Source organism: Microchirus variegatus (assembly GCF_963457635.1).
Source record: "Microchirus variegatus genome assembly, chromosome: 17".
Classification (NCBI taxonomy): domain Eukaryota; kingdom Metazoa; phylum Chordata; class Actinopteri; order Pleuronectiformes; family Soleidae; genus Microchirus; species Microchirus variegatus.
This window is the reverse complement of record NC_139818.1, coordinates 24,393,005-24,537,183: the sequence shown is the minus strand read 5'-3', so window position 1 is coordinate 24,537,183 and position 144,179 is coordinate 24,393,005. Positions and strand designations below refer to the sequence as shown.

Here is a 144,179-nt window from a genome sequence, read left to right as displayed (position 1 = left end):
ACAGAGTCGATTTGTGCCGTTTATTATAATTTTTACAAGATTACGATTATTTAAGGAGGTTTTTTTCTCCTGGAGATTCATCATCTCAACAACACTATAAATAATGTTATTAATGACCAGGCGTTAGAGGAAGTGACTGAAGATTTTCTTTATCCACACAGAAGTGACATTTTAGAAGCAGTGAAATGTTATTTCTTTGGCGTTAAATCTGGTTTTGTTTTCTTCTTCTTGTGTTTGAAGATGGTTCTGTTCTTTTATTTTCTTTCCATACTCGTCCTGGAATGGTTTATTCTGTGATTGTACTAATAAATACAAGGTTTGGTGCTCAATGTCTTCTTCTATGTTTTTGGTGCCTTTGCAGCGTCGTTACAGTGCCACCTACAGGCCTGGCATACGTACGACAGTGTTTCAAGTTGAAAATGATGACCTGAAATGATGCCGTGTTTACGTAATTTTTTTTTTTTTAAATGACAAAGACAACGATCACATCTACTTCTTATGAAAGAAAAGTAGGACTTTTATGATAGTTTTAGTGAGTAAAATGTCCGATATAGATTGAAAACGTTGAAAGTAGTAGTTGTTTTAGTCTTGAGTTATTCAACTTGGCTTAAACACAACAACAGTACAGACAAAATATTTGCATTAAAAAAACATATTTTGCAGACTGCAAATCATGTTTATGTTTTAAAATCATGTTTTGGCGTCATGTGGCGCCACCTACCGCCGTCTACCAATCATTGCAGTCAGTAGAGTCTCAGCTGCGGAGCAACCACGGGTTGCCAGTTTACGTCAGAAAACGAAACCTAAAAGACCTCGGTATTTTGAATTTGAATGTAGTAACTGTTTTTGGCCACATTCTTACATATGGCGCCTTTAAATTGAAGCATCTCTGCGTACGGCTTCGTTAAAGTCGCTAAATACTCTCTCACTGACATCCGCAGACACCAGCTGAAGAACATCTCCGCTTCGCTGAGCCGACATCTTCTCTGAGATCAGTCCTCGCTTTAAATACGTCCGCTGGCGTCACTCGACAGCAGCTCATCAAAGAATAATTCAGTAAAAGCTGTTCGACAACTCTGCAAACATCATCGCAACAGCTGAGGTCGCGGACGTAAAAAAAAAAACGCGGTCGCACCTCCTGATTTATGGAGAGTGACACCACATCAGCGCTGTTGTTAATTATTAATGGAGGAGATTCCATGGGAGTCGTCTCCGGCGTCCTCGCGCAGGAGGTAATGAGGTTATTTGTTGTGGCGACGGCCTCTTAAACTTTGATTCATTTGACAAGGGTGCGCGTCGCGCGGCGTGGAGCGGCGAGATAACGAGGCTATTCCCAGTGTCGGCCCTGACATTGACCCATGCTGCTAAAAGCTACACGTGTGTGTGTGTGTGTGTGTGAAGTCTGATTGTGACTGTTAGGCTGAAGGTGAAGTGGTGACCCGCTTTTAAATCGCACCTCGTTTTGGACTGAGCGGAGAAAGAGCACATAAAGAGGTTAAACGGGAAGGTTAAGTGAGCCAACTAGCGCCGCGGCGCGCGACCCTTCCTTTAAAACGCCAATGTCAACGCCTGCTCGTAATTCTTGTTTATTCAGATCTTTACAGTGTAAGTGCAGTCTCGCACACTGCGTTTATCATTCAGAGGCGAGAGGAAGGCGAGCTTCAATCTGTGCTAATTACATCCCTCCTGTGAAGGTACGCCGTACTCATTCTTTCTTCCACCACCACAGGAGCCCTGAACAAACGAGACTAATGGCTGATCAGAGGTCAGTGCGTAGATGGAGAGCAGCAGAGTTAACCCTGGTCAAGGACAAAGCAGAATATGGATCGTGCCGTCGCCTCTAGATCTGTGTTTCTGGACAATGGATGAGGAAAGAACTAACATTGAGGGCAATTTGTTAGGTTACAAAGGACTATTTAAACATGCACTTGTGCTTCCATCATGGTACGGCTCAGTTTGGAATGGTAAAGTCCTGCGTCTTGTTTGTCTTAAGACGTCAAGCGTTGTATGAGTTCATGTGTTCCATAGGATATTTAACACTGATAGCTGAGAGTCACGTTTTTCTGTCGTCCAATATCTTGGGTCTAGACCGTACCATTTTTCTCGGAATTCTGATGTTAATCTCAGAATTATTTTTTCTTTAATCTCTGACTTTTTCATTAATCTTGGAATTCTGACTTTAACCTCAGAATTATTTTTCTTTAATCTCAGAATCCTGAATTTGTTCTCAGAATTCTGACTTTAATCCCAGAATCTGACTTTTTCTTCAATCTCAAAATTCTGACTTTTTTCTCAGAATTCTGAAATTTTTCTCAAAATTCGGACTTTATTCTCAAAACTATTTTTTTACTTAATCTCTGACTCTGTTTTATTATTTTTCCTTTCTTGCAGTTGTCTTTTTTTACACGTGGCGCTTATCTTCTTCCGTACAATTCAACATCATAATCAAGCTAAAATGTGTCAAGAGCATTGTTTACATTAGCATTGTTTACATTAGCATTGTTTACATTAGCATTGTTTCATTAGCATTGTTTACAGTAGCATTGTTTACATTAGCATTGTTTCATTAGCATTGTTTACATTAGCATTGTTTACATTATCACAGTCCAGGACGTTCCTTTTCTTCATGTATAGATGGTTAAACCTGAAGATACCTGAACAAACACATCTGTCCTCACATTAACTTTCCTCCTGAATATTGCAGTTCCTCATTACTCCACCATGTTGCTACAAACTGCACAAACAAAGTCGGCGACTGGAAGAAGCGACCAGGAAATTGCCTGTCTAAAATCACGGCGCTATCTCCTTGTTTAGGCTTCAGAATGCATCAGCAAACCAAATTAAAAGTCATATCTTGGTGCTACAGGCGCGCGTCGCCGCCGCCTTATTTCCAATCAGCGACAGAGTTATTCACCGCTGCTCCGCGTGACTCGCGATCTCTTATAAACGATGAGGCTGCATCACCAGCGTGGGGAGGGTACAGTAAGGACCAGATTAAATATTAATTGCATAGTTATTTATACGGCACATTCTTATTTATCACACCTGCCGGAATGCACTCAGGCTGCAGAAGGAGCTCATAGTTATATATTTATATATATATATATATATATATATATAAACAGTATATATACATTTCAAAGCAGCACAAATTTATCTTTTCTCTTATTTACGTCTATTTGTTTGATTATGATCTAGATTCATAGCTCGATATATTAGTGGAGAAGCTAAATATGATAACAAAGTGATCTTATTTTCTTAATTAATCATTTAATTTGGTCCAAAAAATGGAATAAAATGGTGAAAAATGTCACTTTGTGTTTCCCAAAACCTTGAAATGACAACGTTCAACACATTCAAAACCAAAAATAGTCTGTTTTTTATGTTGCACGTTGCAAGTGTCTCAGAGAAACTAGCTTCAGTTAGCATCAAAACTGCTAAGTTAGCATCTTTGTTTTGTCCATTGTGGACTACTGTATAAACATGGCATAACAAAATGGCCGCCTCCTTGAAGCCGACTCACCTCGTGGTATGAATATAAAAGGCTCATTCTGTGTTTTTGTCGCTTTATCTCATCTTTAAACAACGTTTTCTGGCATGTTTGTGTAGCGAGTGTCAACCTCACCCTCACTATTCACTATTCACAGACCAAAACCTGTTATTAACCAGAGTCTTTATGGTTCAGTCACTATAATAAGTGTCAGTGTAACTACAGACGTGATAATGAAGTGATTTCTTGATTATTCTGCTCTCAGAAGCTCTTTTCATGTGTAAAAGCAACATGAAGCCACTTCTCACCAGCTTTGGTTCCTCCTCCATGTTCCTCCTCCATGTTCCTCCTCCATGTTCCTCCTCCATGTTCCTCCTCCATGTTCCTCCTCCATGTTCCTCCTCCATGTTCCTCCTGGTGTCTCTGGCTCTGACAGAGGCCACAATTACACACCAGCTCAAGACTAATGACTGACTCTGGAACAGCTTTTCACTCAGAATTTATCGCAATGAACTTGCTGATCCCTGGAGGCTGCTCCTCCTCCTCCTCCTCCTCCTCTTCCTCCTCTTCCTCTTTCTCCTCTTCCTCCTCCTCCTCCTCTTGCTCCTGATCCTTCTCCTCCACCTCCTCCTCCTCCACCACCTCCTCCTCCTCTTCCACCTCCTCCTCTTCCTCCTCCACCTCCTCCTCCTCCTCCTCTTGCTCCTGATCCTTCTCCTCCACCTCCTCCTCCTCCACCACCTCCTCCTCCTCCTCTTCCTCTTCCTCCTCTTCCTCCTCATCCTCCACCTCCTCCTCATCCTCCACCTCCTCTTGCTCCTGATCCTTCTCCTCCACCTCCACCACCTCCTCCTCTTCCTCCTCATCCTCCTCTTCCTCATCCTCCACCTCCTCCTCCTCCTCCTCCTCTTGCTCCTGATCCTTCTCCTCCACCTCCTCCTCCTCCACCACCTCCTCCTCTTCCTCTTCTTCCTCCTCATCCTCATCCTCCACCTCCTCTTCCTCCTCCTCCTCCTCCTCCTCTTCCTCCTCCTCCTCCTCTTGCTCCTGATCCTTCTCCTCCACCTCCTCCTCCTCCACCACCTCCTCCTCCTCCTCTTCCTCTTCCTCCTCTTCCTCCACCTCCTCCTCCTCCTCCTCCTCCTCCTCCTCCTCTTGCTCCTGATCCTTCTCCTCCTCCTCCACCACCTCCTCCTCTTCCTCTTCTTCCTCCTCATCCTCATCCTCCACCTCCTCTTCCTCTTCATCCTCCTCCTCCTCCTCTTCCTCCTCATCCTCCACCTCCTCTTCCTCCTCATCCTCCATCTCCTCCTCTTCCACCTCCTCCTCCTCACCCTCCACCTCCTCTTCCTCCTCCTCCTCCTCTTCCTCTTCATCCTCCACCTCCTCCTCTTCCTCCTCCTCCTCCTCCACCTCCTCCTCATTTACATAAAGTTACTTTGTCACAACCTTCATACAACCTTTAGAGAACGTTCTTTTCTGGTTCCCAGGACGTTCCCCTAACCACGGTGCAACCAAGGGAGAATGCTTCAGTTTTTGGTACCCTCAACGTTTAGGGAACCTTGAGGGAACGTTCTCTAAACTTTAGTTTTTGGTTTGGTTGTCACTAACCTTAGAAGAACCTTAGGAGAACCTTAGGAGAACATTGCATGTTATTAGAGAAGCAGGTAAAGTTCTTCTCTAATGACTAAACTTTTCTGACCTACTTCCTAAAGACCTACAAACCTGTTTGTTTCTCTCTAGATGAGTCACATGATCACGTCTTTACCTCAGAACAGACACTCGTCCATGTTCAAACTAATTATGGGATGTAAGTCGACTAATATGGAAATATGCTCATGTTTCAGTGAAGGCAAACCAATGAGAGTTTGGCGTGGGAGCTGAACGTTGCATTTGTGAGATAATGGAGAACAAATCCTTCAATCTCTGACACTGGAGGCGGAGTCAAACTCAGGCCTCGATGTTTTCCTCTGATGTCGTTTTGTTGTTGACTGAAAAACACACAATCAACACACACAACAACGACTTTATTTGATTTCCTGTTGTGCTGCACAGTGCAGTTATGGAGAGAGAGAGAGAAAAAAAGTGATATTGCGTTCATTAGTATATGTGCATTAGCGAAGGATGCTAATGGTTTATGCATACGAGGCCACCAGCAGAGGAGCTGTCGTGATTTAAGATGATGCTCATTTTATGGAAATCAAAGCAAGAAACAAGCATCATCATCATCATCATCATCTTCCTCACCTTCTCTCTCTGCTCTTGTTGCTGTCAGAACACATTAGCTCGCTGCTAACGAGCGACTTAAACGAGGATCCCCTGCAGTCGACGGCCAGGTGCAGGTTAATGAGGTGGGAAGAAGATATTGAAGCTCCGCCTCCATCCTTTCAAGATAAGTTAAACTAGAAGGCAACGCCTCCCTGCAGGTCATAGTGTGGTTATGGGATGTTGATACGAGACGGAGCTGTAGAGAGTCACTGTGTTTGGACACAGACGCTCATGTTGTTGTTGTTGCTGTTGCTGTGGATTTATGGACGATTGACGATGAGTTTGAATCTGGAAAAGAGTCACTATGTTGTTGTTGTTTCTTCTAGGCATGGATGGGGATCGAACCCATGATCTTTGGTTTACGAGACCAACGCCTTACCACTTGGCCACCACGCCTACACTTGACTCTACCACACCTGCTCTCACGACGGTCCAAGTGATCTGGCAGATACTAAAAGCGTTTAGCAGAAGCGACTTACAAAAGCTACGTAGAAGAAGTCTTGGAAAGAACTCCACTACATAGGGTTTAGGGTAAGTGCCAGGACAGAAGATGCTCTTGGAAGAGCTGGGTCTTTAAGAGCTTCTTGAAGACAGACAGGGACGCTAACCTGTTCTGCTAGCGCTGAACTAGCGTGGAACGACACAAGAAAAGAGTGTGGATTGTCTTGCATGTGACGTTGGCGCCGCAAGACGACAATTCTTTGATGAACGGAGTCGTCGAGGGGTAAAGTAAGATCTTTAGGAAAAAGTTTGAGTAGGCGGGAGCAGAGCGAGAAGCACTTTCTAGGCTAGCATCAGTGATTTGAATTTGATGCGGGCGGCTAACGATAACAGAGGGGTGTCCTTTGAGGTTGATTCCATCTTGGAACCTCAATTCAGGGGTTAAAGAGGTTACTACGTTAGGCTTTCTTCAGGAGAAGTTGTTTCTTCTAGGCATGGATGGGGATCGAACCCATGTTCTTTGGTTTACGAGACCAACGCCTTACCACTTGGCCACCACGCCCACAGTTGACCCTACCACACCTGCTCTGGTGACGGTCCAAGTGGCTGATACTAAAAGCGTTTAGCGGAAGCTTTTATCCAAAGTGACTTACAAAAGCTACGTAGAAGAAGTCTTGGAAAGAACTCCACTACATGCCAGGACAGAAGATGCTCTTGGAAGAGTTGGGTCTTAAAGAGCTTCTTGATAACAGACAGGGAAGCTAACCTGTTCTGCTAGCGCTGAACGAGCGTGAACAACACATTAAAAGAGTCTGGAGTGTCTTGCACGTGACGTTGGGGCTGCTAGACGACAATTCTTTGATGAACGGAGTCGTCGAGGGGTAGCGTAAGTTCTTTAGGAGAGCGTTTAAGTAGGGGGGAGCAGAGCGAGAAGCACTTTGTAGGCTAGCATCAGTGATTTGAATTTGATGTGTATGGTTCAGGGTAGTGGAGGGGTGTCCTTTGACGCTGATTCCATCTTGGAACCTCAATTTGGGGGTTAAAGAGGTTACTACGTTAGGCTTTCTTGTAGGCATGGATGGGGATCGAACCCATGTTCTTTGGTTAACAAGACCAACACCTTACCACTTGGCCACCACGCCTACACTTGGCCCTACCACACCTGCTCCAGTATGGTCCGCTTTCACACCAGCAAACCAACCAAAATCGGCCCGATTGACGTTTCATCAATGTGTTTATATCTTCCGGTAGAAAAGCGCCAATTTTGACTCACTATGGAGCAACACGTTAGCACATCGCACTAAGAAGCAGCAGAGTCAGCTGAACCATCTGAACCATCAGAGACTCACATGTCTTCGTCCTTCCTGACACAACGACGTCCAACTGTCTTATTCTGGAGGACGAGAACTAATCTAATCTGATCAACACGTCTCTGCAGGTTTGAGACGCAGGAGCTTTTTTTATTTTTACACTTTTCTGGAAGCAGCAGAAACACGAGGTCTGGACCGTGAACATGTTATAATGTTCACTGTCTGACTCTGCGTCTGCTGGATGTTCACCTGTCTCTGCAGACATGGACATGACTTCTCCTCAGACTTTTATTAAACCTGGAGAAGGATTGAGGATAATGATGTCGAGGTGTGTGTGTGTGTGTGTGTGTGTGTGTGTGTGTGTGTGTGTGTGTGTGTGTGTGTGTGTGTGTGTGTGTGTGTGTGTGTGTGTGTGTGTGTGAGTGTCCTGGATCTGTGGTTTAAAATTAAACTGCCATTCTCAAAGAAAAACTAATAAAACATTCGCTCAACTTTAAAAAAAAAAAACTATATCTAACTCACGCTGACTTTCAGACGTGTCCAGAAGAAAGTCCAAACCGTGTTTTCCATGTTTTTCTGACACTCTAAGTCTTTGTTTTTCTTCATTTTTGTGTTTCACCATAAATAAGACAACATAAGCTGTAGTACCACGTTCAGAAGAAGTTAAAACTTGCTTGATTTCACTGCCCTCCATGTTTTCCATGTTTCCTCTGCTCCATCACAACAGACTCAGATGTTCAGCTCGTCGTCGATCTTCTGAAAAAGCCTCAAAACGAGCCATTTATCGTGGAAACATCTAAAACATGGAGGAATGTGGGATCACCAGGAGATCAGGATTGAGAAAACCCTGATTCAGATCATATCTTCAGGAGTTCACTGTAGGTTTCTGGACTTGGTTGAAGGAGCCTCACAGATGAGAGATAAGTCCAGATCTACAGTGAACGTCTGAAGATCAGAGATTAAACTAATGAATCAATTAGTTTGGTCTAAAAATGGTGAAAAATGTAACTTTGTTTCCCAAACCATGAAATGACAAAGTTCAAAGATATGAATCATTGGTAAAGTTGTACTTTGCATCTAAATTCTCCTTCAAATGAGTTAGAGGAACGAGCTTCAGTTCAGGTGTGCAGGAAACATCTAAAACATGGAGGGCAGTGAGGTCACCAGGAGATCAGGATTGAGATCATATCTATCTTCAGGAGAGAGCTGGAGGATAATGGACTTCACAGATGAGAGGTTCAGATCTACAGTGAACTTCTGAAGATCAGAGTTTAAACAAACAGTTTAATCCACAACTCAAATGTTTAGTTTCTGTTTACCTTTAAGTGAACTTCCTGTTTCAGAGCAGAAAATCCATCTTCTCCATCTTTGTTCTCCACGTGAAGGTCACAGGAGACGCTGTGATCTTCTGAAGAATCCAAGAAAATTACATTTTTACAAACACAGCCACGTTTTACTCATTCAGATACAGTATATCAGGTGGTTTGTGAACACAAGAACAAAGTCAGGAGAGACATTTTTCACCTGAACCGTTTCATTATCTGCTCAAAACGCTGATCATGGACTTTTGTAAAGACAGACGAGAAAACCACCATGTGAGGATCTGAACACACAGAGTTTGAAGATCTGAGTTGACAAAATAAAAGTGACAAATTACAACCAGATCCTCCGCGGTGAGAGCGTCTCTGATTGGACGAGGTCCAGCTCGTGGTCGTGGAGCAGATTGAGCTCAGTGCTGACACCTGCTGCTTTGTCTACACTTTAAACAGACGCTGAAACACTGACACAAATACTCCTGTGGGAAAAGACACAGAGAGAGACGAGTGAACTGGTGTCTGCCTTCCTCTCAGGTACATCCTTCATCCTTCATCCTCCTCCTCCTCCTCCTCCTCCTCCTCCTCCTCCTCCTCCTCCTCCTCAGCAATCCGCTGCCCACTCAAGCAGCTGTCAAGGTGAGGCGCTCTAACATGGTGAGGCTCCAATGCCCTTGTCCAATTTCACTTTGGAGTGAAGCTGGGCTGAACATGCCAATCCTGATATTACCAAACAAATTAAATCACCCGCTTGGCCGCGGAGGAGAGTGAGAGTGCTGAGGATGCTGGGAGGAGGAGGAGGAGGAGGAGGATGAGGAGGAGGAAGGAGGGAGGAGGAGGAGGAGGAGGAGGAGGAGGAGGAGGAGGTGGTGTTGGACGTCTCTCTGCCGGGTCTGATCAGGACGTTCTGAGAGGACAATCATTCATTTGTGGATTCCGTCTTGAATTATGTTTAAAAACATTTTTGTTTTTACAAATTCCACCAATTCAGAATCATGTCTATGTTTTAGTGCGTTTTTTAACGATGCTAATAAAACTAGCCTGCTGCAATGTTGTGCTTAAAAGTCCAGTTTATGAGCAGAAATTAAATATACTAACTATAAGTTTATACTTGATTTGAAATAAAAATACTTACAATAAGCCTTTTACTTTAGGCGTTGGCCTTGCTTTACAGAGGCGGCCATCTTGTGTGCCCATGTTTCTATATGAATTTTAAGTGCTTGCTTAAGTCAATAAATTGCTTAAGCTAATTGATAAACTTTGAAATTGAAAGTTTACTTTGATTAAAATGGATACATAGCCTAGTTTATTTTGCTAAAATCTTATATGGTTATATATTAAAAGGAAGGGTTAGTTCAAATGTTCAGCTGCACTCATAAATCGATGATTAATTTGCTTTCTTTTTCGATGCTAGTTAGCCAAACGTAAAAGTAACCCAGATATTTGGACCAAAGTCAAATAGTTATTTAAAAGTAAAGGGAGTTTGGTTGTTATGATCAGTGAAGACTGAGGAGTTAGCATTAACTCCTCAGTCCCCCTAACCCTAACCCTAGAAAATGCTAACTGCTGACGTTGACACACTTTAAAGATACTTTTTCCTTCTGCGTGAAAAACAGCGTAGAACTAAATTCTCTGCAGTGACTTAGATTCACTAAGAATTCTGTTCATTTGTGGCCTTTAAATCAAGTCAGGAACAAAGAAAACAAGGATAGTGATGTTGTTCTATTGCCGTTTAAGCTAAAATAGCTTAACCCTTAATGATCGTTTTCCTCCATTCAGGAACTTTTCTAAAAGTAAAAATCCAGAAACTAATTTAACTTTCTCACATGAGCTTTTACAGCAACAGGCAGTAAAATATTAAATATCACATCAGTGATTTTCCAGAATCAATTAAAAACAAGTTTTCCCCCAAGTGATGAAATCACTTTCATGGCTCTTTGAGATAAGTGAAGAGAAAGTGTAATAAATACCAGCAGGAATTCGTCTGCAGAAGAATTTCCCCACTTGATAATCACACTGTTATGATCCGTCATTTCCATGATGAAGTCTTATAATATACTTTTTTAATTTTTTTTGTGAAAAACAATTCCCCCCAAATCCAAAGCCTCATCTGTTTCCTCCAGATTTAGCAGCTTTGCCAGCGATAATCTGTCGCTGCGTCACTTTTTTAATACGAGCATCAGGAGAAACCAGAGGTGATGGTGATGACGGGAGGTGGACGACAACGTCTTCAAGTCACCAGGAAGTCACTCTGAACGCTTATTTTAAAACGTGGCTCATGTCGGAATCAGACCACGTGATTTGGTCGTGACTTGATTACGAACGTCAGGAGCGATGATGGACGAAGAACGTCTGCGATAAGTCGAGCATCTTCCTACGACGTTCTCTCCTGGACGTTTATCTGACGCGGCGTAAAACATCTGGACGTTAACGTTGTGAACTAAAGATAGAAATAAAGGCCAATAAAATAAAAAGTCGAGTAGATTAAACTAGTAGAAATGTGCGTGTTTTTATGTCGGTACGACAAATCGCCAAAATTCAAAATGGCCGACTTCTTTTGAGTTGAGGCCATGGGTCATTTTAGAATTAAATAGATTTTGGAATTATAAGCAGATTTTAGAATTAAGTAAATTTTGGAATTTTAGAATTAAGTAAATTTTGGAGCTTTAATTAAATTTTGTAATTATAAGTAAATTTTGTAATTATAAGTAAATTTTGTAATTATAAGTAAATTTTGTAATTATGAGTTAATTTTGTAATTATAAGTAGATTTTAGAATAAGTAAATTTTGGAACTATAAGTCGTTTTTGGAACTATCAGTAGATTTTAGAATTAAGTCAATTTTTCTTGCGTCAGACGTCGCGCTCACGACCCTCAACAGATCACTGATGGAAGAGCAGAAACCTCTTCATTCTCATATCCATGTGTGTTTGTGTGGTTAGCTTAGCTTAGCGTGTGAGTGGTTGATGTGCTGCTTCATCACTGTGACTTCTCCGCTCAGGCTGCTGCTGCTGCTGCTGCTGCTGCTGCTGCTGCTGCTGCTGCTGCTGCTGCTGCTGCTCAATTAAAATCATAACGTTAGATTTTAGACAGAGAACTAATGAGCTCGGCTCCTCAGAGAGGAAACGTCATTAAAGGCTTTAATGGAGCTGCGACAATGAGCAACAAAACAAATCCTGAGCTCCACGTGAGGTCGACTCTCTTCCCAGACGAGAGATCAACGCGCAGTCGTTATTTGATTAATGTTTACTTGTTTACATAAAGACACAAAGAGGCTGACACACCCCACACACACACACACACACACACACACACACACACACACACACACACACACACACACACACACACACACACACACACACACACACACACACACACACACACACACTGCGCCACAAAGACTTGATACAATTTCTTCCATTTTTAGCGAGTATCAGCGTCTTTTGAGCGTCTTAAAGTGCAAGAAAACCCCTTAAACTACTGTTTTCCAGGTGGAACAAGTTCATGTTCTTTTGTAAAACACTTACTGAAATGAACGACTTCTGCGTCCACGCTTTCATCAACTTCTTGTCCAATCACTGCACGGCTCGTTGTCCCAGACTCCTCCCCCTTGACTTCCAGACCACGCCTCATGCTCCTCCTCCTCCTCACTCAGCTCTCAGTCCACTTCTTGGCATTTTTTCCCCCAAAACCAGGCGGAGTTAGCTGGAGAAGAAGGGGTTTAGTTACACTTTAAGATAAAGTAAAAATACATGTGACATTTATCTGAAAATTAAGACATATGAAAGGTTCTATTTAAAGCTGTAGTGCGTAACTTTTAAGTACGCAATAAACCAGTTATTTGACCTTCGACTTTTTAAGAGAAAATTCAAATTAGTGTTAATTTAATGTGTTTTATTTAGATGTTATATGCGTGAATTTTTAACCAAAAAATGTTTGGGGACCACAAAAAATGTCCGGCGACTGATCTGTGGGTCCCGACCCACTCTTTGGGAACCACCGGAATAAACCATTGAATTGTCAAAGGAGTTAGTAAAGCGCGACGACTGCAAACCAGGTTGGAAAAGAAGCATCTATGAAAAATTTCAATCAAGACTTCTTGTCTCCGCCCACCTCTGCTCTGCTGCCGTATACACACAAACGCTCCCTCAGCCAGGTCTGACACAGCCGGTTTGCAGCTTTAATGTATTCTGGTACTGTACCACAGATTAATACACGTGTGTGTGTGTGTGTGTGTCTTGTGTGTAATATATATAATTTCCCTGCTTCACCTGACTCCGCCCCCTCCCTCCCTCAGACGAGGAATCGTTGAAGGGGGACGATTCCATCATGTGGTGGCGCTGCAGCGTGTCCTCAGATCCTCAGAGACCTCTGCTCTGTGCCAGCGCTGATGATGATCCACACGTCCACTCCCACCGGAGGACATCAATCACCCGAGTCCAGGCAGGTGAGGAGGTGAGGCAGGGATGAAAAAGGAGAGAAAAGATGAAGGAGGAGGAGGAGGAGGAGGAGGAGCTGCTGTGTCCGGCCGTCACCTCTGCTCCTGCACACGTGTGTGTTTGATGCGAACAGAGACGTCCGAGGCGTGAAATGGAAGCTGAGCACAAAGACGTCACATGACTTCACAGATAATCACCCAAAAAGAAGCAGAGTGAACGTCACGTCTTCTTCTTCTTACTGGAAACACAATGATATGATGATCAGTTGAAAATATTTGCAAATCTCTTAAGGAATAATTTTAATGAATTTTTGAAATTCTTGAAATTATCCATTTGCCCTGATGCACTTTGACAGTGAGCTGAATTTCTTCAAAAAAACAAAAAGTATCTCAGAATGACTTGAAATTTACCATCATAATAGTCGGCATCGCCCTGAACAAGGATCTGTTGAAAATATTTGCAAATCTCTTAAGGAATAATTTTAATGAATTTTTGAAATTCTTGAAATGATCCATTTACCCTGATGCACTTTGACAGTGAGCTGACTTTCTTCAAAAAAACAAAAAGTATCTCGGAATGACTTGAAATTCACCATCATAATAGTCGGTATAGCCCTGAACAAGGATCTGTTGAAAATATTTGAAAACCTCTTAAGGAATAATTTTAATGAATTTTTGAAAATCAGGAAATGATCCATTTCCCCTGATGCACTTTGACAGTGAGCTGACTTTCTTCAAAAAAACAAAAAGTATCTCGGAAAGACTTGAAATTTACCATCATAATAGTCGGCATCGCCCTGAACAAGGATCTGATGAAAATATTTGAAAACCTCTTAAGGAATAATTTTAATGAATTTTTGAAATTCTTGAAATGATCCATTTGCTCTGATGCACTTTGACAGTGAGCTGACTTTCTTCTCAAAAACAAAAAGTATCTCGGAATGACTTGAAATTTACCATCATAATAGTCGGCATCGCCCTGAACAAGGATCTGTTGAAAATATTTGCAAATCTCTTAAGGAATAATTTTAATGAATTTTTGAAATTCTTGAAATGATCCATTTACCCTGATGCACTTTGACAGTGAGCTGACTTTCTTCAAAAAAACAAAAAGTATCTCGGAATGACTTGAAATTCACCATCATAATAGTCGGTATAGCCCTGAACAAGGATCTGTTGAAAATATTTGAAAACCTCTTAAGGAATAATTTTAATGAATTTTTGAAAATCAGGAAATGATCCATTTCCCCTGATGCACTTTGACAGTGAGCTGACTTTCTTCAAAAAAACAAAAAGTATCTCGGAAAGACTTGAAATTTACCATCATAATAGTCGGCATCGCCCTGAACAAGGATCTGATGAAAATATTTGAAAACCTCTTAAGGAATAATTTTAATGAATTTTTGAAATTCTTGAAATGATCCATTTGCTCTGATGCACTTTGACAGTGAGCTGACTTTCTTCTCAAAAACAAAAAGTATCTCGGAATGACTTGAAATTTACCATCATAATAGTCGGCATCGCCCTGAACAAGGATCTGTTGAAAATATTTGAAAACCTCTTAAGGAATAATTTTAATGAATTTTTGAAAATCAGGAAATGATCCATTTTCCCTGATGCACTTTGACAGTGAGCTGAATTTCTTCAAAAAAAACAAAAAGTATCTCGGAATGACTTGAAATTCACCATCATAATAGTCGGCATCGCCCTGAACAAGGATCTGTTGAAAATATTTGTAAACCTCTTAAGGAATAATTTTAATGAATTTTTGAAAATCAGGAAATTATCCATTTTCCCTGATGCACTTTGACAGTGAGCTGACTTTCTTCTCAAAAACAAAAAGTATCTCGGAATGACTTGAAATTTACCATCATAATAGTCGGCATCGCCCTGAACAAGGATCTGTTGAAAATATTTGCAAATCTCTTAAGGAATAATTTTAATGAATTTTTGAAAATCAGGAAATGATCCATTTTCCCTGATGCACTTTGACAGTGAGCTGAATTTCTTCAAAAAAAACAAAAAGTATCTCGGAATGACTTGAAATTTACCATCATAATAGTCGGCATCGCCCTGAACAAGGATCTGTTGAAAATATTTGCAAATCTCTTAAGGAATAATTTTAATGAATTTTTGAAAATCAGGAAATGATCCATTTTCCCTGATGCACTTTGACAGTGAGCTGACTTTCTTCTCAAAAACAAAAAGTATCTCGGAATGACTTGAAATTTACCATCATAATAGTCGGCATCGCCCTGAACAAGGATCTGTTGAAAATATTTGAAAACCTCTTAAGAAATAATTTTAATGAATTTTTGAAATTCTTGAAATGATCCATTCGCCCTGATGCACTTTGACAGAGAGCTGAATTTCTTCAAAAAAACAAAAAGTATCTCGGAATGACTTGAAATTTACCATCATAATAGTCGGCATCGCCCTGAACAAGGATCTGTTGAAAATATTTGAAAACCTCTTAAGAAATAATTTTAATGAATTTTTGAAATTCTTGAAATGATCCATTCGCCCTGATGCACTTTGACAGAGAGCTGAATTTCTTCAAAAAAACAAAAAGTATCTCGGAATGACTTGAAATTTACCATCATAATAGTCGGCATCGCCCTGAACAAGGATCTGTTGAAAATATTTGCAAATCTCTTAAGGAATAATTTTAAAGAATTTTTGAAATTCTTGAAATGATCCATTTGCCCTGATGCACTTTGACAGTGAGCTGACTTTCTTCTCAAAAACAAAAAGTATCTCGGAATGACTTGAAATTTACCATCATAATAGTCAGCATCGCCCTGAACAAGGATCTGTTGAAAATATTTGCAAATCTCTTAAGGAATCATTTTAATGAATTTTTGAAATTCTTGAAATGATGTATTTTCCCTGATGCACTTTGACAGTGAGCTGACTTTCTTCAAAAAAACAAAAAGTATCTCGGAATGACTTGAAATTTACCATCATAATAGTCGACATCGCCCTGAACAAGGATCTGTTGAAAATATTTGCAAATCTCTTAAGGAATAATTTTCATGAATTTTTGAAAATCTTGAAATGATCCATTTGCCCTGATGCACTTTGACAGTGAGCTGACTTTCTTCAAAAAAACAAAAAGTATATCGGAATGACTTGAAATTCACCATCATAATAGTCGACATCGCCCTGAACAAGGATCCATTGAAAATATTTGCAAATCTCTTAAGGAATAATTTTCATGAATTTTTGAAAATCTTGAAATTATCCATTTGCCCTGATGCACTTTGACAGTGAGCTGACTTTCTTCAAAAAAACAAAAAGTATTTCGGAATGACTTGAAATTCACCATCATAATAGTCGGCATCGCCCTGAACAAGGATCTGTTGAAAATATTTGCAAATCTCTTAAGAAATAATTTTAATGAATTTTTGAAATTCTTGAAATTATCCATTTGCCCTGATGCACTTTGACAGAGAGCTGAATTTCTTCAAAAAAACAAAAAGTATCTCGGAATGACTTGAAATTTACCATCATAATAGTCGGCATCGCCCTGAACAAGGATCTGTTGAAAATATTTGAAAACCTCTTAAGAAATAATTTTAATGAATTTTTGAAATTCTTGAAATGATCCATTCGCCCTGATGCACTTTGACAGAGAGCTGAATTTCTTCAAAAAAACAAAAAGTATCTCGGAATGACTTGAAATTTACCATCATAATAGTCGGCATCGCCCTGAACAAGGATCTGTTGAAAATATTTGCAAATCTCTTAAGGAATAATTTTAAAGAATTTTTGAAATTCTTGAAATGATCCATTTGCCCTGATGCACTTTGACAGTGAGCTGACTTTCTTCTCAAAAACAAAAAGTATCTCGGAATGACTTGAAATTTACCATCATAATAGTCGGCATCGCCCTGAACAAGGATCTGTTGAAAATATTTGCAAATCTCTTAAGGAATAATTTTAATGAATTTTTGAAAATCAGGAAATGATCCATTTTCCCTGATGCACTTTGACAGTGAGCTGAATTTCTTCAAAAAAAACAAAAAGTATCTCGGAATGACTTGAAATTTACCATCATAATAGTCGGCATCGCCCTGAACAAGGATCTGTTGAAAATATTTGCAAATCTCTTAAGGAATAATTTTAATGAATTTTTGAAAATCAGGAAATGATCCATTTTCCCTGATGCACTTTGACAGTGAGCTGACTTTCTTCTCAAAAACAAAAAGTATCTCGGAATGACTTGAAATTTACCATCATAATAGTCGGCATCGCCCTGAACAAGGATCTGTTGAAAATATTTGAAAACCTCTTAAGAAATAATTTTAATGAATTTTTGAAATTCTTGAAATGATCCATTCGCCCTGATGCACTTTGACAGAGAGCTGAATTTCTTCAAAAAAACAAAAAGTATCTCGGAATGACTTGAAATTTACCATCATAATAGTCGGCATCGCCCTGAACAAGGATCTGTTGAAAATATTTGAAAACCTCTTAAGAAATAATTTTAATGAATTTTTGAAATTCTTGAAATGATCCATTCGCCCTGATGCACTTTGACAGAGAGCTGAATTTCTTCAAAAAAACAAAAAGTATCTCGGAATGACTTGAAATTTACCATCATAATAGTCGGCATCGCCCTGAACAAGGATCTGTTGAAAATATTTGCAAATCTCTTAAGGAATAATTTTAAAGAATTTTTGAAATTCTTGAAATGATCCATTTGCCCTGATGCACTTTGACAGTGAGCTGACTTTCTTCTCAAAAACAAAAAGTATCTCGGAATGACTTGAAATTTACCATCATAATAGTCAGCATCGCCCTGAACAAGGATCTGTTGAAAATATTTGCAAATCTCTTAAGGAATCATTTTAATGAATTTTTGAAATTCTTGAAATGATGTATTTTCCCTGATGCACTTTGACAGTGAGCTGACTTTCTTCAAAAAAACAAAAAGTATCTCGGAATGACTTGAAATTTACCATCATAATAGTCGACATCGCCCTGAACAAGGATCTGTTGAAAATATTTGCAAATCTCTTAAGGAATAATTTTCATGAATTTTTGAAAATCTTGAAATGATCCATTTGCCCTGATGCACTTTGACAGTGAGCTGACTTTCTTCAAAAAAACAAAAAGTATCTCGGAATGACTTGAAATTCACCATCATAATAGTCGACATCGCCCTGAACAAGGATCCATTGAAAATATTTGCAAATCTCTTAAGGAATAATTTTCATGAATTTTTGAAAATCTTGAAATTATCCATTTGCCCTGATGCACTTTGACAGTGAGCTGACTTTCTTCAAAAAAACAAAAAGTATTTCGGAATGACTTGAAATTCACCATCATAATAGTCGGCATCGCCCTGAACAAGGATCTGTTGAAAATATTTGCAAATCTCTTAAGAAATAATTTTAATGAATTTTTGAAATTCTTGAAATTATCCATTTGCCCTGATGCACTTTGACAGAGAGCTGAATTTCTTCAAAAAAACAAAAAGTATCTCGGAATGACTTGAAATTTACCATCATAATAGTCGGCATCGCCCTGAACAAGGATCTGTTGAAAATATTTGAAAACCTCTTAAGAAATAATTTTAATGAATTTTTGAAATTCTTGAAATGATCCATTCGCCCTGATGCACTTTGACAGAGAGCTGAATTTCTTCAAAAAAACAAAAAGTATCTCGGAATGACTTGAAATTTACCATCATAATAGTCGGCATCGCCCTGAACAAGGATCTGTTGAAAATATTTGCAAATCTCTTAAGGAATAATTTTAAAGAATTTTTGAAATTCTTGAAATGATCCATTTGCCCTGATGCACTTTGACAGTGAGCTGACTTTCTTCTCAAAAACAAAAAGTATCTCGGAATGACTTGAAATTTACCATCATAATAGTCAGCATCGCCCTGAACAAGGATCTGTTGAAAATATTTGCAAATCTCTTAAGGAATCATTTTAATGAATTTTTGAAATTCTTGAAATGATGTATTTTCCCTGATGCACTTTGACAGTGAGCTGACTTTCTTCAAAAAAACAAAAAGTATCTCGGAATGACTTGAAATTTACCATCATAATAGTCGACATCGCCCTGAACAAGGATCTGATGAAAATATTTGAAAACCTCTTAAGGAATAATTTTAATGAATTTTTGAAAATCAGGAAATGATCCATTTTCCCTGATGCACTTTTGACAGTGAGCTGACTTTCTTCTCAAAAACAAAAAGTATCTCGGAATGACTTGAAATTTACCATCATAATAGTCGGCATCACCCTGAACAAGGATCTGTTGAAAATATTTGTAAACCTCTTAAGGAATAATTTTAATGAATTTTTGAAAATCAGGAAATTATCCATTTTCCCTGATGCACTTTGACAGTGAGCTGAATTTCTTCAAAAAAAACAAAAAGTATCTCGGAATGACTTGAAATTCACCATCATAATAGTCAGCATCGCCCTGAACAAGGATCTGTTGAAAATATTTGCAAATCTCTTAAGGAATAATTTTAAAGAATTTTTGAAATTCTTGAAATGATCCATTTGCCCTGATGCACTTTGACAGTGAGCTGACTTTCTTCAAAAAAAACAAAAAGTATCTCGGAATGACTTGAAATTCACCATCATAATAGTCAGCATCGCCCTGAACAAGGATCTGTTGAAAATATTTGCAAATCTCTTAAGGAATAATTTTAATGAATTTTTGAAAATCAGGAAATGATCCATTTTCCCTGATGCACTTTGACAGTGAGCTGACTTTCTTCTCAAAAACAAAAAGTATCTCGGAATGACTTGAAATTTACCATCATAATAGTCGGCATCGCCCTGAACAAGGATCTGTTGAAAATATTTGAAAACCTCTTAAGAAATAATTTTAATGAATTTTTGAAATTCTTGAAATGATCCATTCGCCCTGATGCACTTTGACAGAGAGCTGAATTTCTTCAAAAAAACAAAAAGTATCTCGGAATGACTTGAAATTTACCATCATAATAGTCGGCATCGCCCTGAACAAGGATCTGTTGAAAATATTTGCAAATCTCTTAAGGAATAATTTTAAAGAATTTTTGAAATTCTTGAAATGATCCATTTGCCCTGATGCACTTTGACAGTGAGCTGACTTTCTTCTCAAAAACAAAAAGTATCTAAGAATGACTTGAAATTTACCATCATAATAGTCAGCATCGCCCTGAACAAGGATCTGTTGAAAATATTTGCAAATCTCTTAAGGAATCATTTTAATGAATTTTTGAAATTCTTGAAATGATGTATTTTCCCTGATGCACTTTGACAGTGAGCTGACTTTCTTCAAAAAAACAAAAAGTATCTCGGAATGACTTGAAATTTACCATCATAATAGTCGGCATCGCCCTGAACAAGGATCTGATGAAAATATTTGAAAACCTCTTAAGGAATAATTTTAATGAATTTTTGAAAATCAGGAAATGATCCATTTTCCCTAATGCACTTTTGACAGTGAGCTGACTTTCTTCTCAAAAACAAAAAGTATCTCGGAATGACTTGAAATTTACCATCATAATAGTCGGCATCACCCTGAACAAGGATCTGTTGAAAATATTTGCAAATCTCTTAAGGAATAATTTTAAAGAATTTTTGAAATTCTTGAAATGATCCATTTGCCCTGATGCACTTTGACAGTGAGCTGACTTTCTTCTCAAAAACAAAAAGTATCTCGGAATGACTTGAAATTTACCATCATAATAGTCGGCATCGCCCTGAACAAGGATCTGTTGAAAATATTTGAAAACCTCTTAAGGAATAATTTTAATGAATTTTTGAAAATCAGGAAATGATCCATTTTCCCTGATGCACTTTGACAGTGAGCTGAATTTCTTCAAAAAAAACAAAAAGTATCTCGGAATGACTTGAAATTCACCATCATAATAGTCGGCATCGCCCTGAACAAGGATCTGTTGAAAATATTTGTAAACCTCTTAAGGAATAATTTTAATGAATTTTTGAAAATCAGGAAATTATCCATTTTCCCTGATGCACTTTGACAGTGAGCTGAATTTCTTCAAAAAAAACAAAAAGTATCTCGGAATGACTTGAAATTCACCATCATAATAGTCAGCATCGCCCTGAACAAGGATCTGTTGAAAATATTTGCAAATCTCTTAAGGAATAATTTTAAAGAATTCTTGAAATTCTTGAAATGATCCATTTGCCCTGATGCACTTTGACAGTGAGCTGACTTTCTTCAAAAAAAACAAAAAGTATCTCGGAATGACTTGAAATTCACCATCATAATAGTCAGCATCGCCCTGAACAAGGATCTGTTGAAAATATTTGCAAATCTCTTAAGGAATAATTTTAATGAATTTTTGAAATTCTTGAAATGATCCATTCGCCCTGATGCACTTTGACAGAGAGCTGAATTTCTTCAAAAAAACAAAAAGTATCTCGGAATGACTTGAAATTCACCATCATAATAGTCGGTATAGCCCTGAACAAGGATCTGTTGAAAATATTTGAAAACCTCTTAAGGAATAATTTTAATGAATTTTTGAAAATCAGGAAATGATCCATTTTCCCTGATGCACTTTGACAGTGAGCTGACTTTCTTCAAAAAAACAAAAAGTATCTCGGAATGACTTGAAATTCACCATCATAATAGTTGGCATCGCCCTGAACAAGGATCTGTTGAAAATATTTGCAAATCTCTTAAGGAATAATTTTAAAGAATTTTTGAAATTCTTGAAATGATCCATTTGCCCTGATGCACTTTGACAGTGAGCTGACTTTCTTCTCAAAAACAAAAAGTATCTAAGAATGACTTGAAATTTACCATCATAATAGTCAGCATCGCCCTGAACAAGGATCTGTTGAAAATATTTGCAAATCTCTTAAGGAATCATTTTAATGAATTTTTGAAATTCTTGAAATGATGTATTTTCCCTGATGCACTTTGACAGTGAGCTGACTTTCTTCAAAAAAACAAAAAGTATCTCGGAATGACTTGAAATTTACCATCATAATAGTCGGCATCGCCCTGAACAAGGATCTGATGAAAATATTTGAAAACCTCTTAAGGAATAATTTTAATGAATTTTTGAAAATCAGGAAATGATCCATTTTCCCTGATGCACTTTTGACAGTGAGCTGACTTTCTTCTCAAAAACAAAAAGTATCTCGGAATGACTTGAAATTTACCATCATAATAGTCGGCATCACCCTGAACAAGGATCTGTTGAAAATATTTGCAAATCTCTTAAGGAATAATTTTAAAGAATTTTTGAAATTCTTGAAATGATCCATTTGCCCTGATGCACTTTGACAGTGAGCTGACTTTCTTCTCAAAAACAAAAAGTATCTCGGAATGACTTGAAATTTACCATCATAATAGTCGGCATCGCCCTGAACAAGGATCTGTTGAAAATATTTGAAAACCTCTTAAGGAATAATTTTAATGAATTTTTGAAAATCAGGAAATGATCCATTTTCCCTGATGCACTTTGACAGTGAGCTGAATTTCTTCAAAAAAAACAAAAAGTATCTCGGAATGACTTGAAATTCACCATCATAATAGTCGGCATCGCCCTGAACAAGGATCTGTTGAAAATATTTGTAAACCTCTTAAGGAATAATTTGAATGAATTTTTGAAAATCAGGAAATGATCCATTTTCCCTGATGCACTTTGACAGTGAGCTGACTTTCTTCTCAAAAACAAAAAGTATCTCGGAATGACTTGAAATTCACCATCATAATAGTCGGCATCGCCCTGAACAAGGATCTGTTGAAAATATTTGCAAATCTCTTAAGGAATAATTTTAAAGAATTTTTGAAATTCTTGAAATGATCCATTTGCCCTGATGCACTTTGACAGTGAGCTGACTTTCTTCTCAAAAACAAAAAGTATCTCGGAATGACTTGAAATTTACCATCATAATAGTCGGCATCGCCCTGAACAAGGATCTGTTGAAAATATTTGCAAATCTCTTAAGGAATAATTTTAATGAATTTTTGAAAATCAGGAAATGATCCATTTTCCCTGATGCACTTTGACAGTGAGCTGACTTTCTTCTCAAAAACAAAAAGTATCTCGGAATGACTTGAAATTTACCATCATAATAGTCGGCATCGCCCTGAACAAGGATCTGTTGAAAATATTTGCAAACCTCTTAAGGAATAATTTTAATGAATTTTTGAAATTCTTGAAATGATGTATTTTCCCTGATGCACTTTGACAGTGAGCTGACTTTCTTCAAAAAAACAAAAAGTATCTCGGAATGACTTGAAATTCACCATCATAATAGTCGGCATCGCCCTGAACAAGGATCTGTTGAAAATATTTGAAAACCTCTTAAGGAATAATTTTAATGAATTTTTGAAAATCAGGAAATGATCCATTTTCCCTGATGCACTTTGACAGTGAGCTGAATTTCTTCAAAAAAAACAAAAAGTATCTCGGAATGACTTGAAATTCACCATCATAATAGTCGGCATCGCCCTGAACAAGGATCTGTTGAAAATATTTGCAAATCTCTTAAGGAATAATTTTAAAGAATTTTTGAAATTCTTGAAATGATCCATTTGCCCTGATGCACTTTGACAGTGAGCTGACTTTCTTCTCAAAAACAAAAAGTATCTAAGAATGACTTGAAATTTACCATCATAATAGTCAGCATCGCCCTGAACAAGGATCTGTTGAAAATATTTGCAAATCTCTTAAGGAATAATTTTAATGAATTTTTGAAATTCTTGAAATGATGTATTTTCCCTGATGCACTTTGACAGTGAGCTGACTTTCTTCAAAAAAACAAAAAGTATCTCGGAATGACTTGAAATTTACCATCATAATAGTCGGCATCGCCCTGAACAAGGATCTGATGAAAATATTTGAAAACCTCTTAAGGAATAATTTTAATGAATTTTTGAAAATCAGGAAATGATCCATTTTCCCTGATGCACTTTGACAGTGAGCTGACTTTCTTCTCAAAAACAAAAAGTATCTCGGAATGACTTGAAATTTACCATCATAATAGTCGGCATCGCCCTGAACAAGGATCTGATGAAAATATTTGCAAATCTCTTAAGGAATAATTTTAATGAATTTTTGAAATTCTTGAAATGATGTATTTTCCCTGATGCACTTTGACAGTGAGCTGACTTTCTTCTCGAAAACAAAAAGTATCTCGGAATGACTTGAAATTCACCATCATAATAGTCGGCATCGCCCTGAACAAGGATCTGATGAAAATATTTGAAAACCTCTTAAGGAATAATTTTAATGAATTTTTTAAATTCTTGAAATTATCCATTTCCCCTGATGCACTTTGACAGTGAGCTGACTTTCTTCAAAAAAACAAAAAGTATCTCGGAATGACTTGAAATTAACCATCATAATAGTCGCATCGCCCTGAACAAGGATCTGTTGAAAATATTTGCAAATCTCTTAAGAAATAATTTTAATGAATTTTTGAAATTCTTGAAATTATCCATTTGGCCTGATGCACTTTGACAGTGAGCTGAGTTTCTTCAAAAAAAAAAAAAGTATCTCGGAATGACTTGAAATTTACCATCATAATAGTCGACATCGCCCTGAACAAGGATCTGTTGAAAATATTTGCAAATCTCTTAAAGAATATTTTTAATGAATTTTTGAAAATCTTGAAATGATCCATTTGCTCTGATGCACTTTGACAGTGAGCTGACTTTCTTCAAAAAAACAAAAAGTATCTCGGAATTACTTGAAATTTACCATCATAATAGTCGACATCGCCCTGAACAAGGATCTGTTGAAAATATTTGAAAACCTCTTAAGGAATAATTTTAATGAATTTTTGAAATTCTTGAAATGATCGATTTGCCCTGATGCACTTTGACAGTGAGCTGACTTTCTTCTCGAAAACAAAAAGTATCTCGGAAAGACTTGAAATTTACCATCATAATAGTCGACATCGCCCTGAACAAGGATCTGTTGAAAATATTTGAAAACCTCTTAAGGAATAATTTTAATGAATTTTTGAAATTCTTGAAATGATCGATTTGCCCTGATGCACTTTGACAGTGAGCTGACTTTCTTCAAAAAAACAAAAAGTATCTCGGAATGACTTGAAATTCACCATCATAATAGTCGGCATCGCCCTGAACAAGGATCTGTTGAAAATATTTGAAAACCTCTTAAGGAATAATTTTAATGAATTTTTGAAAATCAGGAAATGATCCATTTTCCCTGATGCACTTTGACAGTGAGCTGAATTTCTTCAAAAAAAACAAAAAGTATCTCGGAATGACTTGAAATTCACCATCATAATAGTCGGCATCGCCCTGAACAAGGATCTGTTGAAAATATTTGCAAATCTCTTAAGGAATAATTTTAAAGAATTTTTGAAATTCTTGAAATGATCCATTTGCCCTGATGCACTTTGACAGTGAGCTGACTTTCTTCTCAAAAACAAAAAGTATCTAAGAATGACTTGAAATTTACCATCATAATAGTCAGCATCGCCCTGAACAAGGATCTGTTGAAAATATTTGCAAATCTCTTAAGGAATAATTTTAATGAATTTTTGAAATTCTTGAAATGATGTATTTTCCCTGATGCACTTTGACAGTGAGCTGACTTTCTTCAAAAAAACAAAAAGTATCTCGGAATGACTTGAAATTTACCATCATAATAGTCGGCATCGCCCTGAACAAGGATCTGATGAAAATATTTGAAAACCTCTTAAGGAATAATTTTAATGAATTTTTGAAAATCAGGAAATGATCCATTTTCCCTGATGCACTTTGACAGTGAGCTGACTTTCTTCTCAAAAACAAAAAGTATCTCGGAATGACTTGAAATTTACCATCATAATAGTCGGCATCGCCCTGAACAAGGATCTGATGAAAATATTTGCAAATCTCTTAAGGAATAATTTTAATGAATTTTTGAAATTCTTGAAATGATGTATTTTCCCTGATGCACTTTGACAGTGAGCTGACTTTCTTCTCGAAAACAAAAAGTATCTCGGAATGACTTGAAATTCACCATCATAATAGTCGGCATCGCCCTGAACAAGGATCTGATGAAAATATTTGAAAACCTCTTAAGGAATAATTTTAATGAATTTTTTAAATTCTTGAAATTATCCATTTCCCCTGATGCACTTTGACAGTGAGCTGACTTTCTTCAAAAAAACAAAAAGTATCTCGGAATGACTTGAAATTAACCATCATAATAGTCGCATCGCCCTGAACAAGGATCTGTTGAAAATATTTGCAAATCTCTTAAGAAATAATTTTAATGAATTTTTGAAATTCTTGAAATTATCCATTTGGCCTGATGCACTTTGACAGTGAGCTGAGTTTCTTCAAAAAAAAAAAAAGTATCTCGGAATGACTTGAAATTTACCATCATAATAGTCGACATCGCCCTGAACAAGGATCTGTTGAAAATATTTGCAAATCTCTTAAAGAATATTTTTAATGAATTTTTGAAAATCTTGAAATGATCCATTTGCTCTGATGCACTTTGACAGTGAGCTGACTTTCTTCAAAAAAACAAAAAGTATCTCGGAATTACTTGAAATTTACCATCATAATAGTCGACATCGCCCTGAACAAGGATCTGTTGAAAATATTTGAAAACCTCTTAAGGAATAATTTTAATGAATTTTTGAAATTCTTGAAATGATCGATTTGCCCTGATGCACTTTGACAGTGAGCTGACTTTCTTCTCGAAAACAAAAAGTATCTCGGAAAGACTTGAAATTTACCATCATAATAGTCGGCATCACCCTGAACAAGGATCTGTTGAAAATATTTGCAAATCTCTTAAGGAATAATTTTCAGGAATTTTTGAATTTCAGAAAATTATTAATTTGCCCTGATGCACTTTGACAGTGAGCTGACTTTAGTCCCAAAAACAAAAAGTGTCTGTGAATGACTTGAAATGAGTAAACATGTGGAGAGGCTGACTGTGTGTGTGTGTGTGTGTGTGTGTGTGTGTGTGTGAAACAGAGATATAACCTTTGTTTACGAGCTCAGGCGCTGGCGTCTGACAGTGCGTATAAGTCAAGTGAGGACGGCCCACTTGGTGATCCAGGGGCTCACATTAATCAAACAGAGGGAACCACCACCACGTTACTGTTACTGCTGCTCCTCCACCACACTGACTCTCAACACACACTGTACTATTCACTTTTTCCTCCTCAGTTTAAACTTGTTTTAACATTTACTTGATTATTTAATACAAGAACACTGCAGATGATGCAACCGAACTCCATGGTCTCTGGGCTGATGTGGTGGTTCTCAAACACTGGGTCAGGACCCACAGATGGGTCATGGGAGACGTTTCTTGGGTATCATGATATTAAGTCACAATGTAATAGTATCACAGTATTTAAGTCAGTCCGTATGCAATATTGTCACGATAATTTAGTGAGTCAACATGCGATATCATGATATGCAAGTCGGTCTGTATACGACATTATCACAATATTTAAGTCACGATATAATATAACCACGACTGTGGTTAAACCAGCTCTGTGTTTGTTCGTTTACAGTATGATGTTGTTAAACTGTGGCAAAAAGGGTGAAAATGTCGCTCCTGTACAAAAGTGGTTTGATTTTTAACAATTCAGAGACATTTAACTTAACTTTAAAAGTTTTCCTAATGGTACAATTAACAAGACTACACAGCTAAATTAATAAATTAAGGAACAAAGTTTGTTGTAGGTCACTCAAGCTGTTCCCTCTGATCTGAGCACGCCGTTCATCAGCAAAAGTTACCGAAAAAAAGGCAAAATGTAATCATAATAAAAAAAGAAGTATAAATAAAACATTTCTCTATAAACATCTGCTGAGTTTTGGTAAACGTCAGGAGAGGAGAGTTTTCTCAGCGTGAACAGTGAGTTATTACTGCAGTAATAATATCCAGGAGTGTGTCCTTCAGGGCGATTATGACTGTGACACTGACGCAGGAAACTAACGCAGGAAACGCACAAACTCAGATGGGAATTACTGATTATTATTATTACCGTTATGGCCGTTTTAAAAACCTGGATAAAAAAAAGGACAAAGGAACGCAGCGAGAGTGTTTTTCTTGATGGTAATTATGAGCGCAGAGGAGACTGGAAACTCATTCTTTAGATTAATTGCTTTAAGTCCCCGTGTGTGTACATGCACACGCGCATATATATATATATATATATATATATATATATATACTCAGACTGCAGGAAAACAATGTTGTGTATTATATAAAAAAGCATTTTATTAAAACAAAATGCTTATTTACAAGGCAGGAGGTCAAAAACTGTGTTGGAAAAAGGCTTCGTACCTTTTAAAAAAGGAAAAGGTACACACACACACACACATGCACACACACATCCACAGTCAGCCTGGGAATGCTATTAGCATGTGAGCAGTTACAGCTGATGACAAAACGACGAGGAAAAACAAAAACAATAGTCATGTTAATCAGCGTTTGTTTGGAGCCGTCATTTTTCAGTTCATCTGCGTCATTCATTATTATATCCAAGGACAAGTGTCTTCCTCATCTGACGGGGACAAAAAAAATTAGGAGGAGGAGAAGAAGAAGAAGAAGAAGAAGCATGGACATGGTTTTCTCTTTTAAATAAAAAAATACAAATTTGTGGGTCGCTTTCAGTTAAAATTCCCAGAAGAAAAAAGTCAAACTGAACGGCTCATGATGATTCCTATTCCAGTGAGTGTTCGTGGCAGCACAGACACACACACATATACACACACACACACACACACCTCTACACACATACACAGGTCTGTCTTTACATTTAGTTATAAAAATAAATAGAAGTTGGAGTAGGAAGAGACTGTTTCACTTTGATTCCTCCAGTCGGTCATGTGTTACAGTGACAGCTTCTGTCAGAAGTAAACAGAAACACCTCATGTCTCTGTCCTCTGTCCTCTGGTCTCTGTCCTCTGGTCTCTGTCCTCATGTCTCTGTCCTCATGTCTCTGACCTCATGTCTCTGTCCTCTGGTGTGTCTCAGAGCCACGGGTGCCAGGCCGGGTCCATGCGGCACAGATTGTCCAGACTGTTGGCGGCAGCCACCAGAGTGTTGACTTTACTCTCCCCTCCCTCAAACTGAGCCAGGTTGTGGAGGCGGGTCATGATGGCCGTCACGGCCTTCTGCACCAGCGACACCAGCTGCTGCGAGTCCATGTTCTCCGGCTGGCCGGCGGGCGACAGCGGCATGGACGTGTCCTCCTGGGTCTTCTTGTGCCACGCGATGATCTCGTCGCGGAGCACGGCCTTCAGGATGCCGTCGACCTGTCGGACACAGAGGAGAGAACGCGATGTTTGAGGTTTAACGTTTAAGGATTAACGGTGGATTTTACGTCACAGGGTTTCCACACATTGTCGACATCAAATTCAAGGACTTTCCAGGACCCACTGCTCTCAAATTCAAGGACCAAATGTGGTGACACGGCTTACGAAGGGAGGACAACTTCCTCCATGATGGCGTCCACTTTTACTGATTTGCAGCACGTTCTGCACATGGATAAGCGATTGTCCTTCTATTGTTTTTGTGGTTCACAAATTACACAAAAAGTTGGGTCTAGGGCTGCAACGATTATTGGATTATTAATCCATTACTAGATTGTATTGTCAACTATTTTTGATCATTGATTATACGCTTATTTTAAGCAGATTATATTAAAGGTTTCATTTTTAAAGGATGATATAACTATATGACAATAATGTCATCAATGATACAGTAAAAACATACAAAACTGAACAACACGGTCATAAAATGTACGTGGTTCCTTGAATACATCTCATAGCTGTTGTTGTTTTGGGACTATATCGTCAACAATTTTTGATCATTGATTACAAACTTTCTGGTGTTTCAGCTTCTTATAATTATGTGAATATTTTCTGGTTTCTTTGCTCCATTTGACAAAGAAATCATTAAATCTGAAAAAATGTTGGTTTGTGGATAAAACGAGACGTTCGAGAACATAATTTTGAGGTTTGGGAAAGACTGATCAACACTTTTCAACACATTGAGAAAATAATCATTAGTTTCAGCTCGAGTCGAGCCCAAATCGCGACAAATCTCAACAGAACAAACATACATGGTTACATTATATTAAAGGGTGGATATTGAAAGGATGAAAATAGAAAGAAATATACAAAATAAGAAATTAATTGGCTAATATCCTGCTGCAACACCACTAAATTTGACAATAATGTCATCAATGATGCAGTAAAAATATACAAAACTGAACAACAAGGTCATAAAATATACGTGGTTCCTTGAATGCATCTCGTAGCTGTTGTTGTTTTCAAGAGTAGAATCACGCTCCGACAACAGAGTCTGATGTCGTCTGCACGGAACGCCGTTGTCGGTTTGGCCGAGACACAAATGCTAAATTTTCCTTCGATTGCGTCTCATTGAGACCACAGTGAAGTCGGTTTGAAAAATGCTGCTGCATGGTCAGTGTGTGTGTGTGTGGAATATCCATCTTAAAACTGACTTCACCGTCGAGCCAAACCGAACTGAAGCGACCACGAGCTGAGATAGATGTGTATTTATTTATACACACACACACACACACACACACACACGGTGGGTTGGCGATCTCCTGGGCTTTGTTATGAACGTCCGTCATGAGAATAAAATCAGTGGAACGTGATAAAAGGTTTACGAGGAGTTCTTTTTCCATCAGAAACATAAAACAGACGTGTTAGTTAAATACGTGCCAGTCTCCGTCCTCAGGGAAACTCTTCAAGAGCTCATTACGGTGATAGAGAAGTGAAAAACATCATCATCATCATCGTCCAGCGAGCTTCACGCTGCTCCTCAGTCTTTAACCCAAGTGTTTATATGGTTTCACCAGGCACTTGATTGTTTTGGTGGTTTAAAGCTCCACTATATTTGAGTGGATGATTGTTACGTGTGTTTTGTTGTGTTCCCTGGAAACATCCGTTTCCTTCAAACCGCCAGAAACGCCAAACCGAAAGTGCTTTGTTTATTTGCATTTGAAGCACTTCTCTGGTTCCCCGAGCATCACATTTAAACGCTGAAGTCAGAGCTTTACATAGACGACACAGCACACGCGTGTTATTACTGCCCTGCTGCTGCAGACTCACTCTAAAAAAACACTCACACTCTTCTGTTCAAAGTTCTCATTTGCCTCAGATAAACTCACGTTAGAGTGCTAAACAATATCTGCAGAGTTTCTTACACGTATTTTATTTTGTACATAAATAACGGCTGAAGCTAAAATGACTTCCTATCAACTTATATCGAGTTATTTATCTGTTTTGTTGAATAATGGATTTGTTTTGTATCATAAAAAAGTTTATAATGTGAACTTTCTATCATTCCATATCAAAACAAACACTTTTATTTTGAAATTATGTGAAATATCATCATCAATTTAATTAATTCCATGACTTTTTTCAAAAAGTTGGACTTTATCTCACTTATTCAGCCCCTCACTGATCAAACTAGACACTCAGTGGCCCAAACAATAGTTAAAACTTTTATTTCCCATGAGGGATTTATTTGTGATCTGACAGAGATATAGCAATATTGCATTTGTAATAAACTCCATAAACCTTAGCTGCATCGCATATCACCAAAATTAACAGACATATCTTCTTAATAAATTATATTCAGTATCAATATTGATCAAAATCACTGAATTTGACATTGGTAAATGAAAAAAACGTCCAATATGATCCAAAAATCCTAAATATCCCTTAAATGTTTTAACTTTGCTCAGGCTGTAAAGGAAGACTTATTTAAGATAAAATGAGCAAAAATAGAAGTGAAATTCTTCGTAAATTTCAGACTTAAAAGTTGAGAGTTCAGCACTGTTCACATCATGAGTTTGACCGTCCGTCTTGATCACATTACGTTAATCTTTAAAGCTCCTTATTCTGACATGCAGCGTACATAAAAACCCTTCTCGACGACTTACCTTAAAGTTGGGCTGAGCGAAGCATCGCGCCACAGCGATCATGGACGCCGTGAGCGGGCCGGAGACGCCGATGGTGGTCAGGAACTCGGAGATGTTTGGAGTCAGGCGGAACGGCACGGGCCGGTTAGCGTCCAGGTCGCCCGTGGCGTCGTTGATGTCGAAGCGGAAGTAGGAGACGTTGAGTTTCCCCGTGTCCTTAAAAAAAAACACAGAAGAGAGTACGTTAAAGGTGTGTGTGTGTGTGTGAGTGGAGATTTAAGAGTTATTCTTACAAGTTAAGGGGCTTCTTCTTTTGCTTTTATTAGTGCTGTCAAACGTTAACGCACAACGCGTTTCCATGACGACTGACCGGAAAAAGACGCTTGTGACGTCATGTTTACGTGACTCTGGATTGTTAAAATGAGTCTCTAAAGTAACGGTTAACTTTAAAAACAGAGGCACACATACACAGTACACAGGTACGCTGCTCTTTTCCTTTAATAAACAGACCGCTCCAGTCCCACTGTAGGCGCTAACGGCGCTAAAAGGAGCTAACGGAGCTAACTGGTAAACGGTGCCTGGACTCCGGTGTTGCGGCATTAACGTGCGTTAACCTATTGCACAGCACTAGTTTCTATGGCTTTTAGGCTTCTTCTAATTGTTTTTCTTTGTGTTCATTGACTATATACTCATTCATTCATCGTCTACCGCTTTATCTTTCCAATGACGGGAGGGTCACGGGGGTGCTGGTGCCAATCCCAGCTGACTATAAACAAAAATAAACAGCTGAATCTTAATAGATATTCCTCTCTGTGGTTGTTTTTGAAATATATGCCAGGTCACAGAACAAAGCCCTGTCCTACAGTACAAAATGGCTGCTGTTATTGATCTGCTCGCCCCCCCCCCCCCCCCCCGACACAGTAACACGTCAAACTATCAACGGCAGAACATCTATAATCCTCCTCCTCAGCTCAGTCGCTCCCCGCTGACTTAAATATATACAGGCCAGTTTTCATCTTTAAGCCTGCATTTATGTGCGAGAGGGCGGCGATATAAGCAGCCAGTCCAGCCAAGATAAGCTCTCTTATATGAAAAGGTGAGTGGCTCTGACAGCTTTATAGCAGTGCATTTCATTCCAGCTCCTTCTTCTTCCTCCCCTCCTCCTCCTCCTCTCTCCCCTACAGTCATTTGCTCCCACAGGCCTCAGTGCAGAGCTGTGAGGCAGTGGGTTGAGACACCAGCGACCCCCCAGGAGGCTGCGATACACTCAGACTGACCCGAAACGACCAGACGGAGCAGGTTCCTGCCGCCGCGGCTTCATTTTAAGGGCTTGCTTGTGACTTCGAAGTCATTAGTGTGTGACACGCAGTGGCTCGAGGCCGTGAACTTGACTGTGAGAAAATGACGAGAGAGACTGTGTGTGTGTGTGTGTGTGTGTGTGCGTGATTTATTTTCAGGAGCAAGTGTCAAAGATAACAAGAGCTGATAGAGAAAGTGGCTCCACGCGGAGAAGTGATTCTCTGGAGATGATGCCAATGTCTCGTGGAGCAGCACAAAAAACCTTGTTACTGTACTTGAGTAGATTTTTCACGCATCTCTACTTCCCTGAGTGTTTATTTTTATGACGACTTGTTTTACCTCCCTGAGAGCGCGCGAGAGAGCGCGAGACGCCTCCATATCACTTTAATGCGTCTGCTACTGAAACCACAACCTTGAATTCCGAACATCTTTGGAGTTAATAAGACACTTTGTGCTGATGCTGAGGAAAAACATACATTTACATCATATTTGGGGTTTATTTTTTTGATTTGGGCCACTATGTACCAGTATTTTAATGGATTTTTTGCTCAAAACAGGCTCAGGTTATTGATTAGTTGTGCTTTTCACGCACTTTTGGTGATTTGGTGAAGCAGGACATTCCTAACACTGTAGGCTAGTGATAAATGAAGATCCATGACTGTTTGCTTAGTCTTTAACGCTGGTATTGTGCATCACTGAAGTTAAAAATGCATTTTAACTTCTTACTTCTTTATGTAAAGAAGCTGAATCAGGACTTTTTAAACCAGTTTTCTTCTGCCAAAGCAAAGAATGTGAGTACTTTTGTCACATCTGCTTGTGAGGACAGCTGATGCATCACTCGTCAGCACCATCAGAGCCAACTTAAAGGAATATAAGGTCTCTATTAAAGGCCAGGATGGGGGCTATCGCTTTGACATCCTGCCCTTGCTCTCTCTCTCTCTGTGTGTGTGTGTGTGTACTCTCCACACCATAATCCCCCCTGTGTCTAATGGGATCTGCGGAGTGGAACAGGCAGAAAAAGGGGGGGGGGGAGTTAATACTAGCGCTCAGCTGCCCGGAGGAACGCCTGTCAGCAAAGGCAGATTAGGATCAGAAGGGAGGGGTGGCCGACTGACACAATCATCTTTAATAATGACTTTAGGATAGCTGTCTGTGGACACTGAGCACCAGACGGATACACATACACACACACACACAGTGTTTAAATTGAAACGTCTTTGATAGCTGTAGAGCCGAGCGACTGAATATAACGTTCTGTCAAAACATCCCTGGCGTTGACAGCGAGCGGCTGACTGACAGGTGAATGTCACAGGGGGATGATGGTAATTCATACGCACAGATACGCAGTAACGGTGATCTTTTAATGCATCTGTGAGAGAGTGTGCGCGTATCTGTTAAATTAGCCCGCCGTCGCATCCCCACTCGTCCCCTTGACGAGCGAGAGAGTCCAAACGCGACGACCGGTCTTACCTGCGCTATCTGCAGCATCTCTGGGTTGAGCCTGTTGAGGTGGAGCATGAACTCGGCCAGGCCGATCAGAGCCAGCTGGATGGTGAACATCTTCCTGAAGGTCCAGTAATCGGTGGCGTTGGGGAAAGTGTGCAGGGCCCACTCCTTCAGCATGCTGCGCGGAACCATGTTCCCCTGCACCTCCTTCAGGATGTCTCGCAGCACCTGGACGTCGACAGGAACAAGACGTCATTACAAAGTACATGACCCGTTTTATGCATTTAATATCGATGAGTCGTTTGGTCCATAAAGTGTCAGAAAATGTGAAAAAACATTGACCAGAATTTGTCAAACCTGGAAATGACGATGGTTTGATTCTGGAATGATTGAGTTTTAATGATTTCTTTGTTATGTGGAGCAAAGAAACTAAGAAAATATTCACATACAAGGAGCTAAAACAATCAGAAATCTCGCTTTAATCATGAAAAAAAGCTTCAAAGATTCATCGATTATCAAAATAGTTGATTGAGTCTGATAGTAATCCATGAGTAATCGATTAATCAGCTCTAGTTCGTACATTATTCTTATACTGATTGAAGAGACCAACCATTAGTGCTGTTCATTGACTGGTTCATGAAGCACTTGTTTGTAATATTCGTTATTATTAAAGCATCAATTATCAATAACCATAAGCTGCACCGACTTCTAAAAATCAGCATCGACCCTAGAAAAAATCTATACGAGTTGACCTTTAGTCGTGAAGATAGAGTTATTTATACAGCTGTGGTTGAGATATTGATATTTTATTGACATTTTTGCACCCGGAGGATGACGTCCAAGGTCAAAACTACATTTTGAGCGTTTGTGTTGACCCCGTTCTTCAAGATCAGGAGTCTGAATAAATAAAGACAGCCTCCGTGCTCACAAATACACATTATTTTACAACACATAGTTGGTTCAGAGATATTATTTTGCCTTCACATTCACATTCTCCAAGCAAACACACGACTGCAAACAGCTGTAATTAAATATGATTCAGTCTCTCTGGTTCACCATAACTGTTGGATTTGCTTATTTCCAGAGGCCAAAAGTATACCACCCCAGAGCACATAACTCCTGTGCTATCTACAGTATCAACAGTAAATATGACACAGGAACAACCAGAGTGCAAAGACAAAGACTCTTTATGGGAGACAATATTTTTCCTCCGTGTTGAACCGTCATAAAAATGACATCCATTACAGAGCAGGCAGAGATGCTGCTGCGATAGAAGAAAAATATAACATTTACATCCAGCTACAGGCCGTGTTTGGCCTTTCCTTTTTAACTGATAGTAAAAATAAAGATAAAAGCGATCTTTAGTGGGATTTGTCACCATGATTGAGCGTACCTGGTGGCTGGCCTGCGTGCCCCGAGCCTGCACGGTGGCCAGGCGATCGTAGTATCTGGAGATTGGGTTGTCGTGCTCGATGCCCTTCTTGGCGCATCGCTGCTTGTAGATTTCCACCAGCGACAGAGAGGAAGGGTTGTCCTCCACCAGTCGCATCTGCGGCGACACCGCCACCACTCTGGGAACTGGAGATCGTCAGGAAGCAGGTGGGAGAAGCCAGAAATGAAGAGGTGGGAGAGGGATGGAGGAAATAAAGTCAGTGACACAGAAGGTGTAAACATTTGGCTGCATTTACTACACAGAGTGTAAACATTTTATGTTGGGAGCGGTGGAGACATGCCATCGCTCTACACCAGCCAAGGTTAAAGAAGGTAAAAGGCTGCTGGTGGTTTGTCCAGAGAAAGCAGTCTAAACATTTACATACACTGGCACACGCCGAGTCGCATCAATAGCAGCCATTCCAGTTGGGAGGAAATTGGTTGAAAGGGACTGTTGAATTCCCCTTCCATATTTCCCCTTAAACAAACCAATCAAGTGCATAAATGGAGAGTGTGCAAACATCTGGGTGGAGGCAAACCACAGGGGGATGACTACAGAGAGGAAATAAGGCTTGAAAGTGAATTGGAATTGTCTGCGGTGTGTGAGTGGAGATAGAAACTAAGGAGGGAAATGAAAGTAGATGGTCAGCACCAACTGTTCTCTCTATACTAACACACACACACACAATAAAAGAAATAATCTGGATGAGCTGATACGATTCTCAGTCGGGTAGCAGGACAAAATCGGCGCATCAGACATTGTTTGTGGGTTTCTTTTGTGTGTTTCTGGTGTGTTTGAATGGTCACTAATAGATATTAGGGGTGTGCCCAAAAAAACATTCACCTAAGAATCACGATTCTCATTTACTACGATTCAGAAACGATATAAAATGTCCCACGGCGTTAACGGCGGTCACCGGCGTCATGTTTACGTGCCACAGCATCGGAGCCTAGGCACCGTTTACCAGTTAGCTGCGTTAGCTCCTTTGGCGCCATTAGCGCCCCGACAGTGGAACTCAAGCGGTCTGTTTATTAAAGGAAAAGAGCTGCGCTACAAATAACTAGCGTACCTGTGTACTGCGTATGTGTGCCTCTGTTTTTAAAGTATACCGTTACTTTAGAGACTCATTTTAACGGGAGTCACGTAAACATGGCGTTATCGGTGCTGACAGGTGTCATGTTTATGTGCCGTGGCACTTGAGTACAGGCACTGTTTACCAGTTGGCTCCTTTAGCGCTGTTAGCGCCCCTCAGGCGAACTGGAGCGATCTGTGTATTAAACGAAAAGAGCAGCTCTACAAATAAGAAGCGTACCTGCGTACTGAGTATGTGTGCCTCTGTTTTTAAAGTATAGCGTTACTTTAAAGACTCGTTTTAACAATCGGGAGTCACGCAAACGTGACGTCACGCGTGTCTTTTCCCGTTCGGGCGTCATGGAAATGTATCGTGCGTTAACGTCGTTTAATGTCTCCATTTGTCATCATAGCCCCAAAAATTTGAATCGAATCATGAGCTAGTAAGAGATTCCCACCCCTAGTAGATATGACAGATTCCTTGAATCATAGACAGGAAAATGGATAGATGCTGAACACAAAAGAGAGATTTTAAGCCACCTCTTGGAAGAAATTTCAGCCCCAAACCCAATTGTCTAATCCATTTTTCTAATCCCTACCAGTGAAGAAGAGGTGCCTCTTGGTGGTCTCCTTCCTCTTCTCCAGACAGGGATTGAGGAGACGCAGGAGCTGCAGGACCCTCTCCTCACGGCGTGACTCGGTCAGACAGGCGTCGTTCATCACCAGGTACGGGTAGATCTTGCCGTTGTGGCCGCGGATATAGAGCCGCCGCGCCGCTGTATTGTGTTTCTGGACAATTTCCACTCTGGGCATGAACCTGAGAGAAGAGAGGCACAGAGAGACAGAAGTGAAGTAATAAAACAGTGTGGGAGGAAATGATACAACGGGTACAAAGCCATAAAGAGACTCGGGGCTTCTATGGAGCCCTTTATAGTGGGAAGTTTATATTTTCCTGACTGAAAATGAACGATAACTCTTAAATAATGTAAGATTGGAATACGTCACAGGGGATTTCAGTCTCACCGGGACAGGAGATGTATTTTACCTATACTTAATCTGCTATTTAATACAGTATTAGTGGAATAAACGAGGACATTTAAATGTAATATGTGCTTGACGGAGCACAACATTTCTTTGGCTCACGGCTGATGTTAATTCATCCTTTTGCTTTTCCAGCCCGAGGTTTCCCCCGTCAGAAAAAAAGAAAAGAAAAGTCCTGTACCTTGCAATCTTGATGTAGTAGTGCGTAGGTTTGGGCATGAGGAACTCCCCGGGGATCTCCACCTCAGCCGTCTGCGCCGAGAAGTTGCTGAGGAAGCGGCATTTCTCCTCGATGAGGAAGAACTTGGGCAGCTGCTTGGTTTTCGCCTCCAGGATCTTGATCCACTTCTTCAGCTTGGAGATGAGATTGTGGAGCTTCATGGAGCCCGGCACGCTGAAGTCAAAGTCTGGGAGAAAAGAAAAGGTGGTCGTGGGTTACAACAGAGGTAATAAAATATGTTTTTTATTCAATTTTAGACCTTTAAGATTCAAGTGTGTAAGTGTCGCCACGTTGCTACAGCAGCCTGAATGAACATCCTATCCACAGAAGTGGAAGCTAATGACACGAAGAAGAGAGACACCCTTTCTGGCATGTGAAGGCCACCATAGATTCATGATGCGTCAAGGACAGAAGGATGAGTGGAGGAGTCCCCGTTCCTCCCTCCCCACGTTAAAAGTCACTTATTCTCTGACACTGTATCTACAAAACGTCCTTCGCCGTGTAAATGACCTCCAACTGCTGCAGTGGAGCTGTCAACAGTAAATAAGTGTGTACAGAGCTGAGGAGAGTGTTTCTATTGGTGCGACCTTTAACCTTTCCCTGCAGCTGTGTTCTCCCAGATCTCTGTGCTGTGAATCCAGATAAGGTGTCTTTGTAACCTTCAGAACAAAATACTCTTAAGGAGTTAAAAAATGGGTGCAAGTGGAAAACAAAGAAGGGGAATTTCCCAGACAATCCTCAGTCATTTCCAGGTTTGACAAACACTGATCAACCTTTTCTGACATTTTCTGACATATTACGGACCAAATGATTCATCAATTACGAAAATAATCATTAGTTGCTGCTCTCATTGTTACCTTTTAATGTCTCAATCACAAGTTTCAGCTCTTCTTCAATAGAAGATAATGTCAGTTTTGTAAATGATGTTCCCAGTGTGATTGACAGCTGGCATCATCCAATAGTAGAGAACAAAAAACAAAGCGGTGGTCAAATGGTAAATCCAGAGGCTACAAACGGTTTAATTTGTTCCATTTAAATGGACAGTCTATGTTTTTTTTGTCACACAGTGATAGCCTGAGGGAGGGCAGCGGTTACAGAAACTTACATTTGAGGAAATGTACATTATAAATATTGTGTGTCTTTCCACTCTGAGCGCGGCGCGCCAATGCCTTGCTTAAGAGAACTTAAAAGGAATAAGTAATACACGGCGGGGCCGGCGGCACAAAGAGAGCCATTTTCTCTATCAACTTAAAACTCGCCGGCGCAAAGCCGCCAGCTGATTAAATTAGAGCAATAAAAACGGGAGTCTTAAAGTATTCAATTTCAGTTTCAAGTCGCATCTCATATTGTATATAACATATTGTGATGAGCTGCAGGAATAACAAAAGAAGAGGGGGGTGAGGAGGAGGAAGTGAGCCAGGCAGGTTTTCCATTTTAGAGTAAAGCCCCCAGGACACACACACACTCACCTCTCTTATTTCAGTACACCCTGTTGTACTGCCTGTTATAATGAACCCGTGAAACTGCAAGGCCTTGCCATTTCAAACCCGCTCAATCTCTCCCAGACCTCCTAATACTTTAAATAAGCCCTTTAAAAAACAGCCAATGTTCTTTTCAGAGTGGCTCTATTTTGCTATCCATCCGCCCGCAATTCACCTGCCTCAACAGCCGAGGTAAAATTGAAACAGTCCTGAGAAATTGCAAGCCGCCGACAATTCAGCAACCATAAAAGCGTATAATGCCAACAAATGGGAAAAAGCGAGACGGGCTCCACTCCGACGGCGGCGCGGAGCAATAAAGCGATATTATTCCGTCTTTATCAGATATAAAACATTTTTGCCCGTTTAAATGTGGAGACGGCGGCTTATAAGACACAGGCATTATGTTATTATATCTGGTAAGGATAACTCAATACACAGGTGAATCCTATGTTCTGTCAAACAGAAGTAATAAAGCTTTCTCTCTGAGACAATTAGCTGATGAAATTCCACTTTGTATTTCAGCTGCTCCAGTTGTGGTATTTATAGCTGTGAAGCTGCAGCGCTCACATCACGTACTGTACCTTTAGATCACATCAGAGCCACGGTGCATTTAACATGACATGTTAACACAATGGGTAAGCACCCGCATCACCGTGTGCAACTCAGTAAAGGACAAATATAAACCATTTGTCAATATATAAATACATAATAATATATAATAATACATATCATAAATATAATATAAACATATGTCAATCAATTCCTCAAATCAGTGATTAGTTGTTTAATCAATAAAATCAGAATAATTGTTCGATGAGTTGTTTGATCCAGTTGTTAGATTAGTTGTTTAATCCATAAAATCAGATGAATTGTTCCGTTAGTTGTTTAATCCATAAAATTCGTCCATAAAATGTTGATAATGTGTTTCCCAAAACCATGTTTTGTCCACAGAGAAAATATTAGTCAGTTTTTAACATTTTCTTTGTTATATGAAGCAACTGGAAATTCTTCACATCTAAGAAGCTGAAAAAAAAAACAAAAAAAAAACTTCATACTCAACTGAAATCGATTAATAAAACATGATCTATCACATTTGTGATTACAAACATGCAGGTAATAATCGTCCAATGTTGATTATGACTCATCTAAGGTTACTCAACATACATTATCGATGCTAAGCCAGCATGCTAAAGAATTATAAAGTGTAACACCCGACGGTTAAATATAATTTTAGCATGGCATATTATTATTCAGCCAAAGTATCTTTTAACACCTCTAAAACAGTAACTCATGCAAATAGCATTCACCATAACTGCCTTTGAATGCCCTCCCCGCTGCCAAACGTTATATGTGCAAACATAAACCCATATTTTCCGGCCCACAAACCCCGAGTGAGCAGGGGGAAACGGGGGCTCGGCTGCTCAGTGGCTCAGTAAAACCCTGTTTGTTTCGCTCTGGAAGAAACTGTGTGGTTTCAGTCCCCGTCGGGGGCCGCGCTCCCCGCGTCACCGCGTGGGGACAGCTGGGGAGCGACGGTGGGCGGGCGGGAAGGCAGGCAGAAGCCCTGGTGACGCCTGGCTGCATGTGCACAGCTGGTGCCGCAAACATCTGGCCGGATTCATCAGCGTGGCTCTAACGGTTTGTCTCACTCAGTGTTGTTTGTGTTCTTCACATCAGTCAGTCCATGTTGCCATCACAGCCCCGTCTTTCTCTCAGACTCTCACTCGTGTTTCTGATGATTCTTCCCTCGCTGCCTTTCATTCATTCGCTCTCCTTGGCCTTCTCTCTCTGCCAGGGCCAAACACATTAGCTCTGTTGGCCACTCACTGGAGCACTGAAGGGTAAAAGAGGAGACACTAAAGAGAAGAGGCAGGGGGAAGAGGAAGCAGTGGAAGCCGCGAAAGTAGAGGTTTATGGAGAGGGCAATTAAGGCTACATCCATACTAGGCTCTTATCCACATCAAACCAGAATTTATATGATCGTTTCTCTGCTGTAGTATATGTGCCAGGTCTGTAATACTGGTGCAAAAAATACCCCAGGAATGTTGATGAAGACGGGGAACGACGTTTCCCAGCGTCGCAATATTGGTTTTATACATGTAAACGTCAGGGTGGTTCACGCTAGAGGACATGTTTTCCAAAAACAGCATTTTAGAGACGATTCCAATAAACAATATGTGTTTTCTGACAAAAACAACATGCTTTTAAGCTCAGAATCACATCATAATCGGGCCAACATATTGGCAAATACCGAGATTCTGGTGCCTTCTCCTACTATTTCATATTGTTGGTTTATTTATATTGAACAATGTCAGTTAGACACAAAGGAAAGAATATTTATATCAGTATCTGTATCATTATCATCATATCGGATATCAGCAAAAAGTCCAATATCATGCATCCCTAACTGGGCTTCCATAGTTTTTCTGCTTAGCTTCAGAGAGTAATACTATCAAGATTCAACAACAACAACAAAAGACTTCTTTAACTAGACCAATGATGAGGCGAAACTGCGTTAACCGGCCAATTAGAACCGGCTGGGGAGAGAATGTGGTTGAAAGTGTGTTGTTGTTTTTAAAAAAAGGTCTCTGTTTTTGTCTGTCCAGAGTTTTACAACAAAAATAGAATGAGCAAACAGGTTTTAAACTTCAGTTCTGTGGGCTGCAAACACATCCTGAGCAGAATGTATGTGTTTGTGAATGAAAATGAAGCCATCCTGGTGTGTACTGTATGTGTAGTCAGCATGCAGAGTCAGTGTTTCTGTGTTTAAACGAAGGTCCAGTGAACTGTGTGCAGCTCTCTTATGCAACGCAAGGAAAACAGACATGTGGCATCCAAAACCAGAGGAATGAGGATATCTCAGAGAGGGAGGAGGGAGACGTTTGGCTGCACGAGAGCTGCACCTGTCCTGTTGGATTCCACAGTCTGCATGTGAGCGAGCGCACCAGCCAAAATAACTCGAGGCTTCATCAATGCCTTTACAAGCAAACGCATGAATATCACACACTGTCTGAAATCTAAACTGGGCGAGATCACAGAGCTGCTTCTTGTTGTTGAACGTCTTCCAAATTCCAAATCTTTGATGTTGCATCAGCTTACAACACTTCAGAGAATACAGAGATTGGGGAGAGGCAGGGAAGTGTGCCATGTGGAATTTTCTAGGGATTCGGGCTTTAACAAAAATGTAGTCAGTTTTGAAGACTGAGCGAAACGGGAGTCTATATGAATGATTCTAATGAAAGGAAAAAGTGATGCAGATACATATTAATCCATCATCTGTGACCCGAGTTACGTAAAAGTAGACTTGAATTCACGTAGCCACTCGACTATAAACGTAAGCGACAGTATCTTTCACTGCAGTGGGTTTTTGAGACAAAGATGAGAGGATAATACAGTGAGCAGCACTTGACTGTTGACTTGAAGTACAATAACAACAGACAGTTGGAATACATTTGCATGTGTCGGTGTAAGAATGGCATAAGCAGCACAGAGCCAATAAGGTGAGAATTGCTTCCCACGGCCTCTGGTGGACTGTAAGTTTATAAAAGCTGCAGCAAGAATCCATTTCACTTTGATGTAAAAGAAAAAATAAACTTATTTCATTACACTGCATCACATTCCAGCCAGATAGTGTTTTTTACAGACTTTCAGATGCTGCTAAGAGACAAACTTTCATAAAGGAGCTTCTCTTCTCTGTTTTTAGGGGCCTCATGCATTCTGCCTTCATATTACGATTTTATTTGAAAAACGGCATTTTCAAATGAAAAAAATCTGTGTCATTTATCTATTCTACTATACCAGTATTTTCCCAAAGTTTTCATACAAAGATATTGTATATATTCAGTGAATTGTGACAAGAGCAAATTTGTGCATAAAAAACCTACTGTGGCCCGTATCTGATGCTCAACCCTAACCTTAATACAATTCAAAGCTTAGCCCAAAACGTTCTCAGTTCCTGACAGATGAGGTTCTGCCTCATTAGGACCAGGTTTTGGTCTCCACGAGGACAACTAGTCCCGACAAGGTCAGTGTAAATAATCAAATCATGTGGTTGAAAACCTAAATGACACTGCTCAAGCTGCTCCAAACGACGGCGGTGTCTCCAGGCAGCAGCGTCCTTATGATGTTACCATCCGTTCGATATACTGCTACAGAGGCCAATCAGGCACCTGGCCCATCATCGTTTAAACCAGTGTAGACATACAGTAACAGCAGCGCTGCTCGTGTTTCCTGCGGAGGAGGCTGATGTCTGATGCAGGGCTTTGGGGAGAACAGAGAGTGTTGCTGCCTCGGTGTCACGCCATGTCAAGGATTCATGAAACAGGTTGGATTTATCATTGTTGTTGTCTCTGACAGACTCAAACGGACAGAGAGTCCTGAAATAACTATAAACAGGCTTTTCCTGAAGTTGTAGCCTCCACTTTCTCCATATGAATGTATTTTTATGAATTCAATTGAAGTCTAGACACTGAAACTAGTGTGAAAGGTGAGAGTTTGATGTGATATTCATGGTAGAATTGTCTTCTCTTCCGACTATTTCTGGCACAGACACGGTGTGAACATTCAAGCCTGGGGACATCTAACACCAGTGACGCTAGACGTTAAAAATGACTGGCACTAAAGTGAACAAAACAAAGTTTGAAAAAAAGGAGCGATCAAACTCTCACACTGAGAAGGATCTTCTCACAGTCAAAAAGCAAACCAACCTGTGGTGAACTGTCCCTTCATCTTCTGGAACACAGGGTCCTGGGCCGTGGCCTGGGCACGGCGGGCCAGCGACTCCGAGGCGGCGCTGGAGAACATGGTGGAGACGTTGGACACATTCTCCAAGCCCACGCCGAAGGTGCTCACCAGCTTCTTGACAAAGTTGAGCGTGTGCGGCGTGATCTTGGCGTCGGACACCGCGCCGCTCTTCTCAAACGCCACCGAGTAGCACTTGGCCAGACCCTGCTGGAGCTGCCGCAGGACCTGAGGAGAGGCAGAAAATGATGTTGAAAATAGAAATACTCCCATTAGTTTAAGGTCTGATCTTTGGCAAATTGATATCACTGACACACCAATTTAACACTGATGGTTCACAAGTGAGTTTACAAGTGAGTCTGCACATGCGGCGTGTTTCATACACTACCGTTCACGATAAATAAACGACTATTCTAGCTGCAAACGTCTGGTTTTAAATGGAATATGTACATGTGTATAGAGGCCCATCTCCAGTGTTCTGATGGTACATTGTTTGCTAATGGCGTTAGAAGGCTATCGGATGATTAGAAAACCCTTGAAAACCCTTGTGCAATGATCTTAGCACAGCTGAAAATAGTTTTGCTGGTTCTTTGACGAAAGGGCTGAATTATTCATTTGAATAAAAATCATTATTTTTAACTTGACAGAAAAAAAGACAATGACTTGACGATATTTTCTATTCATTTTGCAACTCTCTTGATGAATAAAGTGTGTCTTTTAATGGATAATACAAAAAAAATTGTATAGGTGACCCCAAACTTTTGAACAGTACAACAGGGTTCCAAAAGGGTCCTTCTACAAGGGCTGAGGTTCTACTTGGAACCACTTGCTTCTGAAAACCCCTTTTCCCGAAGAAAGGGTTACTCAAGGGTTCTTGGTAACACTAATGGTTCCAGTAAGAACCATTTTCCATCCAGAGAACCCTTAAAAACCCCTTTCCTGAATAAAGGGTTTTAAAACCTTTATAAAAAGGTACCTGGAGCCAAAAAGGGTTCTCCTATGAGGACAAGCCGAAGAACCTTATATGGTTCTACTCACTTTTATTTCAAAAAGTGTTGTGTATGTTATTGTGGAAACTCTTATCTGATTTAAAAAACGGAGATACAAAACCCTTTGAAGATTCTACGACGTCCTCGTATTTGTGTGTGTGTGTGTGTGTGTGAGAGAGAGAGCCGGAAAAGCGACTTTTTCCCTCAGAAATCCTATTTGTCTGCTTGTTTACACTGCGTCTCCCTTTGGTGTGATTTTGAACAGAACGGTGGCCTTCTGCATTCACAAGTGTCACACACAACGCGACACAACGGCAGGGGCATCTGCTCCGGCGTGCTGACTCACCCTTTCACAACAGACTTTCATCTAGCACTGCGCGTACCTTCTGCTGATGGAATAAAGGCACAACAACAATGCACTGAACAGCGAGGCAGAGGCAAAGGTGCTACATTCCCCCCTCATCTAACAGGCGGTGTAAAGGGGACTCAAACTATCACAACTACAGGAACATTTCTTAAGGAGCAAAGGTGCCGCAGTGTGATTTCATACAGCATCCACAGCGAGGCGGAGGGAGGGGGTAAGAGGTGACGTGGTGTAAGACGCCTGTGCACCTGCTTGCCCAGTGGAACGAAGCATAGAAGCCTGCAGCTGCTGCTGTGTGTCACAAACCATCACAGATAATCACACGGACACACGCCCGCGTCAACAAACTTCCAGACCTAAATCCCTCGTCCCATCCTGCACGCTCACCGCACCCATCCATCACACAACTGCCCCCCCCCCCCTCTCTAGCTGCCTCACCCCCCCCCCCCCCCCCCCACACACACACTGACGCAGGTCAACACACCTCGTATGGACGCTGCCTCGCATGGCTAACACGAGACGCTGCCAATACAATTTGCCATGGCAAAGAATGAAGTGACAGAAGTGGTGATTTAAGGCGACAACGTGGACGGTAAAGAGATTTAAAAACACAGCACTGAATGTGGCTTTTAGCATCAAATGCTCATGTGTCTGTTGGCTTTTTTAGACTTGAATAGGATGGGATAGGGATATCTGATCCAGGGATTTTGACCAGTATCTAAAAATCTCAGTCTCCCTAGTCTTGAATATAAGATATAAGGTTTCGCAGCTCTGACCTTTATACGGCAACTTTACAGGGCCATTTTTATACATGAACTCCAGGTAATGTGTGCAGAATTTGGTGTGGACAGTCTCTAGAATTTGCTGTTCATAGATGAGGAATGCAGCAGGAGACAGTCTGGGTGAGAGGAGTTCATATTAATAGGAGAATATTCACATCATTCAGGCAAACTGGAACCTTAAAATCCCATTCGAGTTCCTTATACAGCCCAGAAGTGCCTCAGACCATAGATAAGAGAGTTGAGTTGACAATTGACAAAATCAAAGCATCTAAGAAGCAGCATGTAGAAGTATTTTTGGTTTTGACACCAAACACGACAAAGTGACAAACAAAATGTGCAGACTCACTTGTTAGCTTCACCTGATTGAGGTTAATAACAGCAATCTCCAAATATCTTCTCAGGAATAACGCGTCAAAATCACACTTGTAAGATGTGCAAACAAGCCCACTTGATCGTACATACAGGAGTTCACAGTATGCACTGATGCCATGAAAACTCTCACAACCAGCTCACTGTGTGATGCTATTAACACACACATAACAACATTGTCAGACACATACGAAAAACCGACCACTTTGTTCCTCTCACCTCTTCGTGCCAGTTCTCCCTGAACCACACCATCTGGTCCACGATACCCTCCAGGGAGGACAGCAGGGTGGGGTGCAGTTCTCGCTGCATGTGCATAATCCGGCTGCAGCGCCACATGGGGGCAGTGGCCCGTATAGGGCCAGGGTCAGAGGCACCTGAATGAGGCTGGTTCCCCACTGAGCTGGGCTGCTGTTGTCCAGATGCATCTGCGGAGACGAGTGGATAAATGGAAGATGGGAAAAACCTCTTGACCACTGGGAATGTGTTTAATCAGCATTTAATCCCAAAACAAACGATATTGCAGTGTATGCGAGTTTTCATCGGCTTTAGCTTTAATCTAAGAGAGAGAAAAACAGCTAAATAACCTGCTCCTCTTCTAAATTGTGAAAGAGGCTTTATTTTGCTAAAAGTATTACTTATTCCGCGTTGAGAGAAGTGCTTTTAATGTTCAGAGAGTGGTTTGAAAATAAATAAAAGGAAAACCAGCCATGTTTACTCACCACTTTTGTAGCGCTCTCTCTGTTCGATCTTGAGCGTCAGGTAAAGGGTGCGGATGGGGAAGTAGACCGCCTGAGGGTACACTCGTCCCACCTAGCAGATAAAAGGGTCACAGATTACATTTCAAAGACTCTCCCTCAGGGCCGCGAAGGAGAGAGACAGGCGGTGAAGAAGGGCGATAGACAGAGAGAGAGAGAGAGCAGGAGATCATACTGCTACAGCCAGAGACCTTCACTCTAACACAGGCAGGGTTTGAAGCTTTGCGTCAAGGGGAATGATGATGATGATGATGACAGGAGTTAAAAAGCATCACAGCTGAATAACCAAACTGAATGTGACTGATGATGAAACTGACCCCCAAGACTTTCAAGAAAAGTCATGGACGACGTTAAAAAGGCTCGACGGTTGAAGTCGAGCTTTAAGCGCAGCAGGTTGAGCTCCAACTCCAGGGTGTTGGATCCCTTTTGACAAGAAATGCAACAGGTGAATTCAGTGAAAACCTTTGGTGTTAACTTTGTCTCAAGTCGCAGCTTTAAGGAAGTAGAGATGCACAATATTAATATCGGTAAACACGGCAAAATCCGCTGAAATATGTTAATTTCACTACAGAGGAGACTAAATGACCTCTGCGGTTGGGTGTGAGGAAAATCTTCTAACCTCCAGTGCATGAAAGCCAGTGAAAGTAATGCAGGGTTCATAGTGTGTTGAGCTAAGCATTCAAAAAGACCCTCTTGAATTTCGCACTGAGCCTAAAGTGGAAAATTGAAGATCCATTCAAGAAACCTCGTAAAACACCCATGTTGGATATGTGTGGCCTGTGTTTCAACATCCAAAACTCATCCTTTTCTGAAAAAATCAAACTTCTGTTTTTTCCTGCTACTTCACCAAGAGGTTTAAGATTTTTTCTTTCTTTCAGAAAATAACATCTTGTGTAAGCGTACAGTTCACAGTTCAATGCAGGTCAGTGAGAGGGAAGGAACATGCACAGAATAACAGTGTGACCTTGAGAAGTCAAGGCAACTTCGCTTGCTGAATGACTTTTCTTCATTCATTCATATTACAGCAATAAAGAAAGCCTTTATCCATCAATAACACACTGATTGAGTAAAAGCCCACACACCCAATGCCTCAAGTGTCCAACACATCACACAATAATTATTATCTTTTTAATGGAATCAACCCTTTAAATGAGACATTTAATGTTTGGCTTTAGATGTGACTGAACAAAGCGACTGAGTAGTAAAAGGTAGAACATGAAAGTTCAGTGAAATTCTATAGAGCCGTTTTATAATAGTAAGCCGAGGCACACTTCTCTATTTCTTTCTCCAAGCAAGCAGTCGCGGTCTTTAATAATAACAATAAAGAAGTCTTTATTGTCCATGAAAGCGGAAATCTGCCTATGGTGGTTAAAAACACAAAATAACCAACACATCATACACCCACAGACATCAATAAGAGCCAGAATGTTATTATCGATCCATGTTCACGACGACAAGTTCACAGAAGCTTCTCAGCTCGACAGCGTAGCCTGAGGGCAGTTTTATGAGTTTTAGGATAAAAGCAGTATCAGATAGAATTCTTAGAAATACATCCCTATTGACAATATGCAATGAGTGTCACTTAAAAATATATAACAGTGACTTAACATCCAGGCAGTTGTTGTTTTGGGTAAAACCTGGACTTTTTAAGGTAACGTGAGTGATTAAACTGCCCGATACAGATCGATATAGATTAGTATTTAGCCTTGAGGGATTAAACGTGGCCTAAAATGTTAAATTCAAGAGTTGTGAGGCGAAAAAAGGGTTCAGCCTCTGCTTCATTCTATAATTAGGTGCTTATCACTCTTGGTAACGTCGACTGACACCGACTGCAGAACATCTGACAGCTAACTGGAAATAGTCGTGCTTTTTATGGTAGAATTCACACGTACAAGAACAATAGTACCTAATAACCAGGATGTAAGAAGCACTCTCACAGACATTCGAGGTAAAAGAGATGTGGTTTGGGACCACTAGATATTGAAAGGAGACCCCCAGGGTTCTCTCAGATCTCACTGAAAAATTTCATAGGCTACAATTACATCGCTACGTGATCCGTGCCAGACCCACTATACGCCTGCGGGGTGGAAAAAGGATACCCCCGCATCTCAGCAACAACACTGAGCTCAGTGTGACTGAGGGTGGTGCAAGATCCAGGAGAGGCAAAGAAGCTTCTTCACACGTCAACCTAATGCTACATGGATTTTGTAACCTCTAAGCTTTTTTCCCTGACACGGCGGAAGGATTGGCTCGGTGTCGGCGCAGTGTCAGTGGGATTGTGAAAGTGCACACATTCAAGATTTAACAACAAACAGCCACAGGTTTTAAGTTGCCAGAGGTGAGAAAAGGGGCAACCAATGGTTATCTACAAAGTACAGTAGTTCTTCTTCTTCTCGGATTACAAATCGACTAAAAGAGTTTTATCAGATCTCAGCACAGAGTCTTAAACTCTATACAATGACTCCTTCGTTCCTCAAATGCATGTAACTCTATACTCAACGTGGTTTCCCATTGATTCAGAGTCTATTTTCCTTCTGCTTTTGTCAACAGACTGACTGTTTACATCTATACATCTCATCCGGCTGACAAGTGCCACTGTAACACGACAATTAATGTTATTGACTCAAGCACTCTGAGGTTTTTTTATGTTGTGAAAACAGTGTGTACACATTCAATAAGGTCAATAGCTGTGCACATTTGCATGGCCTGTACATGGAGGAAACTGGATTCTGTAATTGTTTACACGAGGGCGGAACAATTAATCGTTTTCAAATCGAAAGAGCCGCTTCAAACAATGCAATTAGCAAATCACAAAGGCTGAAATGAGTTCATATTTTGAGGGAGTCTTGGTGGTAATAAATCTACAACACTGACATCTGACTTTTAAAAAATATACAATAAGTCCCCAAACATTGCTCTTCGATATTTTTTGCCCTAGAGTACACACACACATACATACTCTGCCTTTCCTGAATCTCTCATGTTTTACCATTATAACCTGCGAGTATACATTAAGGGTAACCGGGAAGACGGGAGCTCCAGGCAGCAGCTGAGAGCAGCATTAAAGATGAAAGAGTGAATACGGCAGAGGAGGAATGAGGGGAGAAACAAGAAAATCTGCACCCTAATGGGAAGATAGGAAAAATGTCATATTCTGACAAAGCTGAGGTGGAGCAAGGGGAAGAGGGTGAGTGGTAGACAACCAGGAAGGGTGGGAGTACATGTGGGGAGGAGTGCTCAGACTCTCTCTCACTCTCTTTTCTCCCACCCCCGGTAACTTCCTGTTTCATCTTCCCGCCAGCCCCCAGGCGATCTTCTCCTCACCTTCATCAATATTTCAACATGCGTTTTTTTAAACATCCCGCCACCGCTGCAGAGAAACCCTAAATAATTCAGGAGAGCGGCTGAGATAAAACTCTCCGTGCATTTAAGTGTAGTTCTCTCTCCCTTTACATTTGGATGGATGGATCGACCTTTTACCCTTCAGTCATTACAGGGTGGTGAGGTCTGACCAGAAGAAGGACTGATGTCCACTGATGGAAAACCTCTCTCACACTCACTCACTGAGTGTCACTCATATAAACATGTAACGGCTTAGTTTTGCTACTACGACACTACGATATAGTAGATTACCATGTATCACATCCTTCATGATACACGTACTGTAAAAAAGTAAATAAAAATCATGTCATGTCGTGGGGAGAAGAATATTTATTACACAGTTGGAGAATTATATCGGACTGAGATACTATAGACACTCAAGTGATATCGGTATCTGTAAATATATAAAATGTTCAATGTGTAAGAATTAATGACATCTAGTGGTGAGACTGCACATGTGCAGTTTAATTCCCCAAGCAACACTCGCTCAGAGCTATGTGATAATAAGAGGTTTGGGAAGATATCAAATTTTATGTTTTTCATCTTTCGTCATCCAATCCACTATTGGACCAATACTATATCTGGATTTCCTATCGGCTCATCTCTCTTTAAAATGCAAAAGAGTTCAAGATGGCGGCCTCTGTAAAGCAAGGACCCTGACCTTCAGTACATGTAAAAGGAATGTTCTAAGGCTATGAAACCATAATAATTGTTATTTTAAAGTGTTTAATCACTTACACAAACATAGTCATGGGCGTAGAGTCACGCCGGACTTGTAACAACTCCTGTACTTTGACAAAACACCTACAAAAAGGATTGATGCGATAAAAAGAATAATTATTTAATGGCCGAGTGTCATATAACCGCTTCGTCTTCATGCTAAAAAATGGAGAAATGACAAACTAAATTTTTGTATTTATAGCTCTTGTTTTTTTGTCTGTCTGTTCTGGTTGTGAAGTACCTGTAGTGCCTTCCAGAGGTCAGGAGGGTTAACAGCAGTCTACATGGTCAGGCTAAGGGTTAGCAACATGTCTACAGTTATACAGCGAACTGAACTTAAGTGCTATTAATGGTAAAAGTAGAAGTGTTTGAAGCTGCTCTCACTTGGCATGGTAAAACGTGTCTCAGACACACACATTCACACAGCATCCCTCCCCCCCCCCACTCTGCTGCGAGGACGATTGTTTGTTATAGCAGACTACTCTTTGAAGACCTCCCTCTTCAAACTGTGTGGAAATAATACTCCATTAAGCAAAGCAAATTAGTCCTCGGTTTAATTACTAGCTCTGTTCCCGCAGTGCGGATGCATGCGATATTAACTTTATAATCATTTCTTGAACAAATAATTTAAAAAGCAATTCACAGAGGGACTGGTGAAAGCCAATGAATTTCCCTAAAAAGGGACAGCAATTGAGTCTGAATGCTTAATTTAGTAAATAAAAAAGTAGGAGAGAAAGAGAGAGAGAGGCCACTTTGGCGTGAATGCAGTTAATTCATCTCGATTAGAATGACATGCATGATCGCTAATGCTAACACGCCAGCCAGATGTTTCTGGGCCCAAAACGGGTGAAATTAGCGGAGGGAAAAACATGTTAAGTGCTGATGAGTGGAGCAAACATCCAGACGTTAAAGTGAAGACGACAAACGGAAATGTAGAGAGAGGGAAAAGATGATTTTCAAACGTATTCCACAAGAGCTCGACACTAAATATCACAACCTTTGGTGTCTATGGAGACCAAATATCACTACATGTCTCTTTATCACTTTAGTGTCGATGTATTTACCACCTATCTATAAGCAGCCATGTAAAAACACCTTGTTCCAACTGGATAACAATTATTTACAGTCACACTTATCATTAATCAGCATTTTGGGTCAAATCCAGACCAGGGATTTCGACCAGTATCAGACCAATACTCATACTGAGCATTTTACTGACTGAGGAATGAGCTAATAAATCAGTATTCATACCACATCAAGGTGCTCAACCCTTTTTTCTACAGGTAGACTGATTAATATGGCCACTATTAATAAAAAATGACTTAAGAAACTTGATTCATTTTGCTAAGTGACAAAAAATCTTCTTTTTCTTTAATTTGTTTTAATTTTATGGACTGTTTATACATGTTCTTTTTGTAAAATACAGCGTATAATTGCACTGCAGTGCAGATATAAGACCATTAGTGATGTCCAATTCAATTTGTTATCATTAAACTGTTATATTTTTATCAGATGGAGGGACTAAAAAAAGAAAAATCAGCTAAACAAAAAAAGAGAGCCATCAACCATCAGTTGGCCTGATTTCTAAACATCAGCCAGAGAAAAACCCATATATTCTATGTCGATTTCTAATTTTATCCATTGGTCTTTGAACAATGCAGACTTATTTAGGACAGAGTGAGACTTCCTCCAAAGGAACATCATAATTAATCCTCTAAGAGGACATTTCTTTTATTTGCTTTGTTTTTCAGTGTGTGCAGTCTGAGGACGAGTTCCTTTATCTGCCACTGACCTCATCTTTGACCTCAGTTCAACAAAACAAACAAAAATATGACTTTTTGCAAAGATAAAAACATGAAACGGAAACTTTTCTCTTGTGACAAAGCCTCACCTGGCTGATTAGGTTGAGCAGGGGTTTTCCTTCTGAGCCAACCAGGCATGTCAGGAGCTGCGGTATCCATGCCAACCACTGGATGGGCGGCACTCCAATGCAGTACTTGTCCACAGCGTCCGCAAGGGTGTTCTTGTCATCGAAGCTGAGCAGCCACAAAACCTATGGATGGGGGGGGGGGTGAAGAAAAGAACATTAAACAAAAGTGAGAAGGAGGACATTCAAGAAAAGGAGGAGTGAGGAGCAAGAGCTAAGGTCTCCATCATTAATCAGAACCTCTGCTGCTTCCCTGTCTCTGTAAGGAAAGAACATCTACATCTCAGTGTGATCAAAGCTGAGCCAGGGTGGAGGTGATCTCTCTCCTCCTCCTCCTTTCCCCTCGTGTGCGTCGACATTATGATGAAGACATTAACCCCACTCAACCCCCCGCTGGCGCTCTTCAATGAGCCAACGTGCATACACAGATTGTGTATAATTACTGATAATCACTGGTCATCTCACTTCATCCATCAGCACTAAAGCACTGCCAACCCCCGGCTTGGCAGCAGAAAAGGGCCACCAGAAATATATTAAAAAGAAAAAAAAAAGAGAAACCACATAATTGGAAAGTGGAGCTGCTGGTAGAAGCCATGATTAGAACAGATAATGATAGTAATGCCTGGTGTTAACACTGGACTTGGCCAGACCATATTTATTATTTATGCAGCCTGACACTATCCCTGTAATCTCAGTGGCTCTTTGAAAACAAAGGCCCAGCAGGCAGTTCGGTAAAGTCTTCTCAGCCACTTCCAAGTCCATTAATGACAGTTGGGGGGGGGGGGGGGGAGAATGTGTTTTTACTTGATAATGAGCAGCAGCAGACCCTGAATACAGCAGCTCACTGTTTTAGCCAATATAAGAGCAGACAGTGGTCTTTCTGCACAAACCTCTATGGGGAGTTTAGTATTTTAAAAAAAAACAAAAGAGAGAGAATTGGTGTGTCAGATGGTGGGAATGCTTGTTAGCGGAGAGAGTCCATCCCTTTACCTCCCACACTGATCTTACTCAGCTGTTAAATACTGGTCTGACTGTTAGCCTTCAGCGAGTTAACCCCCCCATGCCAGAAGACGGGCCTTCACTCCACCATCGATCAGCCGTGGGAACCCCTCCGCACTGTAATCGATCAAATTACTACTCTGTGTGTGTGTGTAACTGTGACAGTGTGAGAGAGAAGGGGGAAAGGATCGTCTGTCTTCTCATCAGCACCAATAATACATGGGATGGAAGAGGGCCAGGGAACTGGGGGATTGACTGTGAACTGCAATTTGGGGGAGAAAAAAAAAAAAGTAAAAGCCCAGATGGAGGCTTGAGGTTTTATAGAAACAAGAGTTGAATGCAGAGGTGGCTGCTGCAGCATGAGGAGAATCAGAAATACAGAGCACAAGAAACTGTACCAATGTGTTCACTTACAATAGGGTCCATCGCACTCTGTGCCCTAATGAATCATTCTTCGCAATTTGAAACTATACAAATAGCATGAAAATGTTGTTCTCGAATGTTCTTTTAATGATTTCTTTGCTTTCTTTCACATTTAAGAAGCTGAAGAATCAGATAAACTAATTTAATAATGAAAAATGCTTTAGAATATATTCCTCTATTGGGTTCTCCCTTTAGGGGTCACCACAGCAGATCATCTGTCTCCATCTCGTGTCTTCTTCTGTTAAGTCTTAACCATTATGAAATATTTGCAAATTTTTGCAAAAATATGAAACTATGCAACGAGCAAATCACATCTGTCTCCATCTTGTGTCCTCTGTCTTCTTCTGTTAAGACCAACAGTCCTCATGTCCTCCTTCACTACATCTATGAACCTCCTCTGTGGTCGTCTTCTTTTCCTCCCGCCCAGCAGCTCCATCTTCAACATCCTTTCTCCAAAGTCATCTCCATCTTTCCTCAACCTCGCCTCTCTCTTACTTCATCTCCACATCGTTAAACCTGAGCTGTCGCTTTAGGATATCATCATCTAAATATTATAAGGTTAAATCTTTAACCGTGGATACAGAACAGAGGCTGAGAGCCGGAGTGAAATATTTGGATAAGCGTGTAATTGCTTTAAAATTAATGGCGTGTGTTTTTTCCCGTAGCCTTTGAATAAGATAAGGCTTAATGCATAACAGAAACTCTACTAGCCACAACTTGAGTTTCACGCTTGCAACAAAGTTCCCTGACACACTTTGGAAAGGTAGGGGTTATAAGTTTGTTATAATGTGCAGTCTCACCATGACACGTCTCTACTTCTGACACGTTTGGCCTTTTACAAAAATAGACAGGAAATGATCTGTCAGAAAAGTTCCTCCAATCGTTAAATCCTCACATGATTAATTAAAGACAACCTCTCTCTCTCGCTCCCACCTTTGCCAGGTATTTTCGGGACTTGCTCTCGTTCTGGTGGCGGCAGGCGTGCAGGTAGCAGGTGATGGCAGAGACTCCCAAGTGGAGCTGTCGGTCCTTGACAAAGATGTTCTCCAGATAGTCGCCCCACATGGCCCACGCTTTCACCAGGACGTCGTGCATCTGCACGGCCGCTGAAAAGGCCTTGTTGGCTTCCTCTGACCTGGAACGAGGGAGGGAGGGAGGGAAGAGAGTGTTAAAGAGCGAGGCACGGAGGAGGACGAGACTTTAAAAACGCATCTTAAAACCCATTTTCCCATCTAACTTCTTTCATTTGTTTATACTTACATTCTCTGTATATTGTATATATTTCCAGATTGTCTACATTGTTTATTGTATTGTTTATTTTATTTCATTTAGCTTATTGTCTATTTTCATTGTCTTATCTTAGTTTATTTTATTTTTTTACATAATTTACATATTTTATTTACATCTGTATATCTAGCTCTTGTTTCCTCATGCTGTATTTCTTCTTACTTTGCACAGATCATCTGGAACAAAAACAATTTCCCCCCGGGGATTAATAAAGTATTCTGATTCTGATTCTGATTCTGATTTTTACTCTTTGGCTTTCAACCCAGTATGAGATGTGTTGCATGACCTGCATATTTGTGTTGTCTTTACATTTTCTACATTATTTTTATTGTTTGTTCTTAGGTCTATTAGGTCACACATTTGTATGTTTTATTTGTTTATCTCTGATGTACAGCACTTTGTTTCAGCTGTTGTTGTTTTTAAAGTGCTTTATAAATAAGGTTGGATTGGGCTGGAGAGTGAAAGAAAAGACACAGAAAACCTTTTAGTTTAGATTTGTGTTTATGTTTTCATTTAAAAAGCATGAAATAAAGTTTCAATTAACTTACCAAACATCTCATGGAAATGATTCATTTACCATCAACTTTTGAGCGATATGGCTGTAAATTTGTCGCTACATTATGCACAAATACTTTGCCCTTGGTCATGACTTATATAGTGAGTTGGGTCATTAAAAAAGTGGGTCCCCATAGAGAAAGTTTGGGAAACATTATATTTTCTACATCTCAAATGTTCAGTTTTGTCCTCAAATTGAAGACATTCAGTTCAGCGTCAAAGAAAACCACGACATATCACAGATATTGAATAAGCTGAAATAAAAGAGCTAGTGTTAAAGAGTGATGAGAGGTTTGAAGGAGCTGAATAAAAGCAGCAGAGAGAACTTGTAACGCATCATATTCTGAATTATTTACCACACATCGATAAGCGCCATCATTCATTTGTAATAATATTCCAAGGCCTCTTCACTTAGAAAGTCGTTTGACCCCGGCCATGGATTAACGTCACCAAGGGTTAAGCTGTGTTGATAAAATGTAATGCGAGTGGAGCGCGGCAGCCCCCATCATACGCTGCAGATCAATCCATTTTCAGGTGACACGACGAGCTTGACATCTTCGTATTTAATCACAGACGACAGCGCCAAGGTGAGGTACCAACTTCAGCATAATGGCTATATTTATCTGAGTGCTAATACACTCAGCGTGAAGGGCAGGGAGAGAGAAACCCTGCTACTGCAACTTCGCAGTCACACTTAACAACTATTTTGATTTGGAAACTGTTAAAGTAGCAGGTGAAGAAATATAGAGGTGAAATCTGGCAGGGGAGCCAAAGTTTTGACTGCTGCATTTATGCTGACGGGGAGATAAATTCTGAATCATCAGCTGTTCTCACCACACTGAGCGCTTTCTAACCGCTCCTTGGCACGCCGTCGGAATATTTTCCTTTTTTTCTCCCACACCTTTCAGCCTTTGATTAATAAATAAGACGCAAAAAAATAAAAAAGCAGCACTGCCTCGCAGTCAAAACAAGAAGACAAAACTGTCTACAGTCAGTAAATGGACGTCCATTTTAGGAGCCATTCCAAAACTCGACTCTCCCAGTTACTCGCAGCAAAATGTCTTCCAAGCCAATCAATTAAAATGCGTTATTATAAAAGGCATTTTGGCATGTGATTAAGAAACGGGGAGCTTGATTGCTGTGGGAGTCGGAGGCGAAAGACACCGCAGTAATGCTTAATGTGGCTGCCTCACTGTTAAGGCGCACATCAAGAGTTTCTACTCAACAGGAGCAGCGGCACCGAGACGCTGACAATTCTCCGACAGCCGTTTAATTGAAGGATCCCAAAATCCGAAGCATATGTGGCTGCACGTTAACCGCTCTCACTCACACACACATGCACAAACGCCCTCCCCCCCTTCCTCACTCTGCTGTTAATTCTCCCCTGGTGTAAAGGGGGGGAAAGTTAATGATTGCAATAAACCCTGCTGAGGTGGAAGGCAAGTTCTGCTGATACCATAGATTCCTGCAAATTGCCTGGAGTTAATTATTGAGCTGCATATACATTTAATAAGCCTTTCTCAATTTGTCTTTCACCCCTCAGGATGCCATGTCACGTCAGACATGACGGGCAAAGGGAGGGATGGGGGGGGCTGTTAAAGAGGCAGCTAGAAAACCCCGCAGCTAAAAATAAGATACGGACACCGTCACCTGCCGATGACACGGATGAACTTAAACACCGAGGCCACGGCGCGGCGGCGTAATCAGCGATGAGCTCATTTAATGACTTCCATGTGCACGTGAAGATAAGGAGCCACTTAGCCCTGTTTCCATGGCGTTAGAGGGAAAAAAAATCTAATTATGGTTTTAGTCCGAGCAAAAGTGGACTTGAAAAGATGGGAGTCTGAAACTCTGAAATTGTACTGAATTTCAGAAGCGGTTAGGAGTCCAATTACGATAGCACGAGCGCCGCAGGTATGCCCGATATCCAAAGAACGTGGATATCGTATACTAATCAACATCATTGGGGGTGTCGCCCAATCAGCTGTCGAGGGTGGAGCCAGTGTAGCTCCGCCCTGATCGCACCACCATACCATTTTTTTTTGGTACCCCATGGGAAGGTAATTTTAGGAACTATTCCTAACTGTTCAACTCAATGGAAACGCAGCTTATGTGACATTTAAGGTTTACAGATAATATATGATTTATTTTTTTCCTTTTTCCAGTGTCTAATGCAGTGATATTGATCAGTACCAGATGTCAAATGCAAACAAATCCACGTCATTTATATTAATTTGATCATGTGTACAATTAGTCTACATATGTCCTACACACTGTTCATAAACTGAATCAGCAGCACTTTCATTAAGCGCAACATCTCCTACATGTATTGTCCCCGTGCCAAGTAAAGCAATAAAATCATAAATAAAAGATGACAGACCAAGCAGAGTCAGTTTCAAAGTGAGAACACTGGAGTGAAGGTGAACATACTTGTTGATTTGAGCCAGAAACATGCCCTTCAGAGCATAGAACTCTGCAGTCATCTCCTTGGTGAAGTACTTGAGGTTGGTCGACTCGATCACCTCCAAACCCTGACACACACACACAGACAGACGGAGAAACAGACAGAGAAAAGCAAATAGATGTTTTCACTCAATGCTGGAGAAGGAGATTAAGAAGAAACGGCAAGCGGTGTTTCAGCTCGGCGCCGTAATCACAGGTGAAAAACAAACAAAGCGCTGAGTGTTCATTAAGAAGAGAAGAAAAGACGATGTGTTCAGGGAACTAAACTTCCATTATGGCGAGCCTCTGATTAGGTGTCCCTTATGTACTGCTGTGACAAATGATGTGTAGCAGGAGAGAGACGGAGAGTTCCAGAGGATATGAGATAGAGGTGAGAAAGAAAGTGGGGAGAGAGGAGTGTCTGCTGGCACTTTTAATGACTTGTGGTGTGCTGGACTGCCTCTATTAATCAGACGACTCCATGGGCTTAAGAGCAAGCTCCTGAGTTACACTCTCTTATAAGTCTTGCAGCTATAACTTGTCACCCAGAGCCACCCCAAACAATTCCTGCTCCGACTGCTGCTCTTCCCACGCAAATCCCCGCTAACTACGCCTCCAGCTACTGCCAACAGACATCAGCGCGAGTGCTTAAATCACAGCAAATGCATCAAACGTGTTGTCCTTCACTGGAGAAGTTTGAAGTGTAGCTGTGCAGAATTACGGTGCAGGTGTATCATATCGATCACGTTATTTATCAGACATAATTATGACTGGACCAGTAAATTGATTTCTTATTTTTTTGTGTTTTGCTGTTTCCAACAAACAGGGAGAGACATGGCCAATAAAATGTTTCACGACTTACAAGCAGCAATAAAAAAATTATGCCTTTGCAAATAAAAACCCATAGCAATTTGGAAAACACTCATTATATGATGATATGTGTAATATATTCTTTGCAGGGAGAGAGGTCTGCACAACAATTAGGTGAAATTGGGTGCAGGTACTGTATTTTACAGGAGTATATGCCACTGTAGCTGTGACTGTGCAACTGTGTTATTACCGGGAAATATGTTTTTATTCAGTTCCTGACAGTTTACGCTCAAGCAATAAATCTGTGTTTATATAATGCTTTACATACAGACTAATGGTTCATTCTGTTTGTAGTCAGAACTTGGATTTTCTCTGGATTTAATTCAGATTTCCAACTATGACCACAAGGTTCTCTTTGTGGTGGTGGGCAGGGATGAGGTGAGGTGAATTTTTTTTATCCTGTTTTCTCATAAAGTCAATGTTGTAGATAAGGGTTGAGCGATACGGCTTATAAATAATAATATCTTAATATTTTTTTATACTATATCGCTATATGGGAGATACATTGGAGATATAAAGCTGCACACAGGTTGTTTCTGTGGAAGTTGTGCTTCTCAAAGGAGAGAGACTGACGACACACTGTAAATACACTCTAGAATAAAAATATCTACTGTTTATGATTAGCATAACATGATCTTAATATACGCTTATGATTACCTTTCATTTTTAGTATAATACCTGCTTTATTTATTGTGTTAGAAACAATGAAGTTGTGAAATTCTGCTGTAACACAAATAATCAGGCTTAAAATTAAATAAGAGTGAGTGTATTTCATAAATATATATAATAAAAATGATGCAAAAGCTTTTAAAACCAGGAAAAGTCCTCACAGACACCGTATCACGAGACAAAAATGTCCACAATCTCTCGATATAATATTGATATTTGGACCAGCCCTAGTTGCAGATATTCTACAAACTAAAAGTAAGAAAAGAATGAAAAAGAAACAAAACTTCCAACTTGAACTTACCTGCATGCATTCATTCTTTCCCATGACTCCAGCCAGCTGCAAATAACACTTGACCTGCTGTCTGATCTTCTGGAAACAGTCCACGATGGGCACAGTGGGGATGGTATGTATACGACTCAGGATGTCCAGAGCCACGTTCACCAAACCCTAAAAGAAAAACAAAAACAGTGTCATGTGATTTGTATATGGAAACATTTAAATCTACCTGATAATAATAATAATATCCACATTACCTGTTTGCGTCCTATCTTGCCATACTGGATGATAGCAGAAGCCGAGGCGTGAACTCCCAGCATGGCGTTGTTGTTGTTTGGATCGTGCTGCGTGTTCGTCTCATACGCCGTCACGATGGCTGCAGACAGACAACAGGGGTGGGTTAAAATATCCATTTGGTGATGTATCGTCGTCCTTCCTTGTGCAATACGATAATCAATAGGTCAGAGAAAATATCGATGTTTTAATTAATAAATTAGGAAAACAGTCTCTGCCAGTTTCACTCACCAGGCATCACTACTTCATGTGTCCTCAGGGTGGCACTGCTAAAATTAATGGGGAGGAACTTGGGGCGGAAATGACGTGGCTGAAGAAGAGGGAGTTTAGAGCGGGATAATGGTGGAGAAAGCTACGTGAAGAGATACTCCGTCCATGTTTAATACATAGACTTTAGGCACTTTGTTCTCTATGTTGTGAATAAACAGAGAAATCCTGCACTTGTAACTTTTCACGTTAATGTTTAGTTTTCTTCGGTTACACAGATGTCGTGATTTATCACTGTACGACTGTCTTGTAATATATTGACTATCACGGAATCGTCGTATCATGGACCATGTATCGTGTATCTTATCGTGAGGTATCTTTGATTCTCACCCCGAGTTAAAACACTGTGGCTCTTCCGGCCTTCGGAATACTCCAGGGGAGGGAGGGGGAGGACACTAAATGTACTGAACAGTAAATGGTCCATGGTGATGAAATTTCATCAGGAACATTTCACTCCTCGCAGTGTGAGCCGGAGCTCCACTTGCATGAGACATCGCATTTTGCAGTGGCTGCTTCTCACAATGGTTTCAAAGTCACCGCGGGAGAGAGAGAGAGCTGAGCACTAAGCAAGGTGTGTGTGTGTGTATGTGTGTGTGGATGTTGCAGCCTGCAGTGACACAGAGCGCTTCATCGAGCTGACAAAAGAACACAGAGAGAGCCTGAGGTGGTTCTGTGAGTCTTGGTCCTTCATTAAACTAAAGTTAACCTAAGCAGCAAAAACAAACAAACAGAGAGATGACCTCAAAACACCTGTATGTGTTTATAAGACAAAAGTTACAGTTAAGACAACGTGAACCAAAGAAATATAAGCTCTTAATAGGCACACCCTTTCTTTTTTGATAGGTTTGAGTGTTTGTTTTAAATAACTAAATCAAGCTCTATGAGTTTGCAGCTTTTAAAATGTGGATATTGTCTTTGATATTTGATAGGATGAGATAGAATGTAATAATTTCAAGGTTTGGGAGGCACTACTCCATTTCAATTAATCAAGAAAAGAATCAACAGATGAACCAATAATGAAAATAATTGTTAGTTTGACATCTAATGTACTTAGGACATGTAAAAATTGTGATTTTAAGTGACTTGCTGGTTGCCTGTTGGTTGTCTGTGTTATTTCAGAAACTGAGAAATCGAGCCATGATGTGGCAGAGTTCTCTGGTCACAGGAGAACGGTTTGAAATAACACGCAGCAGAACATCTCTGAATGCACAAAATGTCAAATGTTGAAGCTAATGGGCTACAGCAGCAGACACGTACTCTGTACCTAATTAAGTGGCCGGCGAGAGAGTGTGTGTGTGTGTTTCAGTATGTTTGGTTGTTAGCACTGTCAGTGTGTGTGTGTGTGTGTGTGTGTGTGTGTGTGTGTGTGTGTGTGTGTGTGTGTGTGTGTGTGTGTGTGTGTGTGTGTGTGTGTGTGTGTGTGTGTGTGTGTGTGTGTGTGTGTGTGTGTGTGTGTCATACCTTGGTAGTGGTGCTGGCGCCACATGAAAATACTGCTCCAGTGTGACAGGTCGTCAGAGACGATGGGCAGCCGGTTCCTCCAGGTTTTCACCACCGTCTTCATGTCATGGAGGCTGGTGTTACGGCCCAGGTTAGCTGGCTGGAGCCCGGCGTTAATTTGAGCAGCTTCCTGCAGCTCAATGATCTGCTGTGCAGCCTGTGAAAGATATTATACGTATATATATATATATATATAAAAATATATATATATATAAAAAAAATACCTGCTGTTGAACTTTCATAAATATCACCAGAATCTTGCCCACACTCACTTGACAGATTCACCCTGGCTTTAAAGTTTTTACAGCGCATGCCAGATGGCAGAAGTGAAGCTGCAGGCAGATGGAAAAAACCTCCTCATGTCTGCAAACTTGCAAACTTCTTTTTTTTGTTTACACACACACAATTCTGTGTTTTAGGACTGCTGTGCAGTCTGCTTCAAAGATGTGGTGCAGACAGACAGACAGAACATCAACAACACTTAACGCTCTGCTAATGTGTCTGCACATATGAGCGAATGCATCTCGCCAAACGCCTTTCCCTTCCTTATTTTTGCACCAAATTACACATGTAATTTTTTTAATTATGATTATTGTTGACCTATTAGTCCAATTAAGTCATGTTACACCTTTTGAACTATGAAGCTGTTAATGACACATTTGTGCTGATGTATGTAAGACATGAGACTTAATTCTCCAACTGTGTAACCACTCCCATGACTCAGCAAAAATGTACTGTGACTACTGTGAAAAGTAAAGCATGTAATATACTTGTAATAAAAAACATTGATCAGTGTTTGTCAAACCTGGAAATGACGATGTTCTCGAATCTTAATGATTTCTTTGTTATGTTAAGAAATGAAGCAAATATTCACATTTAAGAAGCTAAAACAAACAGAAATCTTGTTTTAATCATGAAAAAAGATTCAAACCGATTAATCGATCATCAAAATAGCTGACGATTAATTAGGTCATTGATTAATAGTTTCAGCTCCATTTTACACCTTTTCAACTATGAAGCTGTAAACAACAAATTTGTGCTATTTCAAAGACATAATTTTCCAACTTTATAACAAATATTCTTCTCAAATAAAGTAGAAATAAACATCCCACAACATGACTCGGCAAAACACTGTTGCTCATGATTAATTACATAGTGAAGCATGCAATACATAGTTGTTTTTTTAAAGAAATTGGTTTCCCAATATATGATTTTGGACCTGTATCATTTCTAGAATGTCACAAGGATAATAATATATATGTAAAAAAAAGCAAACTCAGTCCACCAATATTATCTTTTGTGCTACCAAAATAATCTAGCGGAGGAAAATCATTACGACTTCCTACGTTGCTTGAATACATCATCGGCCTTTCAGCGATATGACACGGGAGGAAAATAAATAAATAAATAAATAAAATGACAAGGAGATGGGGGGAGGGGAAGGGCTGGAAAGATAAGTGAGAGCCTCTATCTCATTCTGTGAAGAGAAGCTTCATTGATTGGCCCAGAGCCCCTTTGTGAACACATAATCAATCATTCCATTATAACTACTCATCAATCCATATTAATGCCGACCTCCTCATAATCGATAGAGCGCGGTGATAATCCATCGATCGCAGGGTCGCTGCCCGAGAGCCCAGATTCCATGATAACTTGATTCAAATGGTATTTGAGCCGCGGCGCGTTCCGAGTCGCGGAGGGCTTCTCATCTTTCTGAGGCTCACGGAGTCGCGGACGTGAGATATAGAGTTTGGAATGGAGATTTACAACCGGCCGCTCGGCTGGAGGGAGAGGAATAAATAGCTTGTTTTCCCTCGGCTGGACTAAATTAATTGGACGGCACATTTGTAAGCACAGGCGTTACCTAAATACACACAAAGAAAAGAAAAACAACGGCCATTTTGAAAAGATAAATCAGAGCCGTGGCGAAGACGCTCCCGCAATCAAATCTCCCAAAACAAAATAAATTAGGCAATGCAATATTTTTCACAATTATCTGTTAATATCAGCTGATGGCCGGTTTCTAACCTTCATTCAGAGCGTCCCATTCATCATGGAAATGTAATTCTACTGCAGGTATTTAATCAAATGCTATCTGATGGCCGGGGAAGTAATTACAGCCATTCTAAACTTCCTCCCTTTCTTCTCGTCTCTCTCTGTCCCTGTGTCCTCCTCATTCTCTTCACTCTCCACCTTTTTCAATTTCCACTGCCTTAGTCTCCCGTCTTTTCCCATTCTCCACTTTCATCTCTGCCCCTGTCTATTGTAATCTTTCAAAGAGGCTTAAAGGTTTTTCTCTTTTTTAATAATCTATCTCAATTTTTTTTTTTTTTCACAAAATGGAGTAACCGAGGTAGACGGAGGGAGGAGGACGAGGACGTTATCAGAGTTACTCATTTCAGGGCTACGGCTGATCGCTCAACAGAAATCTAATCAAATGTGATCAAATAAAAAAGATTAGAGAGAAAATTATTTGGATAAACAACAAAATAATTACCATTTAATGTTGAAAACAGTAAAGGATGAAGTAAGGAACTTTTCTAGTCTGACTGCATCCGCATTTCTGAAACTTTTAACAATAAGGGGACCCACTTTTTAATGATGGCAAACTACTGGGACCCAAATCACACCGAGAAGAGCTATAACTAGTGTTCTACAGTACTGGTTCCTTTGTATTTCTAATCCAAACATCACCAAAGTCAGCTCTGCACACATTGGTGTCTTCACTCAGTCGCCTGCCAGGTTTGAAGCCTGCCAAGCGAACGTTGGTGCTCAAGTGGCTCATTTACTGGTATATCTGCTGCATTTTTACCAATATCTCTTGTATTTCTTATCCGAACACCGCCAAAGTCAGCACTCCACACCCTGGTACACCCAGTTAGTCACCTGCCAAGTCTGAAGCCTGTCAGGCAAACCATTGGACCGATATGCAATTTAAAGTTATTCCTTGCTTTTATAGATAGATGTAGCAACTCATTTATGGCCATATCCGTAAAAGTGAATATCATAACATAATAAGTAAAAGGTTGGGGGAACTTGTGAACCATCTGTAGGTCCAGACCCAGTCTTTAGGAATCACTGTACTCGATAATAAAAGTGTTTTTATTATCGCAATAAAACAACTTAATTCAGTGCCGTTTTTGTTTACCGCTACGTGGGTCTTAAGTGCTGCATACTGACCTGAAGCAGCGGCGTGTGCACGTGGGAGACGATGTGAGGCAGCCTCCTCCACTCGCGGATGGCCAGGCTGGAGGCCATCTCCACCAGCCGCTCGATGAAGTTGAGCTGCTGCTCCTCCGGGTGGCAAATGGCCAGGTAGCCGCGGTGCATGTTGACCTTCCAGGCCATCTCTTTGGGACAGCTCAGCTCCACCTGGATGATCACACGGGGGGGAAAGTACGGATAATAAATAAGTAATGAGCACCATGTTTCAGGTACAACTACTAATATAAGCGGTGAAACCATAACTAAATAAATAAAGTATGATAAAGAAAGATTTTATCATTGTTTGAAGACTCCGACACAAACTGGCGATGGTGTTCGGTGTCCTTGTTGTAATGATAATATGACGATAAGACAGTCATCAGTGTGAAAATATCTGTTATAACAATGCAGCTGTACCCTGGCAACCTTCGTGCATAAGCCCCTCCCACCCACTGACACACAGGGAAACCCCTGATTTGGACAAATAGAACCCAATTCATTTTCTCATTAGTTTCAGCAGGACTTTTGTACTAATGACTAATCAACCTGACAAGCCTGACACAGCGGAGGCGGAGAAAAGGTGCCGCTATTGATTAAACCGCTGAGTGCATTAACTCTCAAACAGCAGCTCGAGGGGGGGAGGGATGTCAGACCTGTGGATCGTCTGTTTGTGTGTTTACAGGTGACAAGAGAGAGAGAGAAGACGGAAAAAGAGGACAAGAATGAGGGGGAAAAGCTCAAATGTTGGGTGATGCTTAATGAATGTCCTGGAGACAGGGACGGCCTTATCAAGAGCCAGCTTTAATTGAAAGCAGGGACATTTGGACTGCTCTTTTTTTTCCCTCCCTGAGCGAGTGAGCTCCGGGTAGGCAGGTAACTGAAAGCCATAAAACAAATCACCCTGCAGCAGATGCTGGGGTTAATTATTCACGCTCGGAGCCGTCATAAATATTAGCTGCTACAACCAGAAATATAGAGCGGGGGATGATGAAAAGATGAAGGAGGAGGAGGAAAGGATGGAAAAGATGGCGGAGACAAAAAATGGAAGGAAAGAAACGAGGAGTGGATATAGTGGAGCCGGTGCTGCCATCCAGACAATTTAATTAGGTGTCACCGCAGGACAGAGCGGCTCAATTGGTTCCAAGTCTCCTTGAAAGAGCAAAGCAGGAGTATTTGTTATACGTCCGGCGCTATCATGCACTTGCCACCCATCTACACTTTGTTTCAGGAAACACGGGGGGCAATAAATTAACGCAGCAAACAGCTGAACTGCATTTCCACAGCTTTATGGCCGACTCTCTCTCTCGTTCTGCCCGGCGGCGTGAGGTTCAGGTGGAGCTGAGCACCCACCAATATCAAGCTACTATATACGACACACACACACACAGAGACACACACACACACAGAGACACACACACACACACACACACACAGACACACACACACACACACACAGACACACACACACACAAACACACACACACACACACACACACACAGACGAAGTCTGGTCTTAAAGGTCCAGTGTGTCACATTTAGGAGGGACAACTATAAATAACATTTTATTAGAGGATATTAACTTTAAAATCAAAAGAAATGCCTTAGAATAAATTTTTATCAGGGGGTTCTTTTGCTGAGTTTTGAAGTTAGGTTACTATGCAAATCAATCAATCAATCTTTATTTGTATAGCCCACAGTTTACAAAACATAGTTTGTCTCACGGGACTTCACAGGGTTGGTAACATCCTCTGTCCTTAGACCTTCGACCAGGGTAAGGAAAAACTACCAGGGAAAAAACCCTTATAACAGGGAAAAGGGGTGCAGAGGCCTCGGTATTTGCTAATTCTTACATATTGGACCTTTAAAGCTGTAGTGTGCAACTTTTAAATACATAGAAATCAAATTCAAAACACTGTCAAATCAGCTCATCATGACTCGCTCTTACTGTCTGTGTTTCTCAGTATAGCAGTGATGCACGCCCATATTCCTGCACACAGGAAGTGATTTGTTTTATATCGGGACAGATGGAGACAACAGCAGTGGTGCGCTAGTAAAGCTAGACTAGCTGCTAACAGGCTTAAAATATGACTGAAAACGCAATGAACGCTTCTTGTCACCACCCGTCCCTACGTTACTGCTGCATACACACAAACGTTCCCTCAGTCAGGTCTGATAGTCTTGCTTGATAAGAGCATAATACAGATAACATTTCATCGTTTCAGTTCATGAAGACCAAACAGGCAGAAGTTTTTTAAAAACCACAAAAATTTAAGTGGTGTGAAGTTTCTGGTTCACCGTGTTCACACTTAACAGTGGATGAGGGATTGTGATCACAGTTTCCTTTGTTCCATTTCCTGTCTAACTGTTCAGAATGGCTGTGCCCATGAATGAGTGCGCACTTACTCACCTGCACCAGAGCCTCCTTCATAGCAGCCCAGTTGGAAACCCTCCAAGCACACTCAAGCACCAGATATGGGTTAGAGTGACCTTTAGACTGGCCATATTCTGTCAGAGGCTCCCACTGGTTCAGCTCCTTCGAGCACCTGGACGCACAGGAGTTGAGAAGTTAGGGAAACTTTCAGTCGTGCTTTTAAATGAGCCACACAGTTGTTGGTTCCAATTGGACCATAGATGCCCATGCTTGTCGGGCTGAAATCATAAATAACTGGGTGAAAATGGGGTACTCAGACAAATTATGTGTCATTATACACTACTGTTCAAAAGTTTGGGGTCACCTATGCAATGTTTTTGTGTTTTCTATTAAAAGTCACACTTATTCATCAGAAGAGTTGCAAAATGAATAGAAAATATAAATTGCTTTCGTCAAAGAACCAGCAAAACTGTTTTCAGCTGTGCTAACATATTTGCATATGGGTTTTCTAATCATCCGATAGCCTTCTAACGCGATTAGCAAACACAATGTACCATTAGAACACTGGAAATGGGCCTCTAAACACCCATGTGCATATTCCATTAAAACCAGACGATTGTAGCTAGAATTGTCATTTACCGCATTAACAATGATTCCTTTAATGTTATATTCATTGAAAAAAAAGAGCTTTTCCTTCAAAAATAATGGCATTTCTATGTAACCCCAAACTTTTGAACACAAATTGCACAAATAAAGGCTACAAAAAACTGTGTGTAAGGACTAAAAATCACATGTTTCAATTGTTCCTTTACTGTACATGGTAGAGTGTGTGTCACTTCTGTTTTATTGATGCTTAAGGAATATATTATATAGAGTAGGACATGAAGTCCTTGGTATTGGATTTGTAAAACACTGCATCATTTGCAGGCAGACGCAGTGGTCATCATGACTGACTAAAACCACTTTATTAAGGGGGGTAATTTAATTTGGATATATCACAGTGGAAGAGGATTTGTGCTGGCAGAGACACAATTTTCCACTAACAGCGTTTGCGCTGCATCCGCATATACAAACAAAATCATATTAAAGGCCGCGGCGACCTGCGAGGAAAAAAAAAACAAGGGGCGACATGGACAGTTTTTAAGGAGGAGAAATATAAATACCATAAAAATTTAATTTTTAGTCTTCAATTATTGTCATTTCTGTAAGCGCTGTTGTATAATTCATGATGTGTGGGGATGGAATAATGATAATGATACAGTTTGTTTTGTGTGTAAAGGGAAGCTCAGCGTGTTCCAGAGATCTTACCGTATCCAGTGGTCCTCCCACAGCTGATACTCTGGGAAAACAGCCGGAGACACGTTGTTCCTCTCGTGCTCTTTCCTCGCTTTCTCCATCGCTTTCTCATAGCTCTCCTGGGCCTGAGCAGACAGAAAAATACAAGTTTTTAAGTCACAAGTTTCAGTTTCAATATGAATTTCTTGGATAAAACTTGGTATAAAAGAAAGTTTTCTGCTCACACGTATAAATGATTACAGAAGTGGCATCATGTTATTACACAGCCTTTAAAATGAATAAAGATTTAAAATCGGGAGGAGAAAAATCATAATTATGTCATTCCCTTCTATTAGCCTGCATGGCAAACTAATATTAAAAACATAAGAGCACATTAAGCAGCACTGATTAAATAAACAATTATGAAAAATATAATTTTAAAGACAAAATGTCAACAAAAATGTAAAATATTAAGCTTCAAAGCTGCAATAATGACAATTAAATTAGGATAAGAGTTGAAATCTTTGGAATAGTATGAATTTCAGTCGCCTGCAACAATTTATGGATTATTAATCCATTACTAAATGATTCATTTAGTTTTTTTTTTATAATTTAAACAAATGCTCTGGGTTTTTAGCTTCTTAAAAGTGAATATTTTCAGGTTTCTTTGCTCCATTAAAATGATTAATTTTGATTTGTGGACATTTCAAGGTTTGGGAAACACAGATCACATGAGTACTCATTAATCGATTTAGTCAATAGTGAAAACAATAGCTGCAGCCCCAAATTCAAGCATATGCCAGTATATAAATATTCTACTTTAATATCCTCAAACCTGTTCGAAGAAGCCATGTTGCTCATAGGCGATGGCAGTGGCCGTCTCGGGGAACTTGCACCTCTTCTGCCACAGACCTGCCCACATGTCCTCCTCCTGGAGCAGCGAGTAAAGCTCTGCTAACGAGTCCAAAATCTCCTGCAGAGAAGCAGACGTATCAGATCATCCATGGTGGCACAGAAGGGAAAAAAAAAAAAAAAAGTAAAAGCAGCAGAAGTTGAAATCAAAACACCGTACCTGCTGAGGCGGCGTGATGCTCTCCTGCTCATAGAACTCTGTGCTCTGCTTGGGCTTGCTGTGCAGGCTGAGGCCCTTTTCAAAGGCCTGCTGCTCCAGCATCAGCGTGGAGCGCAGCCACAGGTTGTGCGTCTTGCCCAGGTACTTGAGCACGCAGGGCCTGATGGGAATGGGAGGAACGCACTGGGACATGGCCTCCACGAAGCAGTTGAGAGCGCTGGGCTGACAGTCCCGCTGCGCCTGGTGGCTGCCGCTGCACAGGAAGGGACTCATTTCACCTGATAACGCCTGGAGAGTGTAGAGAGAGAGAGGGACACAGACGATATGAGAGAGAGGGAGACAGAGTTTGTCGTTTCATACAGAGGCAAACTGAGGTTTGAGTCTCCCACTGGGATTAAAATATATATATCTCTATCAAAACTTCCTGTCCACAGCTTGACAGAGTAATGGTATCACCCAAGTTTGTTCTGAGTAAACTTTAGTAAGAATCTACCGAATGATCACATTTCTGAGAAATCCCTATTTCTCAAATAGACAAACCTGTAAAAAGGAAAACATCTCTGTTAAAACTCATCAGATTTGAACAAAATCTGGTGTTTATATGCAAAATCACATCCACAATCACGGTGATTACCAAAGCATGTTAGCAGGAAAATTTTGGTTAGAATTTACCCCCAAACAAAGTGGATTGGACTGACAAAACCTGAAGGAAATGATTTAGATAAAGGATTTGGTGGTAGAGCTGAAACAATTAATCGATTATTAATCAATTACTAAATTAATCATCAACTATTTTGATAATTGTTTTGAAGCCTGATTCATTATTAAAACAAGATTTCTAATTGTTTTAGCTTCTTAAATGTGGTTTCTTTGCTCAACATAACAAATAAATCATTACAACTGTATCATTTTGTTTTGTGGGCAAAACAAGACAATCGAGAACATTGACATTTCCAGGTTTGACAAACACTGATCAATGTTTTTCTAACATTTTTGTCAAACCTGGGAATGTCTTGTTTTGTCCACAAACAAAAATGATTCCGTTTTAATGATTTCTTTGTTACGTGGAGCACAGAAACAAAGAAAATATTCAAATTTAAGAAGCTAAAAAAATCAGAAATCTTGTTTTAATCATGAAAAAAGCTTCAAACCGATTCATCGATTTTCAAAACAGTTGACGATTAACTTAGTAATTGATTAATAATCGTTTCAGCTATATTGGACAGCAGATTTTTTGTGTCTTTCATGTGGATGAAGGTGTTTTTGAGAAATGTGGACAGGATTAGGGTTGTGTGTGTGTGTGTGTTTCTCAGTTTCCCTTGAGCAGCAGAGCACTGATACAGCATTATCGATGGAGGCGTTCTGTTGCACGCGAGTCGAGCAACGCGACACCTTCTTTCCCAGAAACGCTGCTATTAAGAGGAAAAGAGCAAAATCACGCTGTGCAACCGCTTTCTTCTTTGATTTATATCCGACCTATTTTTATTGAAGACAATGGCAATATAGTGTGTGTGTGTGTGTGTGTGTGTGTGTGGGGGGGGGGGGAATAAGATAAGATTTTGAAGATTTGTTTGAACCAAACGATGCGACGAGAGCCTCCTCAGATGGACAAGAGAAGACTCAGGGGTTACAGCTGCAGTAATCATGAGTGACACACACTCAGAAATAAATTATGTATTCGTAATGAATATAATTTCGCCGCCTGTTGACAGCCCGGGAATAACTGATGCTTTGATGGTCAGTCTAATTAGGCCGGTGCTGGAGGAAGACGGTGGAGGAGGAGGGTGGAGGAGGAGGAGGAGGAGGAGGAGGAGGAGGAGGCCGGCGCCACGTCAAAGAATATGCTTTTCTGTCATTCCAATGAATTCATCAGTGCGCAGATATAAACCCCTCGTAATCACTCTATTCTCCGCTGAAAATTGCTATGGTGTCTAATGTTTTGCGTGAAACGCATGAGGATGGGGATAAAACACATACGACATGAATAAAATATCACTTTCTTTCCACTGACGGCAACATTTTCACACGTGTAAGAGGCTCAATCACTTCAAAAACTCCATATGCATCTGCTTCATTTAACTCATCACATTTCTTTCCTCCTCCTTCACATTTCTCATTTGCATGTTTAGCACAAATCAGTGCTCATTAAGTGCACGTTTTGACGGCCAAGGTCACACTTACTGTCTGCTTGTTGACTGCAGTCAAGTCGGCGCATAATCACTCAATCTGCATAAAACTTTCAACCAAACTTTCAACATTTAAAACACTTTGTGTTCAATTCATTTCTAATTTATTAAGTTTATTTTACCGTTACGCATTTGGATGTGTGTTTATAGAGCTTTCTGCATATTTTATAAAGCGTCTTGGAACATCCGTGTGTGTGTATGTGTAACTCAGCAGAGATAGGTATAAAGGGAGATCACTCGCTCCGTATGAAAAGCTACGTTGTTCAGCTCTACAGCATGAAAAAGATGCGAGATGACTACAATTATCTGACTATTAATTGAAGACTAAATTATTTGTCAACTCTTTTAAACACTGAATGATTGGTTTGAGTGCTTTTGCTTGACAATAATTAAGATGAGCATTTTTCAGCTTCTTAAAATTTTCTGATTTGGACAAAACAAGACATCCTCATTTCAACACTAAATCAACATTTTCAGACAATTTATGGACCAAATAAGTACTCAATTAATCAAGAAAACAATCGACAGATTAATAGATTATGAAAATAATTGTTAGCTGCTGCCATAGAGATGACAATTTTCCACAGTCGTTAACTGTATTAAAGTGTAGGCCTATTAAATATTGACTTATGATTTGATTTGAATTGGTTTTAGGGATGTTTTACTTTAAATACAACAATTTCTCCAATTTTTGAGTTTCCAAAAACACATAAATAAATAATTGAAACTGAATTATTTTTGGACAAAACTCATTGAATAATCGAGAAAATTATCAAGTGGTTAATTGATAATTAGTTGAGCCTGCATTTTATTTTGTGTATATTTATAGTTTATTTAAGGTGTTTATTTAGTCTATTTTTATTATTTGAACTTCACATTTGACTCTTTTTTGGGCAATTGTAGTGTTTTTATCTTAATAAATAAAGTACTAGTTCAGACACCATTGAAGCCCTGGCATTGTTATTTAAGTATTGCTTTAAGAGTCTGTATCAGCAAAAAGTCAAAGTCAGCCAATCCCATGTAAGACTTTAAAGACGTGCAGGGCGTCGACAGCAAAGTGGAGATTAAAACTCGCTGTTTCTCTACAACCAGGACGCTGTACTCACGTGCTGCTGTCGATCAGACAGAATCTTCCAGAGTCGAGGGAAGAGCTGCACCCAGGTTCTCTCAGCCAGAGGAGTGGCGATGTGACAGAGCTGGACCAGAGCGTTGAGCAGAGCGCCCGTCTGACACAGGACAAACACAAAGACAGAGAGACACAGAGGAGACGCTGTGACGCTGATTCTGGCAAACATTTCTCTTTGAGATGCAGCAGCAGCAGCAGCGTTGCTTATTTACCACCTTAATCCTCTTTGACTGATGTGCCGCGCTTTTTTGATTTAATAGCTAGAATAAAAAAAACAGCAGGATTCTGCATAATGAAGAGAACTTTGTGCTCATTCTGCTCAAAAGATTAGTGAGGGAAAAGGTTTTTTAAGTTTGATGAATACCGACACTTTAAATACACCCATATTCTTCTCAAATGCCATGAGTTACTACTGAGTAATTGGTTTAAATTTAAAAACCCATCATTACAGTTGGACACTTCATTTCAGGTGTTGTTTCTCACACTGAACTGAAAATACTGAATAAATATATTTATATATATATTTAGGATTTTGAATGAGTAACATATCTCAATATAAAAGGTGTATTTATTTGGCTTGTATTGTTCAATAAAGGATGAGTTGGAAACACTAAAAATATGGTCAAATTCTGCTGTGACACAATTAACTAGAATTATAACTGAAAAGGGGTCGCTAAATCAGTTTTCTTAAATAGTTTTATGTGGATTACATGTATTTTTAATCAATTAAATATAATGAATATCATACTATTGGATTAAATGTCTCAATATCAGCACTGCAACAGCCTTTAAAAGTAGGAAAATTACATAATAAATCCATACACAGATGATAAATCAAGATATGACAACACCAAACGCTAACAGGATTTCTTGTCAATCAGCTTGAGTTCGGGTGTGACCTTTGACCTTACCTTGACTTCCCTGAGTGAGTCAAGGAACTTGTCGTGGCGGTTGGTGAGCATGTGCAGCTGGTTGCCCGTGTCCCTCTCGGCCTGCTCCTTGGTCTTTGGGATGGTCGTCTGGTCACCTGGTGCCAACTCGATGTCTATTTCCACATCCTGTCAGAGATGACAAGGAGAGGGAGAGGAGGGGGAGAGGAGGGGGAGAGGAGAGGGAGAGGAGGGAGAGAGGAGGCCCTGCGATCACATTTCGCTCAAACACCAACACAGACGCTGGACTTTAATCTGACCACAGCGTGTAACACAACCCTAATGGGATAATGTGTTGATTTGTGCGAGAGTGTATGCATCTTGATGTGTTTTTGTGCGTGTGCTTCGTCCCCCCCACCCCCCACACATACCTCCTCCTTTGTCTCGCTGTTCTCCCTCTCCCGCGGCTCCTGCTTGATGTGCGTTGCCATGGCGAAGGCCGCGCGGTCGTGGCTGTCGGCCAGGTTGATGACGTTGGTGATAGACGGCAGCATGGATCCCTGACAGCTGGTGCCGATGATGGTGTTTCGCTCGCACACGGCCAGCAGAAGCTAACGAGCACAAAACACAGGGTCGGCAACAGTTAAGTCGTGCTTCTATAAAACAGCAACTGGTGCAGGGGGCCTAAGTCAATATGTGCCCGTTTGTGTAGTGGAGTGACACAGAATGAGCGGAGGATCTCTGGCATTTCTCAACAAAACAACGTCTTAGTCAGGGTTCCCACAGCTTTGTTGACATCAAACAAAAAGGACTTTTCAAGGACTTTGCGATTTTCAAAGACTGTCATGGGTCTTGATTTATTTTGATTTCAAGGGCCCGTGGGAACCCTGCCTTAGCGAGTCAAGTTGGAAGCCTGTCAGGCAGACAGACGTTCCTTACATCTATAGATATAGACATGATACGACTTTTAATACATAAAAAAGTCTTAAACAAAAGACACACTCACACTCAGAGAAAATGCTGGATTAGAACCTTAATGGTCAAGTGTGTAAGAGGCAATGACACCTAATGCAGAGATATCAAACAAAGGATTTTCTTTGTAGTAAATCTAGTTAAGATTCTGGTTCAAATAAAGCAAAAAGCACAGCCTGGCTTTGGTTTGTCTGTTGTGGCTGTTGTCGTAACAAGGCAGCACAAAATGGCCCCAGGTGTAAAGCAAGACTTTTGCTTACAACATGTTAAAAAAAGGTATAAAGCAACCAACAATGGTGCTTGTTGAAAGGACAAATTATGTCATTATTGCAATTATTTTATATTGTACTATTAATTAATTGAATACAGTCATAGTTTCTGATTGTTGTTTTGTGCCAACTTAAAAAATAAAAAGCAAGAGCATTAACATAGAGCAGTGGTTATTTCAAGAGCTCAATACTATAAAAAGTTTGATAACCACTGTATCCACTCATAAAAACCCACTTGTGCGTAGTATATTCAGCTTCTACTGGTAAACCTTTCCTATACGTTACACACTGGACCTTCAAAGAGCAGAAGCAGCGTTCGTGTTCACCTCGGTGCACTGTTTGATCCAGAAGTGGCTGCCCATGGCCTCCCAGTTCTGAGAGCAGCAGATGTAAAGCAGCCGCTCGTAGACGCGCCGCTTCATGGAGGCGTCGAACACCTCAAAGAACTTGGCTCGGATCAGCGGCTGAGTGCAGCGCAGCCCCGAGAGGAACGCCGGCTCCAGCTTGGAGGTGGTGTCAGTTCCTGAGAGGCCCTCGTCCCTGCATAATGCGACAGGACAAAAACATTTAATGCGACGCAAGACGCGAACATGCTTGTTCTTAGCCCATGTCGCCTCCATGATTCATGGAAGCAGAGGATTAAAAATTTAACACACTTCCGACATCCGTTGTCACACGGATGTGAAATTTACCAGAAATATGTCATGTATCTTAATGTTTGGGCTGATGATTATTTATGATGTGATAACCCCTTAATGTGTGGGTTATTTTCTAAGTTTGTTTGCTCCATAAAGTGTCAGAATATGTTTCATTTCATAAATTGGCACAACCCTGTAAGTGACAATGTTCTTAAATGTCTCTATTAAACATGTTTAGTTTTACAAGCCTATGCCTAAATTTGAATGTGGGAAATAATGTTCATGTTGAAAGAGCACAGACTTGTAGTTTTACTACTAATATATAAAGACATCATTAATTTTACTGTCGAAAGAACAATACAAAGAAACTCTAAATAATCAATACTGACAGCTTCTTTTTTCTGGTGTCATTCCAGGTGTAAAGACATAATCACACATACTCTGCATAAACAAAATACAATCTAACCAACCTTGAATGAGTTTAATGGGTGTCATTTATAAATATGACAGGCAGGTACGAACGTCTCACACACACACACGATGACACCTCATAATGTCAGAGCAGCGTTCAAATGCAACGTGGCAGGGTGTTTAAAAAGGCTTGTCATGCCGCGCTGAGGCTCACTGGAGTGTGAGGAGATGGCAGTTAACGCTGAATATTTGTTGGAATTAAATATCTTTGACTTGGCGACTGCCGTGATAATAGCGTGGCGTTGCAACAGCCACGCGATAAACACTTCAAGAAGTTCCTGTAAAGTGATTAAAAAATCTCTCTTCTGGGCTTTGCCACCTCACAGTAAAAGAAAAAACCTGTTACGGACCAATTTGCCGAATTTGTTTAACAACATAATGTACACTGCTCGCTGTCGCCCCCTTAGTCTATCAGTGGTACTGCAGGCTCACATCAGGACTTGCTTTTCTGTTCATCTTCGGTACTTAATTTCCTTATCTGAAGGGATTATTAAATAAAGTGGCAGAGCTTTTTTTGCATGTTTTCACATCGAGGTAAAGGCACATTTTAGGGACATAGACATCTCAGCTAAGAATTGAATTGATTTGATTGACTTGAGGAAGCGTTATGCTACCTGCGTCTCTGGTGTGTCATTGAGCCATATTTTAAACACTGGAGAGACATGTGCTCTACTCTTCATTACATGCTGTTGTGTAACAGCTGCTTCCATCACTCCATCATCATTACTCGCTGTCCGTCATGGGCTTCACCGCTTGCTTTAAACCTCTATGACATGGGGAGCCAGATGGTGTGGAGGGATACAGGACACATTTGCCTGATTAAACGTGGGTTTGATAAATAGCAGGCAGAAGGACAGTCTCTCAGCCCTCTGGCCCCCCACCTGCTGGGTGTCCCGTCACGAGTGGGCCCGAGTCCTGACTCTAGCGTTGCCCCTGAGAAAGAAGAGGTCGTAATATCTATCTCCATCACTCCCTGCTGTTTTTCTTGCCACCATCCGTTTAATGTATCCCTCTGCTTCACATGTACCTCACAGTGATTTGACTTTTTTTATGTGTGTGTGTTGTCAAAAGATAAATGGTTCACGGCGCGAGCTACAAACCGTCTCCCCGCTCATCCTCCCAACCTCCCATCTTTCCCTGCCACAACCTGACTGACCTTCAAGCCCTCCCGTTATAAGATGGATGCAAGGGCGGCGTTGGCGTCGGTGGCACGGCCGTTTGGCCACGTGATGAATGGCGGTAATTACCTGTAGACGTAATTAACGAGGTCCAGGAACTGGGCGTTTAACTCAAGTTCATCGGGGAAGCGTTTCTCTATGTAGGTCATCATCTTCACCAGCAGGACGGACTTCTCTCGCACGTTCGGCGTCTGCGAGGAGGAAATTAACGGTGATTATAAATAAAAGGGACAAAAGAAAAGGAGAAATAAACAGAAAAGTTAATCTCTGTACAGCCTGCTGTTCCTCTACAGCTTAAAGGAAAATAAAGAGCAAAGACACCTCAGTGGGTATTATGCAAATGTAATCCTGCCTGGACTGAAAATGTGCTTGGCTTGTTGTTTGCCCAGAGGGTCTCACACCTTTTAAAGTGTACATTGCTGATTCAGTTCTTGGATTCACACCTTCTTTTGTCAGGAGGAAACAATGCGGCCGTTAACTGAATCCCACAGTTTTATGTTTGCTCACGTCCCACTGGGATGGGAGTTGTTTTTTTTCTCAGAGTCTATAATGCACTCCGTTATAGACGAGTTTGACTTTCTCACCTGGTTGGAAGCCATGGGCGAGGTCTTCACCCACTCCTCCACGATCTTGACGACGGCGCGGAGGATCTTGGGGTCGGCCGATTTCTCGATCAGCGACGTGAGGATGACCTGGATGAAGTTCTTCCTCATTTCCACGCTCATGACGGAGAGTCGAGTCTTCACCAGGTCGAGGCTGAGCATCACCAGCTCACTGGTCACTATGAGTCAGATAATGGATAAATGATTGTATAAATGGGAATGTCCTCAATATCTTCGAGAAAAAGTCAAAATGTAACAAAAATCCACCTCATATTCTTATTCATACTTATGAATCAAGTTACCCGAGAAAACGTCACCATTTAACATTTTCATCACGTGTCTCAGGCATTATCCACACAAAAAGCAGAAATTTCTTGATAAAATCCCTTCTTTTTTGGGTTTAAAACATTATCTGTAAACACACAAGTGACTCTAAATGCTGTAGTACATATACCAGGCCTGATGGTGGCGCTGTAGAATAGAAATGCACCAAAATCCAGAGAAGAAGACAGCATTGACCACATGCAAGTTTCATCCATGACAATGCACATATTGTGTTCCAGTGCTCCCAAAACCTCATTTCCATGTGGATTAAAAGCAGATTTGTTAACAAAAACTCTGGGGTATTCTCCTGAACTTGTGCCTTATATTTCACCAGTGACAGCAGCCCAACTACACTTAAAAAGACCCAATACGATCGCTTCCTCAGTTGAGATTATTAGATTTGTGAGACATAAAGAGTCTTTAGAGGCAAAGGCCTCGTCGGTCCTAGTGGCTTCTAAACGCTCCAAGTGGAAAGTAAATGTCTGTGTTTGCCGATATAGTCATTAAGGGCCCATTTAAAACACTGATAGAATCTAACAACCATTAACTCCCCGTGTTAAAAGCAGCTACACGAATAATGTTGCGGCTCACTTCTACAAAACCTGGTGAAGTCAAACTCAGAGGAGAGGAAAGTGAACAAGGACACCTTGAGGAAATCTGAATTAGTCATGGAAAAACCAAAAACCCAAGGCTTTAACTTGTGAAACTCCCTAAAACTTTTACGTTTCCAAGTCAAACTTTATCCGGAGAAACAATATTGTGACAATATAATCCAGGCTCGGAACCAGAGATGAGGAAAATCCCCTCTAAAACCTCCCCTGAATGTGTCAGCAGAGTTTAGCTGCCGGGTTCTCAGTGGCTGAGACCTTAAAGTTGAGTCCGAGGATGGTCAGCTGACCTCACACTCAACTCTTTGTGTTGTGAAAGTACAGCACACACACACACACACACACACTAACCCTACTGATACTGTCACCCAGCTTTAACTGCAGCTCTGCAGAAGAAGAGCAACAGAAGTCTGCTGACTCATGCAGAGTTTGGTGACTCAACTCCAGAACTGGGAGTAAGTGGTAAAGCAAAGCTGACTGGGATCAGGATGTAGGAGCCTTAACTGCACATTATAAGCACTGCAACTGACGGATATTTGCATAATCGATTCATTTCTATTCACGTTTTCATGGTTTCTTTGCTGTGTGGAGCAAAGAAACAGAAAATATTCATATTTAAGTGGTTGCAAAATCATAGAATTGTTATATTTTCACAATATTTTATATTCTTTGTGCTGATTCATTTGTAATTTGAGCACAGATTTTCATTATTCATTGAGATATTACTGTCTACTGATAATATTTTGTGCTGGAATAAGTAGCAGGGTTTCCATGGATTATTTTTTTGTGGATTATAGGGCAAATTTACACAGGCAATCATATTATTATTTCATGTTGTGGACCAGTCTGTACAAATCCATGTTAATAATGAAACAGGTTGCCGTTGATGTCACAAACTGAATGTTTTACGTGCACACATCTTTGTGTTGTTATCGCAGGTAAACCCTGGCACGCAGATGTTTTCTTTTTCGTGTACCTGTGCTGGTCTCCGTCACGCCTGGATTGGCCGTCTGAGGGCTCAGGTGTTCCCGCACCATCTTCTGCAGCGATCGCATGAAGACAGAGATGAGGCGGTCGATGTAGCTGGCGTTTTGGCTGCAGGCCGACTTCAGGATCATCAGCGTTCCTGGAAAACAAAGAAAAGAAGCGGATCGATTGATGGGAGTGAACTGGAAATGCAAGGCAGTGTGGTAGCAGGGATGTTTGGATAAGGTTTGCGTGTTTAGACGATCTAAAATGTTAATGTTTAGAGGATACATTTAAGTGTTCTTATATATTTTTCATACTTCCTCAAGAGATCATGGAAGAACAAGAAGAAAGGAGTGTTGTTCTAGTCTGCTTTCCTCCATCCAACAGATGGTAAAAATATGAGTTTAGATAAGTCTGAATCAAATTTGGCCTCTCTAAAAGGCTGATATTTACCATTTTTAATAATCAGCAATATTTATTAATTGGCCCAGGTTTGTCAAGTCACAAAAACTTAATGTTTTCATCCAAGACTTATTTTTCTTGATGTACAACTAATAAGTATTTCCAAAAACGATTAATCTGTTGATTATTTTTTGGATTATTTAAGTAATTTGGTCCATAGAATCTCAAAAAATGTTGAGATCACTGTTTCCCAAACCTCAAAAGGATCATGTTCTCAAATGTCTTTGTATACATACCACAATCTATTCAGTTTTTATGAGTTCTTTGTTATACGATGCAAAGAAACTAGAGACTACTCTAGAGAATATTCACATTTCAGAAGCTGAATAATAAGAAAAACTTGTTTTAATTATTAAAAAACATTACTTTGTTATCAATAAACACATATTTTAAAAGGTGGAGGGGGAAAAAAGAGTTCAATGTATGAGCCAAGAAAATTTGGCATCAATCATCGACCGGCCTTATTTATAAGAAAAAAAATTGGCGTCAGCCACAGAAAAACCATTATCTGTCAACCTCTAATCTTCCTCGTCATTTTTCCTCCACAGCTGCAGCCGTCAGCTCCAGTCCTTTTCTAAAAGCGTGACAAGGACTTGATTTTGTTAAAAATAAAATCTGACAAGTTCCAGTGAGTCTGCGAGGCAGTGTATGAGTAGGTATGAGTAATGTCTCTCTCTCGCTGCTGCTGCTGCCGCGAGGAGACAAATGTTAAAATGTCATTCCTCAAGCCAGACAGATGCATCAGCAGCACTGTGCTGCATCTATTTAACAGCACGACACCACAAAAGCTTTCTACTGACCACAACTGCCACTTTGGGGAAACCATATTTAATATCTTTACACTGCTCACTCCGCCCAGAAGCCATTTTGTCACCTCGAGGGCCCTTTAGCTTTGAAACGCTAATTTACAGCTCTAAAACTGCAGGAAGAATATCAGTAGCACTCTCCCAAGAATAAGCTTTTAAGTATATTTTCCATAAATACTCTACTACAGCTGGGTGGATAAGAACAATGTTTGCTCGGGGAGTGCGGTCGGAAGCCCAAATCTTCCCCGAGACAAACCTTTCAGAAAAATCCCTGGACTGTGGCCTCGGTTTTAAACAGACCAGATGTTAGATGGAGAAGCGAAGCACCATCAGCTCACATTTTAACGAGCCACTCAGCGGCTTAATTGCTAACATTGACCGAGAGGTAGTTTGGATTTGTTGAAAAAGAGAGTAGGAGTGTGAAAAGCAGAAAAAATGACAGGGTTTCTGAGCAACAAAGAGAGAATAACAGAGTGGAGTGGACAGTTGAAGGTCTTACCAAAGAGCTGTGTGGGGTTAGTGTTACTTGTGGCTTTTTCATAGTTGGTCAGTCCCTCATAGATGACTTTGCCCACAGCGGCGTACAGACATTCCAGTTCTTCATACTTGGATGCAACATTGGAGGTGCCTGGAGGAGAAAAAACACAACATAATGTTTGCCTTTCAGCAAAGAACAACACAGAGTCTGACACATGGCACGACGACGACAAAACAAGCTTAAGGGCGATGTCAAGGGATAAAACAAAAAGTCTCAGGAACACACAGGTGTCACTAACCACCGCACTAAATTTGAATGATTGAATAAGGGTTTAAAAATTACGTTTTGTATCAGATATTTATGCTTTAGTGGGGACCAAATTCGCCATTTATAGGAAACATAAAGGTATGGTATCAAACCACGACATTTTTACACTACAACGTTTATACAGTACACAGAGCTTGTTAAGCTTCAGTCCTGCTCTCTGTCGCCCTCTTTCTCTATCAGTGGTAACTGCAGCCTTCTACTCCACTTCATTTCAAAAAATCCTGATCAGAAGACTGGAGAGAAACTATTCTCAGTCTTTAAAAATCAACAAAGAAAAGAGAATAATCTAAATATCTTGCACAACACAAACAGTTTGTTGCCCGTTTAAACTCAGGATTGAAGCAGAGGAAACTTACTGGGCTCGGTGGGAAAGATGCTCATGAGGCGAGAGAGGAGGGAGTGGACGGCCCGCAGGACTTTGGTGTTACCGCAGGTCATGCACGCGGCGATTCCCCGCTGCAGGGGCTTGAAGTGGGCGAGGACGGCCGGAGGCTGAAGCACATTCAGCAAGAAGCACAGAATCTCCAGGCCCGTGCAGATGTTGGAGATGTTGGCCTGCGCTGGTTGTTCCTGAGAGAAAAAGTGAAACCAGGAGGTTAGCGAAGAAAAACGTGATTTCTTTGTCGCGTGGAACAAAGAAGAACGTGTTTTATTTGTTTAAGAAAAAAACAGTGAAACCAATTAATCTTTTTCAAAATAGTTAACGATTAATTCAGCAGTCGTTTGACAATCAATTAATCTTCACAGGCCCATTTTCGACATGGAGCGTACATTTGGGTCGTAAACCACTCACAAAAACATCAATATTCTACACACACTGGTATTTCTCACGCAGAAGAACTGAGGCTTTGTGAATGCTGCTAAACCAAAGATCAATGACCAACATCAGGCACTAATTTTGTCTAAATTGCAATCAAGGTTTACAACTTGGGCAGGGCCACGAGGATAATCTGGGACAGATCCATGGCACTAATCTCGGCTAATGAACAAGGTGACTCCTGATAAGACCGCTGCTAGATATACGGCCGGTATTGATTTGAGGCCGCGGTAACAGAGTGGGGACCTTGTCTCATGCAGATAGGTCACATGTATGTCGGTGTTCGGAGTGAGCCATTGTGAGCGTGTCCTCTGGCCTCCTGCACCTCAAACCTCCCGACTCTTAATCACTGCCATGGCGCTGCAATGAGGTGATGAAAGGTAATCCGATTGAGAGCATTGTTCATTAGTGTAGGGAGGGCTGCGGGGGCAGGTAGAGCATGTTCTCCATGGCTTCTGTTTGTCAGAACATCCCTGTTGAACCTGGAGGAGCTAAGAGGGCAGGTCTGAGTTGCGACTCTACCCAAAATATCAATTTGGTAATATGTCCTTCCATACACAATATGATAAAAGATACGCCAGGGAAAAGCACCTCATGTTGGCGCTGCTCACATGGATAAAGGGGAAACTTTGGTGGAAGTTACCCGACCGAAGAAGAGGGGAGTTTGCAGCGGGATAATGGTGGAGAAAGCTACGTTAAGAGATGCTGCATCCACTTTAAATATGTAGACTTTATGTTCTTTGTTGTCTGTGTTGTGAAGAACTAGAAAAATCCTGCACTTTTAACTTTTCAAGTTAACGTTTTGTTTTCTTCAGTTTGACAGCTATCAGCTATATGTTGATTATCGCAGAGGTGCTGTATCGTGATATTATTGGTATCATCTACCTCTACCACCCAGGCAGTATCATCCATATAAGTCTAAATAAACCCCTAAACCACTTTTTTTCTGTGTATGTGGATATCTAATAATGTTATTCACTGATCCAGGAGAAAGTCTTTACAGTTTAGTGTAAAGCACGGGTAAGCGGCAAGTAAATCTGAGGCCCGGGGCCAAATCTTCATCAGGCAAAAACCCCCAGGTTTAAACCGGTTTTTGGGAATACAAGGAAAGGAACTGGGAGTACGTGACAATGGTATGGTAATAACCTCGTCTGTACAGTGAGAGATGAGTGGAGAAGAAGGGAATAAGAGATAAAGGAAGAGAGAGAAGAAAGACTGTGATAAGAGGCTGGAAATGAAAAGGAGGAGATGAGGAGAGGAGGTTCTGGAAAAAAGAGAAAGAGAGCGAGAAGCAAAGTGGAGCGATTCAGAAGGCAAGTTTTAGGATGAAGAGGAGTGAGGGAGTGGGGGGTTGAGAAGGCACAGGCCAACCCCGGGAAAAAGGGCTGCCGTTATCTCACCATTGTCATTATTTTGTCATTATGAAGGTTTGCGCCTCACTTCATGTATTGCTGATAACAGACAAAGGACTTGAAGGCATTAGAGCAAACACTAAGACCGAGCTTAAGTAGAGACAGAGAGCGAGAGAGGAGAGGAAAGTTCTGCAGTTGCTGTGAAGGCGAGAGAGCAGAAACACATTTCCCTCTGCTGTTTGCCGTCTTATTGCTTTGAACCGTAACAACAACAACAACACAAGAGTGTTTGCAAGCGTAATAAACATGTTGATGACATGCGGTACGTCTTCAGTGGAAACTATAAATAACTTCCTGCAAAGCTCATATAAACAAATACTGTTTTATCTCCAAAAGATAAGCACAGAAACTTTCAGAATGTTTATATTCACCAGCTGAGCAAACAATAATAATAAAAAATAACCTTAAATATGTTTATGGAGCACACGAGCATGAATCCGACCATGTAAAACATGAAGTTTACATCACGATGCATCTTGAAGGAAGTATAATTTGACTGTCTTACCACTGTCATGAGCAGCTTGTCAAACCACTGCAGCTTGAGCTCGGCGCGAGGCCACATGTCAGGCCTCAGGGCCGTTTTCATCAGGCTGACGCAGCGACGCGACAGCAGCTCTCCTGGAGACCCGGCCACGTTTGTGCTGTCGTTCACCTGAACGGGGAAAAAGAGAGAAAGAGAGAGAAGGAATCAGTGATGATCGATCTTTACTCTTAATATCACCAAAAGGTGCTCTGACAATCACACCAGGAGAGGTGAGGTGATGCTTTTAGATTGTATTTTTGACATAAGCAGGAAAGGGAACTGTTGTGACAAGCATCACCTAGCATAAGCTTCTCGAGGTGAGATCTTCTCTGGTTGATAATAATCCCCGGGAGGAAGAGGAAAGACAATTTCTCTACGGGAATCAATTTGGTATCACAATACACTGATGTCAAACTTAATATAAAGGCCATGATTATGTTTGTGTGGACTGTTCTGTGAGCGGTGACTGATCCTCACAGTCACACTGAAGGTGATATTCAGCCGGGATGGTTGGGTGAACAGTGAGAATGGAACATGGCCAAAAAAGAGGGGGAAAAAAAGTAGGAAAAGACGAGGTGAGTGAAATCTCAACAGTCTATTTCAGGCCCTGCAACCAAGGTCATCGCTGCCACTAAACCGAGGGACAGCAGTAACTCTGTGTGTGTGTGTGCGTGCCCGGATGTGTGGAGATGCGTTAAGGACAGCCACCAGGTGTGACCTACCTTCACCACTGAGGGGTCAGAGTAGCCTCGTCCTACCTGGCAGGCGCCACGGTTGGCAGAACTGTACCTGGTACACGAGTGTGTGTGAGTGAGATGAGGTGTATAAGTGGACTTGTGTACATGTACTGTATGTCTTAATGAGGACCGGAAAAAAACATAGGGAATGTGGACATCTTGGCCTAGGGTTAGGCATTTAGTTGAGATGGCTGAGGTTAGGATATTTCTTATGTCTTTGAGTATCCTCGCTACAGATGATGTATACTTGTATGTATACTTGTATGTATATCGTCATAGGAACCAACAACAAATACTTTTCTGGCATAAACACTGACCTCGTCAGGACCAGTCGTCCTCATGGAGACCAAAACCTAGTCCTAATGAGGCATAATCTTTAGGGCTAAGATTTGATTAAGAAAATAACCCTAATGTTTAGTTTAGGCTTTTGAATTGAATGGAAGTGAATGCAGTGTCCCAACAAGAATGAATTTGCAAACCCATGTGTGTGTGTGTTTGTGTTGGTTCTACCTGACATGCAATCCTGATCAGGAAGTTGACCACAGTGTCCGTATGCTGCTTCTCCACAGGCTTGGTGAGCATGGTCTCTGTGCCTGGCATGGACTGTGTGCGGCCAAACACCTAAAAACACATATTAAAACACAGTAAATAACATTTTATTGTATTTTTTTATATTTCTACTTCAAAAAGACAAGAAAATTTAACTTTTCAGTGTAGCTGTGTTTAGAATCTAGCGACGTTCCTGAGCTGTGCACAGGAAGTGATTTGTTTTACCTTCAGATTGAAGGAGGCGAGGAGGAAGCACAATAGTTACACTGAACAAGTAAAAAAGAGGCACAGCTACAATAGTTTGACGAATGGCTGAATACGTGGACTCTACTGCTTTGTGAGAGCAGTGAAAGCAGAAACAAGGCTGAGGGCAGACAGAGTGGACTTAGCCAAGTTTGAAAATAGTCTCCTTTATATGACATGATAAACATCTCCAGCAACTCAGCAGTTAGGGGGGGTAGTGTGAGATCACCAATCGTGCAACAGTGTTTTAGTAATCCCTTAGAATATAAACTGATGTTACGCACTACAGCTTTAAAAGGACTTGAACGTCGGCCTGAGACTAGCGCTGCCCAACTAATTGCTAACGGTCCAAAACCCTTGCTCTTTAGATGAGATAATGTGTTGTTTGTTTAAACACCTATAAATCATATCACAATGACAAAAACTGTTGAAATAATTGCAAAGTGACTTGTTTGACCATGTTGTTTTAACTTTTCACAGCCCAGCCATGACCACACACACACGTCTGAGTGATGGTTCCTCACCGTGGAGGCCGCTCCCGTCGCCGTGCGGAACCTCTTGACGTCCTGACCGGTGGCCGCTGCGTCCAGAGACATCCCCCTCTTCACTGCTGCCCCGCTGGTTCCCTCACCACCACTACCACTACCACCACCACCGCCAGTGGAGGCTACTTCACCCTCAGACTCCGGCTGACAGAAGAAAGGACAGTTAATAATATATTATTAAAATAAACTACTACAAGATTATGAATCACATGAGTATTTATGGGATATGAGGACTAATTCACTTCCATCTCTGTGATAAATTGTGTGTGTTCGGTTTGCTAGTGAACTATTTGTAACACTTAAAATAAAATATTGTGCCCAGTCACCACTTTGTGACAAGGTTATGTCAACTTACCGAGTGTTATTGGTATTTAATATGTGGTGAGGATTTAAGTTTATGAAAACAGTGTTGAAACAAGTGGAAGCAACCTTGGAATCCTATATCGGGGTTTGTGAGGTTGTTCTGACCTGAGGAGTTGTAAATTCCAATGAGGAACTCAGAGATTCCGACTTCTGACGACAACTCTAACGCTCCATAAATCCAGTAACTCACCTGTTGGTCCTTGATCCTCTGCAGCTCCCACTTGATGACCACCTCGGCCAGTTCTACGGCCAGCTTCCTCTGCTCGATGGTCACGCTGGGCGTGAAGCCGAGACGCTGCATCGCACTGATCATGTGCTGCACCAGGTGGTGGCGCACGGGGTAGTAGACCTGGGGGGGAAAAAAGGTAAAGAATAAAAGTGTAAGTGATGATAAGTAAAGTGAAGTATGAACTCCAGTTCACCTAAGTTTGAACATGCTTGGTATGCTGAAGACGGAGTGTCAGGACAAGACTGAATTTATCAGTGGTGGATGGTCACTGATGCCAAAAAAGTGAGCAGTGATGAGACCGAAGAGATGAAAGAGCACTGAACTCTCCTAGCAAATTATTTTCTTTACTTTTATCTGGACATCTAACAACTGCATGACTCAATATCGTGTAGGGCTGCAACGATTCAACTGATCATTCATTGATTACTGAATTAATCAATCATCAAACACAAGCTTTCTGATTTTTCAGCTTCTTAAATGTCATTATTTTCTGGGTTTCTTTGCTCCCTATAATAAAGTTTGTGGGCAAAACAAGACATTTGACATCAGTATCTATCACCATGATTAATATTTTCAGACATTTTGTGTACCAAACAATTACTTGATTAAATTAAAAATGAATAGTAGAGCCCAAATAGTTAGATAGAGAATAGATGAATAAAAACACATTTTAATATGGCCAAAAGCAACAATCCTGACACCAAGACTGGATCTACATTACTGAGCAAATCTCAACCCTCGCAAACATGATAGTGTTTATGTTGCGACTCTTCCATAAACTGTTTACAGTCGCTCCCTCGTGTCTGCTCCACCATCCTGACTCTGGTCAGCTCCGCTCACAGACGGAGTGTCGTTTCTTCTCCTCTGCCCGTACTTCACTCTGGAAGTTTGGGGCCGAGAACACATGCAAAGTCAAACAGGGTCTCTCCAGTCTCTCCAAGACACGTCAGAAGAAGTAAACTCTGAAGCCGCATTCCCACTTAGTCTCAAGGACATGATGGCACACACTTAGCCCCGAGCTAAGCCTCAAACTCAAGAGTCACTTAGCATCTTCTCAAACCCAAACTGGGACTCTCAAAAACCCAGAGACTCACGTCGACAAAAAGAGCAAGAGATGAGATGTCTATCTGAAGGCTGCTGCCAGTGTCAAAGAATATTAAAACTTCACACTTTGAGGGTAATTACAGTCAATAGAGCAGGACTTCACTGCCTCTTAATGACTGAGTGGCTAAGCCCTGTCCATCATGAGTGCACAGAGACAAACACACACACCATCACATCATCTCAAAAACACCAACTCTCTCTCTCTCTCACACACACACACACTCAGAGTCTCTCATCTGTCTGTCATTATCTTCTCCCCGGTGTAATTATGCTGATGTGATTACATTAGATTAGTCATCTGGCCCAGTGAGAGCAGCCTGTCAGTGAGATAGAGAAGAGGAGCCGAGGAAAATGTCAGTCTTCTGCTAAGAGACTGTCGCTCTCTGTCTGGTGAGGCGGCAAAAAAAAAAAAAAATCAGATGTAGGAGCGAGATTGGGAAGAAGAGAGCGGTTTGTGAAACTTAAGAGGAAGACGGCGAACATAGAAAAGCCAAAGATACATATTCCCTCGTGTTGTTGACTCGTTCACAGGTGAGTGAGTGAGAGTGAAGGCGATTCCAGCCAGTTTCACAGAGCTAAGTTCATTAAAACATAACTCTCAGATTTGAATAACCTTTATCAGTAAAACTATGTCAACAGTAGCTCTCAAAACCTTTTGTACCAAGTGTGACCTGAGGAAAATCGTAACACCATTATTGCCAAAGTTAAAATACAAATAAGATAATTTTCTCTCTGGTCATCCTCCTCTTCCTTACATATACTTCACACACTGGTATAGTGAAATTAGATTAAGATTGAGCGAGAGGTAAGGTGACTCTAATAATTTATTATTTTTATATTTCTATTTGTTGTTTCATTTCCTACGGTCACTACGGTCAAAATACCTGAAGAGGAAGCCACCGTACTACTGGTGGTACACGTACCGCAGCTTGAGAACCCATGTGTTTTTTAGATTTTGTTTAAAAAGTGAAAAAACAACGGTAGCGGAGGTTGTGATGTCGTTGAAAAGGTACTTACGAAGTATACAAACAGTGTACATCTAAGTGGATATACTGTATACATGACATGTTTACGTGCATATTTAGAAAGCTAAAGCTACAATAAAGCAGATTATGACTGTTTTTGTATCATAAACTGGTTAAGAGTTGTCCCATGCTTCATGTCACTCCATGACAGTCAGTAAAAACATCAATCTAACATCAAACTACACTCTTTCACCCCGAGAGTTCTCCCCCTGCAGCAGCTGAAACCTCACAACAGAGCAGTGGAATGACTGGTGGCGACAGCTTATCTCAAAGTAACACAAAAGGATTCATACGCTGATGCTTAACTGTCACTAAATAGTCAAACTCATAAAAATGTATGACGCTGTGTGGCGTAAAGTGGGATAAAAGTCAGAGCAGGAAGTCTGTCATGATTATTATAAGACCCAGAGACAGAAATCAGATTTGTTTCGACTGCTCCGTCTGTTCCCTCTCGGCCTGCATCGATACACTGGACGATCAATACATTCAATAGTGATGGATTCTCAGGAGGAAGTTCACCATCGACCCGCGTGTGTGTGTGTGTGTAGTGTACTGTTGTCGCTTTGAATCGGCTTACCCTGAAGTGCTGCACGATGAGATGGAGTATGTGGACCAGCTGTGGCACCGTGTGTCCTTCCTCCACGATAATCTTTCGCGTCCAGTGAGTCAACATCTGGTGGCCGTCCTCCATGCGTGCGGGAACAGCTGGGGTCAGTATAGCCATGGCCTGTCGCACGATAGCACGCGCCTCCATGGTGTGGGCCTTCAGCAGACTGTGGAAGACCTAGAGACGGCAAATCACATTTTCTGTCCTTTAAAACACAATTATTTTATTGGATTTGGGATTTTCAGGTATGAAAACATGCACCTTTCACACTTTTTTAACCTGGTTAAACAAAAAAAAACAAATAAACTAAAAAATTGTAGATACTGCATGCGTTATTATGCACACTGAGAAAATGGAAATACAAATCAGCAACAGCATTTTTGCTGAATCATGTTTTAGGCTGCTTATTTCTTCTTTATGGGAGGAGAGGTGTTTTAATAAAGCTGTAGGTGGTAAATGCACCAGCACAAATGCGTTTTTCAGTTTAAGAAGTGGAAAAAATTACTGTACTCGTTTCATTTTTAATAGTGCTGGGCACTAGGTTAACGCATGGAGCGTTTCCATGACAACTGACCGGAAAAAGACGCATGTGGCGTCATGTTTACGTGCCGCGACACCGGAGTCCAGGCACCGTTTACCAGTTAGCTCCGTTATCTGCATTAGCTCGTTTAGCGGCGTTAGCTCGCCTACAGTCGAACTGGAGCAGTCTGTTTATTAAAGGAAAATAGCAGTGCTACAAATAACCAGTGTACCTGTGCACCGTTAGCGTTACTTTAGAGATTCATTTTATTGGGAGTCACGCGTCTTTTTCCGGTCAGAGGTACGTTTATTTGGAAACAGAATGCGTTGGAGGAAGAAGAGAAACAATTGATTATTAGTTATTAGTTTGTATCTTTAAGGCCTCACGTGCATAAAGCTTGAATAATGTGTACAAACTAAATTGTACTGAGTATTTTGACCCAGTAGTGAATGTACTCAACACATTTCCATGTTTTTTGACCCCTGTGAAAAAGGTTTAGTTTCCTGCTGTCTGTCAACCATATACATACACACATGCACACTCAGTCTCAATTCCACTACACTATATTCACTTTAAGAGCACCACTCACTCAGAGAGTGTGCTTACTGTAAGTGTTTTCTATCATTTATTCAGCTGTTGCCTTCTGTCAGCTGGTAATTTATTCGTTTTTGTCTCTTTCTGTGTAGATTCATACATCACGTCCTCCTCACCTGCAGGACGATCTTCTTGTGAATGGCAAACTTTGCGATGATGTGAGCCAGGAGCAAGTGGCCGCTGTATTTGCAGGCGGGGTCCACGCAGGCTTTGGGCAGCAGGCACGGCCACGCGAAGGTCATGAGGCGCCGCAGCTTGCTGTTGCGAGACTTGTTGTTGTCGTGGATGTGGTGGGGGGCGTGCTCCACCAGCAGGGTGGAGAACTGCAGCAGGCAGATTCTCAGCGAGTCCAGCAGGTCAGCCTGCTTCTCAGGATCCAGAACCTAGGGAAAGGACGGGGGAAATGTAAGGTGTCATTTAATAACGGAGGTACTTGACAATTTACAGGTCCAGTGTATAAGAAATAGTGCCATCTAATGGTGAGATAGTAACAAACTAAGGATTATGGTGGCCTTCACATACCCAAAATTGTATTTTTCCATGATTGCATAGGTGGCAAGACGGCTGCCTTCATAGAGCAAGGCCTTTGCATGAAGTACATACAAAAGTACAGATTTTAAGGCTAAGAAACCAAATGATTTTAGAAATTTTAAGTACTTCTACAATTATACAAAGATATCTGTGGGTAGTGCATTAAATATCTGCCAATAAACCCTCCTAAATGTTACACACTGTACCTTAAATGCACCTCAATTTCATAAATAAGAAAGAGAAACACTTAATTTCAAAGAAACCAGGACTGGGTTAAGCTCATATTGATTTGGTTTTGGTGTCTAGAAGCGGCAACTAACAATTATTTACATAATCGATTCATCTATTTATTATTTTCATAAAAAATTGCCACAAAAAGCTGAAAAATTATTCAGTTTAAATGGTTTTCTTTGATACATGAAGAACAGAAACCAGAAAACATATATATTTAAGAAGCTGAAAGATCAGAGAAGTTCTCTGATATTAAAAAACACTCAAGCACACAAATATAATGAGTGACTGAGTGACGTTTAAAACAAACTGGACAAAATACGATCTCTAAAATAAGAATAAATAACCAAAGGCACACTGTGAACACTACAAAGTTAACAAACAAAAGAATTACCATAAAACATAATAGTAAAAAAATAATAATAACACCCCTTCAAGAAAATCAAAAATGAATTGAAAAGGTTCCAGGAATGCAAATTGGTCCCTCGTGAGAGGCTGCACTTGTTGAGTAATGTTTACTCCGGCAGAATTGCATTTGAATGACAGTGCAGCACAACAGCAATCTACCTTTTTCACATGTTTAAAAACCCTCCAAAAAACATCTGAAATTAATTCTCCCAGAGAGCAGACAGACAGAGAGAGAGAGAGGAAATGAGCTTTTAACCAGACCATGGACGAGCCATTAGCAGCCATTAGCACTGGTGTTAGTCAGCGATGAGATCTGCCACGGCACAAACAAACACGCTGACCTTTAGCATGATCACACCATGACATTTACACCAGGAATTATCGTCTGTCCTGATGAATGAAACCAGACGGAAACAGGAAACGGTGGGATGGTTGCAGGGGAGGAGTGGGGGGGGGGGGGGGGTCGAGACAGACAGATAAAGACAAATGGACGAGAAAAGGGATGGGATGCCAGCCAATTAAGTGACGGAATTGAGAAGAATGTGACTGAAAGTGGGGATGATGTTGTTGATGATGACGGAGTATGGAGATGTGCCGCACTGATACAAGGACATTATGAGGGGGAAATGCAGCAGGTAATGAAATCAGAGAAGCTGACAGAGACACAATGATGTCAAGTAATGAACAAAAAAAAGAAGAAGACAAAACAACACGTGAGAAAAGGCGAGTGTTTGACTGCATGTACAAGTAAAGGTGACTGTGTGTTAATAGCTGGCTCAACTGCAGCTTTTGCCTCATTATTTTATTGTATTTAAAGCCCTGGATCTTTGTCTTTTTCTTTCACTGCACACCGGGACATAAACTGACAAGAATTATTGTTAAAACACATTTTGTGTTCCCACGAGTCACGCAGCAACCATGGGCGTGGCCAAAAGTATGTCTGCATGAGGAGAACGCAGCAGGCTTCCACCACATCTCTATTCTTTTTTCATCTTTTTCAAAAAAGGCCTATCAGTCCACGATGATTAATCTGCAGAGTTCGCCACTGCGCCACCTACTGGCAACAGGAAGTACGCCTTCAGTAACGAACTTTGTTTTCATTTCCATGCTCCCAGGCTCCGTCCACATTTATTACACGGTTATATTAATTATAAATGGCTGCTCTCATTTGACAACAGTTTATCTTGGTTTTATATAAACTTCCATATTTATGCACACATTTTAAGGGTTTAATGTTGACATTTTAGTTATTTATAAGCATATATATTCTATATTTGCATATTATTACCATATGTGGCTGACTTAATATCTGTTTAAGTGTGGGCTCAGTGCTGCTAAAATGTATTCTCGTCTTTTTTAAATATTTGTGTGGTTTCCTCGTTTTCCCCTTCTTCTTCTGTATTAATTTTTGATGTGGAAAGCACTTTGCACCGGAGCTTGAAAAGTGCTTTTTTTTTTTACGTTGTTAAATACTATGCGTACCTTGGTGATGAAGACACTGGTGATGCTTTCAGGGTTGTCTCCCTCCGGGTTGGGCGGTCCCAGCAGCTGCTCGCCTTCTCCTTTCTCGAAGCTGTGCAGGAAAGCTGGATTCAAGATGTGCTGCAGCACCTTTGACACACACGGGGGAGAAAGTGATGTTAATGCTAGGAAACCGCAAAATATTTTCCCATTTTAATTAAGAGAATATGCAGCTTTGGTGCCTTTCTGGGTTTTTTTAAGGGTCTGTAACGGATGATTTCCCTGCGAGCGCTGCTTTTAATAAGGTGAAACTAATCAGTCTTTCTGCATAACAAGAAAGATGTGCAGCGCTCTGCGTGGCACATTGTTAAGTGATGAAAAAGTCATCTCCGACGAAATCTATTCTTAAATTAGTGTGGTGCAGGCATAATAATAATAACGGAACCATCGGTGAGGGGATGAATAACTTGAGCGTTTACGGCACACCTGAGGTAACACAATCTCAAATTAAATCTAATTTAAAGAATAACAGAAAAATACAATTCCAACTCTTGGTACAATATAATAATAATAAAGAGCTATAATGTGCTTTCTTAATTAACTATAGGCACTGAAAGTAAGAAATCTGATCTGCTGCTGGGGAAAGGCCTCAAATGTTATTTACTAACAGCCATGAAACCTGGGGTGGGGATGGGGAGGGATCGCCGTCAGGTATCTGCGAATGAAGCAGAAAAAAACCACAAAATAACCCCAACACAGTGCGACTAACGACTGCATTTATTAAAGAAGCTGCTTTCTGTTAATGAACCCTCATTTTCAATCCGTCATCGGGGGACGACAGCGCATTGCTCAGCGGAGAAAGAGCTGCGGCAGCATATGTTCCAGCTCCTCCATTAGCCAAATGATTCACATTCGCTGTGCGCGGCGTGCGTGCGCACAACACACACAAAGCCTGTTAACGTACACAACACAAAGACCACACGCCATGGAGCACCAGCGTGTTCCTCACCGTCATCTGCTCATATGTGCGATCACAACATATTTTGTCAACACACATACACAAGCTCTGGGTGAGTAGCCTACATCTCACTCTGCAGGTGTCTTCATTATCCTAAATCCCATTTCCATACCCTTAAACAAATGTGTGCGCTGTGATGTTAGCAGGGTTCCGCACGCACCACAATAAAAAAAGCGGGGGACATATAATAGCGAAGGGGGAGCCAGAATAATAAAAAAGTCCAAATAACGGATGGCTTTTATTGTGAAGTAGCCACAGGTTGTCTTGAATAATCGTCTCCAACAGCAGCAGAAGCAGCGCTGTTTGAAACTTCTTCTTCTTTTTTGTTGTTGTCGTAAGTCACTGATTTCTGCAGAAATTAGCTTCAATAGCGTGGCTTCATTAATATGTGTTGAACTCTGAGTGCTTTAAAAAAAATGTAAAAAGCTAAACTAAGAGGCAATTATTCTGCGCTGATGAGTGTTAACCTCTCGGTGCCGTAGTCATTATTAAAGCTGCAATGTGTGACTTTTAAATATCAACGAGTGTCCGTCACGGCCAAGTGAGCCGATACAATCTGGATGTCGGCTTTTTCACATCCACGCCACTCTGTCTCTCATACACACACACTGTGTTTCTCAGTTAAGCAGATCTCGTGTCACCCAGCGACATTCACGACTGATAGCATCAAAGCGCTAGTATGACGAGATGCTTCAGACGTGGATTATACTGCTAAAAACGTAATAATTTGATGAGCTGAACGCTGGATAGAGGAGTGGTTTACTCAAGAATTCCTCAATGGGGCGACAGAAGGTAAGAACTGGAGCTTTAATAAGGCCTTATCCACGAAGTAACAGAACTTTTACAGGTACGATCGTTTTCCTAACTCCCCAAAACGACTCTATATACGCTGTAGTATACAAGTCAGGCCTGAATGTGGTGCTGTACCGCTGCCACAGTGCCATATATGCATTTTGAATTTTACAACACAAAAAATTCAAAATGCAGTCCAACACAAAACTTTGTTCAATAAGGTTTGGCAACAGATTCTGATTATCAGTATGAGACACAACACTATGATGTGGTCAGTTAAAGCAGCAGAAACATACTGATACCAACAATCGGCACAATGCTTAATATCAATCTCCAATAATTGGCCAGGCCGATAACATCAAATAAAAGCAGCAGAAAGTGAAACGAAAGTGCAAGGCTTCATACATTTCATGCACCTATTTGTTTCTCCTGCTTTAAAATCTATCTCTTTGAAAACAAACGCAGTTTTTCCTGAGAGAAGAGAATATGTGACAGAAGAGCAGCATGGGGTCAGTCCGTGCCATCATCACAGATGATTCATTGCTGCATTGCCTATCTCCTCTCCTTTCACACTTTTACTCTGTCTTATAAGTGAAATATTCTCCCACACACAAACACACACCTATTTGTGCTTCTGGCAAAATGCGAAAGGCAATTATTCAAATGTCTGCAGAAGCAACGCGCGCACACAACACCAATCAACACAAACACATTCACACGCAAGGACACATCCTCTCTCTGTCTGTGTCTACATCTCACGCACTCACAACAGCATCTGCCGAGCACCAGAGGAGAGTAATTGAGGGGAAAAACAACAAAATTCAGTTGTATTTGTGAGAAGAAGAGACTCGGTCTCAACACAATCCATCAGCTGGACGACGCCTGCCTTGATTTTATCTGTGTTCCTGTCCACGGGCTGGATGGCATGTTGTCAAAATGGGTCACAAATCAAATTCACCTTAGGGCTCCAATAAAGGCTTTGGAAAGGCACTGATTCTGAGTCTTCACTGTAGTGCACTTCAATGTAATATTTTGTATTTCAAATAAAAACCATGTACAAACCAAATATAACGCACAGGGAGCAGGTCATCTGGGACAAAAAGCTAAACGTTTCTCATGAAAAACTAAAGATATAGTGACTCAGCTGAATTTATCAGGTTTCTGAGATTAAAAATGTGCAAACTTGCGTGAATAATTATCAGCTGATAAGTTGAATAATAAGCAGCTGATGCCAGGAACAAAAAAAAATCATTATCAGTCTACCTCTGCTGAAAGTGTGTGAAAGAAAATGGACATCAGAGACATGAGAAGTGTCCTTGGATTTGGGCACATTTAGCAGCTGTCTTTAGGAGGCTGCAAGGACAGATTTGGATACAAACTCATCTTTGAGAGGAAATTCTGACCTTGTGAGGACATTTTAGGCCGCTTTTTCACAACATTAAAGGGCCTTTTTTGAGGGTTGAGAACTGGGTTTAGAGTTAAGGTAAGACCAGGGATTAGGGCTGCAACTAACGATTGTTTTCATAATCGATTATGATGTTCTCGAAAAACAAAATTTATTCAGTTTTAGGGATTTCTTGGTTAGATGGAGCCAAAAAAATATGAAAATATTCACATTTAAGAAGCTGAAAAATCAGAGGAAGTTGTTTTAATTATTAAACAAAACATTCAAACTTATTAGTTATCAAAATAGTTGGCAATTAATCAAGTAATGGATTAAGTAATTGAATACCCGTAGCAGCCCTAACAGGGTTGAGGTTAAGGTAAGGGCGAGGGAATGCATTATCCTTATGAGAGTCCTCACTCAGAGTGTTGTGCAGCTTTGTGTTCTGCCACACAGACATTTGAGTGCTGAGGCTTTCCCAGATGACCCGTTTGTACCCAACAGCAGCACCGTGATGCTCCTCTGTGCCGAGGTCGTGTGCCTGCTACAGCTGTGCAAAAATATGCGCCTGTGTATGCATGTGGTGCGCATGAGTGCGTGCATTCCAGAGCTTGAGCTTAATTAAAAAGCAGCTCAGATGAGTGTAATGCTCGCAGCACCAGGTCAGGTGGAGGACATGGAGTGTTCATCTGTGAGAGCCTCTGAGGGTCTGGAAAAAACCCAGACTTAAATGACCTTCCTGACAACCATCAAACAACTTCTGCTTCAAAACACACCAAGCATTAAAAGTCGCACGGATCAGGTCCCCGAGTACCTGCGTTTCCCCTCACAGAGGAGGGCAGCGGAAAATATGCTGAGGTGATGCTGTAAACATTTGGCAACATGACTAATAATGCATTATTTAGACGAGGGATTGGTAACAAGGTTTTTCCCAGCAGGAAGCAACAGATTATTCTCTTTTTTTTAACCCAGTTCTAGGTTACACGTGTGGCTCGGGCTGTGTTTTTCTGTCGGACCCCAACAGAGCCCCAATAATAAATAAATAAAAAGTTTGAATTCACTCTTTTTTACACTAAAAGAACTTAAAATTATCATGTCAATTAGATAGAAATCCTTGGTCTGACGAGTAAGTTTTAAAGTAGCATATTAGCATTCAACTTTTTCAACAGCAGACTTTCTAAGACCAACACAGGCACTGGTTGAGTTTAGTTCCGAGGGCATAACATTAAAGAAACATAAGAACAAAGACTTTATGCCTTTCCTTGAAAACATGAATATTTCAAAAGATATGGGGCTGTGTTTTTGCAGAAAAACAAACAGTTCTACTCTTCAGTCAGAGTAATCTATTCATCTGGCTCATGTCTCCGTTTGAACTGGATCCTTTTCAACTTGTCTGTGATTTGTGAGAGCGTTCAAACACTACATAATAAATCGCCACAGGCTAAATACTGCTCTTTTTTATATTCTTGTGTATTCTACTTCCAAACATTATTGCCGATGCTGATTCCACACGACGGTGGGCAAAAAATATGGAAATCATTTGTGGATTTCAGGGGCGTGGAGCCATAAACTGTCACTTTACCTTGGCTTTGAGCTCGTCGTTGAAGTGCGGGTCGTTGAACTCGACGAAGCGGAAGAACAGCGCCCGCTTCTGGGCGATGGAGTAGTTGCGGGGAATCTCCTCCTCCATGTACTCCTTCAGGAAGGTCATGTTGCACAGGAAACGACCCGTGAAGGCACGCAGCAGCTGGAAGAGCAGCTCGATCTCCGAGTAGTTGCGCCTTTGAAGGGAGACGTGTAATAAAGTTATATCGCGATGTGATTCTGAAAGCAAACTCACACTTTAAAAATGAATGTCTGGAGTGGTTTGGGGGGTTTATTGTAGGAGCTAAAACAAACATCTGCTGAGCATCTTATGTGTGGGGAGAAGAACGTTATTTTATTTAATTAAGATTATTGACTTGAAGTTGTTAAAGGTCCAGTCTGTGACATGAAAGAGGGACTTTAGTGGCATAATGTCAATATAACTGTGTGTGTTTACATCAATGTATTATCAAAATAAAATAATTTGTTGGTAATAATTGGTTGTTCATAGCCTTAAAATAAGTCTTTAATTTGGGCCTTGGTTTTTACCATCTTAGGTCTTCTCCTCACAATATCACTGCCATCAAACTGTGTATAATAATTGCACATACTTGCAGTAGCTCAGCAGACAGAAGGCCAGCAGCTTGGGCTCCTTCCAGTTAGTGGCGGCCATGTTGTCTTTGCGGTGTCTTTCCTGGAAGGCCTCGCTGACCCAGACTCGCCTGAGCTGGCTGACCAGCGAGTGCTGCCCGGCCAGCCAACCTTCATCATTCTTCACTATGATGCTGATGATCTGCAAAAAAAAAAAGAACAGGATGAAGACAAATGTTTGGAGGTTAAATGGAGTCAGCGTTGCAGGTGCACACACCTGACCTCTGAAAACATGACTGTGCTTAATGGATGTTTACACGAGTAAAGTCTGATTAAAATATACCTTTATGGCCTGAAACTGCAGGTCCAGTCTGGCTGTGGTGGTGGAGGGAGATCCGGGTCGAACAGTCGCTGCAGTGCCGGCAGGAAGCAGCAGGGGGACGAAGCGGTTGGGATTAGAGGCCAGGACGTCTCTGAGAGGCTTGGCGTCTTTGTGTTTCAGAAAGCTCTGTGTGTGACCAAACACACACACACACACAGTCGTGTAAATATAACACAAAGTGACAAACAAGAGCGGTGTTTACTGCATCGGCCCATCGACTGTAACAACACATTTAAAGAAACATGACCCAGAAAAAAGGGGGATTTTTACTGGAAGTGATGCCTCTCAATTTGGTTTTAAAAAGGACCACTGAGCCTCCAAACACCCAATATATCCCTGCTTATAGCCCATTACTGAGGCGGCTGGAACAAAGCAAAAGACCGCTCTAACGGCAAATGTGTCAACCAAAAGACTGAAGGGAGAGCTACTTAAGCGCTGCCAGTGCCTGACCATGAACATGCGGCTCCACTGGGGGTCGTTGAGCGTCGCCTCCATCATGAACAGCTCCACTGTCTGCGACGGGTGGCGTGTCAGAAACTTGATCAAAGGCTCCCTGAATGGACTGCCGGCCTGGCAGAGGAGGAGTGGGGAAGAGGAATGGAAAAGGAAAAGGAAAAAAGGGCAAAATGGTTAAACTCTATTGTTGAAAAATTAGTCTTTGGTTCCACATTAAAAAAAACAGGGGGGAAATCTAAAAAGAGACGATAAAAACTGGAGAACTTCAATTATAGTCGACTCAATTGGGTTCAACGGTGTCGTAATTTAAAACTGCAGTGCGTAACTTTACAACGTCCACTACATTCAAGCCACTGACAAATGACTTTCAATGCTAATTAAGCTCGCGTCAACTCGGCGCCGCACAAATCTCTACGTATTTCTGTAACAGAAAAGCGTGAGTTGAATTCTCGCCGCACACAGGAAGTGATTTGTGACTGCAAACAGGTTGGAGTACGTCTGAATACTGGCAGAATAATAACAAACAGCACTGCATAGGTTTCCCTATGTCTACATAAAGGGCTGGAGGTGGTGTCCTACCTCTATGAGCATCGCCCTCTCCGTCTTCATGACGACCTCCAGCAGAGGTTTGACCAGAGTCTGAGGTGCGGCCGGGATCAGGTGGAAAAGGTTAATGATGGCAGAGCAGATCTTCATCTCCTGCAGAAAGAGTTAAAAAAGAGAAGAGATAGACAAAAAAAAAAGGGAGCGCGGATGAAACCTTTGTAAACACAGACAGGAACGAGACATGGACAATGTTATTTCTGACAGACAGTCCTGATGGAACAGCCACTGTGGAAAGACAAAGACGAGTCTCGGTCAAAGCAACAGTTATTTGGTATAAAAAGCTTCAGGTGCAGGTGAGTTCTGAGACTACAAACACAAAAAGGGACAACACGTGTTATACTCTTCATTCACCTGGTGTTATCTTGGGGAAATGGGACAATTTCAAACAGTGGAATTATGAGGTTAGATCAAGACTGACGACACACACGCACACACACACACATTACAGGGGTGACTTCACCAGTACCACTACCACGACATTGCTGCAATTCACCAGCACAACATTGGTTAAACTACATTTACACATCACTGACAGTGAGTCACCAAAGAGGGGGCGCAACACCGGGTTCACATCTCACCTCAACACCTTCCAACGCAGGCTGTGCCGGAACGGGGGGAGACAATGATCAGAGTCAGCAAAGCAAATGTGTGCAGTTTTTTTTGTTTTTTTTTGTGTGTCTTCAATCCAAATGGAGGACACGGTGATAAGATGGTGGGTGATTGTGGAATGAATGAACAGCATCAGCAGCAGCAGCCTTTACAAATAACCCCCAGGGACACAGGGTGGCGGCAACATCATTTTAACAGGTGTCAATAATCCCACACAGAATACACAGCATTCATTTGGAGCAGAAATACTGAGCAATCAGGTCACAAAAGGCAGAGACAGTGGCATTTCTGTGACAATATTTTGCAAATAAGGCTTGTGGAGTTGACACCAGGACATCATAATTTTGCTAAAGTTGTGTATTCTTTGTATACACAAAAACACAAAGGTAACATTTAAACCCAGTTTCCAAAACTACCATTTTACGGCTCCCAAAATAATTACAAAGCCGATGCAATACAAAACATTCGCAATTTTAGTTTGTAAGGGCCCTAAAATGACTGAAAAAGTGTTTTTCCAAAAAGTGCTTGTGGGATTGAGCTCCTGTAGCATCCAGCGTTACTAAGCTGCAAAGGTTGAGTAATTAACGTATTTAAAAAGCTTTGCTGTTACATATGTGGGTGACTGACTAACCCTTTGTTTGCATGATGGAGATCCAACGCTTATTTCAGTCAACAAAGACCAGTTTGATCTTTTTCTTTGGAATGAGAATCAAAGACGGTCTAAAAAATATGTCCAGAAACTTTGCCCTACACAGGCAAACACTCCATTCCACGCTAATTCATCATTCCAAAGTGTGCTGCTCTCTGTCAAATCCCTCGCTTAATTCCTACATGTCTTCTGAACATAATTCTTGGCCCAACTTTTATGTAGTTTTATTTTCTTCCTCGCCCCCAATCAGGCGAGCCTAGTTGACCCCGTGAACCGGTGCTTTATTGTCGCAGGCAGCTTTGCTGTCAAACAGGCACAAAGACCACGAGTTGAAAAGGAAAGAGAGACAAAGGGCCAATTTGCATCTAATTAAACACATCATTTTGAGATGAGGAAACAGGAACTCGCATAAAGAGAAGCCAGGGGGAAAAAAATGTCCTTTATTTCTACGAGGGGGGGAGGCAGCTGTGTCCCCCACCCTTCTCTCTCCTCTCCGTCTCTCACCTTTTCTCTGCATTTACAAGGTTATCTGTCGGGGAGATAATGAGGAGCCGCAGCGCTGGGCCCACCACCGCCTGCCTGGCGCCTAATTAATCATTGATTGTAATATGGCCACTCACAACTCATCTGGGAGGAGGCCACACTGAGGAGGTGTTGACTACATGTGAATATAGCTTTTTGCAATTTTCCTGCCCATTTACTGAAAGCTATTTGGTTTAGACAGGACAGAGCATCTGATCGAATAGAGTGTATGTGTGTGTGTGTCGTCAACATCTGTATCATCCACTTCCGACACACAGTACTGTTTTTGGATAAATAAATGTATAAATTAAGCCGTTACTCACACTTCCCCAGTGTTTTAGAGACATGTTTTTAAACACAGTGCGAGCTCCATTTTAGAATGAGAACTCCAGGGCTTTGGGAAAGGATAATGCGAGCACCTGCATTTACTTCCTTGGTGGTCATTATCAGGCCAAACTCAACTATCAGCTGTGAACAAAAAGCTCCTTTAACATTTCCCCCCCTCGGTGTCAGACTAATAGTTTCCTCTTACCACTTTTGTTTCTCGTTAGTTGGTGCTCTATGAAACCGAGGCTTTATCCACACAGGAGTAAAACTTTTAAAATTCAATCCTTTTCTTTTCCGTTCTTGAAAAGTTTTCCGTGAACACAAATTTTTATCAATACATGTCTTGTATGTGGCGCTGTAACGCTGCCACAGAAATACAACAAAAACAGGGATGACGATGTGTAGTAGGGATGTAACTAACTGGTGAAAGATAACAACAAAAATATTTACATTTAAGGAGCTGAAAACTCAGTAATCAATTATTAATCGTTTGAGAGAGAGGATAAGGATAATAAAATAGTATTTCAGTGTTCCAAAAATATGGATAAAAGCGAATACGATACAAACTTAAGAAGGGAATCTCGTCTACTCTTTGTCATGTGCACAAGCCCGAAGAAAATCAGAGAACCAGCTTCTTGTTTACACTGGAAAACGCATGCCGAGTGCACGTGATACATCCTGATACAGGGCTGAAAATGTCTTCCTGATGAAGATAACTTTAAATTGAAAATGAAAAACACAGTAAGAAGTTTGTAAAGTATACTTACACTGCCATCGCTGCGCTGACCTCCTTTGTGTGTTATTACAACCACCTCCATCCACTTCCTCAGGTGTTGCTGAGAAAGAAGATAATATTCAGAGAGTATGTTTGTCTCGCTCGGCAGGGACTTAATATTTACTCAAGAGATTTAGGTAACTCATAAACACATTTTCCCTCCTAATGAACAAAATCTGCTGCAGAGCTTTGCTCAGCTACTGCAGAGTAAACAAGAGCCCAGGCAGGCGTCTCTGTCACACCGTGCAATGACGCATTAACCAATGAGACATGCTAATGTGGGATTATATCAGCATACATGTCTCGTACTGCTATTAATACTTACTGTCAAATTTTACAAGAAATAAACTCAAAACTGTTGTTGCGAGTCCACATCTTGCGTGACACGAGTTATCCACAACTCTATCCTGACTTATTTAAGCTCCTCCATCAGGCAAATGCTTTAGATTAAGCCAGAGTAAAAAAATAGCTTTTTTCACAACTGCCATAAACCTGTTCAACTCTGATATTTCCTTAGTCGGACATTTCCTGTTAAATGTACAATTTGTTTGATAATATTTCATTATTTTTCTACTTATTTTTTGTATTCTTAGTTTTTTGACTTTACCTACTGTTTATTATAGTCTTAAATACAAACATTAATATTTTTTCACCAAATTTCATAAATGTTGGCACAAGAAAAACACATTTTTCATAGAAATAACATCATTTAGCTAATTTCTTCTCTAAGTCATAAATATGTTAACAGATAACTGTGAGACAGTCTGAGGTGACTCACCATCATCTGGTCACAGAACTTGTCATTGAAGGAGTTGGGGAAGAGGCGCGTGACGGAGGTGAGGCGGTTGACCACGTTGAGTGTCAGGCTGCGGTAATCGCCCAGCATCATGAGCAGAGGACGCATGTGAGTGTGGATCTGGTCCACCTCAATAGTCGCTCCCTCCAGGAACTGAAAAAGAGAAGGCACTTTTTTTTAACTTAATATGAACACACAGTGCAACCCCCACACAGCTGTCATGGGTCAGGACTCAAACCTTGCACCTTAAAAACCTTTTTGAGCTCACAGTTTACAGCATAGAAGCGCCTCAGACACTTAGAAGAGGGAAACGGTGATGTTACGTTGTTCTGTGGTGACAATTGAGGACAAAACTGTCTTCCTGTCACAGGACACGTGTAGAGCGTGTAGAAGAATGTCTGCTTCTACACTAATTTGTGCAGAATATAAACAGAAATGGCCGATCATATCTTTCAAAAGAAGATAAATATTATTCAAAAAAATTAAACAAGTTACAAATTCAATTGTGGGTTGGTCGAGCTGAAACAGAGCTGACATCGTGACCATATCGCACAAAACACGCTTGTTTTTCTGTAATAACACTTGAATTAAAATGTGTAAAAGCTAAAAAGAATATTATTTTTATCACACATAAAGCATTGAAGCAAATCACTTCAATTTCCCTTCCACTAATAATTTTTCCTCCGCATGAGTTTGCGGCCTTGTCAGCCCCCGTGAAATGTTCACTACACCTTTGTGGTCTCCATTAAGGAACTAAGGCCACTCAAATGAGGACATGGCCGGCTGTAAACAAGCACACATGCCGTCTCTGAACGCCGGTGACGCACACACACAGACGGGCGGGGGGAATGATGCATGGCAGCCACATTCATTTTCCTCTCAGTGCTGAGAACAAACACTCCATCCTGTATCGATTGGGCCATGGCAACGCTCATTAGTGCTGGCAGAGCAGAGATGAAAGAATGGAAGGAGAGAGCGAGAGAGAGCAGAGAACGACTTGGCCCCGAGAAGCAAAATAAAATAAATAAATCACGGGGAAAGTGAAGAGGAGTGACAGAGGTAAGGAAAGAAAATGAAGGTCATAGAAATGGAAGTAAAAGGGGGACAAAGAGCTCGGAAGGAGGAGACGGACAGAGACGGTAATGGTGGTATCGATACTCTGATGAATGGCGTGACGGCTTGAGTGATAAAGCGGAGGGAGGTCCACATGAAGATAAGTGGGAGGAGAAAAGGGTTGGATTAATAAAGGAGAAGACAGACAATATAAAAGAAAGGATACAAAGAGATTGATTATGAGAGGAAAGTGATATAGAAATGTGGGAGAGAAATGTAGAGAAAAAATTCTAAATGAGAAAACTAAATGAAAACATGGTTGCCAAGCAACAGTGGAAAAAAAGGGTAAATATTTCTCTTGGGCTGTTTAGGAGAAAATCAGTGATTTTGAAAATATGAGACACCTTGAAAAGAAAAGGGAAGGAGGAGGAGCTAAAGTTTTCTAACAACAAAAATATGCCTGTTTGAACTTCAGCTTCGAATAAATAAAATTACACTTGATAAAGAAGGCTGGTTCGAGTGGAAGGAACATTTTTTTAAGTATTATTACACATTATGATGTATATCATAATGTTGCACTGACCTTCCTCATACAGGCCTCCCCTGCCTCTTGTAGCTCATTGTTGGTGGAGTTGAGAGCTTTGAAGAGAGCTGCGATGATCTTCTCTCTGGACTGTGGCAAGTAATTACAGGCTGCCAGAGCATCTGAGCGAGAGAGAGCAAGAGAAGGAACGCATTCAACACTTTTTCGAGGAGCAGAGACAAATCAAATTTGACAAAAATAACAAAAACATCAGAAATTTCCACTCGTTTTAATTCCAGTACAGATCACACGGTGGTGAAATATTCTCTGCCAACATAAAGTAAAATAAAATTCATTCATTCATTCATTTCATTCACAAAACCCTAACAATACAGACACTCATGTTGAGTGGAAACTACTCACTGAGGGCAGCGATCCGCAGAGGAACCAGAGAAGGAAGGCTCTTATAACAGGGCAGCTTCATCAGAGCAGCATCCTCTGCCTCACACAGGTTCAACAGCTTCAGAGAGATGGAAAAATAATTCACATGTCAGAGTTTAATAAGACCAAGACTGATAAAAGAAGTGATTTTAATTATTAACATTTTCCTTAACAGGTGTTTAAGATGGATGCTTGAGTCGCAAAGAACCAATAACTTAAACCAAAACATGGTAAAATATTGAAATCTTTATTAAAGTCCCCCTTTTTCTCCGGAAATAAACCAATAAATTAAACATGTTTGATGACAGTGACTTGTCCATGTTTCCTACCTCTGTGTAGAACACCTTGTGCTCCATGACGTTCAGGTCCATGGTGAAGAGGCGGGGCTGCAGGGTGGTGCAGAAGGTGTTGCCCTCCATCAGGCCGATCTGGGCGTTGGCCGGCTGGTGGCGGAGCAGGTGCTTCTTGGGGGGAACCATGTCTTGCAAAACCTGAGGAGCACGAAATGCATGTATTTTGTTGTGAATTTTTTGTTTCATTTGAAATACCATAAGAAAGTGCAGGGTGTAAAGTCACAATCCTGTAGTTTGACATGAAAATGGGGGCAAGTCTTTACAAATAACTCCATTAAGACCTTTTCCAAACAGAAAGAGCCTTTTTCCTATATTATCTTGTAATAATCATGCTGTAACGCTGCCACAGAAATGGAGAAGACAACATGGAGAGGTGTAGCTATGGCATCATTGTTTCCCCCCAAATTAAATGTTGGTTGTTTCCATGAAAACATAAGATTGGCAGTTTTCAGGGCTACCTTTGCAGATTCTAATCAACTCATTCTCATGCAGCAAATTCTTGATATCCTTTTTAAGAAAACTGTATCGCCCTTGATTTCACCTCTTTGTGCGGCTCCATGATGACGGTGACGCTCTTGCCGGTGACCTGGGCCAGCACCTGCAGAGAGTGCATGGCCTGCTTCCTGACAGTGGAGTTTGGGGAGGTCACCTCTCGCACCAGGTCGTGCGTGACCATGTGGAAGGACTTGTCCTGGGCGACCAGCAGCTCCTCCGTCTTCTCTTCGTCTTTCAGCGGCGTGGCGCAGCGCACCAGCAGCTGCTCCAGCGTGGTCTTAGCCATGGCCACTGCTCCGTTTGACACCTGCGTGAAAATCAATACGGTCAGTGAGCACAATGTCATCTAGGAACCTCTGTCTGCCCGACTGTCAGTTCACTTTGACAGGATTCAGACTTGGCAGGTGACTTACGAAGGTAAATTTTGACGTTGAGATATGAAATGCCAGCAATATCAGTGTAAATTGCTAATAGGAACACAAACATATTCCATTTATTTGATTATTCACCACACATCTGCAGAACTTGACAGGCTTCAAACTTGACAGGTGAAGAAATTGGCTGTTTTTCTGCATTAATGAGAGTCTTTCTTAACTAAGAAAGGCTATCTCATAAATGCAGAAAAACAGGAAACCAACAACAAACTTTTAAAGCATTTTCAAGACCTTACGGGGACGCAGCCAGGCGATGTATTTGTTTTAAAAAAATTAGCTGATGCACTAATTTTGTCCTCACCTCTCCTGTGAGGTCCATCATGACAAAGAGCAGGGCCTTCAGGAAGGTGAGCTGATTCTGCAGCACCCAGATCAGAGGCAGCCTCTCCATCAGGAACTTTATGGACACCACGCCGCCCAGCTTGGCGTACCAGGCCTGCTCGTAGCAGCAGGCGCACAGACGCTCCACGATGTACGAAAACAAAGGCAGCTGACAAGCCTGGAGAAGGAAACAAAGAGGCAAGGATGATTTACTGATCCTCATTTAGATGTTACGAGTGCAGTGCTCATATCCAGCTGGAGGATTCTGACATTTTTACAGAGAACGGCTCAAAACTTTCGCAATTCAAAGTGAAATAATGCTAACTTAACAACCAACAAAGGTTCCATCAGAGCTGAAGTCAAGCCATCTGTGGTGAGTTTCCCTGATGTCTGGCAGTGTCTGCATGTAAGTCTTTGTTTGTCATTTCTTGACAAGGAAAGCAGTCTCTTAACACACATTCTCTGATTTTTCAGCTTCTTAGATGTGAATATTTTCTGGCTTCTTTACTCCATATAACAAATAAATCATTCAATTAACAACACACATCCACGAACATTATTAAAACACTTATGCTAAAGTGACATAATGAAATTCACAATACCGTTATGACCCTAGTTACCACAGTTACAAAAGAAAGGGCTTACTGAACTTGAAGTGCTTTTATTGAATAAATTAACCCTTCTCCCATTTTGCTTACCCTCTCCTTGGACCCGAGGATGATGCTGGCCACGTCAAAGATGACAGCCAGTGCCACTTCTCCAATTTTACACAGCTCTTTCTCCTCGTAGGCCATGCAGATGGCTATGGCATCGATGAGAACCAGTGGATCCATGCCCTTAGAGCCATTCTCCTCACTGTGGAACATGCCTGTGCTTGGCTGGCTGCCCAGCTGGTAACACTGCAGCAGGAATGGACCTGGGATCGAGGTAAATGGGTTGAAATCATGAGATACTTACATGCCGCTTGTGTAAAAAGCCAGGAATTTCTTAAAATCATCATGAGAACAGAATTGGAAAGTGACTGATTTTCTTGTGGAGCAGGGAATACATGCCAACACCTGGGCAAAACAGAAAGCTAATATTAGATGAAGAATACAGTAGTCCCTCACCACACTGCTGTGCCACAGCGACCATGGTGTAATGGCGAATCAGACTAGCTACGAAGGGCAGCGCACTGGGCCTCAGGTCCTTTATCACGGCAGACATGAAAGCCCCGGTCAGGGCCTGTTCAAATGTTCTGCGGGCAGGCGTGTCCTGTGCTTTGTAGCGGTGAGAGATGATGACACTGGGAATCCACTTCTCAGTGAAGCTAATGAAAGAGGGTACAAAAAAACATAATGAATTACAGGAATACAAGGACAACATATTAATACTATATGTGAAACCTGAAACAGCGAGGCCCGGCGAACGACACTGGCAGGGATTGTTTACTTTAGAGTGCTTTCATTTGTTAATTAAAATATCTATATTTGTCATAGCGTATCGATTCTCATAGAAAAGACGACATAGATGACCAAGTCGACGCACCCCTACTGAAAGCTGTCTGGCTCATAGATATCAGTGTGTGTGTGTTCCAGGGACATCTGAGAAAAGCCACATTTCACCTCGATCAGGCTGGTAGACTAATTAATTCCCATTGAAGGTTTCCTATTTTGAATATTTAAAAAATTCCAGACTTTCAGTTCCCAATCACATGGAAAGTTTCTGGAAATTTACCAGGAATTTCCCACCCCTTCGCAACCCTGGCTCTGTATACTAAGATAAAACCGACATACGCTGTTGGAGCTTCCTGCTGTTGTCAGTGATTTCCTGTTCAGGGAGTGTTAATTCCACCCTACTCGTCTGAATACTCGAATGCTAGCGAAAGTGTTAATAAAGTATCACATTTATTCAAATGAATTACGGGGTGATTATAAATTCAGAAAAAAAGGAAGAAAAAAAGAGTGACAGCCCAAGATCCTCCTGCCTCTCCTAATCTTGGCTCCCTCTTTGTCCCCTGTTGGTGTTTATGTTATTTACTGCAGCTGTAGGCGACTAGGCTGTGTGTGCGTGTGTGTGTGTGATTGAGCAGCTGTTTTCTCCATGCTTGAGCTTGTGTTTTATAATGCCACACGCCAGGGGCAGACCTGATGGATCGCTTCATTTCATTATTGCCATTTAAAAGACTGCTCTTTGGAGGAGGAGGAGGAGAGAGAGGGGGCACTGGGCTGGGAAGACTGAGAAGAACAGGAAGGGAGGCGAGCAGGGAACGTGGTGGCGGGTGGAGAATGTGGGGGTGGCACGGCTGACAGAATGTCACATCGATTGCCCTTCATTCATTCATTCAGAAGGCCTGCCACTCCAGTGCCGCTGCCGTCTCCCCAGTTGGCATTTCATGAATTGCTCTGTGTGTCTTTTTTTTTTTTCTTTCTGAAGTGAAAGGCTATATTTACAGAGACAAACTACGGAGGCAAAGAGAGTTGGCGGGATTAAAATGAAGGGAGGCAGAGGAAGAAAAGGGGAGACAAAATCCTTCAATGGAAAGGCAGCAAATAAAAATGTCCGACAAGATTGAGGCGTTAAAGCAGCCGCGCCTCCCCTCAGCTCCAACCCAATCATAACTGACACACTTCATTATCCATTACAGAACTGTGCTCACGTGTTCAAGTGTGTGTTAGTGCGTAATGACAGGAGGGCGGCAGGGGCACGGTGTAGTGTAAACACACCAGGGAAAGTCAATTGGCCCTTTTTTGCCCAAGGATCAATGATGGTAATGTGACGATTCCCCCCCATAAACCCCCCCTCCTTCTCCTCTGTGCTTCCTGTTTGTCTGCTCATGTATGTGAAGCCTGTCAGTGGGAGGGTAGGTGTCAAGTTGGGGGGGGGGGGGGTGTGGGGCAGTGTTGTGTAATTAGTGATTGCTGCTCCTAAGACAGAATCACTGAGGCTGTGTGTGTCGGGTAGACGAGTGAAGACAGGAGGCGAGAGACTGAAAACTGGGGCATGACAGCAGGTGGTAGGACAGGAGTGGAGGTAGTGGTGAAGAATGGATGTAAAGCCCATGTTGGAGGGTGGGGGTTTCAAGGAAAAAGCGTGTTTTAGAGCTCCAAAAATGGCTAAAACTGTTTAAAGGGTTTAACAATAAGCTGCTGGGGGTCATTTTACCATTTAAAACTGTAAATGTATCCATAATATCTAAGATAAGGCTAGGGGATGTGGCTTATAAATATCCTATTTAAGCAAATTGTCTATTGTCTATTTATGATATTTAATTTATAGCTTTAACCAAGAGTGTACTTACTTTGGATGAGACAGGAGCTGGTAGAGAGCGTGCTTGTTGTCATCCAAACTGGTCATGGCCACCAGGAAACACTTGATGACCTCCCAGGCTTGTCGTCTGTAGTAGGGCTCTGTGTTGGCGCTCTTCAGACAGTCGAGAGCCGTCTCTATTGCCTTGGGAAAGAAAAACCAGACAAAACTTTCAGCCTTTTCTGCCGTGCGACTGTGAAAGGGACTTTCTAAGTTGCAAAAGGCCTATATTTCCAAACTATACACATGGAAATTGAGCCGCAGTGTGTACAGTAATGTGCAAATTATTTTCAAGAAGTAACACAGCTGCCATCTGGCCGAGCAAAGGTCAATACAATTTCTGCATTATGAGCCGACACGCCGCACCAACCAGGCACTTAAAAAAGGGAAGAAAATGAGCTAATTAATGCCACTCAGAGCACAGGGGAGAAGATTAGGAGGATGCAAGAATGAATGGTGTATGAGAGGAGAGATGAGGACACGGCATAATTGAATTGCAAACCTGTCAGTGGATTAGTATATCAGGATTTATCTGTCAGGACTGGGACACTGACAAGAATTCTATTATTAAAATACATGCACTTTTTTCAGCGAGTACTAGCCTGGCTGTCACTTTTTTGCCCGTGTTATGTTGTAGCTTTTATTGTAAATGCATAAAAGTGGCGTTTTCCTATTAAGCTACAACCAGCGGCCCATGATGACAAAGAGAAAACTGAGCTAAACTCAGGGTAAAATTGCAGCTCAAACTCCGTGAGAATGTTTTAAGATGCAGAAAAGGTATTGAAATCACTGTTGATCTCTGTGCCGAACATAAAAACACCTACAGTCATCCCTAAATCTATGAGCTAACTAACCATATGGCTGCATCATGACCCTGTAAATAGATTCATGCCTTCAGCCTGTCTGTGTGTGTGTGTGTGTATAGGCTGCTAGTGCTCATGATGATAGCAAACACACAGATGGATTGCCAGAAAGAAGGAGCAGCCATTAGAGAGAGTAAATAATGCCGTCATGGTGGCCCGCACTAGATTGATGATTACTGACTGGGGATGAGGAGGAGAAACAGGAGATGAATTTAATTACCTGGAGGACACACACACACACAGACGTCTCCTCCCTCCCTCCCTCCCTCCCTCCCTCACTCACTCAGTCTCCTCCTCTCACACACATAAAAACCCTGTGACAAAGATATATTACTCTCTGTGGAGAACAATAATGAGGGATATCAAGCTCTTTTATGTGTAATTCCTTTGTTCTAAAGACTGAAAAACGAAGGCATGAAAACGACAGACAGCGGGTCATCACATCTTACTTTCTCCATGGGCAGCTGTATGGAGGCCTTGCAGTCGGTGAATTCAGCCTTGATGCTGGGCCCCTGGACCTCGGTCACCACGTAATGCAGCCTCTGAGACTCCTTCAGCATCTTCCTGTTGCTGCCTCCAAACTTCCCCAACACGCGATAAGCTACGTGAGAGATGCTCTCTGCTGGATTACGCAGGGTACGCCACAGGGCCTGGGCAAGGAAAAAGGAGTGATATGACCATCACAAAATACATGGTTCAAACAGTAGGTGACTTGGATGATGAGTCAGGATTAAAGAAACACCCACCTGCATCAGCTCAGCTCTGACCGGCTGAATGTGGTCGTAGAGGAAGTCGGGCTGAAGGTTGTCGACGCACAGCTCCAGCGTGCGAAGGCCCTGGCTGACTAGAGTCTGAGAGCCGTTCAGGGCGGACACGAGCGGGTCCATGAGCATGGGCAAATACGGCAGCAAGGAGCTGAGGCGCACCGGCACCGTCAAGCACAGCTCCACAAACAAGTCCTTCATGTGCTGCTTGTGGAGGCCACTCTGCAGCATGTTCAGACCTGGGAGTGTTACGGAAAATGGAATTTACAGTTGTATTTTATCAAATGGAAGAAAATGCAAAAACCCACATCAGTCAACCTCTAACCACAAACTACACTTAAGAGATAACAGTGTTTGATTTTACCTTGCAGCAGATTTGGGAGAAGAGGTAAAAATTCCTGGTAGAGTAAGTCGTGGCTGCCTCCACCAATAGATCTGAAGAGAGCGCGGAGAAGCAGGAAGTAGTTGTACGGCTCCTTAGCTGACTGGGCCAGTTCCATGGAGCTGTTCACAATCTTATGAAGGTGTGGCTGAGATGCAAATGGACAACCGTATTTGTAAAATTTGCTTTAGACAAAGAAACCGCGTCCAATAATCAAAAGTCTTTGTTTTTACCTTCAGCATCTGCTCGTTCTCAGCAGCAAACAGAGACACTGAGCCAAAGACCAGTTTGAAAAGCTTGAGGTAGAGGTTCGACAGCTCGACGTTGGAGCCCATCTCTGGCAGTCTTTCCAGAAGATACTCCACCAGGATGGTGGCAAACAGAGCCGACGTCGACAGGTTGGCCAGGAAAGAGTTTGCCACAATCTGGAACAACAGGAGAGGGAGGTGTGAGCACGTGTGACCAATTAGGACAGAAACTTATGAGACACAGCATATACAGTACCTGTAGTGCGTAGTTCTTGGAGATCCTCTCCACCATGTACGGCACGGTGGTCTGAAAGATCTCCTTGAAGGTGAGGGGGTTCATCATGGTGAAAACCCCGGCAAAATGCTCCAGAACCTCCTTCTCCTCCTTCATGCGTACAGTCTGACAGTTGGCCACCCTGATGTATGTCTGCTGGTTGTTGGCAACCTGAACCTGAGCAAGAGAAAAACACAAGAGTGACAGGGATTTAATATGAGGTTTAAAGTTTTAGAAACAGAGATTGTAGAGTCCAGGTCTTTGGTCGTACCTGGTAGATGTCCAAGGCCTGCATGGCATATTTGACCAGCTTGATGTAGATTTGCGTCTCTTTTGGCTGAAGCTGTTTGTTAGGAATAAACTGAGCCTCTGGAGAAATAAAACAAAATTTCATGAATACAAATACATGTACATGGTGGGTATATATGAAGTACTAGTTGATTTGTGTCCTCTCACCTCCTGGGGCTTTGCACGAGCTGATGCCCCACGTTATGGTCTTCACTCCACACACCAGTGTCTTCACCAGGCTGCGGCAGTCAGACACCTGAAACGTCTGCTTGTCTTCTTTCTCGCCCGGTCGGTCCAAGGTCGCTCCTGATGATGGCGGAGCAGACGGAGTGGTGGCGACGGGTGTGGGAGGAGCGGGAGGAGGAAGGGCGGGCAAGGTCGACGGAGTGGGCGTGGCCGGGACGCCGGGCAACACCACCGGGTCGACGACGCCCATCTCTGATTGAGGCTTGCACTTCTTGAAGATGGAGGGGAGCTGGTAGCGCGCGATGGTGTGGAACTTCAGCACAAACACCTGATTTATGGAAAAGGAGGGGAAAAGAAATGACTCTAAATGTTTTGTATGCATCACATGCCCTGTACATCAGAGTACGTGACGTACAGGGGTGGTGTAAGAAACTGCACTACATTTTCTTCTCCAAGACCCACTGAACCTCCTCCTCGGAAAATACGCTCAAAAGACCCTGGACCTCGATTAAGGTCTTGTTTAAAAGGTGAGTTGCAGCCGCACTGGCTTAAAGAGCAACAAACAGAGGAGATTCTTCTTTGGGTGAAAGTTCAGGGGTCAAAAGAAAGTTCTTTCCTGGGTCAATTTGTGTGGAAACGCACCAAGGTTTTTCAAAATCCAAGGTAAATGAGGAAATGGTCATGGTACAACAAAAAAGTGTCGCAAGAGTATTTTAATCTTTACAGCAGCAGAGGTCCAGAAAATACATTATGATGTTTCAGACCTATTTTCTCTACCCTGACTTCTCAGAATATTAGTTCACAAACCCTGTTGCACATGGGTTAGGGCACATGGACTGTTTAAGTGATGCCAGCTGTGCTGCCTACCTCCAGCATCCTCATCAGAATGTCCCGCCCGTTGCCGTTCTCCTGTTCTGACTTCAAGCGGATGCAGTCCACCAAATTGAGCAGCAGCTTGCAGGACATGGTCTGGATGTTACTGGGGAGAGACTCGTCGTCTATGTTTTTGGCAAAGAGCTGCACGGCGAGGGATAAATCTGTCAGCGGCAAGTTCTGACGAACGTGGTGCACCAGGTCTGCGAGCGTGCTGTAGGCCAGGGGTCTGCAAAGAAAGAGATATGTCAGTGTGACATTTAGAACAAAATTATAATTCAACTTTATGACTTCATGGAAGTGGGGGGAGGGGGGAAACTGGGGAAAAAAGGGCATATGCTCCACTGAACTGGCACTTTCTAACAGGCAGAAACGAGTGGTAATCACAAAAGCACATAAGGTTGGCAGATATTTAAAAGTAGCTGCAGCTGAAACTGGCACAGGAAGCAGAAAAAAGGTGAGATGATGAGTGACACAGTTAGTCCTGGCAGGTCTCATACAGCTGCCTGATTTCCTATCAGCAAATAATGAGAAATGACACCTATTTTGTTGATGAGGTGAACTAGTTTCGACACCTGAAGAGAGTTCAAGGAGGTTGAAGACTGGCGCACGTTCCCAGTGTGGGCAGCCTGCCCTCTGGAGATGCCGCATGTACATGACAACTTGACAGGGCAATCTGTGCAGCGGTGTTGCAAGTGCCGTCAAACTTCCCAGAGATCTTTCGGCAGCAGCCAGGACGGCCTGATTAATATGCTCGGACAATTTGAACACGCACCTGACTGGACAGCAAACGGCAAGAGCGGGAAAGTTACCTGAGAGTTTCCCGGGCAGTGTAGCCAGAGCCGATCAGGATGGATTCATCAAAAAGTTTGTCCATACAAGGGATAAACTCTAAAGAGAACACAAGGGATACGCCATGATTCAGACAAATGAGACAAAATGTATTGTAAAACTGTATAAATGCCATTTTATACCATCATCCAAAATGATAATTTAAACGTTTCCTAGTTTTCCCACAACTACAAAGTGTAAGAGCGCAGAAAAGAAGACGGGTATTTCAATAAAACTGAAATAGCCACAGATAAAAAAAAAAAGTATTTTAACTGTATAAATGTCTCTACACTATCACCCAAATATATTTTTAAATGACTTCCTCATTTTCCTGACACCCCCGACGCGTAAGAGCACAGACGGGAGCAATAAAAACAAAATAGACAGCCATAAAATATAAATATTTAAACATACTAACTTTATAAATCCACCTTTATGCTATCATCTAAAAATCATCATATATCAGTTTCCTCACAACTACAAAGCACCCATGAGCACAAAATGAGACAGGTATTGCCATAAAATGAACAATACAAAAATGTTGCATTTAAATATATTAACTGTGTGAATGCTGTTTTATACCAACATCTGAAAATATTGCTAAATAGTTCCATCCGTTTCATGCTACCGTGAAGCGTCAGAGAGCATAAAATGAGACAGGTATTGCAATAAAATTAGACGTATACCCATATAAAACAGTTTTAAAAAACATTTTTTTTTACAGTATAAAACAGTAAAAACAGTTGTAAATGAACTGTATAAACGCCCCATATGCTTTCATCCATTCTCTGCGACTATAATGCGACTGAAAGCAAAGAAAACTTCACAGAAACACTTTCCAGTGACATAAGCGCTTGTCAGCGACAGAATAATGCAGAAAAATCTCATTATATGAAGAAAAAAATCCCCAAACCCAGTCAAGATTTGCCCTGATGGTTTGTTGAACTTTTTATCCCATTAAATTCAGACGCTCTTTCTTTCTTTTTCTTTTTTTTTTAGGTTCTACCGACAGTTTGACAGCTAATGAAAATGTTATTTTGCGTGAATGAAAAATGAAATGGGACTTGCCACAAAAAAAAAGAAAAAAGAAAAGTCCAGGCTGTTAATGCTTTGACCAGGAAAAACACATTTAACTGCAAATGGCATTAAGTTTTGTTGAGGGGAAAAGAGAACGGTGATTAAAAGTCAGGCGTTTTATGAGGAAAAACAAGCTCTGAAATAAAAAAAAATCACCTTTTGTGTGTGTACTTTTTATATTTATATATCTTTATAAGGTCCAAAATATGTAAAACCTATGTTTGTGGGGACCATTTTGTCTCAGCCCAACAACTTAAAAGGCCCCTTTTCAGGGTTAAGACCTGGTTTTAGAATTAAAATTTAGGGTCAGGCACTTAGTTGTGATGGTTAAGGTTATGGTAAGGGTCTGGGGAATGCATTGAGGTCTATGAGGTGACCTTATTAAGACAGAAAAACAAGTTTGTGTGTGTGTGTACATACGGCTGCGTAGGTCAGTGGTGAGGATGTGCTTGGCGGCGATGAGCAGCTCCTTGCGAAGGTGAGCCGTCTCAGAGGGACAGTTGGACAGCAGCTGCAGCATGCCCTTCACCATCTGCTGAGAATACTTCCCCACCAGGTCCTGATCAGGTGGACACACACACAAAAAACATATGTTAAAAAGCACAATTAAATAGATCCTGAGATGAGATCATATCCGTGTCGACCAGACTCGATTAATCACCTAAACCAGATTAATCGCTCTACCTCTAATTTGAAAATGATTGTCTTTATAGACAGGGCCATTACATGTTATTCAAATATCTGTATTATTTGGTATATTACATTGTAATATTGTAAATAAAAGAAGAAATAAGAGTTGCGCTTGCCCGTCAGGTTTAGAAACTCATGTTTATTTCAAATAAGAATTATGGGTGATTAAAATTCATTGTCACTTGATTCTTGGCTCAAATATGTAGATGCAACAGCACAATCTGGTGAATTTTTACTGTTTGAGGTGTAAAATAGTGGGTTTTTTTATTTTCTCTGTCTCTGATGGTGTTTTTTTTAGGAGAACAGAAGAAAGTAATATAGACAACAATCAGCAAGTACAATATAGCCTGTAAAATGCTGGTGAGGAGAGTAGCTGTAACTGTAAATAACCATAAAACTGTAGCTGTACCTGGTAGATGCGGATGATGTAGGCCAGGAACGACAGAGTCTTGATCTGAGCGGCGATGAAGTCGGCGTACAGCTCCTTGTTGTAAAGCTTGTGTTGCCTGTGAAGGAAACAACACCATTTGCATACAAAAGAGATTGAGTCTAATCAAAAGCCATTAACGAAGCCGTCACCTGCACCAGGTGGCAATTACACATATGTGAGTACATTCCACATGGGTGTTAGTTTCTTTATTAGCATCACAGCTGTTATCAGAAACAAACTCTCTTTACCTACCTGCCAAACCCTGTAGAGGTATTTTTTATTTTTAAATTAACTCTGTTTGGTTCCTGTTCTGAATGCTTCACACATGTCTCTTTTTAGCCTGAGGTTTCACCTCCCGCTAAGTCAATTCTTACCGTTTTAGCTTCTTCAAATGGATTTTTTTTTTACTCCGGCAAACAGCAAACAAACAAAAAAACAAAAGTGCCCGAGCAAAACCATCAACAAACTTGTAATTAAACTGTGGAAGTGTGAATGTGTCTCCCCAAATTTGGAATTATACGAGCGACAAACTTGTAACTTTAAGAGCGACAAACTCGTAAAACCAAACTGCGGAAGTTCATTTTGTCGCGCCAAAGAAACAAACGTGCAATAACTTCACTGTGAAAGTAAATCAGCTCACCAAATCTAACACTTTACAAGCAACAAACTTCACTGTGGAAGTCGATCTGTCTCACCAAATTTGGAATTCCAAAAGACACAAACGTGTGACTTAAGTACAGACATAAATGTGTTTTATTTGGAATTTTACAAGCAAGAAAACGTCTTATTTTGTCCACAGACAAAACTGATTCAGTTTTAACGGTTTCCGTGTGATATAAAGAGCAAAGAAACCGGGAAATATTCGCATTAAAGAAGCTGAAAAATGGTTTTGATGATCGAAAAAAAAGATTATTAGCATTTCAATTTGTAGTTAAATTATTTCTGGTGGGGTGGCATTTGAATAGCTTAATATTTATATATTTAGTTTAGTTTGTATTGTATTTTATTGTATGGCTGTTCATTTTACTCATGTTTCATGTCTTTTAACTTATTTTAGTTGTGATTTTAGATGCATTTTATTGCCTTGTGTGAACTTTTATTTATTCTGTCTTGTATTTATTATTCGGGTCCACTGAGGTTGTTATGAAGTACTTTAAGAATAAAGTTGGATTGGATATTGAAACTTTGAAGGCTTGGATTCGGAGAAAAAATTAAAATTTAACAGGTGAGACAGATTCACTTCCATGATAAACACGATAAAGAGATGCATCTTACCTGGCCTGTGGAGACACCTGGAGCATGATGGTGTTCATGATGAGAGGAACGAACTCTGACACCACGTTGTGAATGTTCAGCTTGTAGAGCTGAGAGAAACATACACAATTACAGTCAGTGAGGAACTAATTTCAAGGTAACACACACACACACACACACACATTATCACAGCTCAATAATATGCAGAAAGTTTTTATACGTTCAGTTTGCAGCAGAGTGAGTTCGACAAAAATCTTGGCAGCAAATAATATCTACTCAAAGGGAAGTTTATTTTAGAGCAAACCTTGAATTCATGGTCATTGCTCTGGTCCTTTTTTTGCATTGCAAATTACAGGCTTTGATTTTTCAAGGCAAGGGCAGATATCTCCGTTATTGCCCTGTTCCGCTGTCAGACCAAATTGCCTGAAGGTAAAACTGGGAGAATTTGAGCATATTTTATGGTTGCAACTAACATTTATCTACATAATTGGTGTTATTTGTTGATTATTTTCTTAAATCGAGTAGATGTTTGGTGCATAAAATGTTAAAAACATCTAAAAATTTGAAAATGTTGAAAAACTGGAAATGCTGATGAAAATGATTAATTTTTAGTGATTTCTTTGTTACATGGAGCAAAGAAAACGGAAATCATTCTGATTTAAGGAGCGTATTTTCATTCACCTGGTACATCAGCACCACAATGATGGGCAGCTCGGCCAGAACCTTCAGAGACAAAGATCCTCGTGGGATGATGGTGTGCTGCAGGGAGAAGTAAAAGGAAAAAAATATAAACAAATCATCGGTTACGAAACCACATTTTTGGCCACAAGGAGACAGGAATAATGTTGTAATCATCCCCTTTATTAAGTCGGAACGTCCTCTCGTTTCATTTTAAGTCATTAAGTCTCTCCTCACACTCACACTTGTGCCAAAAAAAATAAAAAATATCTGTATGTCTCTTCATTACCTCACCGTAAACGCTCAGGTTTAGAGTCACACCATTAACTTTGAGTGTGTTTATAAATCTCCATGTGGTCAATGATTATGTGTCTATTAATGAGAAAACACGCCACTGATGAAAAAATCCAGTATAATCTACTTTTTACACGTTCTTTTATTTAAGGATAAGAATCAGTTTGTGGTGTCTGCTTTTTCTTTGGTGTGTGAACACAGTGCTCCACTGCCATCCAGTGGTTGGAGGCGGTACTGTTATAATTATTATGGGTATGACTGTGAAATTTCACATAGGATCATGTTAAAAGTATCAAAAAGTGTCAAATTAACACCATTTCTGACTGGGACACGATACGCAACTCTGTTGGTGTTCTTACACTTAAGAGTTAAATGTAAATAGTTATATTGAGTCTTTTACTGTCATTTAAACTGCAAATATCACATTAAAACAAGCTGATGCAACAGTCTGAGTATTTCCCAAACAATTATGAATGTAAATAATTCAAACAACCCCATCACTATGCAACCTAATGCTATGAACAACCTAATAAGATCTCCATCTTATTTACTTCAAGGCAGACGAAGAGACGAGCGAGAGCCTTCGTGTCCCACATCACAGAGTCTGGGTTTTCGTTTCAATATCGTGTGATTTTAAAGGCTGCAGGATATTCAACTCCTTCGTGTTTTGCCAGTGGAGAGAAGAACTAGTTTACTGTAGTTTCCAAGTCTGCTCCCTAAGTTTTACCCATAATCATTTCTCCAGTAGTGCCCTCGCAGGAACAAGGTGGATAAACATGGACTTGTACACACTTGGCTGGTTAACTTACTGTTCTCGTTTCGCTGTCATCCCTCTCAGGTGCCGTTTTCACCAACACAGACGTGATCATTCCCACCATCTCTGGGGAGGGAACCGTGTTCTCTGCGATCACCTGTGGGTTCTCAAAGTACCGAGCCTGGGGAGGAAGAAAGAAGGAAGGGAGTTGGAGTTGGAAATGATAGTTCAAGGGGCAACAGAGAGGGGGGGAAGGAACTCCAACTGTGGATTTGAGTGAATAGAAAATGTACTCACCACAACTTTTGGAAGGTCTTTATAAATTTGCTTCACAAAGTCAAGAAAGTGATGAATCTGCAAAGACAGGATTATGGAAAATACGTTAATCCAAACACTGAGAAAATGTTCAAATATACCCAGCCCTTTCTCACAAGAAACAAGGAATAATTAACATGTCTTATTTTGCCCTGGTTCAACTTCAATCAAGGTTTATTTATACTGCAGTTTATAACACCTAAAATAAATAATAAAACACACAATAAAATGATGGGAATGGAAGATTTGAGAATAACCAACGGTTTTAAAAGAATTCAGAGGAGTATGACAACTTTCCAGGTTTGCAGTCGTCAGAATCAATCTGACTCTGAATATGAAGATCAAAACATCTTTTTATTGTTCACAGACCGAGCACTCACCTCTTGAGAGATGGGAGGACGGAACTGTTTGTGCAGCTCGATGATGATACGAAGGCATATCAGCACATTCTCCTCACTTTCAATCTGAAGAAAGGAAAAAGACAAAGGGAATGAAACCGTGTGGGGTGGTAAATTCTATTTTCCCTAAACACACAGTGCTTTAGTCAGGTGATTAATATTAGCTTTCCAACACTTACGGTGCATTTTACTGTGAGAGGAAAATAAGGTAAGACCAACAGCGGAGAGCAATAACACTCAACTGTGTTTAAACAGTAACTGATCTTGTTTTGTGAGAGAGAAAGAAAATCACTCCAAGTACCTCCAAGAAGCGAAACATCACGGACAGGATGTTCTTGGTGTGTGGACGCAGGTGCTCATTTGTGGGGATGCGGTGGATGATTTCCAGCACCAGTTTCCTCAGTTGCTGAACAGAGTGATAAAAATAGAAATGAGAATATTCCAGCCTTGCATCCTCCCAAAAAAACATTTTACATGATCTAGTGGTGTTTGGGAAAGTACATTTTCACGAAGGTCGGTTACAAATGGACTTAAAATTAGTGCTGGGCACTAGGTTAACGCATGGAGCATTTTCACGACGACTGACCAGGAAAAGACGCGTGTCCAGGCACCGTTTACCAGTTAGCTCCGTTAGCGCTGTTAGCGCGCCTACAGTCGAACTGGAGCGGTCTGTTTATGAAACGAAAAGAGCAGCGCTACAAATAACCAGCGTACCTGTGTAACTACGTATGTGTGCCTCTGTTTTTAAAGTTTTGCGTTACTTTACAGACTCATTTTAACTATCCGGACTCACTAAAACATGACGTCACGCGCGTCTTTATACGGTGAGTTGTCATGAAAACCTGTGCGTTGACGCTGTTATCGCATTAACGCGCCAAGCACTACTAAAATTCAAAGGTGGATTATTTTTAAACACAAACTAGCTTTAACCCTTCACCAAACCATAACACTGATCCAGTGGCAGAGCTCTGCGCTCTCTGCCGTCGATCAGCAGATAAGAATTGGGTGAGAGAAGAGGTCTCCAGTGACTCACCTGTGTAGGTTTTTCCTGAAGGAACTGCACCTCTCCATCCTGAAGAAACGTGAGGAAGCGAGGGATGATGTGCTCCAAGAAGGTGGAGTACTGAGGTGAAGAGGTCACATTCTGGAAAATTAAAACCGCCAAAAACACGGCACATCAGACAGGGGAAATTTGCTTATTTCAATACTCTGATTTCTGTAGTTCGAAGCAGTTTATTCACAGAAGAATCATAGAGGTTTAAAGTTAACAGTTAGCCATAAATCCTCTTAAAAGTCCAGCCAAAATCAATCGACAGGGAGCCAAAGAAATTAAAGCCACGGCGAACATTCATCACTCTTACCTCAAAGTTCTCGCTGACCTCCTGCATCATCTTCAGCTTGGTTTCGTCAGCTAGAAGTTGAAGGACAGAGCGCGGTCGTTATTAATCAAACTTACTAATGACACAGTTTAACTTCTTCTCAGCGGCGTCTGCGTGTGCTCGGCGGGGACTCTCAGATCTTATCAGTTTGACTTTCAGCGTCCAGCTTTGATCAAAAGGTACGCGTTCACTCTCTCACACACACTCGCACACTGACACTCTCTCACACACACAAACACACGTACCTTTGACTGGACTAAAGAGTATCGCTCTCATCACGTCGCCCATGCCAAACACACACGCATAACCTGCGTCCATTTTTCTGACATTACGTAGAAATTTGTTATATTAAATTATAAAGTTTTGGTAAAAATGTATAAAATGTTGAACTTTTCAACCTAAATATATATAAATAAATATAACCACAATGAGCACAAACTTACATTAAATATTGTTATATTATGAAGTGAGAAGTTGAATCTACACTAATAATAGTGTGTCTGATCATCTGCTTTTGTTGTTGTACACAAACTATAAAATCTCTCTGTGAATATTTGGGTTAGGGTTGGGTTAGACATCAATGAGCCAATTATTACCTCCATATAACCAAGGAACCAATAAAATTTAATAATAATCAACATTTTCTCACATTTTATAGGCCAAACAACCAAAGTAAGTATGAAAATAACCATTAGGTGTAGCCCTAATGCCAGATTACTGCAATATATCCATCAGTAAGTGTGCCAATTACCATTTCTGATATAACACCTGTGTAAATCACAGTTAAAACCCCCACTGAGGTTGAACTCACGCGTGTTGGTGTCTGTGAGTGCTGCCACAAACTGCAGGTACTTCTTCATTAGCGTGGTCTGGTCGACCACGGTTGGACTGGGCGCTGGCACGAAGGCCATGGTGGCAGCGGGGTGCAGAGTGAGCTGCTGCAGGGGGGGGAAAGGAGGCAGACAGCAGTCTGCACGTATCTCACCCTGATCTCATGTACGCTGCACAAATGAGAGGAAAACAAGAAGAGATTTACACGGCTGTTGGAATAATGTCTTTGCAAACAGTCACCGGACTTAAAACAATGCATTTTATTAATATTGCACGTTACATTATTATTCAATTACCAATTATTAAATTAAGCGTCAAACAAGACATTTGAGAACATCATAATTTCCAGATTTGGTAAACACTGATCTACCAATATATCTGAATTATTTTGTATGAGATTGACAATGCTTTACTCAACATTTATATCTGTTTATGTTGAGAAAAGGGGATATGGATTAAGACCACGACTAAGTAAAGTTTCATGATGTAAATAAATAGTCAAAAATCAAAGTGAGACCTTACTGACAGTGAAAATACTTGTTTATTCCCAACATTTAAGTGATTTTGAATGTACAAATGCTATATTTTTGTCTGTTCTTCGGGTTTATTTCCTTTTTGTGCATCACTTGTTCCCTGACAATAATGTGACGTCACACTTGCAGAGATTTAAAGCAATTCTTAGTAAAGTAAAGGTTAAATTTATTAAAATAAACACACTGACAGGTTCATGGGAGCGGGGTAAAGAGGGAAAAACAATAATTCGACAAAACCTTGGACCTCAGCCTGGAAGCAAAGATGATGTTCACACATCTCAAACCGAAATTAAGAAAACGTATATGTTTTCATAATTTAAAGAATAGAAATATCGGGATTTATGTTTGTTTGACAAGGATGTAGCGGGTCAACAAACAACACGCCTCTTTAGCATCAGCTAGCATACTTCGGCCACTATTTATGAATTAAAAGTCAATTTTCCTGCGTCTAAACTTGAACCCTTCACTCATTTGGGGCTCTTTTATCATTGCCCGTGTGCTCAACATGCCAAGAAAAGTCACATTTAATGTCAATTCTGCACATTAGCGACAAACACATTAGCAGCAATGAGCTAATGCGCTAGCTTCCCCAAAGAAAGAGAGCGCTCGTGCATCTCATGGCGCTAACCTGCTTTAATTAACAAAAGAACAACCGGCAAAGACGAAGAGAATTGTTATAAAGATAAAATATCAATCAAACCCACGCGTGGAAAACAAGACCAAGAAAAAAACCCACACATGTTCAGCCTAAGTTTAAAAATTAAAATTCGACATGCACTTACCGAGCTGCACCGACAGGAAGCTACCGCTCTGCATCCGCCGTCCTCGCGCTGCTAGCAGCCGAAGCCTGAGAGTCGACAAAGATGTGTGGTATCCCTCCGCCACGTGTTCCTTATTTTTAATTTTTAGCGCATGAGTGTCATTAAGGTATATCTTATTTCAGTGGATACATTCAAGGCAACGATTTCGTTGAAGTTAAGTGTCGTAAAAGCGTGTACATTTAGTCGCGGCGATTGTTCTAGTGCCAGCGGAAGGACACGATACGGACGGATTCGATTTAAGACCATCGTTTTTGATGGTCTTCTCGCACAGCACATTCGCGGGGAACTGCGCATGTGCGTTGGCGGTAGTTCTGATTTAAAGGTGTACTCACACATAATTTACACAGTATTATTACATTATATGTATATATGTATATATATGTATATGTATATGTATATGTATATGTATATGTATATGTATATGTATATGTATATATCATGGATGTATTATAAGAACTGGATAGAACACCACCCCTTTGCTTCCGTTCATTCATATGAAGCTTGAATGGCTCGTTCACATAGCCGAACCGTCCGCGTTATCGACTTGCTCGGCGCGTACATGAACAGCGAAATGCATGATGCGAGTACGCTAATGACGCAAGCAGATTTCATGAATACCGACGTCACGTTAACTTCGGCTTTAGTTTATATGCGTTACAGGAATCATGTTGTTTTTGTCTGATTTCCCGTATATAATTGTATAATCATTATTAGGAATAATAACAACGTGTTAAAGTAGTTTTAAAACTCCCGATTCTTTCACTCAACGTGTTTATATTCAACTATAATTTGCGTGTTCATCACATTTAACAGTCACTTCATGAACCGATAGTGACGATAAGACAAGCAGCCTCCCCAGGAATCAGTGGTGAAGTAAACGAAGGTCTCAGTGCATCACACGGTCACAACTCCACAGTCCACACCGTCATCAGTGTCATGATGACATCATCACATGGTCACGATGACATCATTACACGGTCACAGCTCCACAGTCCACACCGTCATCAGTGTCATGATGACATCATCACATGGTCACGATGACATTACACGGTCACAGCTCCACAGTCCACACCGTCATCAGTGTCACGATGACATCATCACACGGTCACAGCTCCACAACGTCATCAGTGTCACGATGACATCATCACACGGTCACGATGACATCATCACACGGTCACGATGAAATCATCACACGGTCACAGCTCCACAGTCAACAATAAAACGAGATCGACTTCGTAGCATTGGTGCAAATTCGCCAAAAACGCCCCAAAAATGGCAGATCAAATTAAGATGGCGGATTTCCTGTTGGGTTTGGATCATGGTCATAATGTCATTTTTTTTCTTTGTCCTGATCTTCTTCACGTGTACCAATTTTCGTGCATGTATGATAATTGTGGTGTTCAGGGTGAATTTGGACAGGGGGCGGCACACTTATTGGCCCCTCCCACATCCAATTTTCCACGTACATTTCCCAAACCTTTTTCAGACGTAAATTTTCACCAGGCGTATTCTGGACGCAAAGATCTGTGAGTTTTGGGGCATGGGAAAGGCCTCAACAATGTGATTAATTTGGCAAGAATATAATAATAGTAATAACAACTCCTTTCAATAGGGTTCTTGCAGTCGTAATCGAACCCTGAAAAACTAAAAATCATGAGCCGTCTCAGGTCATCACACCATTCGTTAATGCATCGATAAGTTTGAAAATAAATAATATATAATACATTTGTTTTCAAACGTCAAACCTGCTTTGATGTAATATTTTTTAAAAATGGAAACGGAAAAATCCTCAATGTCTTCATTTATTCACATTTCTACGACATTAATTTAAATATTTGTCTGTGTTCCTGCAGATTTGCTTCATGGTAAAAAAACAAACAAATGGAAAAAATAAGTGGTTTGAAGCGATGAGTGATTTTATTAGTGACAAAACAATAAAATCATCAACATCAGAAAATAAGATCATAATCAGAAAAACTTTCTCTTTACACAAAAGTCAGATTCAAGATGTTGCAAAGAGGGTTAAAGATAAAGAAAACTATAAACAAGAAGAAAGATTAAAGTAAACATTTAAATCTAAGATTATGTTCATGAATCAAAGAAAATACAGTGAACTGAAGATGACGACGTGTTAGAGCTGAAACAATGACTCCAATAATCCACCACTATTTTCAGGATTAAAACCAGATTTCTGACTGTTTCAGCTTCTTAAATGTGAATCTTTTCTTTGTTTCTTTGCTCCATAAAAACAAAGAAATCATTTAAAAACTGAATCATTTTGTGTTTGTGGACAAAAACAAAGACTTTTGACAACATCATCATTTCCACGTTTGACAAACTCTGATCAATGTTTTCTAACATTTGCTGACGTTTCATCGACAAAAAACAGGAAAATGAAGTGATTTGTGAAGAGAATCGTAAGCTGCAGCTCCACTACGGTGGCCCTGAAGGCCAGATCACCAACACACAACAATGTCAACTGAAACACAACTTCAACTGAACCAAGACAACTGAAACACAACGTAATTAACTGAAACAACGACTGAAACAACTACTGAAACAACTGAAACACAAAATCATTAACCGAAACAACGACAACAACCAACCTGGCCTTCAGGGTTACCGTAGTGGAGCTGCAGCTAAAGATTCTCTTCACAAATCACTTAATTTTCCTGGTTTTTGTCGATGAAACGTCAGCAAATGTTAGAAAACTTTGATCAGAGTTTGTCAAACGTGGAAATGATGTTGTCAACGGTCTTTGTTTTCGTCCACAAACACAAAACGATTCAGTTTTTAAATGATTTCTTTGTTTTTATGGAGCAAGAAACAAAGAAAAGATTCACATTTAAGAAGTTGAAACAGTCAGAAATCTGGTTTTAATCCTGAAAATAGTGGTGGATTATTGGAGTCATTGTTTCAGCTCTAACACGTCGTCATGTTCAGTTCACTGTATTTTCTTTGATTCATGAACATAATCTTAGATTTAAATGTTTACTTTAATCTTTCTACGTCTTTAGAATAGTTTTACTTTAACCATCATATATATATATATATCAATCTGTACATAACAATCATACAAATGAACAGTTATTGTTATTGTTAAGGAGGAGAATGAGGCTGATGTGGCGCCCCCTGCTGGTCACAACTGAAACATCATGTGAGGAAAAACCTGTTGAGGAGAAGAAAAGTTTCAGTGGAAATGAAACTAAAACACAGGCGAAAATTTAGATGGAGGGAAAGAAAGAAAGACGTAAAGAAAGAGAATTTAAAAAAGACAAATAAAGAAAGAATTAAAGAAAGACGTAAAGAAAGAGAATTAAAAGAAAGAATTAAAGAAAGATGTAAAGAAAGAAGTAAAGAAAGAAGGGACTGGACAAAGGAAGAAGAGAGGATGAAAGAAATGAAAAAGAAAGAATGTAAGGAAGGAAGAAATGGGAAAAGGAAAGCGACAAAGGACAGAGAGAGGGGATGAAAGAAGAAAAGACAGAACCAACAAAGAGTGAAAAGAAAGAACTAAACTACTCACAGAAGGTAAAGCCAATCCAGTCCAGTCAGTCAGTCAAATCCAGTCCATGTGTTCAGCTGCTGGTTTCTGTGAAGACATGAAAAGAGAGATTTCAAGGACTTTGAGCTGATAGAAATGTCCTAAATGTCCTGTCCTGAGACACAGAGACAAACAGAGAGACTGAACTGAGAGTCTGTTTGTGTCGGACAGTTTTACTCCGAGTTCAGTTTAAAAACTCTAAAAAGACGGAAACACGGAGGTCGGTAACGTTGACTACTCTCACTCTGTCTTCTTTACTTTATTTACCTTTAAATTAAGCCTTTAAAATCAAACTAAATCAACAGTGTCCTGAACTGAGTGTTGATGAATGTTTGCGTTCATGGATTATATCAAAAGTGTGCTCTGACCTCACCTCCGTCACTAATTCAAGTCAACTTTATTTACATTTTATATAGAATAAGAAAAAATAAAACACTAAGTTAACAAGAGAAAACCCAACAAATCACACGATGAGCAAAAGCCTCGAGGGCAAAACTGTGGAGAGAAAAAACTCCCTTTTAACAGGAAGAAATCTCTGGAGAACCAGACTCAAAGTGTGCAGCCGTCTGCCTCGACCGGTCGGGGTGAAAGGGAGGGGGGATGAGGGGGCGGAGCCAAAGGACGAGAGAGAGAGAGAGAGAGAGACACACACAACAGCAGCAATACAATCAAAGTGTGACAGTGACATGGCTTTCGAGCAGCGAACGGTTTCGAGCTGCGAAAGGTTTCGAGCGGCGAACGGTTAAGAGCGACAAACGGTTAAGAGCGGCGAACGGTTTAGAGCGGCGAACGGTTTAGAGCGACGAACGGTTAAGAGCGACGAACGGTTAAGAGCGACGAACGGTTAAGAGCGGCGAACGGTTTGGAGCGGCGAACGGTTTGGAGCGGCGAACGGTTTGGAGCGGCGAACGGCTTGGAGCGGCGAACGGTTAAGAGCGGCGAACGGTTAAGAGCGGCGAACGGTTTAGAGCGGCGAACGGTTTCGAGCGACGGCAACAACATTGAGAGGTCAAACAGAGGTCAATAAATACAGAGACAATGTAACTGTGCATCAGCGATGTCGTGGAGACGATGTCGTTGCCTCGAGGTGTAAACCATGTTGGTCTCCATTCTGGAATAAATTAGAAAAACAAAGCAGCAACAAACATCAGTCACTGATGCAACAGTTGGAGTCTGATATACTCACGACCTCAGGTTCTTCTTATATCATGAAGGGGGCGGGGCTAATCTCAGGTCGACATAGGGTGGTTCCATGTTAGGTCTCCATTCTGGAATAGATTAGAAAAACAAAGCAGCAACAAACATCAGTCACTTATGCAACAGGAGGAGTCTGATATACTCACAACCTCAGGTTCTTCTCAAATAATGGAGGAGGGGGCGGGGCTAATCTCAGGTCGATATCGGGCGGTTCCATGTTCCATCACAGGACCATGTTAAGTCTCCATTCTGGAATAGATTAGAAAAACAAAAAGACAAAAGCAGCAGCAGCAGCAAACATCGATGACTATCGTCTACAAACGGAATCTGTCAAAGAACGTTAGCAAGAATGTGTTGCACATTAGCCCAAACATGAACTGGTGCGACTTAACTGTGTTTAATTTTATTTGTACAGCGTTGATGTGGAGAAATTTACGTTAAAAAGGTGTGTGAAAAGTTAAGATCCTCAAATAAATCAGTTTGTGTGAATAATCTAAACTAAACTGTTTTAACTAAACTGTTACTGAGGTTAACATTTAAACTAAACTTTACAACACTATGAGAGAAGAGAAAAAAAAAACTCCCTTTTAACAGGAAGTTAAATCTCTGACAGAACCAGACTCAAAGTGAGGTTGGGGTGGAAGGAGGGAAGAGGGAGGGGAGGAGGAGGGTGATACCTAACACTTAACATTATCATGATTGTCCACACAAACACAACTACTGTTCAGACTATGACTCGTTTGCACATTTGCTGCACAAACTGTGTCGGACAACGACTAAACTATATGTGGTCTACGACTAAATCACAAAAACCTCTACAGTGCAATAGGAGGAAGGGAGACCCCCGACAGTTTTGTCCCAGACGACGACAGGAAGTACACAGACGAAACAGTGCTTTTGCCATGCGCTGGGCCTCGAAAGTCAGGGGGAAAGAAAGTGGGGGATAGAGGGATGAGGGATAAGAAAAAGAAGGTAAAGAGAAGGTGTACAGATAAGACTCCCATTTCTAGCTAAGACCTATTTAATATATGTGGTTTTTGTGATTTCCATTTAAAGTCTGTTAATTCCTTTAAATGTATACATATATATAATAAAATGCATCTTAATGCAAATGAGACAGAAACCATCAACACAAACACACACAGACTATAATAATCCTAATCTAACCCAACAGAGATCACACTTTGAGCGAGCACAGCTAAAGGCAAGTGGAGAGAGTTAAATCTCTGACAGAACCAAACTCAAAGATGTGCAGCCATCTGCCAAGGCCGGTTGGGGTGAAAGGAAATATGGGGGGACAGAGAGGTGGGACAAGAGACAGGAAAAATGGTAGCATTTAGCTAAATACACTCCAATAATCTAACTTACATCTCTAAAAGGTCTTGCGTCATCTAAGATTACCTATAATCCTGATTGTCCGTTTTACTTCTACACAGTCGAACAAACTTTCTAAAAACTGTGGAGGACAATTGTTGCTAGCTAAAGCTAAAGCTAAAGCACAAAACCTTCCTAAGAAAGAGGAAACCCAAAACGTTCTGGCAGTCAATGCAGCAGACCATATTATCCCACAGTTTCATTATCAGAACAGGTTAGGAAAGCAGGTGTGGCAAGCGTGCCTCGACAGGTTGGGGTGAAAGGGAAAATGGGGGGAACAGAGGAAGTGGGAGGGAGATAAAGGAAGAAGAGGAACAGGGGGATAGTATGCTACCATTTTTGTGACTATATTTGATAATAGCGGTTCTTACGGTTGATGCTATTATCAATTCAGCTAAATAACTCTATATAAATAAAGATAAACATATTCAAATACAAAACTTAACAATATCATAAAATAAACCCCAACAGTCCAGTGAGAAAAAACTCCCTTTTAACAGGAAGAAATCTCTGATAGAACCAGACTCAAAGATGTGCAGCCGTCTGCCTCGGCCGGTTGGGGGGGAAGAGGAAGAGGAGGAAGAGGAGGAAGAGGAAGAGGAGGAGGGAGGAGGAAGAGGAGGAGGAAGGGGGAAGAGGAGGAGGAAGGGGGAAGAGAGACTATGCTAACGTTTCTGAAACATCCTTTTAACAGGAAGTTAAAGAGAGACTATGCTAACGTTTCTCAAACATCCTTTTAACAGGAAGTTAAAGAGAGACTATGCTAACGTTTCTGAAACATCCTTTTAACAGGAAGTTAAAGAGAGACTATGCTAACGTTTCTCAAACATCCTTTTAACAGGAAGTTAAAGAGAGACTATGCTAACGTTTCTCAAACATCCTTTTAACAGGAAGTTAAATCTCTGGAGAACCTGATTAAATAATATTAATAATAATCTAAGATATAAGCTAAAGGCCTTGTTTTCCTATAAGATAAGACTTTATCCATCCAGGTGGGGGGGGGGGGGGGGGTGGTCCATTGCGTCCAATCCATTTCCGTTGTGTTGCGTTGCACCCAGGCCAAACAAACGGCACTAAAGCCAAACAAATGGCACTAAAGCCAAACAAACGGCACTAAAGCCAAACAAATGGCACCCAGGCCAAACAGAATCACAGCACATGACCACATGTCATGAAATGAAACACCTGAAATCAAAACACGAGAACCTGAAAAGTAACAAGTCGGTCTGTTTTAAGTCAGTCAAGCGGCGTCGAGGTCAAGTCAGGTGTGTGTGTACGTATATGTAGACCTTTGAGAACCACATGACATGAACAGTGTTCATGTCATGTGCTCTCATAGACCTTATATATAAACCTAATATATAAACCTAAATAAACCTCTGAAAAACCTTTTGAGAACCACATGACATGAACAAAGTACTTTGTTCATGTGATGTGCTCTCATAGACCATATATAAACCTTATATATAAACCTAAATAAACCTCTGAAAAACCTTTTGAGAACCACAAGAACAAAATGTTCAAGTGATGTGCTCTCATAGACCTTATATATAAACCTCTGAAAAACCTTTTGAGAACCACAAGAACAAAATGTTCAAGTGATGTGCTCTCATAGACCTTATATATAAACCTAAATAAACCTCTGAAAAACCTTTTGAGAACCACAAGAACAAAATGTTCAAGTGATGTGCTCTCATAGACCTAATATATAAACCTGAATAAACCTCTGAAAAACCTTTTGAGAACCACAAGAACAAAATGTTCAAGTGATGTGCTCTCATAGACCTTATATATAAACCTGAATAAACCTCTGAAAAGCCTTGAGAAAAACACAAGACATGAACAACGTGTTCAATGTGATGTGCTCTCATAGACCATATATATAAACCTTATATATAAACCTTATATATATATATATATATATATATAAAAACCTGAATAAACCTCTGAAAAGCCTTTTGAAAACCACAAGACATGAACAAAGTGTTCATGAGATGTGCTCTCATAGGCCATATATGTGTAAACCTTATATATATAAACCTGAATAAACCTCTGAAAAGCCTTTTGAGAACCACAAGACATGAACAAAGTGTTCATGTAATGTTCTCTCTCAGACCTTATATATATATATATAAACCTTATGTATGTATATGTAGCACACAGAGCCTTTCGAGAACCACATCACATGAACAAAGTGTCCATGTGATGTGGTCTCTCAGACTTTATATGAAGTGTTATGTGACTGTAGTGTTTTTGTACACCTTAAACTTACAAACATGGTTTCTGTTGTACTTACAACAGAAACACGACTCCGGTCCGGTCCGTCCAGGGAATCCGTTCGACAGACGAGGGGAACCTGTTACGCAAAAAAGGGTAGGTGTTAATATATACGTACGTATACACACAAAAATACACACACATATATATTTATATATATACACACATATACATATATATATACATATACACACATATACATACACACATATACGTATATATATATATATATGTACATATATATATACACACGTATATGTATATATATGTACATATATACACACACGTATATGTATATATATGTACATATATACACACACACGTGTATACACGTATATATATATATACACACATGTATACACACACACGTGTATACACGTATATATATATATACACACATGTATACACACACACGTGTATACACGTATATATATATATATATACACACATGTATACACGTATATATATATATATACACACACATATATACATACACACATATATATATATATACACATACACATATACATATACACATGTATATATACACACATGTACACATATATACAAATATGTATGTATATATACACACACATGTACACATATATACAAATATGTATGTATATATACACATACAAATATATACATACACACACTTATCTATTAGGGCTGCAGCTATCGAATATTTTGTAATCGCGTATTCTACTAATTATTCCTCGATTGATCTTGTGCGTGCGTGAGAGACGAGTGTGTGTTCTTGCGTGTAACATCATATCGAGTCAAATCATCACGACATGACGACAAACATTAAATCAGCGAACATGCCGGCGTCGTTAGCATTAGCAACTGGATGCTTCCGGCTCAGATACTGGGTCATAGAGGACGTGCTGTTGTGGTGCGACACATGTCGTGTGCAGTGGTTACACTGAACATTGTTGGCTTCTCGTTTAATTGTGAAATTGTCCCACACTTTGGACATTTACTGCCTTTTACGGGCCGATTCACTCTTTCCCCCCTTGCGCCAGCTGAAATGCGGATGTGCGTCTGCTCAAACGGTCCGTGTGGAACAACGACCCCGACGCTGAACAGGCCGCATATCGCGCGAGCTCGGAATTAAACGTAAACTCGAGGCAGTGTTTTAGCCTTTGATTTTTGTAATCGAGTTACTCGAGTAATCGTTGCAGCCCTACACACACACACACACACCACAGTAGATTTTACACACACACACGCACACACCACAGCAGATTTACACGCACGAAAATTTAACACAGTTTGACTATGATCAGGTAAAAACAACACAATTACAGTGGTTTAGTCCAGAAAGTACGTTCACTTTTATATCACTATTAGTGTTCAATAAAACAGTTAATGGCTGTGTTTCTAAGTCCCTGCAGAATTCTATCTATTTTCCATTCCAAAAAAAGGAACGCAAGATGGCGCCATTGAGCTGCGTCGCTGATGTGACGCGACCGTCAAATGCGCTTCTCTCAGGGAGGTTACGCCAGCAAGAAACGCCCGGACTGTTTTAAGTGTAACACAGGAAGTCCGACTGACGAGTGACCGCTTTAATTTTCACAGAAAAATAAGTTTTTCACGGCTAAAAATCAAAACGTAAGAGTTTTTTCTACAGTTGTCGTTCGACGAACCACTTTCAGCTTTCATTTGAGCCATGTGGAGTGTGTTTTAGACAAAGTGTCGGAGCGTTTGATCCTGAAATGCGGCGAGTGGGTTGACGCAGCAGTTCGGTACCAAGTTTGATATGTAATACGCAATTTAGATGTTATTTGAGCTGCGTTTGTCACATTTAAAACAGTTATACAGTCATAGCCCAGATTCTGCGGCTTAAAAGCAGCGAGAGAGATAGTTTGAAGTGACACAGCGTAGCAGCCTATAGTAGTTTCATGTATCTGCTACGCAAAATGCGCATATGTTGGCAGGTCTGACGTTTATTCGTGATAATAAGTAGATAAGTGACGTTAGTGGTGAAACAGAAACACAGCAGAAGTAAAACAAAAAACACTTACGTTCGAGACGAACTCTCCCGCTCCTCTCGTCTGTCTCACTGAATAACACGAGCCAACGCGGAAGTCGCTTAAATACGGACATTTGAACGTTGCCGCGCGAATGGTCTAAACCAATCAGGAAGAAGGAAACGAAAGCGCTGTCAATTGCCGTGGGAACCACTCCTTATTTGGACATCCGGTATGAGCTTGTCAAACAGATATGAACAAACAAACGTGTACAGTCTAGTACTATGGTCCTGCACTCACTGCAAGTCACATATTATGCTTTATACTTTTTACTGTGTAGTTAACTGTAAAGAAATCATTATCATGCTGTAAAGTCTTATTTGTTTTTATTCACATTTAGCTGTTTATCTTTATCCTGCTGCTCCTGATACACTTGATCTGGACCCTTATACATATATGTTTCACTCTTCAAACATTTTAGAGCTTCAAGAGATTCTTCAAAATTCAAGAGTTTTCCAGATTCAAGGCCACAAAGGTGCAAAGTGTAAAAAAGTAAAAAGGAGATTATAAAGAAGAAAAAGTATCAAAGTACAAGAAGGTATATACAGGAGTATCATGAATAGTAAACAATAATAATAATATTACTATATTAATAATAATATAGTAAATGTCATCACACATGTTGATCATGTGCAGCTTTTAAAGACAATAATACAAAAAAAACCTGCTTTGTTGTAATATTATTTTTTTATTATTATTATATGCTTTGTGGTAAAAAAAAAAAAAAAAGAAGTGATGAGTTATTTTATCAGTGATAAAACGATGACGTCGTCAACATCAGAGTTACATCAGGAAATAAACATTTTAACTTGGAAAATGATCATCACTTTGGTCCATTTTCATTTGCACATTTATACACATTTGCGACACAGAGTGTGTGTGTGTGTGTGCGTGCCTGTGTGAGACAGATGACAGTGACCAGATTATTATGTAGTTTTATTTCTCTTTTTCTTTAAACAAGAAGAAAGATTAAAGTAAACATTTAAATCTAGGATTATGTTACGACGGTGTTAGAGCTGAAACAATGACTCCAATAATCCACCACTATTTTCAGGATTAAAACCAGATTTCTGACTGTTTCAGCTTCTTAAATGTGAATCTTTTCTTTGTTTCTTTGCTGCATAAAAACTGAATCATTCTGTGTTTGTTGACAAAAACAAAGACGTTTGACAACATCATCATTTCCACGTTTGACAAACTCTGATCAATGTTTTCTAACATTTGCTGACGTTTCATCGACAAAAAACAGGAAAATGAAGTGATTAATGAAGGGAATCTTCCAGATCACCAACACACGACATCTACTGAAACAAAAAATGAAATGCCCTGAATCATGTTGTTTTTGCCCGTTTTACCTGACATAAATCAAATCAACTCGACAAACTGTGTGCTAATAATCAAAAATGTTGTCAAAGCATGATAACGATTTCTTTACAGTTAACTACACAGTTTTTAAAAAGTATAAAGCATAAAAAATGACTTGCAGACCATAGTACTAGACTGTAAACAACCAAGAGCCCTATCAACACACGCTGACACCGGATGTCCATATAAGGAGTTGTTCCCACGGCAATTGACAGCGCTTTCTTTTCCTTCTTCCTGATTGGTTTAGACCATTCACGCGGCAACGTTCAAATGTCCGTATTTAAGCGACTTCCGCGTTGGCTCGTGTCAGTGTGACAGACGAGAGGAGCGGGAGAGTTCGTCTCGAACGTAAGTGGTTTTTTGTTTTAGTTCTAATGTGTTTCTACCACTAACGTCACTTATCTACTTATTATCACGAAGTAAACGCCAGACCTGCCAACATTTGCGCATTTTGCATTGCAGATACGCATTTTGACATGAAACTACTATAGGCCGCTACGCTGTGTCTCTTCAAACTATCGCTCTCGCTGGTTTTAAGCCTCAGAATCTGGGCTACAAGCCTGTATAACTGTTTTAAATGTAACAAACAACGGCTCAAATAACTAAATTGCGTATTACATGTCAAACTTGGTACCGAACCGCTGCGTTTCTGGATCAAACGCTCCGACACTTTGTCTAAAACACACTCCACACGGCTCAAATGAAAGCTGAAAGGGGTTCGTCGAACGACAACTGTAGAAAAAGCTCTTACCTTATGATTTTTAGCCGCGAAAAACGTATTTTTCTGTGAAAACTAAAGCGGTCACTCGTCAGCCGGACTTCCTGTGTTACACTTAAAACAGTCCGGGCGTTTCTTGCTGACGTAACCTCCCTGAGAGAAGCGCATTTGACGGTCGCGTCACATCAGCGACGCAGCTCAATGGCGCCATCTTGCGTTCCTTTTTTTGGAATGGAAAATAGATAGAATTCTGCAGGAACTTAGAAACACAGCCATTAACTGTTTTATTGAACACTAATAGTGATATAAAAGTGAACGTTCTTTCTGGACTAAACCACTGTAATTGTGTTGTTTTCACCTGATCATAGTCAAACTGTTAAATTTTCGTGCGTGTAAATCTGCTGTGGTGTGTGTTTAAAATCTGCTGGTGTGTGCGTGTGTTTAAAATCTGCTGGTGCGTGTGTTTAAACTATGCTGGTGTGTGCGTGTGTTTAAAATCTGCTGTGGTGTGTGTTTAAAATCTACTGTGGTGTGTGTGTGTGTGTGTGTGTGTGTGTGTGTGTAAAATCTACTGTGGTGTGTGTGTAGGGCTGCAACGATTACTCGAGTAACTCGATTACAAAAATCAAAGGCTAAAACACTGCCTCGAGTTTACGTTTAATTCCGAGCTCGCTCGATATGCGGCCTGTTCAGCGTCGGGGTCGTTGTTCCACACGGACCGTTTGAGCAGACGCACATCCGCATTTCAGCTGGCGCAATGGGGGAAAGAGTGAAACGGCCCGTAAAAGGCAGTAAATGTCCAAAGTGTGGGACAATTTCACAATTAAACGAGAAGCCAACAATGTTCAGTGTAACCACTGCACACGACATGTGTCGCACCACAACAGCACGTCCTCTATCACCCAGTATCTGAGCCGGAAGCATCCAGTTGCTAATGCTAACGACGCCGGCATGTTCGCTGATTTAATGTTTGTCGTCATGTCGTGATGATTTGACTCGATATGATGTTACACGCAAGAACACACACTCGTCTCTCACGCACGCACAAGATCAATCGAGGAATAATTAGTAGAATACGCGATTACAAAATATTCGATAGCTGCAGCCCTAATAGATAAGTGTGTATGTATATATTTGTATGTGTATATATACATACATATTTGTATATATGTGTACATGTGTGTATATATACATGTGTATATGTGTATGTGTGTATATACATATATATATATATATATATATATGCACATATATATATATATATATATATGCACATATATATATATATATATATATATATATATATATATATATATGCACATGTATGTATGTATATATATATATATATATATATATATATATATATATATGCACATGTATATATGCACATGTATATATGCACATGTATATATGTATATGCACATGTATATATGCACATGTATATATGTATATGCACATGTATATATGCACATGTATATATGTATATGCACATGTATATATGTATATATATATATATATATGCACATGTATGTATGTGTATATATATATATATATACACGTATGTGTATGTATATATATATATACACGTATGTGTATGTGTGTATATATATATATATACACGTATGTATATATGTGTGTGTGTATATATATATATATACACGTATGTATATATGTGTGTGTGTGTGTGTATATATATATATATATACACGTATGTATACATGTGTGTATATATATATATACACGTATGTATATATGTGTGTATATATATATATACACGTATGTATATATGTGTGTGTGTATATATATATATATACACGTATGTGTATATATGTACATATATATACATATACGTGTGTGTATATATATATATATACATATACGTGTGTGTATATATATATATATATATATACATGTGTGTGTGTATATATATATATATATACATGTGTGTGTGTATATATATATATATATACATGTGTGTGTGTATATATATATATATATACATGTGTGTGTGTATATATATATATATATACATATACGTGTGTGTATATAGATATATATATATATATATATATATATCTATATACACATATACGTGTGTGTATATATGTACATATATATACATATACGTGTGTGTGTATATATGTACATATATATACATATATGTGTGTGTGTGTATATATATACACACACACACATATACATATATATATATACGTATATGTGTGTATATATATATATATGTGTATATGTATATGTGTATATATATAAATATGTATGTGTGTGTATTTTTATGTGTGTATACGTACGTATATATATTAACACCTACCTTTTTTGCGTAACAGGTTCCCCTCGTCTGCTGCACCGGATTCCCTGGACGGACCGGACCGGAGTCGTGTTTCTGTTGTAAGTACAACAGAAACCATGTTTGTAAGTTTAAGGTGTACAAAAACACTACAGTCACATAACACTTCATATAAAGTCTGAGAGACCACATCACATGGACACTTTGTTCATGTGATGTGGTTCTCGAAAGGCTCTGTGTGCTACATATACATACATAAGGTTTATATATATATAAGGTCTGAGAGAGCACATTACATGAACACTTTGTTCATGTCTTGTGGTTCTCAAAAGGCTTTTCAGAGGTTTATTCAGGTTTATATATATAAGGTTTATACATATATGGCCTATGAGAGCACATCTCATGAACACTTTGTTCATGTCTTGTGGTTTTCAAAAGGCTTTTCAGAGGTTTATTCAGGTTTATATATATAAGGTTTATATATATGGTCTATGAGAGCACATCACATTGAACACGTTGTTCATGTCTTGTGTTTTTCTCAAGGCTTTTCAGAGGTTTATTTAGGTTTATATATAAGGTCTATGAGAGCACATCACTTGAACATTTTGTTCTTGTGGTTCTCAAAAGGTTTTTCAGAGGTTTATTTAGGTTTATATATAAGGTCTATGAGAGCACATCACTTGAACATTTTGTTCTTGTGGTTCTCAAAAGGTTTTTCAGAGGTTTATATATAAGGTCTATGAGAGCACATCACTTGAACATTTTGTTCTTGTGGTTCTCAAAAGGTTTTTCAGAGGTTTATTTAGGTTTATATATATAAGGTTTATATATATGGTCTATGAGAGCACATCACATGAACAAAGTACTTTGTTCATGTCATGTGGTTCTCAAAAGGTTTTTCAGAGGTTTATTTAGGTTTATATATATAAGGTTTATATATATGGTCTATGAGAGCACATCACATGAACAAAGTACTTTGTTCATGTCATGTGGTTCTCAAAAGGTTTTTCAGAGGTTTATTTAGGTTTATATATATAAGGTCTATGAGAGCACATCACATGAACACTGTTCATGTCATGTGGTTCTCAAAGGTCTACATATACGTACACACACACCTGACTTGACCTCGACGCCGCTTGACTGACTTAAAACAGACCAACTTGTTACTTTTCAGGTTCTCGTGTTTTGATTTCAGGTGTTTCATTTCATGACATGTGGTCATGTGCTGTGATTCTGTTTGGCCTGGGTGCCATTCTGTTTGGCCTGGGTGCCATTTGTTTGGCTTTAGTGCCATTTGTTTGGCTTTAGTGCCGTTTGTTTGGCCTGGGTGCAACGCAACACAACGGAAATGGATTGGACGCAATGGACCACCCCCCCCCCACCTGGATGGATAAAGTCTTATCTTATAGGAAAACAAGGCCTTTAGCTTATATCTTAGATTATTATTAGATTATTAATATTTAATCAGGTTCTCCAGAGATTTAACTTCCTGTTAAAAGGATGTTTGAGAAACGTTAGCATAGTCTCTCTTTAACTTCCTGTTAAAAGGATGTTTGAGAAACGTTAGCATAGTCTCTCTTTAACTTCCTGTTAAAAGGATGTTTGAGAAACGTTAGCATCGTCTCTCTTTAACTTCCTGTTTAAAGGATGTTTCAGAAACGTTAGCATAGTCTCTCTTCCCCCTTCCTCCCCCTCTTCCCCCTCCCTCCTCCTCTTCCTCCTCCCTCCTCCTCTTCCTCCCCCTCCTTCTCTTCCTCTTCCCCCCCAACCGGCCGAGGCAGACGGCTGCACATCTTTGAGTCTGGTTCTATCAGAGATTTCTTCCTGTTAAAAGGGAGTTTTTTCTCACTGGACTGTTGGGGTTTATTTTATGATATTGTTAAGTTTTGTATTTGAATATGTTTATCTTTATTTATATAGAGTTATTTAGCTGAATTGATAATAGCAT

General features: G+C 40.7%; 1 protein-coding gene across 3 annotated transcripts; it reads right to left on the bottom strand.

Moving 5' to 3' along the window:
• Positions 1 to 29,226: 29,226 nt before the first annotated feature.
• trrap (transformation/transcription domain-associated protein) lies at positions 29,227 to 126,147 on the bottom strand (the record flags this gene model as incomplete). Of its 3 annotated transcripts, none has more annotated exons than XM_083903468.1 (72): positions 29,227 to 29,511; positions 32,175 to 32,369; positions 34,923 to 35,126; positions 36,292 to 36,476; positions 38,001 to 38,218; positions 38,624 to 38,849; positions 44,850 to 45,111; positions 47,607 to 47,812; positions 48,110 to 48,197; positions 54,135 to 54,296; positions 56,526 to 56,727; positions 59,865 to 59,965; positions 61,717 to 61,863; positions 61,950 to 62,068; positions 63,715 to 63,910; positions 66,934 to 67,125; positions 69,365 to 69,500; positions 70,637 to 70,749; positions 71,439 to 71,576; positions 71,676 to 71,963; positions 74,968 to 75,087; positions 75,899 to 76,045; positions 76,288 to 76,467; positions 77,424 to 77,637; positions 79,454 to 79,575; positions 79,969 to 80,165; positions 81,895 to 82,044; positions 83,655 to 83,783; positions 84,317 to 84,530; positions 86,695 to 86,841; positions 87,960 to 88,070; positions 88,766 to 88,930; positions 89,340 to 89,498; positions 92,085 to 92,291; positions 93,345 to 93,611; positions 95,881 to 96,009; positions 100,636 to 100,834; positions 101,249 to 101,430; positions 101,572 to 101,736; positions 102,061 to 102,180; positions 102,646 to 102,765; positions 103,251 to 103,271; positions 105,547 to 105,615; positions 106,333 to 106,503; positions 107,987 to 108,108; positions 108,350 to 108,446; positions 108,697 to 108,858; positions 109,262 to 109,522; positions 109,951 to 110,148; positions 110,669 to 110,886; positions 111,080 to 111,279; positions 113,251 to 113,402; positions 114,571 to 114,771; positions 114,868 to 115,124; positions 115,250 to 115,415; positions 115,501 to 115,692; positions 115,772 to 115,966; positions 116,061 to 116,158; positions 116,246 to 116,591; positions 117,131 to 117,365; positions 117,949 to 118,027; positions 119,465 to 119,603; positions 120,144 to 120,240; positions 121,440 to 121,528; positions 122,100 to 122,177; positions 123,200 to 123,325; positions 123,442 to 123,498; positions 123,840 to 123,923; positions 124,159 to 124,263; positions 124,891 to 125,001; positions 125,219 to 125,268; positions 126,048 to 126,147. In XM_083903468.1, the coding sequence occupies 72 exons, from the start codon at positions 126,145 to 126,147 to the stop codon at positions 29,227 to 29,229; spliced, it is 11,583 nt and encodes a 3,860-aa protein (XP_083759594.1). The 3 variants fall into 3 exon arrangements, with proteins under 3 accessions (XP_083759594.1, XP_083759596.1, XP_083759595.1); XM_083903470.1 differs by having other exon boundaries at positions 115,772 to 115,960; XM_083903469.1 differs by lacking the exon at positions 103,251 to 103,271.
• Positions 126,148 to 144,179: the final 18,032 nt, after the last annotated feature.